This window comes from Harmonia axyridis, chromosome 3 (assembly GCF_914767665.1).
Source record: "Harmonia axyridis chromosome 3, icHarAxyr1.1, whole genome shotgun sequence".
NCBI classification, from domain to species: domain Eukaryota; kingdom Metazoa; phylum Arthropoda; class Insecta; order Coleoptera; family Coccinellidae; genus Harmonia; species Harmonia axyridis.
In genome coordinates this window covers 40343066-40487244 of record NC_059503.1, presented here as the reverse complement: position 1 = coordinate 40487244, position 144179 = coordinate 40343066, and the positions used below count along the sequence as shown (strand labels likewise).

The following is a 144179-nucleotide window of genomic DNA, read 5'->3' as shown; positions in this document are numbered from 1 at the left end:
TTTAAATAATAACCCACACTATATGGCACATGCTCCTGATACTTGAATGATTTTTCACTGATTTTCTTATTGCATTGTCTTAGTAAGGATTCAAAGTCTGCATACACAATAAAGGGACATTTTTGTTTGAAAACAAAATTTCTAAATTCAACGTTATCGTACTTTGGAAAAGTTACTTTTTCATTATTCAAATCTTTACACCACTCAAAATGTTCATTCAATTTTATCTGAGATGAAAAATAATTCAAACACCTGTCACATATAAATTTCTTCGTTTTATGTTTCGAGAGCTGTCTTGAAACAAGTCTGGAAAGATCTTTAATCCAACAATAGTGATATTTAATTTCAGAAATACTTATATTTTCTAATGGTTGGGCGGCTGCTGCTGCTACATCGTAGTCACTCAAATTTGGGAAATATTTATCTTGAACTATTAGTAAATTCACATGATTGTGTGCAAGATGATGTTGTGTGAGTCTTAAAGGTGAAACTGAATAAAATGATTGATTTTCTTTTTCAGTCAATTGTAAACCATATACGTTCACAGATATATCATTCATTTTCTCAAATTTCGTAATTTGAGATAGTTTCATAGGCAGTTCTAATCCATCAGTTCTAAGTACACTCGAGTAAAAAGGGTAATTGGTAGTACGATCAGAATTAGTTTTTGTTGGGTAAAGTGCGCTAACAACACTCCAAAAAAAACACGCCTCATCGTTATTCTTAACGTTGATACATGCTTTTTTCTTCGAAATTTGATTAGGTAGTTTAATGTAAGATGATCCACCAACACCACCAGCACAATTTCCCATTTCGAATTTATTAATTGCAATTTCTAAATGAATAATTTTACTCAATGCCCAACCGCTGCCCTTGTTTGACATGTCTTCCATATCAGCTACGATACGTTCAGTTATATGAAAATCAAACCACACTTTCAATTCGGTAGATGAATCAATCATAGCATTAGGAGTAGTGAAAAATTTACGATCAACAATTTCACCATCAACATTACTTTTAATGAAATCTGCACAAAAAGTTGTGTTCACTTTCAACATTGGCATATCTCTCAAAACTCTTAAAATTTTGTTTTTAAATAAGTGAAAAGCATCAACCAAAAATGGTTTAACATCAATATGACTTAAATTTATAACAATACCTGTTCTCACTCTGCAATTGTAGATGGCATTAATTGTGCGCCAAATAACGCGAGAACTGCGCCTTTCAGTTTGCCCTAAACCTGAACCTATTGATTTTTCTCGAATACAACATTTTATGAAAACACACATTCTTTTCAATTGCGAAATCTTTGAATATATTTTACGTTTTTGACCAATAGTGAAATTGAATCTTTTCAATGCTGAATTACATCTATGAATATGTTTGTATATAACTCGTAACCATCTTTTTGCATTCGAAGGAGAATAATTCTCTTCCATTAATTTCAAAGTTTGATCGATTTTGGTCAACGTACCTTCAAAATTGTTCATTTCTATTCAGTACACTCACACACACAAACAAAAAATACAAAAAGTGGAGATGAGGTTGGTATAGAAAATAAATTACAATACCTTGTTACTTATGCTACAACGATTTCAAAGGAAATTGCTTGGTGTGCTTTCCCTGTGTCCTTTTTCCCTCGGAATATTAGTGAATAGTTCCCTGTAGAAAGCTCATCGGTGTGTTCTTTGTACGGTTCTGTTAACCTTTTTGGGAGAAAGGTTAAAAAATCCTCGAGCTCCAAAATCACGCTGGGACCAAACTTTGTATTCACCAATCTGGCCTTTTGGATTTTATATTTCTTATCCTCTTCCAGCTCCCCGATGCTTTTTGTAGCTTTCCTATCTTCTATGAGAGATTTATTATTAATTTTCGACAAAAAATCCATTTCTAAAATGAAATTGAATAAGAAAAAAAAACATGCTTAAGATTGGGAGATGAGCAAAAACTTACTTTGTTTTTATACGTAGAAGCCACTGAATAATATGGAAATTTCTGTTATGAACGATTAACGCTGTGGTTGTTGTTGTTGATGCTGCTACTGCTCTATGAATAAAGTAAATATTTTTTATATAAGGATACAAAATTTTCAAATTAATGCTTACCCACAGAGTACACACACGCACAGAGAGAGATATGGTCAACCGCTCCAATAAAGTTTCGAATTGCAACTCGAATGAACAACAACAACAATGTATTGTCAGACGCAAATGAGGGAGAAAACTGTGATTTAGTAAGCAGAACGGCTGCTTAAATATGCTCAATTCACCCTCTAGGAGATGTGACTCACAATATTGTTTACATTTGGGAGTTGACTGCTATGCAGAAACAAAAGAGCTTATCCCAAATAGTTTTCAATATTGTAGTTGCAGATAATCTCATATGTTGGGAAAAAATCACATGGAATGTTAATGACAAATCTAATTGAACAGGATTTTATTCCAAAAAATAAACTCACATATTGAAAAATGTATGTTTTACTTTATTATGATAGTAATGCATGTACTGTTGCTTGAATGTTTTTTCGACACACTGGGCACTCTTTGAACGCTGAAGCACAATCGGTACAAGCCACCATATGCCCACAAGGTGAAAAAACGATAGCCAACTCGTCTTTGAAACAAATTTTACATAAAGTGATGCTTTGCTCTGATTCAGTACTCGAAATCTCGTTAATCACATCCTTTTTACTAGACAATAAACTCTTATATTTTTCATGAACTGCTTCAACGAATGTTGGAGTCTTTTTCAACAATAAAAAAAAATACATTTGGGGAACCAAAGAGCATGCTATTCCCAAGGATCATCATCGTCACTCCAATCTTCAAGGCCTCTTCCGCAGTAAAAACACATGGTTTGATCACCAGTAAAATCCTGAGGCAGCTAATTGTGAGGGTTTTTGTTTCATACATTTTGACCAATTATCAAAGGTTGATAGCCTAGATTCGTATGTGATCTGATTCAGGGGGCAAGGATCTTTGGCTTTTTGTATGACTAATTTTTCAAGTAGGGTTTCAGTTCGGGAATTCGGTAAAATTTTCACAGTCGACATCTTGAAGTTATATTATAATCAAATTAATCTCTAAATTTTATTGTCAAGTCGTGATTCTGCAATCATCGGTTTGCCTTTTGACTGAGTCCGGTACTGCTTTCTAATCAACGATACTCAGCTGTTGTTATTGTTTAGATTATCTCGAATGCAAAACGATATGTTACCATATTTCCATCCCCGATATATCTCACATGCTTGTTGTTGTTGACAAAAATTCCTTCAACAAAATCGCTTTCAGACAATTTGTTTGGCTTTGTCTGAATCCTAAAATATTTTCCCGAATCCCACAGCGAAAAGCTACCTAGTTAAAAAGTGTTATTTGCTTTTTCATATCACATTGAATGCCAAAATTCCATGCCTTGATTATCTGTAGATTGGGATCTGCTTCTCTATACATTGATTGTGGCATAAGTCCAGCAAGGCAATTTGCCCATGCCGTCAAGCTGAGCTGCAATAATTGTGTAATATCGTTTGATGATTGGGAATGGGAGTTGTTTATGTCACAAATCGAAAATGATTACCAAAGAGAATGTGGAGCAACAGTTGTACGATGTGATTGTGAATGTATGATGACTAGAGTTAAAAAATGGGGGGACTGCATATATTTCAGTACATCTGACTTGAATAAAATATCTGAATTGAATCAACTGCTAATTATCAATCGTCTTGAGATGCTGAAAAATCTACGAATATCTCTGTATTACTTCGTGGACACCATCAAAGGATTAACATCACAGAACAAACAAAATTCTGTTGAAGATTATATAAATGCTTTCTGTAGAATTAATCCATGTGTTCAGAGTTATGCAATTTTAGAATGTATGTACTTCTATAAGAATAAATTATTGAACGATTTAGATAACATAACGTTGTGTCAATAAAAAATCATCTTCCTCTGATATTATTTTTCAATAACCAAACCAATTCCTTCATTCACCCCTCCTCAAAACGATATATCTCACATGCTTGTTGACAAAAATTCCTTCAACAAAATCGCTTTCAGACAATTTGGCTTAATCCTAAAATATTTTCCCACAGCGAAAAGCTACCTAGTTAAAAAGTGTAATTTGCTTTTCACATTGAATGCCAAAATGCCTTGATTATCATACCCCAGTACATTCAGGCCCTATAAATGTGAATGCAACACACCAAATAAAACACGCTCAACATTATGAACAGTATGGAAAATTCCACTGCGGATAAATCCAATCTAACCATCTATTTGTACCACTAATTTACTTCTTTACAGCATCTCTCCCCTATAGCTTAGTCGTTAAGAGCCTTGGATCCCAATCCAACGCCCCGGGTTCGAATCCCACTCAGATTTTTTATCAGTTCAAGATGGTAAAACAGTTTCCACCACCCAAACTATCCACCACAAGATGGCGCCGCGAACGGTAAAACAGTTCCCACCACTAGCTTCCAAAAGCTACCACAAGATGGCGTCGCACTCCAATATTCCGAACCCAACTAATATCCAAAAGTGAGGTTATGCTCGGATTTGAGCTAGAAGCCCCTTACCCCTAACTACTAGTGTACATCGCCGACTTGCCCCGTCTTCTGAAATCACTTTGCTCACAGTTTGCGGATGACACTAAGATCTACAACAACCCCTTGTCAGATGCAGTCGGACTTGGATGCTTTATCGCGCTGGTCAAAGTATTGGCTGCTCGAACTCAATTATGAGAAATGCGTTGTCCTACATATTGGAAGAAAAAACTCGAGACGCCATTATTTCCTTGATGGGCACCCACTCGCCACGACGGAGGCACATAAGTATTTGGGATTGACTGTAACGTCTGATTTGAGCTGGTCCCAACATGTAGCAAAGATCACGTCGAAAGTTAGAAGCCTCGTTTTCATGATGTCGAAATGTTTCCGTGGCTGTTCCCTTGATGTCTGCTGTAATATATATATAAAAAACTTACATAAGACCGATTCTTGAGTTTTCCGGTCCGGTCTGGTGCCCAAATCTTCGGGCAGACGTAGACCAGTTAGAGGCGGTGCAGCGGAAGGCTACGCGTATTTCCTATGGTTACAATCGCCCCAGCTACGAGGAGAGATTGCAAATTTTATACATGGGTTTATTATATTACCTTTTATCATCAAATATGCATGCACATATGGAAAAAAAACATATAATAAATATCAATATAAAAAGAATTATGATTAACATCCGACGAAGAGATTCTAATCAGGGCTTCGAAACTGGAATAACGTGGTCAAAAATTCATAACTCCGTATCTATGAAGGACAGGAATTTGCTGTATAGTATTCAATATTATTTTAGTAACACATGTTCTCAATATCAAAATTGTATGGCTCCTTCCTTCAAAACTTAGGTTCCATATAGAAATTGACATAATAGTCCTCTGTTTTGAAATGATTACTACATATTACGGTTGTGGCAGAAGGTTTTTTGTCTTTACTCCATATTTACATCACCCATTCAATTTAATTTCTCGGAAACCTGTGAAAATATTCAATAAAATAAACGATAAATCCCTTCTTGTTTTCTTACCTATGAAATGTCACGTCCAACCCTTTTTTGGATATAACAACACAATTATAAGCTACACACGAAGCATAGATACTTAAAATTGTTCATTAGTACTAAAATAAGCACCAGAACACCAACAAACACTCAGTAAATTGTTTAAAAATCAGTAATCACCACAAGAAAACACATACAATCAGTTCAGAAAACCAATGTTATGCCTTTAAATTTTCATCCTTGTCACAATAGCTGCTTTCCAGTCAGGTGCGTGTCACCCCGGGGCTCGGCGCACTAGATCTTCGAGCCCTTGCTATGAGTGGAACGCGCCAAAACGAAACTGTCAAATTCAACGTAAACAAATCAGCGTTCTACAGCTGTCTCGTACTTTATGCGAAGTAACGGTCTTCTTTCTCTCTCACACCTGTCAGGGCTCGAAGCCCCGCAAATGCGGGGGGTGCTTCAGGGGAAAGGGGAAGGTAACGCGAGGGCTCGACGCCCTGTTTACTGGAACACTACAAGTGCGCTTCCGTACGCTTCGGAGCTGTACCGAGGAGCTCCTGACCTTGGCTGGAAAGCACCTAATACAACCGATATCAATGGTCTCTCTCTAACGCCCAGGCCCAGTCCATGTTATTATAGGTGCTTTCCAGCCAACGTCAGGAGCTCCTCGGTACAGCTCAGAAGCGTACCGAACCGCACTTGTAGTGTTCCAGTATACAGGGCGTCGAGCCCTCGCGTTACCTTCCCCTTTCCCCTGAAGCACCCCCCGCATTTGCGGGGCTTCGAGCCCTGACAGGTGTGAGAGAGAAAGAAGACCGTTACTTCGCATAAAGTACGAAACAGCTGTAGAACGCTGGTTTGTTTACGTTGAATTTGACAGTTTCGTTTTGGCACGTTCCACTCATAGCAAGGGCTCGAAGCTCTAGTGCGCCGAGCCCCGGGGTGACACGCACCTGACTGCAAAGCAGCTTATAGGTCTATGGTCTTCTCCAACCGCCGCCTGACATGTGCTGATATTTGGACTTACGAATTTTCTTTCAACAGTTTGTTCCTGAGGTGAGTACACACTTTTTTCGTGCTCTCTTTGTGCTTTTTTTGTGTTTATTCTGGTGATTTTTTATTTTAGACTGTACTGTCTGTATTTTTTTTTGTTTTGTTTTCTGAGCTACAAAGGTATAGCCCCAGCACTAACTGATCAATTAATTATAATAATAATAACACCTCTACCTCTCTCCCTTTGATAGTCCGCAAAGCTTTGCGAGTAGAAGGCACGTGAGGACCAGTCCATGTTATGGACCCTCGAAATGTGTGGAATTGCTGGACATTCATCTACATTCGAGCCTTCATATCATCATTGATGCAGATAATTCAGGAATTTGATTTGAATGAAAATCAGCTGTTAATGCTGACGAAACTGGCCTCTACTGGCAACTGCCTCCTGAAAAATCTTATGTTTCCATGTCTGAGAAAACCGCTCCAGATATGAAGTCTGCCAAGCAAAGAATTACCATTTTAGGATTCACAAATGCATCAGATCTGCATAAATTGACTCCATTGGTAATAGGAAAAGCTAAAAATTATTAATTAATTAAATATTTCAGTGGAGTGGGCTTTCCAAAATGGTGTTAATATAAGCGACATTTTAATACTGAAAAACAAGAGAAAGCCATCTTGAAAAATGTTTCTGCCAAAAAGGTGCAAACTAAGATCTCACAATTTTTTCAACCATTGTGAATCTTCGATTAGAATGTATTTTAGTTTTATTAGGTAATAAATCTGTATAGCAATATGTTGTAGAGTTTGTATTTCAGTGACATCCGGTAACATGAATCTGTTGTAGGATTGAATTAGACAGATTTGAAGGTATTGAATGATGAACGAGCATGAAATTGAAAATACTTATAGATACTTAATGTTAATTAACTAAATGAACAAATATAAAAAAAAGAAATTGCGATTGCAATAACCTCTATTATGTGAACAACCCTGGTTTTGTTCTGTTCACGTTATCGCGATTGTGCCTACTGTATCTAGAATCGTATATATGTGAAGTTTGAATAAACCCAAATCAAACAGATTTATTCATTACTCGATCCATTGTAATACATAATTGCTGATAATTTTTGTAATTAGTCAATTCGTTAATAAAATTTATCAAGAGAAGTTTATACCACGTGGCTTCCTCGTACGTGATCGACCAAAGTTCAACTACTCTTCCTTCCTAAGCGTTTTTGAGATTCCACTACTTTTCAGAATGAGTGAAGCGTTCCTCTGATTAACCGTCCTTTTCTACCACATGCAATAATTCAAAATACGCTTTTACGTCTTTATTTTTTAGAAAAACCGTTTTTTCAGTCTGCGCAAGACTTTTTGCATAATATGTGAAAATTCATAAAAAAATAAGTGTTTTTTCGGAAAGATATAGCTGCATATATTTATTCTTTAATAAAAAATTCATCTAATTCTTTTTTCCATTTCAGAAAAATTAATAAATAAAGATTTCTCGCAATGACGTACTCCTTAAAATGAATAATAGAGAAAACCTCATATAAATCGATGGTCCCTAACGTAAAATAAAGGGTGCTAATTTTTAACGTTTTTTGGGACGTTATGCTCCCTCCTGTTAATTCTATACTCTGAGGTTTTGGGACCTTAGAACATTAATAAAAGGAACGGAAATCGCCTCTTAACTGATGCATTTGTTTTGATCAGGCGCGGATCCAGGCCCCACTTTTGGGGGGAGGGAACTTTTAGATACTCAAAATACTGAAAATGTGGACCCCCAGACACTTCCGCCATTTTGGAACGTCATTTTTTCATCGTTCATCGTTCATCAATATCAGTTTTCACAAAATGTATTGAAGGTGAAATTTTTGCAGATCTTGTAATTATTTATTATTTGAGCTTTAGTATGTCAAATTGTAGGAGGCCGGCAAAATTTAAGAGGTGCCCAGGCCATTTGGGGGGGAACGTTCCCCCAGTTCCCCCCCCCTGGATCCGCGCCTGGTTTTGATGCCAACATTCTTCACTCCTTGTCTGACGGGACACTATACCAGTAGCGTAACATAATTTGATTAATTTCGAAATGCTCAAAAATTGTTTACAATGAGATTTATTCATAAGAATTCTCTCGTGTTTCTAAAGGGGCAATGTTTTTCTCAGATTAATGATTTAGCTATTGTAAAGTTATGAAAAAAGAATTCCTGATAAAGCATTCAACAATCAGATCAGGATTCTCCACGCCTATGGCTCGAACACACAATCTGCCAGCTCGATTGTGATTGGTGACACTAAATTTCCATCTCTCTTGTATTCGGGATCGAGCAGAAATGTTTACTTTCTGTTCCATCTATCTAAACGAGCGTTCAAATAAATTCGTGGTCAAGAGTGCTGTGACATTCTACCGAGTTGAAGTTTTGTGTACTAAAGTTGTGTGCAATAGATTGGCACAGCACACTAGACCAAGAATTTAAATGAACGCTCGTTATATTCTAAGTTTGGGACATTATGCTCCCTCTTGGTTTCTATACTTTAAGACGTCATGTGATAAAACCTACTATGACCAAAAGCGCTTGAATGCAGTTGGTTATTGTTGGTACTTACCAAATTATTCGCTTGAAATCGCTTACAACGTTCTCTCCATAGTCAAACTTCCTCTGAATTGTTGGTATTTGAGAGGGGGAGAGGTTGTTAGCTGCAGCCCCAAAGCCCCCTGGGACCTATTAGGTGCTCTAGTGCCTGGTACTAAATTAATAAGTACACCTTAAAAATGTAAGCTTTCAGCACGGACGAGTATACCGATATCATATTCATTTATGGTTATTGCAATGGAAAAGAACGCGCGTCAGTGAACTGACAAGTGTATACACGCTCGTTTCCAAGCATACTTTGTTGTTATTAATAGATCATTTTATGAATAGATATGAATGAAACTTTGGAAGCCATTTATTTCTTTAAATACTGGAAATCGGACACATGTTCTCCTAATGTTTTTTTATTGTTAAAATCACAGCTAATATAAATCACCCAGTATATTTGTTTACTGAATTTCTGCTCTCCTGCACAATTCTGTATTTGGCGCTTGGTTCTCTTCAGCTTTACAGAAAGGGTTCCCAACCTTTTTTTGGTCAGGGACCATTTTTATATTATTCTTGTTAGCAAAAATATTATTAGTATAAACTTCTGTAATTTTGTATGAATATTAATGTGATTTCTGAGCTTGCATCTTCTTCGCGAGTTCGGTCGGGTTGCACTATATGGCGTTAAAAATATGAGATTTCGCACTACAAAAAAATTCTGACAGTTTCGTGATGAGTTGACTCAGTTAAGTTTGAGCACGCCACAATGATGGACACTAGCAAAAAAAAATACCCTATATTTTATAGTTTTTCTTAGATAAAGACAAAAATACCAGTCAGGCGGCTGAAAATGTAAATAGTGTTTTTGCTCTTATACTGTAATAGCCAATCACGTGCAGTTTTGGTTTCGTCGATTCCGTTCCGGTAATTTCGATGTCAAAGATGCACCACGCACTGAAAGGCCGCTGGCCAATTGTCGAAAATATCGATGAAAGCATGGATATTGTCGAGTCCTGTTTCGATTGCTCAAGAGCTCAAGAGTCCCCAATTAACCGTTTGGAACACTATTTGCATAAGGCTGATCTCAAGAAGATGCTAGATGTATGGATCGATATCACATGAGCTAACCAAAAAACCGCATGGACCGAATTTCCACTGCGAATCACTGGAGAATCGCAACAAAATCGCCCTATTTTTGAAACGCTTGGTACCTCGTGATGAAAAGTGGATCATTTATGATAACGTCAAGCAAAAACGGTCGTGGTCGATATGCGGTGAGCCTTCGGAAACGGCCAGGAAGGTTTTGCTGTGTGTTTACATAGTGAGATTGGCAGGGAATTATTTACCAAGAGCTGTTCACCTAAAGCACAACTGTGTTAACATGGTAATTGAAGCCTTGTTCTTTATGCAATAATAATGCTTTTCTTTTTACTGCACCTTATACTTTCTTGCGCCTGGGTTTTCTTATGAAATAAATTTACGGAATATATTTATGGAATATGTGAAATTTTTCCTTGTTTTTGTCCTACAAAAATATTGGAAACTGAATATAATATGATTTACTAAAATCCATTTTTCTATAAAAAAAACACTTGACCCGGTATGTAGCAACAAAAAATTCCGCTATATGACCTATATGAGCCGTGACTTTCTATGCCCCCCCTCCCTCAAACATCGTCTGGATCCGCCCCTGCATACAAATGAGTCGTTGAAAAAACCATAAAATAGCGCAAGGCGATTTCTCGAAGTTTGGTATAAGAAAATTGCTTTTTTACACCAAAACGACTCGAGTGATTTGATTCAAAAGCATCCTTGCAGTTTATATCATTTTGAAATTCAATGAGTTTTTCCTGAATTTCTTTCGTTACTCCTTCAGCGTCCCTGCTAAAAGGGTTAGGTACGAATCGGTTTTTGATAAAGTTCAGTTTCTGTGGTATATTCTGGGAAGTAACGATTGAATTCATCAATCAGAATTTGTAAAAGTGTCTCGATGCTTTTCTTTAAATTTAACTTAGATACACCATCATCATATTTCGGGTATTCCAAAAGTGCTTTCAATGTCGCAAATGCAGAATAATAATTCTCTCCAATTTTACTCATCTACGTCCACATCTGAAGTTTGGAAATAAAAGCTCGAAGTTTATCTTCAAAAATGAATGACGTTTTCTAATTTTTCATTTTCGGAACCTTGCAGTTGTATATTCAATTTATTTAAATGTGTGAAAATATGCGCCAAATTCATCTGACCTCAGTGAACTGTTTGAACACATCATTAATTTTTTTGTCAACCAAAAAAATCTCAACCTGTGCTCTTAGTTCATATGATATTCCCAACATATTACCTTTCGATAGACATCGAACTTCTGAGTGAAAAAGAAGTACCTCATGGCAGGCGCGGATCCACGGGGGGGGAACTGGGGGAACGTTCCCCCCCCAAATGGCCCGGGCACCTCTTAAAATTTGCCGGCCCGTCTAGAATTTGACATACTAAGGCTCAAATAATTACAAGATCAAGCAAAAATGTAATTTGACGCAATTTCTGAGACAAAGATGTTGAAAGTACGGATACGGAATGGAAATGCAATAAGGTTAGAAATAATATGAATATGGACCAATATATAGGTTCAAACGTTCCGCAATAAACACGTACACGTTCAAAGATGCCGCAATTGGGTCATAAATATTACTGTCGCGCGTCGGCATGTGATTCTCTGCTTACCCCGATTTCCAAGAGTTTTTTTGCGCTTCATAAATCTTGTCGGTATCTCTTTGACAAACCATCTATTTTTGTGTGAAGTGTTGCTTCTTTGATGGGTATAGATCTTCGTGCGTTATCTCTGATATTTCAGCAATTGTTTTTAATTTCAATTCACCAATCAGAATTATGAACCCCAAGAAGAGGGAAAGGGAAAAATATATGAATACCTACTACGAGTGTAGACGACCAGAATAAGCAGTTGTTTTCTATTTATTAATTTGTATATTGTGAAATTTTTTTGTGACCCCAAAATATAATTGTTGTATTGTACTAGGAAAAATTTAGTCTCAACAAGGCTTTGAGGTTCATATTTTTGTTCACCTGCCCAATATGAATATAAACCTCTGTTTGTATAATGGTAAAGATCAAAATATTTCATTGGTATTCAACTAATGTTAAATGAATATAATTCTACCAATGCAACAATTTTTGACATGGTGCTGTAGTAACATCTGGAATCGAACAAATTTTTATTAAAATCATACCTCAAACTTTGGCTTTTTGCATTTCAAATCACGTTGAATCTAAATCTACAATAAAAAATTAGTTTATCCGCCTTACGCTAGCCTTTTAGTTCGTCGAGAGAGGAGGGGGCGAGTGTGATTTTCCCCGGGGCCATGATTATTGGCAGCCTGTAATTTTCAGAATTCCATCAACAAAACAATTCCTGAGTGATTTTTTTTTACTTATCACATGAAACATAACAAGACGTTGAATATTTATTTTATATCAGGTCGAGGCCCTCCGCCTACCCTTAACATTATCTATTCCTCTTATTCGGGTGTAATGATGTTTTGAGTTACCTACTCAATACGAGGTTTACCTACGATGCAGTCTTTTGGAACGGATGGCAATAAAAAAAGACAATTATGAAAGAATAATAACACGTGCATGCGAAATATTTCCTCTTTGTTAGTACTTTGGAAAAAAGGACCTGAAATATGATCTTCAATAAAAGCAGGCCTACTTGCCAATATATTTCCTATTTTGTTTATCATGAGAAATATTTAGCTTTGTTGAATAATCATAGGAATGGATTGCTAAAATTGGAGGTATAAAGGAATATGAGAGATTCCTTGGATAATAAGAAAGGCCAATAAATATGGGCCCGTTAACGCTTTGTTTTCGAGATACAGAGTGTTTCTTGTAAGTCTTGTAATCTATTTTTTTGTGATGATTATACCAGTTTATCAAATCTTTCTTCATCTTCGCTACAGATGCGGTAAATAAGTATCAAAAATTATAATAAAATTTATTCATCATAGCTTATTAACTGGATCTTCGTTATAAGTTGGCTTTTTCTGAGTATTAGGTACTAGAGAATAGTTTGAAATTTTTTTCTAGAAATCAGTAGCAGATAGGACAGAACTACAAGAATCCAAAAAGTGTAGTACTCGATCAAAGTTTCTTTTAACATTTTTCTAAACTACCTGTAGTCTTCCAAAAAAAAGTTCTGGAGGAAAAGAGCGGGCACTGTTCCAGAAAAACTATCACCCTGTAGATTTGTATTCAAAATTAGTATACTCGTATCACATGATGAAAACTTTAAATTAGAATATCTATGCCAAATTCAAGTTAAATATCTTGTAAAGCACAGGTGCTATGAGAAAAAACTTGAAAAAATCAAACTCCAAATCTGGAAAACAGAGAGTGAACCTAGTGTCATTTCAAGTGGTCCATTTTGAAGTAAAAGCTTGTATCTTTCTATGATTAAATGACATAATCTACTGAACACAAGTGACATAGAAAATGTCAAAAAACTAATACACTTTGTTACTTTATACACTGTGTCCGTAAAGTATGGAACAAATTCATTTTTAGCTAAACAGACCATTTCAAGAAATAATCGTGAAACACGTCGATTTTTTAATTTAATTTACCTTATTTTAAAATGATAATCTAATATACAAGGTGAATCACTTTCGAGTAATGACGTCACTGTCATTTTTTTTAAATGGAACACCCCCATTTCGTCTCAATTTTCCGATTACTTTATCTGAGCTGATTCCAAAAATGTATCACATGTTGATTCCAATTGGTACTGTACCAATTGAAATCAATATGTGATACAGTTTTGGAATACAAAACTATGTATTTTTGTCCATCCTGTACCAATTGGAATCAAAATGTGATACATTTTTGGAATCAGCCCAGCTAGAGTAATCGGAAAATTGAGACAAAATGGGGGTGTTCCATTTGAAAAAAATGACGGTGACGTCATTACTCGAAAGTAATTAACCCTGTATATTAGATTATTATTTCAAAATACAGTAAATTAAAATAAAAAATCGACTTGTTTCACGATTATTTCTTAAAATGGTCTGTTTAGCTAAAAATGAATTTGTTCCATACTTTACGGACACAGTGTATAATTTGAAAATACAAGTAAATGTATGGGGACATTTTTTATTCTATTCATTTCATCTTCAATACATTTTTTGAAAACCCATATTAATAAACGGCAAAAAAATGACGTCCCAAAATGGCGGAAGTATCGAAAAGTTCCCCCCCCAAAAGTGGGTCCTGGATCCGCGCCTGCCTCATGGCCACAGTCCATTTCCTCAGTGCACAATTATTTCAAGAGGCGTGTATTTAAGGCACTGCTTTTTATAACATTGATAACTTTTATGGCCATTGGCAGTATATCATTGAGACACACAGAAAGAGTTTTAGAATCTTATGCCTGGTGATGTATGATACAGTGCGTTGTTATTATCTTCGGAATTTTCTTTTTATTAACGTCGCCAACCCGGAACATGATTCCAACATTGCCGCATCATCATCAAATTCAAATTCAATTCATGAAATCAAATTACTGTAGATATAGCTTTGATAATGAAAACACCTGTAAAGTAATAAGCTCTATTAGTGTGACGTGTCACACACCGCCATTTTTGGTTCTTAAGTCAGTGTTCGGAATCCAAACAAATAAATTGTCATTCAAATTAGTACAATATCGTTGAAGGAATTGGCTTATTTTCATTAATAAGAGTATTTGAGGAACGATTTTAGTATTAATTGATAGACAGAAGGAACGAGGTTAATACCAGTAAGTTTGAATCCTGTATCATTTCCCAGATTTTGTAAAAAGCCGTGTTTATTAGTTGAACTTCAAGTTCGAACTTTCTGGCATTAATCTCGTGCCTTCTGTCTATCAATTAATAGTAAAATCGTTCAATAAATAGTCTTATTTATCAAAATAAGCCAATTTCTTCAACAACAACGTACTAATTCGAATGACAATTTGTTTGTTTGAATTCCGAACACTGACAGAAGAACTAAAATGGCGGTGTGTGACGTCATCACTAATAGAACAGAATAGAACGTATTTTTTTTTCTTTTATATGTGCTTGGCTACTAAGGCCATCTACACAGCGAACATTGCATTTTACTCTATCGAATTAATAAACCACCATCAGGTTTCTGGATGGAAAAACTGTGGGACAGCATCTGCCGGCAGATTTTTCGAGTTTACCGCCGGCAAAACTTGACAGCTGTTGCCATGAAATAAACGCTTTTATACTATATAGTATGTTTTTAATAACATAAGACCTTTTTATGATCATGTTTAATAGGTTGAGTACAAAGAGTTAACAATCCCGCATTCTTGCGGATCCGCGGGATTGATAATTTTTATCCCGCTGATTTGCGCGATTTATATTTTGGTGAGGGATTGCCTACATATAATGGTCACGACTTCAGGAAAGCCAGAGAGAAGGGGTTACAAATTGAAGAATCTTCAGATATTTTAATGATGTATTTAGTTGGTACATTACAATTTAACATATATGTTTGCTATATTATTTTTCCACACGCCATACCCTCTCAAAATATTAACAATAAAAAATTATCTAATCTAACCTATTCTTTGATAAAGTATACATAGACACCAATCTCAAAAAAAAAAAAATAATAATTTAATGTGTGTTTATCAAGTAATGTAGAAATTCAAACTTAACAGCAATATTTGTCACATTCAATTTCTAAAATTCAAGCTGAACGATTTTGCAGCTGTGGTAACAGATTTATAAGAAATTAAGAGTAATTTTACAATATTTTCAACACTGAAATGTTGCACTTGAAACTACATACATTTAGCCTCAAAGACAACACAAAAAATACAAATGCTAGCCACATGGTATATCCATGATTGATAGAACATTATCGTATGCACCACATATTTATGTTATGTCCACTAAAATCTTTTAAAGAGAAAACATGAGTTCTAGGATAATTTGCCCCTTCATTGAAGAATGGAATTGATGAATTTTTTTTTTTATTAACTCTTGTAGTATTAATTTCATAACGTACAAGGTTGAGGGCGTCATTATTCTAGGATCTAACTCTATAGGTATTTAGTTGATTCATAAATATAAAAACATACTCATCAACCAGTAAGTTGAAATAATTTTTTGACAAGAATACTTATTTTGAGTTCATGGGTGTTCGATGTGTCATTGTAATCTGGGATCATATTTGGCGTATTTTTTTAACTAGCTCACATATAAAAAGATAAAATTCACCATAATATAAACGTAAACTTTCGTAGCCAATTTGAGCCCTTATTTTATAGAAAAGATCGAAAGTGTTTCTTTACAATTTTTGAAAATTGGTTACGAAAGGATACTTATCCAATTTACAATGCAACTTTTTCATTCTTACTTATTCATACAATTCATACATACAGTATTATGTTCAACATGTCCATTTTTCAAATATCTTCTCAGAAATTCCGTTTTTTGTTTCATACTACAGGGTAAATTATTCATTATCTCACTAGAGAAACGAAATAATTCGAGATCAAGAATTTCGAGCAAAGGAAGGATTTTCTGTTACAGCTTTTTGAATTGATAGAGGGGAAAGATAGTATTACACGGTGTTGAATCAGATAATCAATTTACTACTACCCTGAATAGAAAAATAACAGAATATCTGAAAATATCTGACCTCAAGTGGCTCATCGAACATATTTTGCTAGGGTTTTTTGAAGTGAAAAGTATCAACACTCACAGATATACAATCATTTTCTGATAAGCAAAGCTATAGGTATCCTTAATATATTATTATATTTGTTTTGTATTAATTTGCAAGAACCTTAGTCCCTATATTAAATGCTTGCACTTATACAAAGAACTTAATATATACAAAAAAAATAAATAAAATCATTTTTGAATCGAAATATGTACTGCTCATCTCATAATTAACAAGTTCAGACTCTAAGAAGATTATATCTACACTGTGCATTCTTCTGAACAACTGTAAATTTTATTTGGTTTCATTTACATTTGTCTGGACTGTTTATTTAGTGTTCAATTCACTAATATATTGCTAAATTATAAGAAGCAAATTTGGAGGTAGTTCCCTCAGAATTATGTTCAATAGTGACAGATTATGACAATCAATTGAAAAGAAATTCCCCCAAATATGAATTTTCGTATGTATTTCAAATACTTGGAAAAGAATTCGTACAATCAAAGCAGTACATGCTCCTCAACAATTTTGTGAAATGAAAACTATCAAATAGAACACTGTCATTTGAAACAGTTTGAGTTAAGGGAGGCAGTATCTCAAAGTTTTGAACTTGCTATATAATTTTACACCACACATTCACTTTTGGTTCTCATGGTGTGAAAAACTCAATATGATAGTAGTTGCAGCAAATAATTTTTATGGCACATGTATTAAATATTTGGTAAAAAGACTAGCACATGCCATTAAGATTCCTCATAAGGATTTGAAAGAATTCATATTTTATATTCATATATCCGTATATTTTAGAAATAAGTTCTAATTCAAAAATTCAAAGTTGGTCATCCACACTGAAATTTCCACATAAACTGGAAATTCTTTTGAATATTGATCGCTATATGGATATATAGATATATGAAATAAACAACATATTTTCCTAAACATTGGTCTTGAGTTTTTTGTACCTAACCACAAACATTGTAAATTTCATCTCCAACACTTCACATCTCACCGTAACTATGAAGGTTTCTAAGAAAATTAGGAATTGTCAAAGCATAAAATGAATACTGTTTATTCAATAATGTCATTTATAAAATTCTAAAATAAATATTACAATTTTTGGAAATATAACAAATAAATTTGGATTTTTGAAAATTTGTGTTGTGTGAAAATATAAATTATAAATACATACATAGAGCTTAAAATAAGTTTGAAATATAATTTTAACTTTACATGGCTACATAGTTCATTCGACAAGATGAGACATGAAATGGTTAAGCACACTAGTGGAACTAACCATCGAATTGTATAAATGCTGAGAAAATATACTAAATGAAATAACATCAGTGTGATGTGGTGGGTAAGAAAAGAACTGTTTGTTGCTTTTCAATATGTAATCTAGTTCCAAATGCGTAGAAAACTATCCCACGAACCTGTACCCACTGCCATACCATTTTCAGTAACGCCTAAACAGCTTACTCGATTATCGTGACCTGCTAGTATACCTGAAAGTAATTAAGGTATTAAAATAAAATATTATTTCAAATTCATTAAGGTTCATTCAAAATTCCCCACATTGCAAGATTAAAAATTATTTTTATTTGTAAAATTTCGTTATCTCAAAATCTATTAGTAAGATTTCACTGGAATCTTATGTGGCAAGTCACCAATCTGCTATATAGCTTCCACAAGGAAAAACAATATAAATATCAAAATTATGATATCGTTGTTCCAAAACCTTCACTATCTGATTCAAGTTTTTTGTGTAGAAATTCAATTTCAATTGATAAAATACTGAAACCAACCAAAAGAAAAATAAATTATCCCAAAATGTACAAAATGAATAAACAGCTAATAGATTAAATAACTGAATCATCATAAAGAGGGACGTACTTTTCGGAATTTTCGTATTTTTTAATACAATTTTTCCTCATACTGTCTCATAACTCAAAAAACTTACTGAATTTACAAATTTACAACTGATATATTCACTTCACTATCTTGCATTTGAGAACACCGTAGGCTAACTGAAAGAATAATTTCTCTGCTAAGATTTACAGAGATAGCAATCTCAACAGCTAGTCATAAAGTTTTTTCAGTCAGGTGCGTGTCACTCCGGGGCGTATTTTTCCGTTTCTTATAGGGCTAGCGCAACCAGGTACTCTAATCCATTAGGAAACGGATGTACGGGACACCATTCCATTCCCTAAGTGGTTTAAAAACCTCATGCATTGTCACCCTCTTCACACATATGTTCTTATACGTCTATACTGTTACGTTTTAGATTAGATTAGATTTAGATTTAATTAAGGAAATTACGTTTCACTGCGACCTAATGGTCTATTGAGAGAGAGAGAAACTAAACTTATTGATCATGAAAATTAAATGGCTATCGACCGCAGTCTTCCAGCCAGTTACATACATTTTTATATTACATATTATTTATAAATGTTAAAAAAATAAAAATAAACATCATCCTAGTGATTCCAAGTGTTCAAAAAGTGGTAGCTGGCAACTTTGCCTTTGGTATAGTTGCTCTACTGTAATGGTGTATCAATGGCTCTATTATGTTGATATTATTTTGGTTATTGATGAATTTTTTGCTTAGTTTTTGCATTCTTTCCAGTATTGGTTCTATTTCCGTTGTCCGATAAAAAAGTTGATTGGATGGATTGTGCAGTAGGTTGTTGGGATGTCTCATTTTTGTAATCTTACGTAAGCAAGTTCTTTCCGCTACCTCAATTGTATTCAGAGCTGTCTTTGTCGAATTTGAGAATATTATATGTCCATAGTCCAATAAAGGTCTGCATATCATCTTGTATATGGTACTAGCTGTTTTACTGATTCCCATATTTTTATATGTAAGAGATCTAAAATGCCCAGCTCGTGTTATGGCTTTTTTCTTTTGAAGTTTTAAGAGTGCTTTGAAGTTCAATTTGTTATCAATCTTTATGCCTAGGTATTTGCATGAATCTGTTGGAGTAATTGTGTCACTTCCAAGTTTTATATTGGGAGAGTTGGCATTGATTTTATGGTTGAAAATGACGAGTTTTGATTTCGTTGGGTTGGGTTGTATTCTCCAACGTCTATTGGTGGTCTATTGTGCCCCCTATCAGAGCTATTCTCTCCATTACGTGATCTACAGCTAGCCTTCCAGTTTCAGAGTTCTGATGAACTCCAATATCTGGGATGGCTTCAAGGAGGCTAATTCCTCACTTCTATAAGTTTCGTGTCCACGGCAGGCTTTGCGTTGGCTAGCGATGGCGAGGAATTCCGTCACCAGGTGATCCGGAGTTTCTTCCTCCTCCCCACAGAATCTGCCCTCTACGTTTTCTGTTAGACCCATTCTCATGAGGTGTTTCCTAAGGCGGCAATGCCCTGTGAGGAATCCAGTGAGGAGGTGTAGCATATTCTTACTAAGATCCAGATACTTCTTCGATCTTTTAGAGTCAGTTTCAAAGAAACTTTTTTGAGTAGTGATCTAGACCAGGAAGATTCCGCCAAAATTTTTCTCTTTCGGTTAGCTCCTTTTTCTGAAACTCTTTCTTGTAGGTGCATTTGTCTACATCACAGAAAAGTTCCGGGCTGATGAAAGGAGTTTGTACTTCTTTTCTGGCAAGTGTGTTGGCCTCCTCATTCCCTCTGATTCCCGAGTGGCCGGGAACCCAGACTAAGAGGACCCTGTTACTCTTACCCATTTCATTACCCATTACGTTTTAGATTAATGTTTGAGATGATAATTTGTAATTTGTTCTTGAAATCAGGCATATTTTAGGTCAGTTTATATTTTATTTCTCATTTAATTGATTGTCCATTTAGAATTGTTTAGATCATTAGGTTGTTGATTTCCCCTCACTATGCATAGGCAACACAATTTAAATCTTCATTCCTTTATGAATAGTTGATTTTATGCATAAATCATAAAAGTATAACGCCAACTTCAATAGTAACATTTGATTTCATCAAACTATAAAACTGTAATAGTAAAAGTAAATGAAAGCCGACATTCATATTGAACTTGGTATTTGTGCAAATTATTTGAATATTTAATTTTTGAGAATAACAATCCTCACTATTATACTCTTTACATCAAGTGTGTTCCTGAATTGGAGGTACAAACGATAATTACAGATTGATTGGATCATTTTAAAAATGAAGTCCTATAAACATAGGCCCGCAAACGCTTTGTTTTCGAAATACAGGATGTTAAGTTTGATTTTTTTTCCAAGTTTTTCTCTAATAGTACCAGATATTCAACTTAAATTTGGCATAGATATTCCAATTGAAAGTTTTCAATAAGTGATATGATAGTCCATGTGTCAATCAACATATTATGTGGTTGTTATTACTGAGAGCTGGTTGAGGGAGGGAGTACCCAATGGTGAGTTATTTCCACAAAACTATGTAGTTTATCGTGAAGATCGTAGTACAGGAACTCGCGGAGGAGGAGTTTTGCTGGCAGTTAACAGTGATGAATACAATTCGGAAATCTACGAGCTTGACTGTCCTATTCTAAAAATTGATGTCCTGGCGGTGAAAATTTCTGGAGCTAATTATATTTCAATGATTATATTATCAGTATACATTCCACCAAATATTTCTATGATTGAGTATGATGAATTTTTTGAATTAAGAGAAAATAATGAAGATATAGACAGGAAAATAGCTAGAAAACAACAAAGAATAATAAATCGATATATGTATATATATATATATATATATAACAATTATGAGTGACTTCAATATTCCAGAACTTCAAAATTTTTATGATTGTGACCTACAAACTAACTTGACAGCCCGTTTCAACAGCTTTCTCAACTTTTGTGAAATGAAGCAATGTAACGAGGTTGTGAACCATAACTAAACTGTATTTGGTTCTCACACATAAGGAAACAGTTTGTGAAGTGCACCCCATGACGATCCATTATTGCCAGTTGATTCACATCATCCAGTACTTATTGTGCAAGTTCCAGCCTACCCCACTGTCCCTGGAAATTTCTCCTCCAGAGCAAAACGGTACAATTTTGGATGATCAAAAATTTTGTCGGCTTCTCAGTAAGATGGACTGGTGTCAACAATTAGGTAAAATCAAAGATGTAAACCATACTAGTGATATTTTTGACCTTATTATTCCTAATATATTTGCAAAGTGTGTAACCTTAAAAAATTGATATCCATTGTGGTATTCAAACGACTCAATTACTCAAATAAAGACCAAAAATCATTACCTAAAAATGTACAGAAAACACAAATTATTTTTCTATCTCGAGCTATCAAAAGACTGATACGGGTTAAACCCGGTGTTGGATTTTCCTACAGAGAGTTCATTCAAAAGTCTGAGAACGATTTGAAGAGGGATCCTCGGAGATTTTGGAACTACGTAAATTCTAAAAAAAATAAGTCTCGAAATCCCGGACAGATGCACTTTGATAAGGAGACTTCAACAATTCCCGAGTCTATAGTCAAAATTTGCAAAAAATTTTAGAAGTGTATACGTCATGAATGACGATAAAAATCTGTCAGATATCAACGATGGAGATGAAGAACTTGGCAACTCCAACAGTTTTTGAAATATTTCTTCATTTCCGAGGACCTTGTCATATCAGCATCCAAAAGGCTTAAGAACAAATTGACTGTGGGACCAGATGGTATCCTGGTTAGACTCGTACAGTCTCATATAATGTAGTTATTGTTAATTACAGGCCAATTGCTCTAATATCAGTTTTCTCTAAGTTGATCCACATAGTTTTGTCTGATATAATTTATCACCACGTTCAAACATTATCTGAGTATCAACACAGTTTTGTCAGGTCTCGGAGCACTGCATCGAATCTATGTATATTCACTCAATATGTTTCCAAGTCACTCGATTGTCGAAATCAGGTGGATGTGGTCTATACGCACTTTAGCAAGGCGTTCGATCGTGCCTCGCATCAACAACTGCTGAGGAAGCTGTCCAACTTTGGTATTGCGGGTGCTCTCCTGTCTCTGCTGGAATCTAATGCTGGTTATCTAATAGATTGTAAACAAGTTGCAGAATGAGGGAGTGAGGTCGTTATCATTTGTTTTGACCTCGGGCGTACCACAGGGCTCTAATTTAGGAATACTGTTATTTCTCCTGTTCATCAATGACATTTCGGATATTTGTTATTCTCAAAAATTACTTTTTGCAGATGATTTAAAGATTTACAGGGAGATTGGGGATCGCCGGGATTGTTTATTGTTGCAAGGTGACAGATTGCATACATGGTGTGTGGAGAATAAGTTATTCCTAAACATAAGTAAATGTAAAACTATGACGTTTACTAGGAGGCGATCACTTATTGCTTATGATTACCACCTTAATAACACGCTATTAAGAAAAGTAAATGAGTCAAGAGATCTGGGTATTGTTTTCGATCAGAAACTCACATTTTCTTCCCATATTGGAGATATAACGGCAAGTGCTATGAGGTTGATGGGTTTTGTGATTCGTAATTGTAGGGAATTTTCATCCTTTGAAGCAATTTCCTCTGTGTAGCAAGCTTTGGTAAGGAGTAAATTGACATATTTCAGTTCAGTGTGGAATCCTTGCCAGGCAAAATATGTAACTTGCATTGAGGGTGTACAGGGTGGGCACATTTCGATGTTTTAGCACTACAACTTTTAAACCAGAGGAGATAGACAAAATCTGATACCCTATTCTCGGTCTCTTCTTCTGAGAAACTAACAAAGGTAGTATTCATTTTTGGCCACCTTCTTTTGTTTTCGAGTTATAAGCGAAAATTGGAAAAATGGCGATATCGAAAAACATTTATATCTCCGCTAATACTGATGATAGGGCTCTGAAATTAAAACATTATACAGGCACTTTTTAACGTTGAATCCAGTGGCGTGCTCGTCTTTTCAAAAGGGTTTTTAATTACGAAGCTATGACCCAAAGATATGTTTTTTTAAATAGGAACACTAGATTTCTGTGCCATTTTTTGAAAGCTTAATTTTTCCTGATTTCAAAAATACATAACATCGTAGGGTTTGCATTAAAATAAATAACAGAAAATAGGCAAAAACCTTTTTTTATCTACCCGTCCCAATAGTTCTATGGTTTCAACTGTTGATGGGCACAGAAAATTTGAGCTTTCTAAAACAAGAGCAGTGTCCTTCCGTCAATCTGATTATTTCTATGCTTTTCACTAATTTCTACAGAATTCGAATCTAGATATATTTTATAAATTTTTTTATCTAAAAATTGACTTGGAAATAACGAAAAGATCCACAAGATCGAATGTTTCAATCGAAAGAGTTGTAATGAGATGGATGTATCAGAAGATTATTTTCATAGGTCTCCAGAATGAATACGCACAAGTACCAATCCATTTTAAATAGCATATGAAACAATGCATATATGATTGAACTCAACAATATAATTACGAAGGAAACAAACAAGAAATAATATTTAACCTAATAATGACAACAATTACACAATGCACAGTCTACACATCTTCTCGATATTTCGCACCAAATTCAATAGATGAATATTGGAAACTGTGTTCAAGCAACCTAGGAAAATTTCTCCGAGTTCATTTATATTTTTGAAACTATTTTTATGAAATATATCTAGATTCGAATTCTGTAGAAATGATTGAAAAGCATAGAAATAATCAGATTGACAGAAGGACACTGCTCTTGTTATAGAAAGGTCAATTTTTTTGTGCTCATCAACAGTTGAAACCATAGAAATATTGGGACGGTTAGATAAAAAAAGGTTTTTGCCTATTTTCTGTTATTTATTTTAATGCAAACCCTACGATGTTATATATTTTTGAAATCAGGAAAAATTAAGCTTTCAAAAAATGGCACAGAAATCTTAAATCTTTAAAAAAACATAACTTTGGGTCATAGCTTCGTAATTAAAAACCCTTTTGAAAAGACGAGCACGCCACTGGATTCTACGTGGAAAACTGCCTGTATAATGTTTTAATTTCAGAGCCCTATCATCAGTATTAGCGAAGATATAAATGTTTTTCGATATAGCCATTTTTCCAATTTTCGCTTATAACTCGAAAACAAAAGAAGGTGGCCAAAAATAAATACTACCTTTGTTAGTTTCTCAGAAAAAAAGAACGAGAGTGGGGTATCAGATTTGGTCTATCTCCCCTGGTTTAAAAGTTGTTATGCTAAAACATCGAAATTTGCCCACCCTGTACAGTTAATGTAAATTAAAAATAAAATAAATAAAAATAAAATAAAATATTATTTGGTCTTTTCATATTGCTAATATTATATCATCATAGTAACAGACTGATGACCTGGGTGGTCCTATGTTTGGTGTTTCCTTCACTGCATTTTCATCCGAAATATCTGCCATATTGAGTGTATAAGACATTCTACTCCGAACCTTTAATATATTTGTTTCCCGTTACCTAGAGCATCGGTATACCGTTGACCATGTTATCAGTTCATTTGGCTTTAGGAATGATTTCTCATTACAAGACCGAAAAGGAGACCTTTTTCTTGATGACTGATAGTCTTCAAGAGTGAACTACTCATTTTGTCATTCATTCGGTAATAACAGAATAAATTATCAAGTTTCAAATAGCGCAATGTATGACCCCTTTATAATAAAGTGGAGTGGTTACTGATTGTTTATAATCCATACTATAACTAGAAGAAACAACCTACCTGCTCTTTCTGTTTTCATAGAATCCCAAACATTGCAATTGAAATCATCATAACCCGCCAACAGTAATCTACCGGATTTACTAAAGGCGACGCTCGTTATACCGCAGATAATATTATCATGGCTGTACATCGCCAGTTCTTGATCTGCTCTAATATCGAATAAACGGCAAGTGGCATCATCACTACCTGTGGCAAAGGCATACCTGAAATTTGAAAAATTATTAGTTTTTATTATTATATTGAAATTCAAGCTTTCTTTAATCTTAATCTTAACATCATGTTATGAGAGTTGCTTATCATATTTCGGGATTGGACAATACTGACAACCCTAGTGTTGCAGCTCTATTGTAAAGTTTGACATGTTTTAAGTTGCGCATACTCAGAACTTTTCGACATACTAGTGCTATTTGTTTTCTTCTCTTCTTCTTCATCGTAAGTTAGGACTAGTCCTGTGTTTTCATCGATGGTTTTCTAGCTGCTGCTATTTGTTTTGTTCAGAGACCTCAAAAGATTCATATCGGCTAATTTTATCGTGAATATTTTCGTGCGAATATTTTCCACTACTTTCGACGTGAATTAACTCAGCAACAGTGCATCAATGAACTTAATTCAATTTTAGCGATGAAGCTTCATCAAGGACCAGTGTTTATCGATGGTATGGTGAGTTCAATCGAAGTCGTAGTTCGCTCCGCGACGAATTTCGTGAAAGTCGTCCATAATCAGTGGTTGTTCCAGAAACCATGATGCTGTGCGCGAACTGATATTGCAAGATCGTCATGTGACCTATCGTGAGATTGAGACAACCTTAGGCATTAGTGCGATCAATGGTCATAGACAGGCCAAGTCACTCCTCTTCTACTCAAGGAGCTGGACTAAAAACGTTCTCTGACTCAGTAAACAGGAACTAAGGAAACAGGAGCACTTGCGGAACAGTGTCCTGCGAGGTATCATGCGAATAACGTGGGAAAAGCGCCTGAAGACACATGTCGCTTCTGCCAAGAAGCCACTGAATCAGCCAAACACTATGGGAATGTGAAGCTTTTCACCAGAAAAGTCTACAACACCTTGACTCCTGGTTTTTAAACTCGGAACAAGTGATGGATGTAGTCCCCAGATAGATGATAAAATATACTGAGACACTATTGCCGGACTGGCATTATTATTATTATTATTTGAACTGGGGCTCGGTTGTGGCTCGGTAAGCCTTCCGGGAACTGCAACCATGTAGATCTTTTGTTCTCTACCCTACTCATTCATGGAAACCCAAGGAGGTCGTCAATGACGTTCCACCAGTCCCATCATCACCCGAAGCTCGGCTTGTGACAGCTTCAAGAGCTTTTTAGCGTAGGTAGGTGAAATCTTCACGAATTTCTTGGCTTGAGTAAGTCCAGGAGCGTTAGTCCAGTGGGTTATCCTGTTATTCAACTCCTATTGCTGGACCGAAGCCTTATATTGGTCTTTTCCTAGCTCACAGAAAGGCTCAGGTCCCGGACTGGTAAATAGTGCGAGGATGCACAATAGATCTTTAGGTCAAGGTGCGCATACATTCAATATTGCATGAACATGTCGAAAAAATTTGTTTTTGTTGAATCCCACACAATTTGTCAATTGTTCAAAAAAATGCTTGTGTCTATTGGTCGGAAGAAATGTTCAAAAAATACGATCGCGGTGCTTTGAAACACGTCTATCTTCAGGGGGAATATTTTGAAAACAATAAATCGATTTTCGATAATTAATATTTGTTGTTGTACTTTTTACTTTAACAACCTCAGAATAATTATAAGTAACACATATTGTGTTATATATTAAATTCTCATGAATTAGACAGATTGAACTGTCTTACTGGGAATTTTTATTAATAAATTTAAAGCCAACTTAGATAATATTATTGTTAATCAAAGAATTATCTCACCCATTAGGGAAAAAAGTGACGGCATTAATGTCTGATTCATGTCCCGGAAAAGTTTGTTTGCAAACTCCGTCTCTGATGTCCCACATTTTGGCAGATGCATCACATGCACCAGAAACAAAGGTACGTGTGTCTGGAGCGAGTGATAACGACATAACATCACCAGTGTGACCTGTGAAAAAGAGATAGTTTAATTTATAATATTGATTGAATATTCTTAGTGAAAAAAAATTTTTTTTTCAATTCCAAATAAAATCGGAAAAAGCACCAACTTGGTGTCTGTTACTACGGAAACATTGAGCTCTTGTTTATATTATGCTTGAATTTTCTATGGTTCTGGTGACGAAATTGAGGTTGGTGTGTTCTCATCAAAGGTGTTCATTAAAATCCTGTAAACATCCTGTTTACATCAGTTTAAAAGGTTTAAAGGACTCAACTTTCTTTTACAATTTTTCAGAAGTCAACTTGTTGGCTGTGTTTTGCAGATATTTGGGTCTCTCCAATATTAAAAAATGTGAAATTTCTACACAACAAAGTACCTACACAACTCAGAATGATGACCTGCTCTATGGATACTTTTTCTTGGAAAGAAGTGGCTTCCAGCATTACATTTTTAATGTTAAGTTTTTCATTATAATGGTGAAAACATTCAAAATCTATCATTATTATTTTCCACTTATTTCTCATGGTAGGATTTATGTATTAAAGAGTAAGAGTAAATTACACTCACGAATTAAAGATGCTTAAATGTTTCAAGTCTCACATAAAAGTCCTTTTTTGGTAGTACCCTTTAGAAGGTTTTTTGATAAGGTGTGTCAGGTATAGGCACTACTGTAGACTTCATATGCAAATTACAATTAATAGATAAAAAAAATTCGAATGACAATCTGCGACAACGAAATTTAGAGGACATTATTGTAGTTAAGGAGAAAGAAGATTTGATGATGGTTATATATGTACCATTATCAAAGGGGGTATTGAAAAATTCATAACTCCAAAACTAATCGAGCTAGAACCTTGCACAATAATTGTTTTTCAACTACATGTTGATTTCAACAGGTGAGTATGGTCGCTAACATTTTGCAGTTGTAACCAAACTAGAATGTAGTTGAGAAAACAATTGTGTAAAATAATAAAATTATAAAATAAACGTATATTACTCCATTTATGTTCACTGCAAAAACAAAGGTGCCAAAAAATTTTTCTTACCAAGGAAGGATGTAACTTGTTGTCCAGTTTCAATATCCCATAATGCACAGCTCATATCACCAGAGCTTGTAACAATTTGATTATCGTCAAGAAATCGACAACATGATAAATAGCCTGTGTGACCTGGAAGCTCTCTGCTGACTCTAACATTGCCTTCTCTTGTTTTCAAACTATAGATGGAGCATATGTTATCCAGTCCACCGCAAGCTACATAACTCCCAGAAGGAGCATAAGCGCAGGTCATAACCCATGATGATCTAAGAGGGATTGCATGGACCTGTAGGCAGTTTAAAAAAGCATTTTAAAATTGAAGTTGAATCTATGTATATACTTATATAAACTTCAGCTATTCAAAATTGAATAATTCAAGAGAAATATTCCATAATCGGCGAAAAGACTTGGCAATTTTCAATTACCAATGAAGAACATTGAAATTATTTTTCTCTAATTCTGTGGTTATTCCCTTCATTCTTCCACATCTTGTAGAACAAAATCGTGCGAGAATATATCAGAAACGCACAGTTTTCATGGTTATATTTTATTATTATATGTTGGTACTACGATATTTCCGCCACGGCTTTATCTGTCAATTCATCAATTTGCCTTAAGGAAATCAGTTCTGCCAACCAATATTTTTCCAAGCAAAAATCACTAAATGATATTTATGGAAATATTTCATTAATTTCAATAAAAATGCAATGAATTAGAAAAAATAATGTATAATACTCGTACAGAAGGCTCATTCTACAACTCGTTCATTCAAAAACTCGCCACTTCGTGGCTCGTTTTTGAATTTTGAACTCGTGGAAGAATATCAATGCCTTCTGCACTTGTATTATAAATAACTATTCCTTCTATTTTGAATTGAAAAAAAAATGTATTGATTTCATTGTCTCAAATTTCATTTCATCTTGTTCATCATATTTATATAGCAAATAAATTTTGATGGATGGAGAAAATTTATTTTTTTCGAATATAAAATTCGTACACCATTTACAGGACAATTGATTTATGCTCTGAATGTAGCCTTTCCTTTTTATCAGAGTGATTTTACTTATCGTCAGGTGTCACGTCAATTTTTTCCCCCCAAGAAAATCCTTTGTGCCATTTGAAAGATGATTTCTTTTCATTTTTTTTTCTCAATACAATTTTTCTGCAGCTTGTTTTTTATAAATTCTATTCCATTCATTTAGTTCTGGATTGTGACAGTATGACATGTGGTGACATAGATATGATTTTGTTTCGTAAAATCAAGGAGGCTTGGTAACAAACTTATTTTGATCATTTTTTTCACATATCAAAATCTGACATTTTGGTGGTTTCGACTAATAGCAATGCATTATTCCAGCCAATCATTCGGGATTATACTGATAAAATAACATTTCCTCATCGATAATACCTTGTTTACATTGAAACGTCAAAATTTTACTTTGAATTCGTCATTATTGACAGCTTAAAGTGCATAATTGAGAAATGAATACAAACCGATTCAGTGCCATCACCCAATAAAATATTGAACATTCAAATTGTTGAAAAAAATAATCCTCTCATATACAACTCGTTCCTCAAATTTTATCAGATAATTTTTTATTTTCTTCACTCAAACTTGTTTATTTGAAGCAAAAACATTCAAACAAACCAAATATAGATAAAATCACTCTTCCTAACGGTCTCGTGATTTTATCAATCGGTTTGTTTTCATGTTTTTGCCAAATAAACAAGTTTTTGTGGAAAAGAAAAAATTATCGATAATATTTGAAGCACTGGTTGTATTACCTTAGATAATTTTTCACTAACTATAGTAACCAATCAAATTACTTAATTTTGAGTCATGTATCAAATTTCATCCAATCACTAATGGATTACAGCGATAATACCCTACATAATATATGGTGTTTTCAATTTGGTGTTCGACATCAATCATATCAAGTTTTTGAACTCGAACTTCAAACTGACAACTGGTTTGAAAATTTCGCGAAGATTTTTTTTTTTTTTGGTAATTCATCTGACGAAACAATTAATAATATTATATCTAGTAATATACCAAAAAATACAACCAAATCAAAAAAATATGTATGAAAAATATTTCTCAAGTTTTGTGTGACCAGAGAATACGAATTGAATTTTGAAACGAGTTTGCCTAGTTTGGCTAATACCCAGTTGTTATATGCGCCTTCCCATTACATAACATCCCTAAGAAATGAGGTATATACCAGATACATCTCAAAACTAATGTATCTGATACATAACATTTCATATATCTATGAAATTATTTGACTTATTCATGTATCATATATGTAACATTGTTATATTACTGAAGTTACGTATATGATACATCTTCCAGCATCCCTAAAAACAATATTACTCTGATATCTACTAGTGTGCAATATAGTTACATATCATATATGTAACATTCGCAATATATATTTTACATTGCTAATATTATGTAAAAGCTATGTAAATAAAGCATATTCATGATATATTACTCAGATCTATACAAGTACTGTTATAATTACATATAATGTACGTATATATTATATAAAAAATATACCTCAAGAATATCATCTGGCGTTAATATTAATGAGGTTATGTTGTGGAATTCACGTCACATAAACATAATTTTTATTGAAGTTGAGCTGTTCCATAAACCTAATAGAGAGTTATTGCAACGCACAAATAAGCGATCTTTTATTACAGGATCTCTTATTTTGACATGTACGCATGCGCATTGAGTCAGATATTAAGGATTGTCTAAATCTAAAATACAGGCCTTCCTTACTTTAGTTAAATACAGGCGACCAACTTTTATTTAAGGATCCTTTAGTTTGACAGATATCTGTTTATGCCCAATATTTTCCGTCGTTATTCAGCAAGAACTAACCTATAAATATTGGTAGCTGCTTAGGTAAACAAAGTGAACTTTTTGAGAAATTTGCATTTCATTTCTTGATTTTGGGCATCTGTGGGAACCATTTCATTCGAGGAAAAAAATGTGCTCTCAATAACGAATTTTTCAAGAACTTATACGATTCTCAACAAAACATCATATTTAATTTTTTGATTCTACTAAAAGAATTAAAAATAATACTGATAAATCCCGAATTTTATTAGAAATAAGAATTTACCTATATGTATAATGTAGTATGCTACAGAATGCTACTGCATACTGAATATTATTTTTTTATATTGAATATAAGTAATTTATTCTGTAATATGGACACACCAATGGGATTGTTTTGAAAGAAATAATAAACTTTTTACCTAAGTACTTTTTTATATATTGGATCAACATAGCATAAAGAAAGCAAATCACAATGCAGAACCTAATTAATTATCAGTAATGTTATTATAAAATTATATGTTAAGTACACTTTTTTCAAAATTAGGAAAAGGTACAAAAGTACATAACACAATTCTGTTAAACAAAATAATCTTCCAATACTGGTGGTTTTACATGAAAAGAAATACTTGATTGACTTCCATTCAAACAAGTACATAAAGTAGACTGATATTTTACATAGTGATGATACTTTGTCAACAAGTTTCTCTAATAGTTCCATCGATAAAACCCCAGTAGTTTGGTACAGCTCCTCCCATATTACGAATTGGTAGACTAAAAACGAATTAAGGTAATATAATATATAATTTAAGTTCAATTCAGCTAATAGCTTACCTATAACTAGAGCTAATAACTATTTCTATAAAGCCACTTATGTGCATTCAAATTATCTTAGAAGTGCCCATGATTTTCCACAATGAAGTTTGCAGTTATAAAAATAAACTTCGATAATGATTGCGAGACTTGTAGTGAAAATTTTCCAAGTCAACTAGTCTTTTTTTTAATTGGTTTTGATATATTTTCTACACCAACTGTATCTATTATGAAAAATCAATTCCCCAATAATGGTCCCAGCTAAAATTGCTAACGCTATTTGTTCTTTCATTTTCGATTTTGAACTTTTACCAAATGAATTATTTTATTTATCAGAATACAAAATACTGACTTTCGTTAAAAGCACCTTGCAATAGTTCACTTTTAACGTCCACGATAGAGGATCCTTTATTACAGGATACTTTAATAAAAGATCGCTTATTTGTGCGTTGCAATAACTCTCTAATATCTATCTAATATTAGGTCTATGAGCTGTTCAGAGATTTTCGCCAGGACAAAAGTGAATTTTCGCAGTGAAAAGTGATATGCATTTTCTAACTTTTGATTGTTAATTAGAAGTGACGAATCATAATAATAATAATATTCAATATTCTTTGATTTTTCATCAATTCTGTATTACTTTCATCGTGGAAATATGTGAGATAAGAAGTGAGAAACTGTAATAATAATATTCAACATTCGATGATTTTTCATCAATTCCAGATTAGTTTCATAGTGAAAATATGTGAGGTAAGTGAATATAAGTATACTTCGACAACGTAACTACATTTAGATATATAAATGCTGTTGTATGTGCCTTTCATTTTGCTTTTGTACTTGCAAGCCTGTTAATAGGCATATATTTGCTGCATGTTTTTGTGGATCGTTAATGGAATGTGTGCATGGTTTCTGGCTTCCCCATTCAAATTATATGCATTTTGATATTGTAACGTTTTTCGGTTAATTAAATCGGTACTTCTGGCTAACACTAATTTATTTCAGGTACACAACTATAAATAACTACTTACAGGTGATTTGTTCCAACTCTTACACTAATTTATTTTCACTACTACATTAATTTATTTCTACAACTTATATCTAATTGAGTGTACGGCACTGACCGCCGTTTCCGTCGCACTACCCTGCTCTGCGGCTTCGATTGGTTATATACCGCTTGCATCTCTCCCTAGAAGCGTCTTGATCTTTCTATCGAGCTCTCGGTAGGTGCTTTCCAGCCAACGTCAGGAGCTCCTCGGTACAGCTCCGAAGTGTACCGAAGCGCACTTGTAGTGTTCCAGCAAACAGGGCGTCGAGCCCTCGCGTTACCTTCCCCTTTCCCCTGATGCACCCCCCGCATTTGCGGGGCTTCGAGCCCTGACAGGTGTGAGAGAGAAAGAAGACCTTTACTTCGCATAAAGTACGAGACAGCTGTAGAACGCTGGTTTGTTTACGTTGAATTTGACAGTTTCGTTTTGGCACGTTCCACTCATAGTAAGGGCTCGAAGCTCTAGTGCGCCGAGCTCCGGGGTGACACGCACCTGACTGGAAAGCAGCTGGTGCCTCCGGTACCTTCTAGAAAGAGGCAGTGGCGTAGGGCTTGCGAATTCGTTACAATATTCTTCCTTTTTATGGTAGTTTGCATTTGGGTCTATATAGTTCTGAACTAATACCCCAATTGTTTTAACATCTAAATAAGAAGTATCTGAATAGTGCGCTAGTTTTTACTACTTAGATTATTTTTCTGCTATATTTTATTTATGTTTGTGATGTATATACCTATGTTATTCTCTGCTATTCGTGAAATTAAAACATCTAGATTTCATATATGCTCAATACACTTTTCTTCCATGACCAATGTCAGATCACATAAGGATGCTTTTTGAGAAATAGATTCTGATAGGTTAAATCAAATGTTTTAGTATGATATAAATAATTTTGCTGTTTCAGATTGAGGAATCACCTCCTGAAGTTTACTCATGTATTCAAAACTTTCTTATAACTTTATATTATGTAAGAACTCTATATTTTTTCGATGTTGCTTTTTGAAGAAATTGGTTATTTTATCCAATCAGGAAACCTTGTTACTGAGAATTTTAATTGTAAATACCATTTTTTTAATCACATTTCAATATGTTTAGGTTTTGCAACTCAATCTTTTATCCAATGTGCAGACTTTGAGAAGATAGATATCAGCCGAGTGGATAAGGCTGGCCATATTGAGGATCAAGAGACAAAAATAAATTTTGGTTGATGTAGGTACTTTGATTACATTAAAAATTTTTAATAATTCTATGATCTTTCATTTAACAAACACCCAATTGTTAAATTATTAAATCCTGTTTTACTATTCATAAATTATTTGTAATATTTCAAATGTGGTGCATACCAAACGAAGAAATCTGGTTTTTGTTGAAATTTCTAGGTTCAAAATAATAATATTGTTGACTAAAAAACATCTTTCTAGCAAAAAATGAGAGATGGAGTAATATATATTTTTGGAATGCACCTTAATTCATAAATATCTCTTTGCATGTAATTTATAAGTGATATATCTCTTATTAATTGATGTCGGCTAGATACCAGCCGTTTTAGTTTCAATTGGTATTGTGTATCATTTGTTATATTTTTGTTCGGAAGATATTGAAAAAATTCCAACAAATTCACTAAAACATAATTTGTGTGGTGTCGGTATATTTAGATTTTTTATTTGTAGTTTGATTAGTTTTTCCTCCAGAAAGAATTGTACAGGTATGTATTGTTTTTGAATTGCATAGAGAATTTACTTCTGAGTACCTATATGTAATATAAACATTCAAATAACTATTACATTTTTCTTATGTCTCTTGTTTGTAGCAGATATATTTCTTTTGGTTATATCACATAGAACGGATAAATTTTTTTATATTGCATGGTGAACTTTTTACTGAGTATATATTATGTAATATAACCATATACAGGTTGGCCCAGTTCTTGTAGAGTAACTTGGTGTATTCACTTTTAGGATGAAAGCGTCATAGTCACTTTATAGGTGAATGAATTCACAAAAACATAAGGAGGTTATTGACATCAGGTTGTTCAAAATTAAAGATTTTATTGATAAATCTGGTAACTTGAACAACCTCGATATAACTTGCTTATGATGAAATTACGACCCATATTTTGTTTTCATCTTAAAAACTTAAAACTCTCACAACTGTTATTCTACAAAAAACTGAGCCAGCCTGTATATATTTATATTACATAAAACCTCAGTAAAAAATTCTCCATGCAATATAAAACAATATCTCAGTTCTGTGTGAGATATATTAAAGAAATATATCAGCTACAAACATGATATATAAAAGTAACATAACAAATATCTGAATGATATATAAAAAGTATGTATCAACTATATTAATTTTTATATAACAGAAATATATCAGCTACGTAAATGTTACATAAAGAATGTATCAGCAATATTACAGATGTAATATACCAGCGATATCTTTCGAGATATCATGTAAGGTACATGATCTGTACAGGATCTATACATGATACTTGGCAAGTTTGTTGCATGTTATGTAACGGAAGGCGGACATAGAGCGGTCGTAGAGCAGTACCAGAAAGGAGCAGGCGTATAACATTGCTATGTAACATAGAACGTTGCAATGTGTATGTTATATCTCTGATACGTATTTGTGTTTGCTGGGTATATTGAAAGATTATGCGGTAAATGTGAGAAAAGCTGACGAAACTGAATATAAAGAAGCGAATGGAAAAAGAATTTGGAATACCATGAGTAAGATGCTACAGGAAAAATACTTCAATGACCTCAAAATTGTATTCGACCCGTTTACCAGTGTGATATTCAAAAATGCGCGAGATGCAAGAAATGCAAAACGTAAAAGATTACAGCAGGATCCAAACAAGCGAGAATGTAGTTCAGCAAATTTGAGTTTGGTGATTTGGATAGAATCATTGAATTATAGGATGAAAGTACACCAGAAAGTAAACAGAATAAATTTTACCATATAGTAAGTATCTGTTGAGTTAGCTTGGCGAGGTGGTGAACCAGCTGATTGCCTTATAGATTATTTCAAGATTGAGAAAAATAATTATGAAACGCCAACCAGCAGAATTGAATACAATCCGATATTCAATAAAACATGCCAAGGAGGATTGAAAAGTTGTACAAATAGTAAGTGGATTGTTTCAAATATATGCAAACGAAAGTGCATGCCCTGTTCGGTGGTTCCATAAATTATTGTCCAAAAGAGGTAAAAATATTATTTCCAGTCGGTTTTTCTTGAGACCAAATCGTTTCTGGAAATCTGAAAGTGACACATGGTTCGACAATATTCCGGCAGACAAGAAAACAATATGTGGATCAAATAATCCTCGCAAGCAATTGGTTTGGACACTAGGAGTAAAAAGATATCGAATAATTCGAACAGATCAACTGCGCCTAATCACGCTGTACAGTATTGTCCCTCAAACAATAAAACAACAACAAGTTCTTTATTGATAAAAATCAATAGGCCATCCACCAGGTCCTTCAGCCATGTACAATTAAAAGAGAAAAAAAAAAAATATATATATATATATATATATATATATACAGGGTCTTTCACGAGGAACCTCACCCATATTTATACGGGAAACTACTGAACGTATTTTCATGAAATGGTAAGTTTTTGCATATGGTTCATAAGGAATTATTTATCACTGGAGAGAAAACCGATGGCCGATAAGTTGAAATAAAGAGGTTTCCGATACAAATTCGAATCAAAATTCGCCATCTATTTAGGAACAACCTGAAACTTTTTTCTCTTGCATATTAGGGTAGTAAAATCTAAAACATGGTTTAAGTAACAGTTCCTGAAAATTTCATCTTTTTGGCGTGAAGGGAAAAGAAATAACTGAAAATTCAAGACGAAAAACAGTTTTTTGTGAATAACTCAGAAAATATCCACTTTAGGGCAAGGGTGTGATGCATACACTCACATTATTTTTTAACGTAGATTCAATATCTGCCATAAAAAAATGGGGTTCTAATTTGAAAAAATTGATTTTTCACGATTTTGTCATCCCTAACTTTGAAAGCGATTTTTTCACCCCCTGTATCATGAATCGCGATTTTGATTTTTAAAGTGGATACATCAATCTTACATCTTGAAAAATCCCAAAAATGAAAATTTTCCATCCAAAAACCTCGACGTTATTCTTGTTTCAGCGGAGCTCTATTTTCGATTTTTTTTTTCCAATTTTCCCGCTCAGAGAGAATTTTCCAACCAAAACTGAAAAATGTTACATCAAAATAACTTGAAATTTTCTAAGGAATCTATTTCTGCAATAAAAAAATGGTGTTCTAATTTGAAAAACGGAAGTTGACGTCATTTCCGGAAAAACCGGAGGTGCTCATGCCTTGAAAATATTTTAGATTTCATCAGCATCGTGAAATACTTATAAGTGCTGAATTTCATGAAAATACGTTCAGTAGTTTCCCGTATAAATATGGGTGAGGTTCCTCGTGAAAGACCCTGTATATATATATATATACATAAATACTATGAGTTTTATCAACAACATTATTGTAAAAGTAAAATAGGTAAAAATAGGTAGTAGGTCTTCATGTGTTGAGGTATCTTAAGCTTTCGATTATAGGAACAATAAAATTATACTCACTTTATTGGTTGTATGACTATCCCACACAATGAGTTTGCCATCTTGGGAGGCAGATACTAAATTTCTTGAATCAGAACCCCAGTGCATGGCATATATTTTGGCCAAGTGTCCTCTGAGTGTCCGTCTTGTTCGCATCTGCACTCTACCGATGGGTTCAAGACTAGCAGTGGCCTGCACAAGGCTAGTATCACATGCAGCTTTTCTGGCATCCTTCAATTAGAAAAGTATATATTTAAGTGAAAAAATCACAAAATCCTTCAATTAAAAAAGTATATATTTAAGTGAAAAAATCACAAAACATAATTGCAGTTAGAATAATTGATAATTTTGGACTAAAACTAAGTAATCATTAAAATTTAACAAGTCGAGTAATACATTTTTGAACTCTTCGGAGTACAGGGTTTTTATTCCAGAGAAGGTTTTCAAGTATCTATTACTTTCTACTGACTGGGGTAAACTTTCATGTTGTGCCCCGGTTCCAGTTTGCGCACATTTGTTCTTATTAGATACAACAGCAATAATAACAGTACTGTATTGGATTCTATTAACATCGAAAATATATCATAATATCGATACAGAACAATCCATGCGGTATAGCAACTGATTTTGGTACCAAACTTTATGCGAATAATTCTTCGACAGCGGACGCCGTAAGAACGAATTTTATCTTTTGGGTTCTTGGATTATATACATTCCAAAACGTAAACTGTAAAACTCCTGTGAAGTTATCCAAATCTAAAAGTACAGTCCAATAGCAAAAGTAGTGTGCCAGCAAAAAATGGTATATTTATGATTTTCAATATGGAGAGTGCTTGTAATTTATTGTTTAGAATTTAAAAATGGGGACTTTATTTTTTTCGTCTTCATGAATAGTTTTTAACATTGTCGAAGCATTAAGAAGGTGGTAATATGTGCGGTTTCTAGATAAAAATTAATAACTTCTTTAAATAATAATAATAATACCGTTTTCTGGTTTTAGTATGTGGTAAATAAAGGAAAACTGAATCGAATGACACACTCCATATAGATTGTAGGCCTCGGGGAGGGTGGTTATTGCGGTTTAAAAGGTAGTTCTAGTTGAAAATTAATAACTTTTTCAATTGAAGGCGTATCGCTTTCTGTTCTTACTTTCTTACTAAGTGGAAAATGAAGGAAAACTAAATCGAAAGTCATAATCCATATAGTTTTGGTATTACATGTATATTGTTAGTATTTTACTCAATAGCTATCTCAGTTAATATTGGTCCTATAAAAACGTTTAAATGGGCAAATAAGTATTTTTTAAGGGGACTCAGAATTGAGTACTAGGAAATGCAAAAAAGAATTATAAACATAAAAATTTAATGTGAACTGGTATTTTTCAAATGAAACACCCTGTATTTTATTTTCCTAATCGGTAGAGTTCTTTCTCCTGCTTTCAAATAGATACACTTTATCGAGGTTATATTTGTCAGTTTTCGAAAAATATAGATTTATTAGTCTGAATATGAGGTAGTTGTAAAACGCCATGATGATGACAATGCTGCTATTTCTTATATCAGAAAAGAATATGTTCACAGATTAGAAAAAAATATATCAACAGAAATGTTAATTAAATCAGATTTCATATATGTAAGTGAAGATAGACAAATTTCAACAATGGATTTTCAATAAATTACCAGCAATTGCCATATTGAAAATCATAAATGAACTATTTTTGGTATCACCCTATTTTTACCTCGGAACCTCCTCGCTATATCCAGCCATATGTTCCTTCATTAGATCAACTGTTGCCCCATCCGTTTTTGTTGAATTGTGAATAACTTGTGTGAACTTTTTGGCACAAGCAAAATGTTTTCACGTTCTGTGAAACTTTTGCCACGATATGTTTCCATGTTGAAAAACCATTTTTTTATATATTTGCAAAAAGCTTAGTACTTGAGTCTATAAAAATTGGCCAAGCATCATCGTAATAATAGAATCAAAATTGATGGCATTGAATAGAAATTACAATTAATTCAATCCCAGAGATTTACAAATTCGAATTTTCAAAGATTTGGATTTGCTTACAGCGATACCTATTGAGTTAGAGAGAAACTTGTCGTCCCTCCAATTAACGAAGCACGGTAGAGTACCTCAGAAACGCAGCGAACTTTAAATGGAGCATATCCCTTCTTTAGAATTATGGGACCATTAACTATTGGCAGGTAAAAGCTCAGAAACCAGCGTTGAGACGATTAGTTCATGGATTTTTTAATATCGTCGTCTAGCCTATTGTTCAAAGGACTGCATCATTCTATCTTTAGTTAATTAATCTCTGTTCTAGCAATGGATATCTATCATATCAAGACTGTATACGAATAAATCAATCATATTTTCAAATCGTTTGTGAACTACTCAATAGTCATAACACATAAGTCATAACACTACCAATTTAGAAGATGTATGATCCTGGTATAATTTGACCATAGATGGTGTATTTTTCAACATTGACAACTTACTCTGATGGCGTTTTTTAACGTTTCTGCTTCTTGTCTGAGAGAATCCAATTCGTTCATTCTGATATCGCTCACTAGAAATCACGAACACCTAAAGAAAAAAAAACATTAATTAAATATTCAGAATCATGGTTGTGATTGAATTATCAAAATATTATCATTTCTCACTTCTTCAGAATCTTGTAATTATTCGAGATCAAAGAGAAATAAAGTCAATAAAAACGCAAAAACTTAAACTTCAGAAATACATAAATTCATGGAAAAAATGGTTCTTTATAGCATCAGAACAATAAACTTCACGGTGCTAATTTATCAGTGTGCTACATTTCGTGATCACAATAAACATAAATGTTCAAATCAACCCCATATTTAGTAACGATGTGAACTTAGCATACCGTTTGCCTGAAACACCCGAAGACGCTGACCAGAAGACGCACTGAAGAAAGTCAAAAATTATATTCGAATTACATTACACGATGAAGTAGAGGACATGCGGAATTCGGAATTAATGGAATTGAAGCGAAACAATGGAATGGAATACAGAAAAATTAATGATCGAATTTATTTCGAAGAATTTATGAATTTTTCATTCTTGAATATCTATATTTCACTATTTCAGAAAGTATTCGTCAGAGAATAACCATATTTCGAAAGTTCAATTATTGTGTACCTACATGAGATTAATCACAAAAAAATCAGCGATTCCCCAAAGTATACAAGGTATGATTTTTCATCAGTAATACATATTTCAGAATTTCATTAGATGGAAACCGTTCCCCAGAGCATAATCATACTTGGCATGTGAAATCGCTATACCAATGTGATTAACCAAAAAATTTACAAAATCTCTCAAAGGGATATCAGGGATCGATTTTTCATCTCTTATATTCAAAAATTTTATAACACGGAAAGCGTTCTCCGGAACATAACCACATTTGGCATGTGAAATTATGTGATTAACCAGAAAAATCAGCGACTCGCAATGGAATACAGGGGGTGATTTTCAATTTTGAAATATAAATTTCAAAGTTAAAAATCACCCCCTGTACTGAAATTATTTCCCTACGCCTCTACTATAATGTTTCCTATTTTCTATTGTTGTCGATTGAGGAAACTTTTCTCGCTTCTGCATTTAAAAAAGTGACTATGTTACCACATTACCGAATTTCTGTTTTTTTGGTCATGATTGAGGATAACTCCATTATTTTGGATGTAAATTTTAAATAATGTGTCAGAAACGTCAACAAAGTTCAACTGCGTTTAATTCACATCTCCCATAATTGTCCAATATAGCCAAGATCCTACTAATATATGAACATATTTTATGTTGAGGTGTTTTGTATATTTTAAATTTAGATTAATATAGAGTACTAATTATACTGCGAATTATTCTTAGTTCGACTCTGGACGGAAAGTACCTCTTCCTCTTCGAACAACCTCCTAAATAGGTGGTTGTCATATTAACAGGCTACAGTACGTTATTTTCGATCTCTCCACATTGGTGTAGTATTGACTTTTTCCAAGCGAAGGACGAGAAAGCATACCTATATAGTGCCACACCCATTGGGAGAGTTCTTTTTTTTTTCGATAATAATTAAATGCCTCTTCCGCCTATATCACTCAGCGCCATACATAAATGGAGGAGGAGATCTGCACACAAGGTTTTACCTTAGGCAGATTTCTCCTCTGAAATTCCATCTTTCAAATATGGTTTTTGTTTATATATTATAGTTTTTGAATTTTTGGAATTGAACTGTCTAAGAATTGTAGAGCATTGAAATAAATGATTGATTGATTGAAATATTAGTATTAATATCGTTTATTTTCAATATTTCACGTTATGGAATGATTCAATGTTATGATTAATTAGAATGTTATTTCAATTTGTGTTCGTAGGTCCATTGCCTATTAATAGATTTCAATACAAAAATCCGAATTTGGAGGTTACAAAATATCAATTTATATGGATTCAAATTAACGATTTCAATTAAAAGATATCCAACATTAAATATTCATATTTTTCGCTGGTCATTTCACTTCAATTTGATGGGAGGGAACAAAATTTTCAACTGGATAATATGGATTAATCGATTTCGTCGAACAAAAACAAGTATCCTTGTCTACTGCAGGAAATTCCTTCTCATTATCATGTCCAAGCAATAGGTGAAAAACTTTTCTGACTCATCAGTTTTATTGAATAACATCAATGCTGATTTTTTAGGGGTGATCCCATGCAACAGTTTCTTCTGACATTAAGGTTTTATGCCACTGGAAATATGTTGATAACGGCAGGAGCTTTCATTGGAGTTTCAAAAACGTCTGCTTTCTTATGTCGTTGCTTTACTTCGTCCAAAGTATTTCAAGATGTGCGAAGGCGACATTAAAATGCAGGCAGAAGCTGCAAAGTTTTACAAAATTTCCCAAAACGATTGGTGCAATAGATTGCACACACATCATAATCGATTCTGGTGGTGACGATGCCGAAATATTCAGATGTCAGAAGCATTTTGTGCTATGAATGTGCGAACGTAAGAGATAAGAAATATTGTAGCAAGATGGCCTGGACCAAGTCATGATCGAACTATAGTAGTTTATAAATTTCAGAGTGGTAAATTTGGGCCATACCTACAAGGACGCAGAAATAGGGGGTACTGTGGGTAATTAACCCCCCCCTCCCAAGATTTTCAAAATATCTAATTTCAGAAATCTCGCCAAGACGAAGAACGAAAATCCATAAAATGAACCAATAATAATCATTTTACTTTCCTTAGAAATCGACACGTCAGTAAAAAATCAGACCCCTTTACGGTAAATGAGTTTATTATCGCTTTCAAGATGAGTACTTTCATTGCACTATGAGCTCGTCTTTATCCGAAGTTTATTGTTTTCCTTTATCTATCCGCTTTCTCGGCATCGCTCCTTATTTGCCATCTGTGATTTTTGCATTCGTCATCGGTATACACTTACCCGTTGTTTGTCTGGGCTGTGTTGTACAATTTATTGTGTTTCATTCAAATTGCAATTTATTCGTGAAGACATCAGTTTTGAATTGACTATATACAGTGTTCCTAAATCGAAGGTACAAATGAAAATGACAGATTTCTCGGACCATTTCAAGAAAAAAGTCCTATAACTTGAGTCCGCAAACGCTTTGTTTTTGAGATACAGGTGTTAAAGTTCAAGTTTTTCTCTCATAGCACATTCCCTTCAAAAGATATTCAACTTGAACTGGTATAGATATTCCAATTTAAAGTTTTATCATTTGATATCCTAATTCTGAATGCAAATCTACAGGGTGAATTTTTCTGGAAGGGTGCCCGCTTCTTTCCTCCAGAATTATTTTTTTGTGAACCACTAGTAGTTCAGAAAAATTTTAAAAGAAACTCTAGTTCCGTACTTCACTTTTTGGTTTGTTGTAGTTTTGTCGTATCTGCAATCGATTTCGAGAAAAAATTCAAACAGCTCTCTATAGTAATTCTCAGGAAAATCCAAATTATTATAAAGATCCAGTTATGTTGCTGTGGTAAATAAAGATTCGATAAACTGATTAAGCATTACAAAAAAGTAGGACTACAAGAAGCACCCTGTATCTCGAAAACATTTTTAAAATTATCCAAGGAATCTCTCATTTTCCTGCGTAACCCGAATTCAGGAACGCCCAGTGTAAGATCAGAACAATCGAATTGGTTATAAAAAAAAATATTTCAATTAATTTGGTTCAAACTTCGTTATCAAACCTATTTTTCTCACATCATAGATATGATTAAACAATGTTGTCAAAAAAAATTTTTTTCAATTGAATTAAATTAAGGTCGAAAGAAATTTCACCCCCACAACTCAGGCGTGATATGTGTTTTGTTTATTTATTTATTTTTTTTTTTTCTAGAAACCGTGAATTTTAGCGAAACATTACAAGAGACCTTATGGCTGAGAATGGATAAGTGTATCCAAAATTAATTTTCTCATAGCAAATTATGAATATAGAAAAAGTTATTGCGAAATAAGTTTAAGAGGTGGCTTGAAATCATAGAGGAACACTAGTAAAAAAATTTTTGAATGCCTTCTCGCTCGTATAACATATCAGCTTAATTTCTATAACAAAAAGAACATAAGAATTCAAAGAAAAGTAAATTAATTCAACGCCGCCTCCTCAATTTTTATAATATTTGGTATAGTGTTCGTTATGATGAAGCGGAGTAGAGCAGCCAGCTAGCCGGCCGGCAGGGTCCACCAGAGAGACGCAGAACCGAGCAGACATAGGCCATAAAGGTAGATGGAAATCATTGACAGGAATGACAGGTATAGCAGAACGAGACACAAGAGGCCGAAAAGGAAGCAAGAAGATGCCAAAATTTGGCTGTACATGGTAGAATAGGAGCTACTTATGTTTAGAGATGGGCAACTCGAGCTGTCCAACTCGATTAACTCGATTTGCAATCTCAACGAGTCAGCTCGATTTACCTTTGCGTTTATTCGAGTCAAGTCGGAACTCGAAAGAAACCATACGATTCGGTAAATCGTGAATCCCTGTTCGTTGCCGTTGCAGTTCGAGCTGGCCCGAGTTGGACTCGATCTTACGAGTTACGACTATACGAGTTATACGACGTAAACCGAATCAAGCCGTCGTGTGGTTGGTGGTAGGATGAAGCGACCGCCGAGTTAAACCTTCCTTCACCGAACTGAACTCGGTTCAACCGAGTCTCAACGTTTCAACTCGTTGACCGAGTTGAACTCGGATGGACCGAGTTCAACTCGGCGGCAGTCGAAGTCGACACGATGAGCCTTCACTCGGTGCGGTGAACGCATCGAGTTATTCGGTCGGTTGCGGCCGACTCGAGTCAACTCGACTTTCAAACCGACTTGGCCATCGATTCAACTCGAGTAGATCGAGTTGAGAATTATACGACTCGTCCCATCGCTACTTATGTTTCCGCGGGCGCCAGTTTAGGACCTTAAGTGTAATTCTCGGTACACTATTCGAGGAGTAACTATGACTTTAATGATCTCGAATCTTAGGAAACGAGGATAACGAAAAAGTATGTTAGTACTCTGCTCAACACCACTGCTCGAAGTCAAAACTACTGAACTCCCTCTAAAAACCCCCATCCTTATAACTTCCCTGCACAAACTGAGGCTGATACCGTGCTGAGAGGATTTGGGGTTTGCTTGATTTATGCAAGTTCGCAAGACCAGGGTCAAGAGGCGTCTCCTCGTGGAAGAGGTGCGCTGGCTCCCCAAAGGTAACATGTTGGCAAGATCGTTCCAACTTTGCGAAGAATTACCACTATTTTTAGAAGATCAAAGTGAGTTGCACTTCGAAGTCAAAAATCCAACTGTCCAAGTAGCATTGGATTATTTATCCGATATATTTGATTCGTTGAATTTTTTGAACTAGAAGCTTCAGGGTGGAGACTCGAATATAATTCATTATCGCGATGTTATTACGACTTTTAAGGAAAAGTTGCAGCTTTGGGAACGTAAAGTTAATACAGAGCTATTTTTTTACTAGTGTTTTTCCAAATTATGCAGTATTTCTAATCAAACGCGTTAAAAGGAGGTTTTTGAAGATGTTGAAACGAACATAAAAATTTCAAATCATTTGCAGCGACTTTCTGATGAAATCAACTGCTAATTCCCCAAGTCGTTTGATGAATATCTTTATCAAAGACGACCGATCCATTCTATGTAAACATAAATGCCATGCCAAACACGCTGCATGAGGAAACATTGGAAATTAAAAATTGTTCTGATTTCCAAAAAATGGGGAAAACATTGTTTTGGATCAAATAACTCAAAATTTACAAAAAAATAGAAAATTCACTGAAATTATATTTCCCCTTTTCCACAACGTATTTGTGCGAAAAAGGATTTTCTCTAATTCTGTGGTTATTCCGTTCATTCTTCCACATCTTGTAGAATAAAATCGTGCGAGAATATATCAGAAACGCACAGTTTTCATGGTTATATTTATTATTCTATGTTGGTACTCCGAACTTTCCGCCACGGCTTCATCTGTCAATTCATCAATTTGCCTTAAAGAAATCAGTTCTGCCAACCAACATTTTTCAATGCAAAAATCACTAAAATATATTTATGGAAATATTTCATTAATTTCAATGAAAATGCAATGAATTAGAGAAAATAATGTATAATACTCGTACAAAAGGCTCATTCTACCACTCGTTCATTCCAAAACTCGCCACTTCGTGGCTCGTTTTTGAATTTTGAACTCGTGGAAGAATATCAATGCCTTCTGCACTTGTATTATAAATAACTATTCTGCTCTTGTGGCAATAAAAACGAAATATAGGAATAAACTTGACATTGCACGTTAAGGCCTAGAATCGAAATCTTCGTAAACAAAATGCAATCTCATCCATCAAATTCCAAAAATTAGAAATTTATTAGTCCTAATTATTAAAGTTTTTAGTATGATGTGATGGTTATTTTATTTATCATCAAGGCGGGGGCGGGGGAATTTTTCTTTGCGAAAGGGGGCGCGACCTGAAACAGTTTAGGAACCACTGCTTTAGAGACTGCGTTGATCACGAGTGTGATCTGGATAAATAGGGCCATCATGGAAAATGGCTTGTTCCTTAATCTTGATAAATGTTTGAAATTTTGCTTGGAACATCATTAGAAACCCTTTTCAGTACACACTCAACAACCGTCAATTGAAGAAATCAAATATTGTTAGAGCTCTCGGTTGCTCCTGCCTTTTTGGAAGAGATTCCTTCAGAATTCCTGACAAGATCCAATGATATGTTTGATGTTGCTTCAAGTAGAAATAACTACACCACAAATCCCCCGTTTCTCGTGATAACTTCCAAAAGTCCTCGCATCGATTTATTCTCCTCTTCATTGCTTGGTTACTTTTAATTTTCAAGTTCTCCGAGATAATTTTCTACAACTTTTTCTTCTCTTTGTGTTACCTAAAATAAGTATGTCATATATAATTCTTATTTTTGAGAATTTCATGTAAATAATATTGTTTGTTTTGTAAATGAGCGAACACTGCTTTTGGAATTTTGTCCTGTTTATGTTCCAGTGTGCGAAAAAATTGAAAAAAATAGAGCCTTCAACCTAATACGATCATGTTTCAATATACCGATTTTGTTATGCCCCTACGAGACCTCAGAAACTTAGAGCTTGTACAAACAAGAAGAATCAGTTATGTTGTGTACGCTTTGTTACTGAGTCCCATCGCCACTTCAGACTCGGCACTGTTAATGTTTGGCCCAACAGCGAATGGTTGGACGGTAACCCCGTGTAGGAACATGTTCGAGGCACAAACTGATTTTTGGCTTAGGAGTAAGGGGTCCTCCCAACTGACCCACTAATATTCTATAATTCTAGGAGTGCGTAATTGTCTTACAACTCGAGTTGTGTTCTATACTTTTTTTACGACCGCAATCATTTCCATAAAAACTTAGGCAAATCCAAAAACTGTTGGCAAATAGCAACACAATTATGAAACTTCAAAATGTTATCGCATAGGTGGGAAGTTATTATTTCGTTTCCGTGGCAACTACTAAAGGTTTATCTTATTGGTTATTCGCCGTGCGATTTACTTTACAAATGCTACCGTATTGGTTGTTGATCGTTAATGGACTGGAATCTCTTAGGTGCCTGGCTTCCAAAGTGTCGAGAAAACGCCTCGTGAGTGGCGGGCATTAGTCTAAGAGCCAGTGGACGGAAAACTTCTTCAAAAGAAGGAAAATTTGAAAATTTTTTTTCTTTACCTCCCCTCCCAAGGCTTATGTCTGGGTATGCCACTGATTGATATATTGGAAGTTCCTGATTAATATTTTGAGGATTGTCAACGCTAACACTCTAGAGCAGGCATGTCAAATCAATGCAGCCTCCTCAGCCAGGGACGGATCCAGAATTTCTTCAAGAGGCACAAAGTATCGAATTCACATGAGAGTGAAAAAAACAAAGTCCTTATCCATTTTTCAACATGCATCATCGTTCAAGGAAGGAGGAGGGGCACGCTACTGCGCGTCTGGATCCTACTATGTAATTGATTATTATCGATTGTTAGTTTGACAATCGGAAGTACTAATTATTAATAGAAATCGATACAACCGATTATCAAACTATCAATCGATAATGAATTAATAGGATACAGACTAGGATGCGGTAGGAATATTCGCATTTGCCGCATTGGTTTGTGGGAGCCTTAATAGTACTTTGTGTGTGTGTGTGATAGATTTTCAATTCAATTTTTTTAGGGAAAGCGATAATCATAATTAGTCAATATATAATGATAAAAAATGATTTGATTAGATTTCATTAATACTGAAAATCGAACTGATATAAAAAAAAAAGAATTCGGATAATCCGACCAACAGCCCCCTCAGCTAACCATGTGCTAAGATCAATCAAAATGAAAGGGAAGTGAATATTGTAATTCAATTTGTAATTTAATAATATATATATATATATATATATATATATATATATATATATATATATATATATATATATATATATATATATAAATGAATCCCTTTTTCCCTTGGTCACGGCATCACGCGTGAATGGCTGGACTGATTTCACTAATTCTTTTTTTGTTGTATTTGTTATTATTAGGAGAAGGTTCTTATCTAAGAAAAATTACGAAAGTTTCATAATTCACGTAGTTGACATTGAAACAAAGAAACGTAGTTTATAATATTTATATGCTCTTTGCAAGTACATTGGTCAGAGCCGCCTCGATGGCGTGGTCGACAGAGATCCCGACTGAGGCACCGAAAGTCCGGGTTCGAATCCCGGTGAGGGCATGGATGTTTAGTGGTTGTTCAAGTCTTTGAGAAAAAATAAAAGTTGTATGTTGTTATGTTGACATAAGGATGAATGCGAGTGTGAATTATATGTGTAATACGTGTGGGAAAATTAGGAGAAATCCAACAAAATTGTGACTGGGTACATAACCAAAGGTTGAAGCCAACAAGCGAGAAAGAATGAATGATGAATATCGGTCGGAGTTGGTGTGCGGTCGGAGTTATAATAACAAGATACCTACATAATTCATTTACCATTTCTAAGTGTAACCTTCACATTGGTTTTTACAGGACAATTTGTAGTGTGTGTTTAGGGCATGGATGTTTAGTGGTTGTTCAAGTCTTTGAGGAAAAATGAAAATTGTATGTTGACATAAGGATGAATGCGAGTGTGAATTATATGTAATACATATGGGAAAATTAGGAGAAATCCAACAAATTTGTGACTGGGTACATAACCAAAGGTTGAGCCCAACAAGCGAGAAAGAATGAATGAATATCGGTCGGAGTTGGTCTGTGGTCGGAGTTATAATAACAAGATACCTACATAATTCATTTACCATTTCTTAGTGTATTCTTCACATTGGTTTATACAGGATAATTTGTAGTGTGAGTTTTTTTCTGAAGTGTTTGTTCAACAAGGTTAGTCAAATTAATATAGTGTTGGAAAGTTTTGATAGACCATTTTCATACTTTCACAAAAAAAATAGGTAATATAGTTTTTTTTTTATTTTCTGTTGAATTTTTGTTTCTGAAAATGCCGGCAATTAGACGTACAAATTTAAGTCGCAGAACCCGTAATGCTGCAAGTCAAAGAAATACAAGAGCAAGTCAAACTGATGAGAAACGTGAAACGCGGGATGAAGTTGAACGGAATCGATGGAACCGGAACCAACAAAATGGAAGTGTTGCGTTTAACACCTATAGAGCTGCATTTAATTATAACAAAGAAATTGACTACAGTACAATGTTGCTATTGGACCAATGAACGTTGTATTTCAATATTGCAAGGCATTTAAGTTTAAAAATGAAATCTTGAAAATTCATATTTTTCACATGGCCAGTTATAGGTCGCCTGTTGCTCGAACTTAATAAGGAAATTAACTTAATTCAGATGAAAAGGTAACAGATATTTCTTGATTATAGGGCGGTACGAAGTTCGCCGGGTCAGCTAGTAATAAATATTTTTTTCTCCAATTGGCAGCAAATATTAATTTTGCAGACACATATCAATCAACAAAGTATTACTCCTCCTGTCTAGGCAGCAAAGTAAGGAATTTCTTGTCTAGGCAGCAAAATCGTTATTTTCAAATGGGAAAAATATAAATAAAACATTTCATAAGTTGTCAAACTATACTTATGGATAATTATGGACATATATATTTCCATAGCAATCAATCATTCCAAAAATTGCGATTTCTATCAAATTTTGTTTAAGTTTATCACTAGAGGAAAAATAAAAATATTTTGAAAATTGTAATAACTTGCAAGTACAATATCCAACATACATCATTATAAACAATAGGAGAAAAAATTATAAGTTCAATTCGGCTGCAAAGTAGATTGCCTTATCAAATTCCTACCCTACTTTCCTATCTATTAAAAGAAATAACCATTGTCTGCCATTTTTTGAAATTTGAGAATTTTTCTTACTCAGTGTGAATAAATTGATATTTGTTCCTTCCTTCGGGGAAGTGAGATCAGCCAAGTTTTCAATAACTATTTTTTTTATCTCTTCCTTAATGGATTGGGTTCTAGAGCTAGGATTGAAGCTGTAAACCAGCCATACTCAACATGCGGCCCGAGCCACGGCATAGTCAAATATTACAATTTTCACAGTAGTATCACAAATAAGGTTTCGAAATTACGCAAAAATTTTTTCTCCCTTATTGCGTACACACAGAACACTATTACCATAGTATAAACAATGGATTCTTTATACATACCTAGTATGATACTACCTAATACATACCTACTATGAACTAACCTAATCTTCTTAGCGAGAATGCCTTATCTCACGTTTTTTGCTCTTGTAGTTTTCGTTTCTATGTTTTCTTGGGGGCGTTTTTTTAGTTGATTATACATATAATTAAATTGTCATATTATGATGTAATTTTTTTTCTGGCCAGTACCATGATTTTTAAAACCTCTTATTAGCATTATTGCGTGAATTTTGATATAATAAAAGGGTTTAGAAATCATGGTACCTACCAAAATAAAAAATTGCGATACGAAAAATTAGTCCAATTTTCTAAAATCGTCAATAGTATCCCCTGTTTTCGGTAGCGTTTTCCTAACACCCTTTATATTATTATTTTATTGGAACACAGACAGGAACTAGTAGAGCTTAGGAAAGTACTTGGGCTACTTTGTAACCGACTTAAAAAAAAAAGGGTTTTGATTATGCGCGATAAACGAAAACCGCGCGGGCTAAAGCTAGTTTCACAAGTAGGTAAATTACTGCAGCCCGCAAGAATGAACAGTAGCAATTATGCGGCCTAAGGTAAAAAAAGGTTGAGTATGACTGCTGTAAACTGATTTACTGAGGAAAACTATGAACAACACATCAAGAACCAACACATATAATACATTTGCGTATTTAATTTTTGAATTCTACAATTTCTAGGAGAATTCCTTGAAAAATCCCAAAGGTTTCGTATTTGGAATATGAATCAAAATCATTTCCATTTAATAAAATATTCCAAATCGTATTTGTACAAAATTGGGCCTACCTACCTATTCACGTTATTTTTCTTAGAAGTATAGAGGTAAAATAACATTATTCATGGTTCATTTCTGTATAATTGTTGTTCGTGGTAGCCTCTTCAAGAAGCACAGGTTTTATTACTGTCTTACGCCAAAGAACGAGTAAGAAATGATAAAATGGTCTTCTGCGTCAAGGGAAGATAAATAAACAAGCTTTATGTTATATTTTCAGATTCTTTTTTATACACAAAACTAAACACATAACAGGGAATGTTTCTCCTAAAGGCAGTTGAAGGTCCCTAATATCATAAAATGAGCAATCTCTATTCTGCATACAAATAGCAAGATCCGTAGGATCAAAAGGGTATTGAATTAAATGTTTCAAAGATGGTTTATCGAAATTTAATTCGATCCCTCCATTTTCAACTTTTAAAATTCAGGTCATTATGGTACAACAACGGATGTTTGTACCGAATTTCATGCACTTTTTGTTGTAGTTACTTCCACTTTCTACATATTCCAAATTAAGAACTGAATATTTAATTTAAATTCTTTCTCGAAATAATGCAAAATATTTGTTATCTGAAAAAGTAAATGCAAAACATTTATTTCAATGTTTTGGGATGATTTATTTATTTATAATCTAATTATCATTATTCTAATAGGTAGGTATAGTACGTCCAAAGTCATTTGGAGGAAACCAGAATATTTTGATTATACAAGGGTTGTCCAAGTTTCCAGAAATTCCTTTGGGGGTAGTGAATTTATTACCTAACAATACTTTCAATTAACCCCGGTATTTAGTAAATAGCGGTATCCACTTTAAAAGGACATCTGGCCCACTGTTTTTTTATGGACTAGTTGTATTTGTTTTGGCTGAAAATTTTATATTTGATTGATCAGTCTCCTCGTTGAAATTCATTCCATATATAAAACGATATACCTATATTCCAAATTCCTCAACTTTAAACTTAGAAGTTAGCCTAGTTATTGCTCTATAGGTTAATAACATAATACCTATTCAGGTTCTAAGTAGGTAGGTACCATGTTTAAATACTGAATATTTTCCGATTGAGATTTATTTAAAATTTGATTTTTAATGTCGGGATTATGTAATTGCATATTCTTAATATAGAAAAATCTTAATTGGCCTGAATTTTCAGTGAAGCTCTAACCCTAACTGATGAACAAATTCTCCCGTTATTTTTTAACCTCAAAGTATAAATGTTCCCGATACGTTTTTCTAAAAGCAAATAGGTATTTCAATCGATGTGAATCTCATTATACATCATATCATATATACACATCATTGTTAGATTTGATTCAATGTTGTGAATCACACAATGTGGTTGGTTGTGGATTACTAATATCGGATATGCAGGAAATACTAAAAATGAAAAGAAAAGGAAATCATTTTCCAAGAGGATTTTATTTCTTGTTAGCAAAGATTTAAGTATGAAAATTTGAAGGATATTGATGAATTTCCACTATACAATAGGCAAAAACAATATGTCAACAAATTATATCTCAAAACAAATTATGAATTATTTTGGTAGTTAGAATCAATTCGGTATGTAGGGCGAGCCCGGGAGATGATACCCCTGTAGACATGAAAGGTAAATGAAATAATAATAATAAAAATAATAACTCCAGTTTTTTCTTGTAAATTCTCAAATGAATACAAAATGAATAACAATAAATATCAATTAAATTCGTTATCATGTTTAAAGGATTGTTTATCAATTTTCTATTATAGGGATCATAGTATATTCAGATAAATTTCGAATTTGTTTTGGGACACACCTACAGTAAATCTGCAGCAAAAGGTAGTATACTTGTACCTCTACCAACAGATAAGACAGGTACTAATTATCATACAAATTTGAACATGTATCATCCAATTCATTATTCGTGAGTAAAAATGCGTTAACGTATTTAAATTCGAAAATAGTTACAGTAAATAGCAAAGAAATGACAGACGGCCATGACACCCCACTCTACTAGCCGTTCATTTAATAGAGAAAAACCATGAACTCTGTATAAAAACGAATAAATAGAAACTAAAAATCCTTGTCTTTCTGAATCAAACTTAGGTATTAATGAACAACTTACTTTCCGAATATTCTCAAACACAAGCCAAAGGTCCAGACTGCGCTATCCTAAAGTAATGTTCACCAAATCACGAATACATACGCTTATATTTATAAGTTGTCACAAGTCCACTGAAATTTAACATGAAAAAATATTCTTGGATGTATACATTAGTAAATCGGCACCTATGTACTAAGCAAAATCTCAAAAAACTTATTTTTTTGCCTCACTTCTCAAGTGATGTGGTTTGGGTGCGGTGCGCGGAAACCGGTGGCCTTGTTCATTCGTTGAGTTTACGATAACGATTCTGCTTCTGCTCATGGAAATACCGAAGATGACGTCAAAACTATTCGGTGTTGATCGCGGCATCTATTGAATGTTTCTTTAAGAAGTATTGATGGGGTATGTTAAAGTAAGGAAACTTTAAAACCGTATGGCGTAAAGTCAGAATTCTGTAAACAGTTATTACAATATTTCTCACCAATCATGAAGTAAATTATGGCGAAGGACCTTAGAACATTATTGGCCAGTTGCACTATTTGTCTAATGATTGATTAAAAATTTAAATTCAAATGATTAGGCAAATGGTGCAACTGGCCATAACAACTATATAGTTGAGATTATAGTTCTTCGCTTAGAATATTCTAAGCGAAGAACTATAATCTCAACCAGTGCTGACAATTGCTAAATTTCATTCATCCTAAGGTGAATTTGTATGGTTTCCTCATTTCTTTTCAAATTATTAAAGTTTTCAATTTATTTTCGAGTAAAAATTAATTGTACCTACATTAAGCTAATGAACCCGATATATGAAATCTGATTATCTAAAGATTATCAAATTAACAAAACATGCCTCGGAAACTTTGCAATGTATAATTAAGAAATTAACAATTTCCTCTGAAATGGACTAGAAACTAAGAGACTACCTATATTAATAAACAAGGGCGTAGGTACTGGAGGTAATTACCCCTAAACTTCCAAAATATAAAATTTCAGAATTCTCGGCAAGACGAAGAATGAAATTTGGTAAATGTTTACTTATTTGGGGAATTAATTTAAATAATGCCTCAAATGCGATGAAATTTTGCAGATTTACTAGGAAATTTTGGGACGTAGATTAAGAATCCGGTGATTCTCGTTTGAAATGATAAATTCATCACATTTCAAGCTCCTGAAAAGAAATTCTTTTTTCTCGTCAAAAACAACGATTTCATTCCGGTGTTACGTATGAAATATCATGGTTTTTGACGAAAAAGAGGCATTTTTTTCAAGAATAGATTGAAATGTGATTAATTCGTCATCTCTAACGAGAATCAGTGGAGAGCATACAAGAAAACTACCTATTATTATATAGAATATAGATATCCTTACCTTCATATTAGGACATCTTCATTATTTTTTTTTTCACTAGCAGGATGTAGGAATTTTGTCACCGGATTCATAATTTACGTCCCAAAACTAGTAAGTATGCAAAATTTCATCACATGAGGCATTATTTAAATGAATTCCTTAAAGTAAACATTTACCCGAAATTTTTCCTTGAAAATGAACCAATAATCATTTTACTTTTCTTTGAAATCAGCACGGCAGTAAAAAAATCGGACCCTGATGATTACTTTTATTCCACTACATTTTCCTTGATCTATCCGCTTTGTTGTCCTTTGTTTTGCAATTATCAGTGATTTTTGCATTCGTCATCGGTAGTAACGTTGCTTCATTCAAAAATAATTTAATTTTACTCAAGCTCAGAACTAAGTAGGTACTAAAGATTCAAATCAACTACGTTAACACCAAAGCTGATTTAATTGAATATTATTTTAGATGGACGACGTATTTTCATTACATTGTTGGATAATGTACTGGGATAATGGTAGATCTCGAATTTGTATTTATTTTTGATAAAATATAATTGATGTTTATCTCTGTATCCCCCCAAGAAAAAAAAAAAACTACGCCCTTATAAATAAACCGATTGTAAAATGGTTGTCACCGTCATTGTACTGAACTTTCATACAATGTCACATATGAACCTATTTTCTACCTTTTGTTTAGTTAGTTTCTTCCAATTTTTCCATTGTTAAAATTTCGATAATTCTCACTTCTGATAAATTAGTGATGAATTCCAAGAATTCCAATCATTATCAATCAATTCGAAAAAGAATGTAACAAAATACTTTATAATATTGCATTATAAAACGATTTTATGACGCCCTTCAGATTCGAAACCTATTTATTTTTTTCATGGCACTTTGAGATGCTCCTACTTAGTAGCATAAGTAGGTACTAGAACCATAGTATAACACGATGCTAGAACTTTCTAGCATAGTATTATACTATACTACTTATGCCCTTTTCTGAATTTTTAGTGGGGTAAGCTCTGTGTACGACCCCTACCATCCCAGCCCATTATGAAGCTCTCACAGAAATAAACTAAATAATTATGTATTTCTATGAGAACTTCCTGATCTGCTCGCTAAACTCGGCAACTGTGATCACTCACAGAGCTTGCTGATTAATAGTAACTGTAATATCCACTTAAAATAATAGCCACATGTTGATTCAATTTCAATACTGAAAAGGTAATTCTTCAGTAATTCAAAATTGAAGGTTATACATTGAGGTAGCTGCATACAACTTTTTTCTCTTTATTATTATTGATCCCTCAGAATAGACTCGATTAATTGTGGAATGTTAGCACAGAAAGAATTGTTTTTTTTTTCAATACTTCTGATTCTTAACAAAATATTATCCAATAAATTATTTAATCAAATTGTTTTTCAAATGAAATATTGTATAAAATTTCTAATGAATTAATTTTTTTTTATGTATCTAGATAACCAAAGGCTAAATAAAATAAAATTAATGCAGTTTTTGTTTTCTATATTTTATTGTTCACAATAAAATCATCTTCACTTGATATTTGTTCATACATTGATCTATTAATTTTTTTTTCAATTATCAAGCATTTTATGGCACAAATTAATACTAATGAGATCAATATTAAACTACAAAATGAAAATAGTAGAGATCCACTATAATCAAACCAGCTAAGTTCACATTCATTTCTCCATGTTTCAGGATTTACAATGATTGGTTTCATAATTTCGATAAATGTTTTTAAATCACAATCTAATTCACAACCTTTCAAACACAATTGAATTGGATTACTAGAATTTTTGTAAAATAAATTGAGGTAAGTACTATTATTAGTACGTTTCCTCTGTTCAAATATAATGGTAGCTGCAAATGGTGGACAATGCATATCGAACAGCCCCATTGAATTGAGAACATTTGCTATTGTTGTATCATGTGCCGAAAGCATGAGAAATTTTCTATTCCATTTATTTTCAGTGGAATGATTATGATGCTCATAGGAATATGAAGTCATATTTTTGAAATGCTCAGTTATTAAATTGAATAACGGTCCTGTTTTCAGTCTAGCTAGTTGTGGAGTATAAGCTTCTACAGCAAAAGAGAGGGATGCAAGATATTCCATTTTTTCAGGGAATACTTTGTTAGTCCAACTTGGAAGTGTAAAATTGTAACTTTGTTCGATTGTTAGAGTATTATAAACATATTCAACAGAATCTGGAGTATTAACTAATGCTCCAGTTTTATTAGTCAAATAAGCATATAACTCATGATATTTGTGGGAAATATTCAGAAAGAATTGTTGATTGAATAATTCTCCTAGCATCTTATTATACTTTGGACATGGTTTCTTCATGGATAGTATTTCATCTTCAGTTTCTTCAACTGTGTGCACAGGTATAGGTTGCCATGTTAAATTTGATTGAAATTCCTTTTGAGGTGGATAAAAACCAGCTAAATTTGCTTCTGCTGACATAAGTGTACGATCTACGTCTGTTGAACGAACATAAATATCCCTTTCTGAGTAAACAGGTGGCATAAAATTCGAATATCGCTGCCTAATCCACTGTCCAAGCTCAAAATGTTGTTTTTTCCCCTCCTGCAAATAAGAAAAAGGTCAGATATTTTGACTGAAAAATTAAATGTTATTCAATATCGGCATGATATAATAGAATAATAATAATTTAATTTTCAATTGAATTGTTATTTAATTATATCATGTCAAATGCTGTAGTATTTCATCACAATGTATGTAATTTTCGAATTTTGGGCTGGGAATGGTCTCACATTGTAAGGTTAAAGAAAAATCTTAGATTACATTCTTCGATGCATATGTCAAGAGAAAAATACGTTAATATGAGTGTTTGAAATTATGTTATCTTTTGAATTTCCAAACTGCAGAATTGATCTAGATTTGGATGTAGAATGACAAATAAGAATATCGAAAAAAAACTACGCAATATTTTCGTTACTGCAAAACTTGACGGAATTGAGATTCTGGGTTTTGATATAAAATAACAAATAACTTAAACTACGTACAAAATTCCAACCTGATCACATCAACTGAAATAGAAATTATAAAACTTGTTTTAATCATGATTAACTACCAATAAGTAAAGGCTGTAGATGGTGTTTGTGAAATATGTTTAAAGGGTAAATAGACAAACCGAAAGTTCTTGAAGCATTTACTAGAGGAAAGAAAGCGAAGAAGAATACTTGAATCCATTTCGTCCGACGGTTGCGGCAAAATTACTCCTCCAACACATGATGGGTATGAAGAAGATGACGAAGAAGGAAAGAGAAGTTGAGCCATGCCCGAGAAAATATGTTGCAATGACTGAGGTCATGTTCAGTACAAGGATATCTAAGATTCGATGCGATAATGGAGGAGAGTTTGTGTCGATGAGAATAAGAGACTTCTGCACTGAGAAAGGAATTGAGCTGGTGAATACCATTCCACGCAATCCTCAACATAATGAAATTGCTAAAGATGATGTGGGGGGAAGCAGGTACATATCTATTAAATCATACACTAAGAAGAACACCTGATGACTTTGGTACGGACACAAGCCTGATCTGGGAAAAATACACATTTTTGGTTGTACTGCTCATGCTTTGATATCTCGTGAAGATCGAAATGGAAAGTTATCTTCACGTTCAAGAAAGTTGCAACTACACTGCTCAACAATTGATAGGGATCACTTACTTGTTCTAAATTTATTTCTGAAATATTCACTCCAAGATTATAAATTTAGTCAGATATCAGAGTATTTTCAGTTGATAATATGGTTCACTTGAGAAAAGAATGAAAAAATGGAAAGTTGGAGAGAAAAAAAGACTTTATTAGGAACACTCAAAATTTTGTGTTTGAATAACATAAAAATTTTATGATGAAACCACAAGAAGGCTGAAGTTTCGGTTAAGCTAGTACGTAGTTGGTCTTCCACGAGCTCGTCTCAAGCATTCTACCCTACGAGGCATACTTTCGATCAAACGATTTATAAAATTTTGGGGCAAATTCGTCCAAATATCCCGTAAAGTGTTAGAAAGGTCCTCCAGGTTATTGATCGGTTGTTCTAAGGTTGACAATTGTCTAGACATCTCAGACCAGACATGTTCGATGCAATTCATGTCTGGAGAGCGAGCTGGCCAGTCCATCCTATCAATAGCATGATTTTCTAGCGCTTCATTAACCAGATGACTACGGTGTGGACGGGCATTATCGTCAATTAAAATGAAATTCTCGCCCACGGCAGCCGCAAACGGAACAATTATGGGTTCAATAATCATATCGTGATATCTCTGGCTGGTCATGGTGGTGTTCTGCAGAACAACCAACTCTGTGCTTGGTTCAAACAAATGCCTCCCCATACACATATAGAACCTCCGCCATAAGCTGTTGTGGGTACCATAAACTGTTCTGCATACCTTCGACCTCTTTCCCTCCAAGCAAGAATACGTCCATCGGAGTTGACCAAACGAAATCTAGACTCATCCGTAAATAAACATCGGCTCCAATCTTCAAGTGTCCAATTGCGGTGCTCCTCAGCCCATTGCCGTCGATGAACCCGGTGTTCCCTATTCAAATTTTGAGTCGTTTTGGATGAACCTATTCCAAGCCCGACTCACGACACTTTGTGAAACATTCAACCGCCGGGACACTTCTCGCTGGGACAAACCTTCCTGTATCCACCGTATGATTTGGTCCAGTTGCACAGGAGCCAAACGTCTTCTCGGCATGACTGATAAGCTGATATTGTTCTCATTTCTTCAATTATTGTCACCTTATGTGTTTGAACGAGAGAAAAAAACAGATTTAATAACAAATACCACATTGCTTTTCACTCCACCTGTAACAGCCTACAGATAATAATCGATTTTGTGAACAAGAGCCGATGAAGTGAGGAAGACTTTGATATAATCAACTCAAAACATCCTACTTTTTCCTTAGAGAACATATAATGTACAGATATTCACAAGATAACTTGAAAAAAATACAAATGAAGAGAAGTTCATAAGTGATCCCTAGCAATTGTTGAACAGTGTAAAATATGGGACATTTAACAAGCTGAGATTCATCACCCTGTATAGTTGAATATTGGCATTTGATGGATATATTCGGAAAGAGACAGACATTTTTCTATGGGGATCAGTAGATTTTAATGTCCCGCACGTCATTCAACTCATCGAAAATTTAGGCCAAAAATTTAGTTCAATGGTGGAATTTCACACCTTCACAGAAAAATCGTACAATGAGATTAAATTGAAAAAATCTTTTGTCCCATATTTTTCTAATACGGACCTGATATTTTTAATTAGTTCAAAGATTAATCGATGGACCTAATAGAGTGAATTGTACGTTCCAAACACCAATCGAATATACCGGGTGGTTCAAAAGTTATAAGGAATTGAAAATATTGGTGAATTCATAAACCACCCTATATCTAGGCTATGAGGAAGATTGGACCGATCATATATAGGTTTTTTCGACTCGTCTAGGGTAGCTCTACCTCAGGTTAACGTATGTACATTTACCAATGAAACACCCTTTATATAAATGACCTTCCACTTGTGTTACAGGATAGTGTATTGGTTATCATGATCGCAGATGACACGAACATCATTGCTTCCGAGAAAAATATTAACTCTGCAAATTCATGTTCAAAATCAGCAGCAATGGCGGTATCCGAGTGGTGGCTGAAAAATGGTCTGAAAATTAACACAACCGAGTGCATGATTTTTTCTGCGTCCAAAAAGCCTAATGACCCAACTTCATTGCGTTTACTATGTCACAACATTCAGATATCGGCTAGCACTAAATATCTCGGAATTACTTTGAATAGTTTTCTGAACTGGGGTGAACATCTAACAAGGCTCAAACAAAAATTAACATCGGTCATATATTCATTTCAGGTGTTTATTTCGCCAACTTTCAAGCACACTTGAATTATGGAATAATTTCTTGGGGAGGTTGTTCTGGTATTGAACGGATCTTTGTAATACAAAAGTCCGCTATAAGAATCATTTATGATTACCATATCGACAATCATGCAGAGGTTTCTTCAGGAAGAATAACATCTTAACTTCAGCCAGCCTTTACATCTTTAGATACCTTTTGTTTTTCCACCAAAAAAGACATGATTATTTCAAACAACACGAGAATACAAATAATAACAGACGTAGACTTCCATCAGTTACACTTAGTAATTTTCATTAAAATAAGGCAGATTCACATACATAAAACTTATTTACTAGAGTCGGTCCAAAGCTTCTAACATAATAATGCTATTTCCACGAACAACCACCATCCCAATGTTGTTTTTAGATCTATCTTTACATTCTTCTACTGTTTCATCAATTACGAGATTCATGAAGGGGTCAAATCCTCTGAGTATTCCTGATATAGATCTTCCCCCGTTTAGTTGAAGGGACATTTTTTTGTCCATAAACCTTTTTAACTCTGGGGCATGAGCTTTAGGCATTTTGTATGTAATTTAGTAAAAAATACGTTTTGAAGGCGATGCGCGTTCAACAATAAGGTTACCCGGTTACGTTACATTATCCCACACACTCTCTTACACTCACTGAAAGGAATGTCGAAAACATGTGCATCACATTTTTCAATAAGATACCTAAAGAATTACAAGCTTATAGATATGAAACCCTATACTGTTCAAGAATTCCTTGCAAAATGAGATCTAAATGTTCATTGCCCCTTTGTTAATGTGTGCCTATGTTATAATATTCTAGTGAAATAGAATTGAATCTGTTTTTGGGAATAAATTCCTATTATTATTATTATTATAATGTGTTCACGTAAAGAGCAATATTATCATTAGCTGTACAACATTAAATGAAGCTGTTACAATTTGATATTTATTCTGCATTTTTCTCGAGTCAATTACATGATGTAGTTCCTATGAAACCGCCATGTGATTTGAAAGTGCAGAAGATAAAGTTTGTAAATTAGTTAAGGCACTGTACGAACGAAAACAAAGTCCGAAAGGTTTCAATGATTCAAGGACAGAAAAATTATCTAAATCGAAATTTAAAAGATCCAAAACAGATCTTTGTCTATATTAAAATCTTTATAGCTTTATTTTGATTTGGGTAGACGATATAATAGCCTCAAATAATGAAGAAGATGTTAAATATTTGATGGATTCTTTTGATTTCAAAATTATACCTGATGACAATTTTACATTCCTTGGTATAGAAATTCAGAAAGATGTTAAAACGTTGAAATTATCTCAGAAGAGATTCAAAATTTCTCAGAAGACTTTTTTTAAATTTGCTGAAACATTTTCAAATGGAAAATTTTAAATTAGCTAATTTGAATTTGAAGAAGAATACTGCTGTTAATCTCTCTGAAGAACTAAAATATAGATAACTTGCAGCCAGTTTAATGTACCTAATGTTGAGTAAACGACCTGATATTTGTTTTTCTGTTGCTTATTTTGGTAGATCAGAATTGTTACGATAATTTGAAACAGTTAAGAAATGTTTCGAGATATCTAGCTGGTACTGAAGATTTGGTTTGTTGAAAGTGTCGATTCCGGTATTAAATTAATTTCATATGCTGATTCGGACTTTGCATCAGATGTCAATGACAGGAAAACTGTGTCAGGTCTTTTAATGAAGTCTTGAAAAAGAACTCCATTATATTATATTGATGTTCGAAAAAACAACCTAGGGTTGCAAATTCAACCTGCGAGGCAAAGTATGCTGCTCTATATCAGCTTGTATGATGTGAATGGCAGCTTTTACAAGAGCTCCTAGATAAAGTGATTTTTCCAATAACGATAATGGAAGATAATCAATCTGGTATCCATATAAGTAGTACTCTTGAACCAAAGAGGACTAAACTTATAGATATGAGATTTCACGTATTGAATATATTTGTTCAGAGAGAATCAAATAGCCAACATTCTTACTAAAAGCCTGAACAGTGTAAAATTTAATGAATTTAGAAATTATATGGGTATGACTATTTGTAAATAAGTGTCATGTATTCTAGAATTGAGAGAGGGTATAGGAGGAAGAACAATTCTATGCTATATACATTTTTCTGTGTTCGTAACATGATGGACCGTATTCATAAAACTAAAGTATATCCTTGTAAGTATAAGTATTTGAATTGAAGAAAAAGGTAAGAGTATAAGCATTTCCTTTTTTTCGTATTCATAATGATAACCTAATACTTGCAAGAATATCCTCCAAGAATAAGTAAATGGTTGTTGGCATGTTGGCTTGTGACTCTGTGTGATCTTCTTCTGGCACTTCTTCTTCAGGTGCTGCAAAATCGATATCTTTCAGAATTTTTGCCACGTTATGAAGCACAATACAGGCAACAATGTTGCATAATAGGAAATCGACGTTTCAGTTGACCAAAACACGTTCAATTATCACTCTCTCTTTTTTCAAAAGTTTATTATAATTTAGTTCAGCACCTGGAGCGGGGTTTCAGAATGAATATTTTGTAATTGAACCCTTATTTGTGAATTTCTCCATATTCTTGAATCGTGGACCGAACCAGGCCAACTAACGTCGGTACTAGTGAAAATTTCTCTTGCATTACAAGTGGCTTGCACATTCAGTGTAGGATAACCTTTCCGGTTGACATACTCATCACCATGGCGATTTGGTTTCAGAATTCCTACGTGGGTACAGTCAACTACGCCAATTGCTGTTGAAAACCTATATTTACTTTGCCATAACTGTTTGGCATCCATAAGTGCATTGTTCGTAGACGGAAACTTTATCCAGTAATTTGATTGCGCCACCATGCTGTCAATTACGGCAGTCACTGTACGAGATACTGTAGCTTGACTTACACCCAGTTCTTGACCAATGCCTTTCTGATACCCAGGATCACTGAGATAGCGTAAACATATCTGCATTTTTTAGGACGGATGAAAACGCACCTCCTCGAGTTTCAGCATTATTTATTCCCAAAAATCTGTTAGCAAACCATTGCACATTTTCCTCTTGAAACCGATATAATTCTTTGTAATCACGAACAGGTGTTGATAAACGCTCTTTGTAGTGTTTAATCTCTCTCAGTTCCATGTTTCCAACATCTGCCATCGCCACAACTGATCACTATACGACTGAGTCTGCTACTGACCACACTCGAAATTATTGAAGGATATCCTTTTCATTTAGAGTAAAATAAATAATTATTATTAGTATTATAAATAACCAAATACTTTTCGTGAAGGATATGCTCATACTCTATTAGTATAAGGTTTTACTCGGAATATGTATTATGAATGCGAGCTGAAGGATTTCCTTTATATTCTGCAAGTATAAGCATAACCTTTTTTTTATGAATACGGCCCCATGTTCAACATGCTCTGCCCAACATGATATACTTTTTGAATATGTATCTGTTCCAGAAAATATCTTCTATAAGTTGCACCCTTGTTATATTTCAGTCCATTGATTGAATACCTAAATAGTTAAATGTTATGCTGTGTTGACTCTACCCATGATCTCATTATATTGAATCGAAACATTTCAATTTGAGGTCAGAACACCGACTTCTTTTTACCCACGAGCCGCCACTGCGTCTTGCACTTGATGCTCGTTGGATTTATTTAGACTTCTGTCTAAATATTAATTGTTGTCTAACCATGGGAGAGAAGCAAAGATGTTTCACTACTGAAACATCTTTGGATTGAAGGCTTTTTTCAGTTTCCGAAGATTACCGAACGATCAGTTGCGTTGTAAAATGGGTTATCAGGCGGGCGTTATCAAAAGACATTCATGTTATGAATAAATCATTCTGTTGAATGAATATAACACAAAATGCTGTGTATATCGGAAGTAATAAGTATAATTTATGAACTAAAAACTATAAATTTTAGTATTAAACTTCGAATTCATGCAAAATATCAATATCACCATAAAGATATTCTTTATAAGTATAAATCAAATGGGGTGAAAATTGGCCTTTAGAAATTCAACCCAAAAAACAATTTCCCAATTTCGATATGAAAGCCTACTTGATATTCATTCAGAATTTTACTTAATAAGCGAAGACCTTCAACCCCTGCGAAAGGGGTGAAAATTTGCCTCGAAATCAATTCCAACAAACAAATGGATCGATTTCGATATGGAGACAATGAAAAGCCAACTTGAAATTCATAGAGAATATCAATATCACCATCCGGAATATACGTTTGGAGCGAAAATCCATCTGGTGCTGTTGAAGAGGGTAAAAATTCTTCTTGAATTTAATACCAAATAAATAAAGAAATAAGAAAAACTAATGTGAAAATCATACAGAACATGAATATAATAAATCGACGTTATAAGCGAAAATCTCTTCGACCTTGTCAAAGGGTGTCAAAATTCTCCTTTTGAAACTAATAAATTGATTTCGATCTGACGATTAAAAGCAATTTTGAAATTTATACTGAATATCAATATCATCAGAAGCGGAAATCCTTCCGAATCTGCCGTGGAGAGTGAAAAGCCTTCTCGTAATTGACCAAAAAAAGATAAACAATTATGATAAGGCGAAAAAATTTAAATTCATACAGAATATAAATTCTACCAATCACAAACGCTCAATTTTGAATTATAAATGGTTTCTAGATGGAAAAAACTGTATGACAGCACCTGTCAGCAGTTTTTTGAGTTTACCCGCGGCAACACTTGACAGTTGTTGTCATAAAAAATTACAATAACTTTGATAACTATGATCTCATAAAATATAGTCTTGTCGAATACCATTCGAACATGGAATTTTTTCTATGAAAAAATCGAAAAAATACAATGCAAAATGATATTTGTTTCAACAAAAATCGTTTGTGCTGATGCAAAAATCTCCGACTCGGATTTTTGTTGCAACCAGCACTTATGCTTCTTGTTAAAATATCAGCAATGTGTTTTTTCGATTTTTTTCGGAATAATTAGATGCCCTTATGATATTACTCACGAGTGCCAATGTGTATTTCTGATTGTAATCACAGTGATGGTGGGTTTATGCCATAGACGTATCAAAAGGATAATAAGTCTATGGTTTATGCACCATTCTTAAGAACTAAGAACTACGAACTAAAAACTAAACATAAACAGTGGCGTTTATGCACTCTCTTGTTAGTTCTTAGTTAAGGCATGCACACGTGCTCGAATTACTTTCTATTAAAATTAAATTTAATTTTTTCAGATACACCTAATACTTTTCATCGATAAACAAGAATAACGGAACATAAAATGATAGAAACTGGTACTCGTTAATATTGAAATTCTATATTTTACCTAAGGCCTTAGGTAAGGTGCATAAATGCCCTCATTGATTTGTTAGCGTTCAATTCTTAGTTGTTAGTTCTTAGGTTCAGTCTTAGTTCTTAGGTAGGATGCATAAACTCACCATGACAGTGATGACTTAGATATTATATGACAGTTGACACTTTTTCAAAGAGCAGAAATATAATAATGATGGGTTTATGCACCAGTTCTAAGAACTAAGACTAAACCTAAGAAATAAGAATTGAACGCTAACAAATTAATAAGGGCGTTTATGCACGTTGCCTAAGAACTAACACTAGCAGGCCAACTTTTAACTAGGAACCATCGAGATAGAATAGAGAAGGAGTCGACATCACGTGACTTAAAGCGGTACCAGTACGCCATTTTGGATATAGATCTCAGTTGACTTTTGACCAATAACATTTCATAGTAGTGAACAGATCCGTATTCACAAGTTTTGCATAACTGCATATCCATCTTCACCATAGTCTAAATATATTAAAATTTATATGGCAGGATATGTTGTATATTATTTGAAACAAAAACTTGTTTGTGAACAATGCTTGGACTGTTTAAAAAGTGATGAACACGGTTTATTTTCGTATTCCTTCGTGAAAGTTTTCTTAATTCGACCCTGATCTTTCCCCCTCTCTAGTAATAGAATTAGCCCTGCCTAGTGGACACACTTCTTCTGGCACGATAACTGCTCATAGCGCCTCCTTCTAGTCTATCACGATGCTAAGAACTAAGGGCTCAGATAAAATATAGAAGTGCGCATGCGCCGCATAGAATTTCAATATTAACGAGTACCAGTTTCTATCATTATATGTTCTTCATTCGTGTTTATCGATGAAAAGTATTAGGTGTAATTGAAAAAAAATGTCAAACATCAAAGTATAGAACAAATAGAAAGTAGTTTGAGCACGTGCGCATGTCTCAACTAAGAACTAACAAGAGAGTGCATAAACGCCACTGAATTCTTAGATTTAGTTCTTAGTTCATAGTTTTTAGTCATTAGTTCTTAGGTCCACCATTAGTTCTTAGGAATGGTACATAAACCCACCATAACTGTCATTTTATTTTGGATTTAAAACGAATTTCTATCAAGTGAAGATCGAGTTAAATCAGTATTCATTGTATTCTTTCAAAATTGGTTTGGTTTGCTAATTTCATTTTCAATCGTAATAAATAGTAAGTTCTTCGAATCAATCTTATCAGAACAATAAAATTTTCTAAAACTCGAAGCGTGAGAATATTTGTTAAACTAATTGTTGATGTTGATCTTATGGTAAATTAAGGATAAAATCCAGTATGGCAACGATGCTAGAAAAAGTTTTGTAACGTAAAGGCACTTTCAATATAAATGGACCATAGAAATTCAATCGAAATGAAATGTTCCATTATGATGTGCAATAGTAATTTCAAGCTTCACATCTAATTTGATGATTATCACGTAACCAGAACCAGGAAAAATTTAACAAGAATTTCGAAAAAATTTCACAATACTTCCTTGAAAAGAGAGCGGGTAGAGATTTTGCAAATTATATGGTAAATGAATACTAACAATTTCAAACTTCGTACAAAATTTCGTCTTGATAGTGGCGCCAGAATCATAGAAAATTCATACCGATATTGATCAATAACATAATTATTCACTACCGCCAAGTCAGGGTTTTTTCTAAAATTTTATACCTCACCCTTCTAAACCTGATTAGCTCAGTGCTTTTGGAGGAGAACCTGTTATATTCTGTGTATATTTTTCCACCGTCAGTTCAGGCACAGTACTGTCTAGTTGAACCCTTCAGTGTTGGACCAACCCCCTAAATCAGAAGATTTCTTTCTCTAATAATATAGCTAATCAGTTCATTCTCCCACATCATGTAGAACAAAATCGTGGTAGAATATCGCTGATTAGCAAATATTTCATGGTTATATTTTATGTATGTGGATACTCGGAAATATCCGGATTTATTTATTATCTGTCAAATTGGGGTAACAGAAAACTGTTCTGCCAACCCAGATTTTTCAATGCAAAAATAACTAAATAAAATTGATGGAAATATTTCATGAATTTCAAAGAAAATTCAGTGAATCAGAGTAAATAATATATGTATAATACTTGTACAGAAGGCTATATTTACCACTCGTACATTCCAAAACTCACCACTTCGTGGCTCGTTTATGAATTTTGAACTTGTGGAAGAATATCAATGCCTTCTTCACTTGTATTATGAATAACTATTTTCAACCTGACCTGCGAATTAGAAATGCATGCATAGAAATTCAGAGGTTGTATTCTAAATCAAAGGTCCCCACCTAACATTTAGTTAGGAAATAACACAAAACTTTTATGTTTCATGAATATTAAAAAGTCCAATCTTAGATTTTATAGGACTTTTCACACAATCAATTATCATTTAAGTTCTATAATTATCAGCTGAATGTATGTATGAACACAGAAAAATGATGAGGAAAAGGTATCTGAAACATCTGTAATTCAATAATTTGTTAACAAAGAATAAATTTGAGATTTCCTATATATTTTTCAAAAAAATATATAACAAAAACATAAGTTGTGTTCCATTTAATTATCTCACAAATATAACTTATTTCCACAACAATTAATTCAAGGGTAAGCGCAAAAAGTGTATAAGTGGAATGTAAAGTGAACGTATATGTATGAGTGCCATACTGCCACAAATGACAGTATTTTAGAATTTAGTGATGTCTTAGATATTATAAACTCATTCTGATTATTGTGACTCATATTTTCAATATCTCAGACTTTTTAATCACAGATACAAATAAAAAATATTGAGAGGAATGTAGGTTTCTTTGATTTTCAAATGTCAGAAGGAATATTTAAATTTGATTGAAGTACTTAAATGTTCTGTATTCTCAATAACAATTGAATTATGGAATTATAGACTGGATTGATGGTGATGTGATTGTTCTTGAAGATCTAAATGCTTTTAATATAGGTGGTTCTAAAGAATTATATTGGAGAAACCTTTACTACTATCAAATTAAAGATTTTAGGCCTATTACAGTTTTTGGATGTGAGATAACTTTTTGCTCCTAACATTGAGACCCTAGAGTAATTTCACGTTGATACATTGCCAGAAAAAAGACTACTGGATACCTTTTTTTTTACAAAACCAAGTAATTTCATCATGATATCAAGCGTTATTTCTTTGTATTTAAAAAGAAAATCAAATGCTAGGTATTGAAAAAAAAAAATTCGTGGATTTGTGTATACTTAAAAGTTTGAAACTGCGAGGCAAAATATTGCAAATTGATTGAGATGATATCTTAACAGAAAAAAAATTCAAATTAGATAGGGGCAAATGGTTCAAGATCTCAACATAATATAATGGACCTGGACAGGAGTATGTATAACAACAAACATGAGTTTGTATAACAACTAAAGAATAAAATTCATACTTATAAAAATTTTTGATTTTTCAGTTTTTGTAGATTATTATGAGTATAAAAATCTAAGAAACTTACATTAGTTAATTGTCCAAATCCTGCAGGCCAAAACGATGAATTTTTGTAGGGGTCATTAGGGTATGGATCAATAGGAGTTCGGGCTCCATGTCTGAATATCTACAAAAAGTAAGACGTTTAACAAGAAAAAATAAAAATTTGAGATACTTACGACAACAACAGATATCAATTCATCGTCTCCCCAACAATAAGTAAGAAACACAGATATCAACAACAGAATCTTATTCATTTTAAGAGTATTACTGTGCCACAAGTAAAATGAAATGAAATTTCATCACAGCCGACTTTTTCGGACTGGATAATTTATTGTAATATTACCAGTTTTCTTCATACACTAGCTCTTTGTTTATTTTTCAACTCGACCAATCCAATCATGGGGAAATAAATTACTATTGTTAGTATTGTTATCGCAATCAGCTGTGTAACAGTTGCACAGATAATCATTACCTACATGTTATCTATGGTTCTTCAAATTGATTATTTTTGCAAATGACCTACTATTAAGATTTAAGATTCTTGTTAGACTAATATTTGAAATGCAAAAGATAAGTCTGTTTATCAGACCTAAAGTAAAAATAAATATATTAACCTATTTACTATGTAAAATATCCCAGATCAAAAATTTAGCCAACATCCTATGAGTTCTAATTTGAAATCTATTAATTAATCTAATGATAGAAACTATCTCAGGCATAATTAAAGTGTCTAGAAATACTAACGTATCTATCGATTAGAATGATTAGATATTGTTTCTGACATAACGGTGACGCAGAATCGAGAATGAACCAATTTCAAGTTTACTCCGCTGATAGCGCGATATTCTGAGATGACCCAAGATTAATAGACCTTGGAGATGAGATGGGGGCGTATTTGGGTGCTCGTTTCCCGAAAAGAAGATTATATCATGTCTGGAATTGGTTTAAAAAACGACAAGGATAGAGTCACTGATGACGAATTCGTGGCTGAATTTATTTCAGTACATCGGGCTGGGTCTTAACACGATAATTCTCTAACGGAAAAACCTAAAAAGAGGATTTGGATGTCGAATGCCACGGTCAAGGTTGTCAATCTAAGGGTTCAGTAATCTAAGGGTTCAGTAAATATGGCCCTTCGAATTTTGTTTTCCTGATTGTAATTTCAAAAAACTACTGATTCAATCGAGATGATAAAAAAAATGGTGACCCCCGTCTCTAGGATAGGTAGAATACTGAAAAATAATTGGGGTTTGCTTAATAAAATATGTTCTTAACGCCATCCTTTTCAAGATAAAAGATGATTTTGGCGAAACTACTTGCAACATTGTAATGAAATTTTATCTGAATATGTTTTGGAAACAAAACAAAAAACAAATTTTTGCACGGATTTGTTTTTTTATCTGCTCTCATAGAAGGCGCTAGTTACACGTATTGAACATAACTTTGTTAAGGGTGGATTTTTTTTTTCAGATATATTTCGGCATCGACTGCCAGGGTCATTAGCCGTTCGGTGGAAACCTTTGAGTTCAGAAATTATGCCAAAAGAAAGCTTACAACAGAACACAAATAGAAGGGTGGATTTATTATCAAAATTTCAAGTGAACTTAAACATCATTCAATTTTACACCGATAAGTTACTCTTGTGAAGTCGATACAATTGTACCGTTTTCGGATTATTTTGATTCGAAAATTATGAAGTAATAACTGATGCTGTTATAAAGTAATGATAAAGTTATTAATTAGTATGCATTATATGAATTGAAAATTTTTTGTCGCGTAAATGGGACCTCATCGATAAAATGTTAAAATTTTCCGAATCGATGGATAGGATAGATTTATGTATTCGTGAAAACAGAGGAAAGTTACTCTAATTGAATTTTATTTTATGTTCTAGTTTAATTTTCTTCTTGTGGTTTTTCTTGTTATCATTACTTTTTACCAGCATCGGTTATTACTTCATAATTTTCTAATCAAAATATTACGAAAACGGTACATTGTATCGAGTTTTACCAAGAATACCATGTTGGTGTAAAATTGAATGATGTTTAAGTTTATTTGATTAATAACTTTAAAAAACCGTGTAACTAGCATCTTCTATGAGAGTCAGATATAAAAACAAATTCATGGGATGTATCAGCTCAAGAAACATATTCGTATAAAATTTCTTTTTAATGTTGCCAGTAGTTTCGGCAATATCGTGAAAAAGTAGTGAATATTTTTTCTTCAATTCAATTTACCTATTTAGAATACGGATGGTGTTACTGACGTTACGAAAATTTTTTACTAAGCAAATCCCAATTATTTTTCAGTTTTCTACCTATCCAAGAGACGGGGGTCGCCTTTTTTGAAACACCCTGTATGTAAAATAATAATTTCAAGCTTTATGCAATATTTCATGTTGATGAAACTCCAGAATGAGAAAAAAATAAAAAAGAGAAAGCAAGAGTTAGAATTAGTGGAAAGTTAAGGAGAATAAAAATACCTACTGTTTTTTTTTTCATTCTGAATAACATAAAAATAGTAATGATGCATCCATAGACCTAATATCCAATAATGGATATTAGGTCTATGAATGCATCATATATACATAGGGTAATTATTCTTTGGGAAAAGAAAAGGATATTCTCTGGTGTCACTTTATTTTCAGAAGTTTCTGTGCTCTAACCCATAGATTAATGAACCCTTCAAAAGGTCTGATTACTCTGTGTCAAAAATTCAAAACAAATTTGAATAAATTCTGTTAATCTGTTACATATGTTTTAATCGAGACATTTGAATGCAAAATTATTATTATGAATTGCATAATTCCTGGACAAAATATAAAGAGTTAGTATTTTCAATAACATGGAATATAATTATTTTTGAATACACATTTTTTCAGTTTTGTCTAAGACAATAAACGCTCTAGCTAAGATTGGAGATGAAATATATTTAGAAGCTGATTTAGACAAATTAGAATTCACAACTCTAAATATGAGCAAAACTGTATGTTCCCAATCTTCTTTCTTGAAGAGTTTTTTTTCATCTTATGATATTAAAATGAACGATTCTGCAGATGACAAAACTATAACTTGCAAATTATTTATGAAGTCGTTATTGCCTCTATTCAAAGGAAATTTGGAAAAAAAGGTTAGATTTATGCATAATTTTTATAAACATTTCATTTCTTACTCGATTTTTCAGTTGGAATTTTTGAGAATAGAGTACGAAACAGAAAGTGATTTTGTAATATTAAAAATGAAATATAAATATGATCAAATTATGATGATCCATAAATTGAGATTAATGGATTCAGAAAAATTAAGTATAGGTATAACACCAAATAGTGGAATGAATAACTTATATGGAAGTAGCACTCTTTTCAATCAACTTCTAATGATGTTCAATTTGAGTGATAATGAGATAACTTTAGAAATTATGAATTCAAGATTGGTTGCTAGAAATTATTGTATTGGTGAGTTCATCATTTAGAATACATACAACAACAAAATTGGATGCCCTGAAAATTAGAAGATAAGACTAGGTGGTAGAAATACTACTAAGTATCTAAACTTTGGTAAAGGATTTTGTTAGAATATTTCTTTCTTGTAGATCACTGAAATTAGCCGAAGATGCAAATAAATGTGTACAGGACGTAGAGGTTTGGGTCAGTGAGAAATATTGGTGATCTAATGAATATACAGGGTGATTCACCAGGATGGCCTATTAGATGTTTATGGAAACTAATCATAATTTTGAGCTGAAAATTCGCATATTGGGGTTTGAGATAATGATCTTTCTCCCTAAAATATTTTCAGATGTCTATAACTTCTGGTTATACCGGAAACAGACTACTACTTCCTCATTTCAAACGACACACTCAGTATGTTATCGCATCATTGGATAGCTTTTTTGATGACAATTTTGGCAATATGCCATACCTTGGGTAAAAAATCAACGATTCATGAGTTGATGGGATTCTTATAAAAAAAATGGTGGCAATGTGGACTCACATTTTTTTAAATATTTTGGCAGAAAAAGCTTTTTAGGAAAAATATTTTTTCTTTTTCGATTCTGCAAATTTGTAGTATTATAAGACTGTTTGCGGTTTGGACCAAAAATGTACAGAGTGTTTATAAGAAGATCATGAACTTGGACAATTCGAATTCATAAAAACTCAAGATTTTCAAATTAGAACCTATATTTTTTATTATTTCAGTCGATTTTACTTACAAAATTAGTGGGGTCATTCAAGCAAATCGTATACCTAAAATAAATACTCGTAAGAGTTATCAACGAAGAACTTTAAATGAGGAGAAACAGCAATTTATAACTGTGTGGAGTATTCTATGACTTCCGGAAAACATAGAAAGAAACTTAAATTCGATGTTTCCATTACTAAATTTGACATTTCAAGAATTGTAATGAATTATTCGTAATTGAAAATTGTATTAGTTTATGGATTTCTCAACAATTCCAACGAAAAATTAATTATAATTCATGAAATGTAAAATTTTATTATCCAAACATCGAATTTTACTTCTTTTCTGTGTTTTCTGCAAGTCACAGACTATTCCACACAGTGAGGAATTGTGTGTTTTTCCTCATTTAAGGTTCTTCCTCGATAACTCTTGAAGTATTAATTTTAGGTATAGGGTTTGCTTAAGTAGCCCCCACTATTTTTGTAAGTAGAATGACTGAAATAATGAAAAATATAGGTTCTAATTTGAACATCTTGAGTTCTGATGAATTTGAGTTGTCCAAGTTTATGATCTTCTTAGGAACATCTTGTTCATTTTTGGTCCAAACCGCAAACAGTCTTATAATGCTACGTATTTGCAGAAACAAAAAAGGAAATAATTTTCTGCTGACAAATTAAAAAAAATGTGTCCTCATTAACACCATTTTTTTCATAAGAATCCCATTACTCATGAACCATTACTTTTTTTTACCCAAGGTATATTACATATTGCCATATTGTCGTCAAATTTGCATATTGCCGAAATTGTCGTAAAAAAGCTATCCAATGATGCAATAATATACTGGGTGCGCCATTTGAAATAAGAAAGTAGTAGTCTGTTTCCGGTATAACCAGAAGTGTAGAAATCTGAAAATATTTTAAGGAGAAAGACCCCAATATGCAAATTTTCAGCACAAAATTATGAATAGTTTGCCATAAACGTCTAATAGGCCATCCCGGTGATTCACCCTGTATATCTACTGTACTGATTTGTTAGTCTAACTATGGGTTTCACAAAATTTTGATTGATCGGTTAACTTGTTGGTTGTAGTCTCAAATATATGTCAAAAATGAAATTGAAATAATTTGATTATACAAATCAATCACGACATTTTAAGTCTTGTGGAATCTAATACACACTAATCATTTGGAAGTATTACTTCAGTAATGTGCATGTGTCTTTGAGGTACACATATCCTTTGTTGTTTTTTATATAATGAATGAAACTACATATACATATATACAGGAGCGGTTTCTGAGGTGCAGACTCTAATGCATGGTGTAGAGCTGAATATCTGTGCATGGTTGAAAATGCTACAAAGTTATCTATAGCAACTCTTTTCGTTTAAATTCGCGGTTATTATATTTATCATATCCCAATTATGTTTATGGTTATTTTTTCTGTATGAAAAGGCATTGGAAAACAATTTTAAGAAAATATGATCGGACTGGTACCATAAGAGCCAATTCGTTAATTTCTGTTTTTCCGTGGATAGTCCAAACTGTTTCTTGGGCGTCGATAGCTCTTTCTACGAAATATTCAGAAAAAAAATATATATATTTCTCAATATGTTCCACTGTAGGGATGTAGGAGAAGTCTACAACCTCACGATTCCATAGAATTCTGATAACTTTTTTTACGTTTTTTCGTGGATATCCCAAACCGTTTCTTGCATGTTAATATTTTTTCATTAAAATATTCATTAAAACGAACAGGTTAACAGAAAAAACATTTTTAAGAATATGTACCACTGTAAGGGAAAAAGGAGAAGTCAATAACGGCACATTTTTTGAAGCTACTATTTTTTTCAATATTGTGAAAATGATCAACGATATCCACGGTGAAATGGTTTGGGCTATCTACAGAAAAACCCAAAAAAAAAAGGTTTGGAGAATTCTATGAATTCGTGCGGTTTTTAATTTCTCCTATGCCCCTAGGGTTGAACATATTCTGAAATATGTTTTTTTAATCTGCTTGATTTTTGGATACTTAAGTGAAAAAAGCTATAAACGCGAAAGAAACGATTTGGGTAATCCATAAATATAAATAAAAAAGTTTTGAAGAATACTATGAAATTCTGCAGTTTTCAATTTCACCTACTGTCATCACCGCTGTGTAAAATTTTCGTTTTATTGAAATCTATAAAATGATTGGAAGTGATGCAGTGATGCAGAAAAACACTTTGTTGATTAATTTTGAAGAATCGATCTGTTATGTTCTTCAATGCTAATTCCGAGAGATCATCATCATCATCATCATCAATCAGCCCTTTGCATCCACTGCTGGATATAGGCCTCCCTCATTTCTGCCCACTGTCCTCTATTCTGAGCACTCCGCATCCAGTCTGTGGTCATCCTCTTTGTACTTTGTAAAAGAATTAGAGGAAATGATATTGATGATTTATATATAAGAATAGGAAAAATTTGAGATCAATAAGTGGTAAGAATCAACTGAATATGTCACAGTTGATCTCTCGGAGTTTCGGCGCCCGAGAGAGATCAACTGTGACATATTCGGTAAGAATCAACTGAATATGTCACAGTTGATCTCTCTCGGGCGCCGAAACTCCGAGAGATCAACTGTGACATATTCAGTTGATTCTTACCACTTATTGATCTCAAATTTTTCCTATTCTTATATATAAATCATCAATATCATTTCCTCTAATTCTTTTACAAAGTTTATCACTAAGATATGGAATATAATAATTGATGTATACCAATTTTTTCATTTGATTTTCAAATTGAAGTGGATAGACTAAAGTTAATAATCCCTTGTTTTTTAAATATTAATTTGCTTATTATGTCAGGAAAGTAGCCATTATTATTGGAACTTTAGGATTTGGACTTCACTTTCAAAGTTAATTCCTGACAATGGAATTGAGATCAGTCTATGTACTAGGGTGTGAAATGCTGACATCTTGATCTCATGAGGGTGTGAACTACTGAGTACTGTTATGGATCAGAATATCAGAGAAAGTGGATTTTCTATATTTATAGAATTCAAGATGTTCATTTATTGTTCTTTCCTGAATATCCGAGATATTTAATCACTTATTGTTATTTTCTATTTCTAAAGTGAACTGAATGGAATTTCAAAGAGAATTAATCAATTCTAAAATTGATTTTAGTTCTGTAGTCGAGCCAGGGACCGTATTCTCGACAAGTGATCTTTCAAAACGTATACGTTCATTCAGTGTTCTTAGCACTGAAAGAACATATACGTTTTAAAAGATCACTTGTCGAGAATACGGTCCCTGTCCATATACAAAAAATATCATTCACATATCACTACAGTACTGTACAAAATCAGTTAATTTAACGTTCGCAGGGGAGAATATTTTATTTTCTAAAGGTGTCGTGACTATTTCACCGAACAAATTCGATGAAGGGGAACCCATTGGTAGACCATCTAATCAATGATAGACTTTTTCATTGAACTTATTATAGCTTTGCCCTAGTCATATTTCAAGAGGTCTTATGGTCTCTTCCTTCATATCGACATTGATATGATGAGACTGAAGATAAGAGCTGTTTCAAGTTCAATGAGAAAGTCTATCAATGTATCTTATGTGAGCGCGAAGAAGCAAAAATGTAAGAAGAAAATGATTGTGGTGAGTTTTCATGTACACCACCTGAAATAGCAACATCTGTAAATCCAATCCAATCTGTAGAATACAAACCAAGTTGGCCAATTCAAGTAGTTTGAATGTTAAGTTAAACCGTGAATCCCTAATTTAAAATTTAAAAAAAGTTTTAAGAATTCAAGGAACTCGTGGTTATTGACTTCTTCAATGTTTTTTTTAATCTGTCCGTTTTTTTTGAATATTTTGGTGAAAAAACAACGCGCAAGAAACGGTTTGGGGTATCCACGGAAAAACGTAAAACAAAGGTTGGAGCGGTTTTGATTTCTCCTATTCTCCCTACAATGGTTCAAATTGTGAAATATGTTTTTCTTCAATTCGCTTGCTTTTCTGAAATTCGACAAATATGGTACCAGTTCAATCATATTATTTAGAATTTCGAAGTATTCTTTTCTTTTTCATACAATTCCAATAGGTTCTCCCAGCAGATGACGAAAATGCTTTTATAAACATAAGTTGTCAATGATATAATTTGGATTAAGTGAAATGATTTGCGACATTATTCGCAATTTCTCTTAATTTTGTTGATGTTAAATCGATTTCGGCTGAAATAATTCACGAATTCAATGCGTAATTATAATTTATTTCAAAATTCGAAACGTAGCTCGTTCGTCGCTCGTTTTCTATTTTCGCATTCGTGTTGGAATAGGAACCCATTCTGCAACTTGTTTTAGAATATACTATTCTACAATGGCTTTATCCCATGGAAGTCGGTTCTGCAGAAACCGTAACTAAGAAAGCGTTGTTAGCTTCACACAAATCGAACAGGGTATTAGAACGAAAGTTTAGAAAGAGCTAGATCCTAGTCAACCATCCCCAATCCTAATCTACAAAATTATTCGGAATATTTCTATAATTTTATGTTATGATGGTATAACTTAGCAAATTTATTTGATTCTAATGTTATTGTCTATACAATTTGGTCATTTTAGACAATTTCCGAAAAAGACAAAATGAAATATTTAAATTCGAAATGTAATTTGGAATAATCTTTGTTAGTATCAAATATACTACGATTTGATTCGTGTAATATATGAATCAAATCGTAGTATATTTGATTTTATGATCTCATACGATTATCAGCTCTTCTGAATGAAGGGTACGCGTTGAGCATGCACAATACCACAAAGGTGAAAATAACTTGAGAACCTCAATATTTCTTGTTTAACTGATTTGATTCCAAAAGAAGTTGGATCAGTCTATTAGTGGTTCCATAGAGATTTCAGCTCTATAAGATTTTCCTTTCAAGCAAAACTGTGAAATTCTTAATATCATTTTTAACCCAATTTTGATCAAACTGTTTTCATAGCAAATTCAGCGCTTGTGAATACTTGTATGAATGTCAAGGAAGTATTGTATCATACCCATTAGCAGCATATTGTTGATATGATTCGATTTTATCGATTCTTTTGTATTGATTGCGGAATTGATATTATGAAGAAAAATGGGAAAAACAGTGAAGTAAGCTCAGTAGCATTTGTGCGCTCAAAAGTTATATTAATAATTTTTTCACAGAATTCCTCATCTAGATCATTACTTCAACATACTTAATTCATTTTTCTGACATCACAACTTCTTGGTTTCTGATATGTCACAAAGACTATGATTGGATATTATCGATTCTTTTGTATTGATTGCGGAATAAATGATTGACATTATGAAGTAAAAATGAGAAAAACATTGAAGTAAGCTCAGGAGCTTTTGCTCATATTCATATTTTTTTTCACAAAATTTCCCACCTAGATCTTTACTTCAATATACTTAATTCATTTTCCTGACTTCAAAAATTCTTGGTATCTGACATGTCACAAAGACTTTTATGAAAGATATGGTGGTGGATACCACGATCCCAGAATAGTTCGATTTGCGAATTAAGAGGAAAGCAATGACGTGAAGTCATTAGCTTTTGAGAGCTCCTTCATTCCTGAGGCATTTGAACCTTTAGAGACCCCATAAGTTTATATATGTATATAAAGTGCATTCCACTCACTGTTTAGAGTGAAATCAGTGGATCAAAGTGGTGTGAAATGGAAACAAGTACGAAGCGGACTATACACTTCGACGTAAACTCAGTCTGATGAACTAGATGAAACCTACGTTGAAGCGAAGAATACCTTAAAGGCATTGAAAAATAATGAAATTAACAGCGATACTGAAACCTCCAACCGATTCAAGCACCTACCGATTGAGGAAACACACGATATGGACGACATTAACAGTATGGACGACAAAATGGAAGAAAACCATTAAGACAAGACAACACGTAAAAGGGAAAGTAATACAAAATCAATAATAATACACGACAAGAAGAAATGAAAAAAATTTCAAAAACCCTGAACCGCAAAAGGATTAACTATACAAAGCCAACTTCAACGAATCCTTCTCACTAGGTTCTTCAGTGCAGATTTTTGCGCTCAAATTTTTGGAGAAATCGCCGGTTCTGCAAGCTTAATGCTAAGTTAATCGATTTTTTTTATGAACAATCTGATAACACCATAATTTAAGACTCATTTTAGGCTTACGTTCAAACCAATCTTTTGAATTTACGTTTATTTTGAAAAATCCCGGGTTCTGCTGCTTCACCGTTAAGCTATCAGTAACCGCAAAGAAACTCCTCAGAATAAATTGAATTACATGGTAACTTTAGGCTCAATTCAGGCCCATTTATTATCCTATTATGAAATTTTTTGCTGTTCAGGTTAACGAGATATCCTGAGCACTGAGATACTGCAGATCTATACAATTGGCAGTTATTGCAATTGTACCATTCTCTCTAATTCTTCAATTTTTCAACCATGAGTTTGTTTTTCTGCTTATTGATCTTTTGTCCATTATCTTTCCCTGGACAATAAGCTGTAGCAACGGGTATCTATCTCCCCTCATAATATTTCTCAGGTATTGCAGTTTGCGCTTTTTAATAGTCAGTACCAATTCTTTATCTTTCTGTATTCTCCGCAAAATCTCCACATTCGTTACTCTATCAGTCCACGATACTCTTAGTATTCTACGGAACATCCACATCTCAAATGCTTCTATCCTGATATCGATCTTCTTCAATGTCCACGCTTCCATTCCCTAGAAAAGAATTGACAGCACGTAACATCACAAGGTGAATGTTAAGTTTAATGGCCAATTGCACCATTTGCCTAAACATTGATTAAAATTTAAACATTGAGTAGTTTCTGATTTCTCTTAAGAAATCAGAAAGTAATTCTACTATATTTTTAATTAGTAGTTGAAGATCTTCTGGAGTTTCTGCAATTAAAACCGTGTCATCGGCATATCTCAAATTGTTTATTGTGATGCCATTTATTTTAATACCTACATCTTGCTCTGAAAGTGCTGTTTTTATAATGTCTTCTGAATATAGGTTGAAAAATATAGGTGAGAATATACATCCCTGTCTTACTTTTTTCTTGATATCGATTTCCTTCGTTGTCTCTTGCTCCACTCAAACAATCGCTCTTTGGTTTTAGTAAATCTTGAAAATAATCCTGATGTCCCTTTTCATCCAAGCTCTTTTCCATCAACAGTCTCATTAGATGATCGTGACGCACTTTATCGGACGCTTCAATAAAGTCAATGAAGCACATATCTAGACATCTTTGGCACATGACGTTAAGTGCAAATAGTGCTTCTCTTGTTCCAAGTCCTTTCCGAAATCCGAAGAGAGTATCAACAATATCCACATCTAGTTTTCTGTGAATTCTTGTGTGAATCACTTTGAGGAATACCATTAATGTGTGTCCTATCAGGCTTATTGTAAGCTAGTCAGTGCACCGTTTTGCGTTTGCCTTTTTATGTACCTACATAAAAAGGCAAACGCAAAACAGTGCATTGACTATCGGTCAGAAGTATCATGTTTCAGTTGCGGTTTTTCAATTTCCTAAAAATTACTTTAGCTCTGTCCTTATTTCGTTTTTCATCTGTTTGTACATTTCATTATACTTTTGTCTGCACCTTACACCCTCTTCCATGAGTCCCAAGATTTTCTCTGTTATCAATTCTTGTCCCTTTTCTGTTTCTCTATATGGTCAGAAAACTCTGAGCAGGTTTCTTTATGAACTCTTTTAAATGTTGTCAGTGGTCCTCCACATGCATGTTCTATGTCCATGTGAAAAGCAATCTAAGTTATCATTGATATGACGTTCCTGTAAGCGGCTAGTATCTATCTGATCAACTTTTATTTTCTTTGGAGGTTTTTTGAGTTTGATGTGTACACGCGCTATCAGGTGGTTATGATCTGAAAATACATCTGCGCCCGTATATGCCTTAACTGATCTTATAGTGTTTCTGTGAGACTGATTTATCAAGATATAGTCTAACTGATTTCTAACTATATTTTGTCTATTGTGTTGAGGGGATGTCCATGTGTACAGGGTGGGCAAATTTCGATGTTTTAGCACTACAACTTTTAAACCAGAGGGGATAGACAAAATCTGATACCCCATTCTCGTTCTCTTTTTCTGAGGAATTAACAAAAGTAGTATCAATTTTTGACCATCTTCTTTTGTTTTCGTTTTTCAGTCTCCTATTGGGTAGCTCATAAAATGTGTTTGAAATTATCATATCATTTTCTTCTCAGAACTGTAGTATCCTGTCCCCTCTGTCGTTTCTTGACCCGAGGCCATAGTCACTACTACATTCATCCTATACCGGCAGTAGGAAAAAGTTTTCCAAGCATATGACATACCATTTTAACCTTGGCAACTATGTTAGAAAAACCATCATAAGCACATTTTTAACATTCCATTTGTTGTACAAAGTAGTTATAAGTAGTTGTATAAAGGAGTTATCGCAATTTCGTTAGCGATAAATATTGAGTTATCTTCTCTCGATTTTCTCTTTAATTTTCGATAATAAAAACGAATTGAGCTTGCGAACACCCATATTAGCTCTGATATTCATCTCCGTTCATTTTATTATCGTTGAACGTTCGAAGTTTGAACTGAAAATTTCTAGTGTTTCCGAATTTGAAAACACAGAATACTATAATGACAAAATTTCCTAAATCTATGTATAGATACCTTAGAAGTCAGAATAATCTATGTTCTTACCTAAGATATTTCCACTGTTATGTTTGTTTATGTGTTATCTTATCAATTATTATTATCGCCCTGAATGGTCCTGTCATCATGACCATACATAACATAACTTGAATACATCATTATATTGAAGTTATGTTATGAGATAAAAATCATGAAAGATTTGAAGGAACAAACAGAAGTTCCGTACATATTTTCTAGGAATTAGAGTAGGTATTATTTCTCAAAAAATTGTGTGAATAGAAAATAAATTATTGTGTGATTTGTACAGTTCATCCTCATCGAAAGCAATGAATAATGAAGGATTTGATTTGTTTCAACAATCTCATATAAAAATTATGACTTGCATCATTATTATATTATATATTTCTGAATTCATCAATATGAAAATATGGACATGAATTGAAAGAATCTTATGACAATTCATTATTCAACGAATAATGGATAAGTTAGACACAATTTGTGATCAAATTTGTTTATAATGTGTACCTACACATTGTTGACATAGCGTGTTTTACAGAACACTGGCTTACGGCTGATATTATTTCGAAAATTAATCTGGGAAATTATGAAGTAGCTAGTTCTTATTGCAGACAGTCTTCACGACACGGAGGCACAGCTATTGTCCTCCGTAAGGATTTACCTTTCAAGGAATTATTAGAAGTAAAATCTAACTCTGTTGAAAAACAAACAGAACTTGCTGGCGTCCGACTGACGAAATACAAAATATTGATACTCTCACTGTACAGGCCGCCATCTGGTGACGTGTCACAGTGCCTTGATGTTTTGACAAAAGTACTCGAATTATGTCAGGCCTTATATCCGACTGATCGATTGTTTGTTTCGGGAGATTTCAACATCGACTTCGGGAAGAACTCGAAAGATCGACAAAAAACCATCGAGGTCCTCAAAATGTTTAACCTGGATGTGGTTTTCTCTGAGCCGTCACGTGTGACTAACATATCAAGCTCGTGTATAGACAACATTTTCTCCAACATCAGCATCGGTTCTGGCGGGAGATTCACTTTTCAGCCTTATCTTTCAGACCATATGGCCCAAATCGTGAGATTTTCAGTTTGCAACCTTGAGCCTGAAACAAGAAAATATAAATTCATACGGGAATTCAACGCAACCAAAACTCACCATTTTCTAGAATGCATAGGAGTCGAGGACTGGACGAAAACATATTCAGATAGTCCGATTGTTCAGTTCACAGAATTTCACGACCGTTTGTTGGATATTTTCCGGTCATGTTTTCCTGAAAAAAAAGTAATTGTCAATAAAAAAAAGAAAAAATACTCTGTAAATCAGGAAATAACAACAATTAAGGATAGATTGGAGGCAGCTGACACAATAGCAAAGGTTAAGAAGGATCAGGCTAGTGAGGAGCTGTGTAAGGTCTTGAGAAGGTCTCTGCGGATGAAAATCAGGGAAACAGTAAAAAAGAAAAATGCCGATAAACTGTCGATATCGAACAACAGATATCAGACTATGTGGCAGTTGATTCGCGAGGAAACGAATAAAAACGGATCAGCAAGGACAGAGAATAATCTCACTGCCGATGATTTGAATAGATACCTGGTTTCTGTTGGCACGAAATTCAACTGTAGTTCTGACATTTCCATCGAAAAATCAGAAAGCCTGCTTAAAAAGAAACATGAATCAGTTCAGACATCCATGTTCTTGTTTCCCATAACGGAATTGGAAATTGCAAATGCGTCCCATGACCTCAAAAGTAAGAATTCTCGGGACATTAATGGAATGTCAGTCGCTTTGATGAAACAAATGATTCCTTTGCTCTTAACACCACTGTGCAAAATTTTGAACGACTGTATGACACAAGAACGTTTTCCTGAAGAACTAAAAATTGCTAGAGTTTGCCCTATTTACAAGAAAGGTGATGTGGATGATGTCTCCAATTACAGGCCCATATCGATATTACCAGCATTATCGAAAATATTTGAGCTCATAATGAAGAACCGCCTTGTTGAATTTCTGGAAAAGCACTCAATTATCCATGATTCCCAACATGGTTTCAGACAGAACAGATCAACAATAACAGCAATGATCGAGGTGCTCGAGGAAGTTATGACGGCATGTGAGAGAGGGGAGGAGGCTGAGTTTACGTGCGTGGACTTGAGTAGGGCTTTCGACACGGTGAATCACGAAATCCTTCTGAATAAGCTCCATCACTATGGTATAAGAGGAAAAGCAAATAATCTATTCCGTTCTTATCTTTCGAAGAGGAGGCAGGTGGTTGATTGGAACGGTGTGGTGTCAGGATTCGAGAGCTTGGGGAGTGGAGTTCCGCAGGGGTCCATACTGGGGCCGGTGCTGTTTATTTTATACATAAACGATCTATTTCCAAATGTCAACTCCGATAAGACCGTATGTTATGCTGATGATACTGGTTTTATAAACAGATCAAAGTGTCCCGAGGAGCTCCACAGATCGTCGATAACTTCAGAGAGAGATGCACGTTCATGGTTCGCGGCTAATGGTCTGGTGTTCAACGAGGACAAAACACAGAAATTGGTTTTCACCGGTAGGGACTCTGGTGAGAACTCATTGATTTACCTGGGATTGCAGTTCCAGTCTTCTCTCGGCTGGGCCACTCACATCGACACACTTTGCAAAAAACTGTCAACTTCGATATTTATGATACGTCGAATGAGAGAAATAGTTGACCAAACAACAGCTAAGCAAACCTACTACTGTGCCTTCCATAGTTTGGCAGTCTATGGAATAATTCTTTGGGGACACAGTAGTCATGCCGAAAGAGTCCTCCTGAAACAGAAGAAAGCTTTGAGAACCTTGTATGATATGCGAAGCACAGAGAGCTGCAGGGAAACTTTTAAAAAAGAAGGCATACTTACCATAACCTCCGTGTTCATATTGGCTTGTGTAGATTATATTCACGCAAACAAGGAGAAGTACACAAAGCACTCGTATTATCACACCTACAATACTCGAGAGAAACATAAATATACATTACCCCGTCTAAAAATGAGGAAGGAGGAACTTGGTCCAAATTTCTGGGGACTCAAATTCTACAACAAGCTTCCAGATGAAGTGAAGAGCCTGGGAAGATTGCGGTTTCATAAACGAGTAAAGAGTTTGTTGCTGCAGAACACTATATATTTTTTACATGAGTTCCTTGGCTGATTCGTTAGTACTTGCATTGTTTTAGATTATGTATAGTGCCAAATTTGTGTTTATATTTTTTTTATCATAGTTAATTATGTATATCGTACCAAATTTGTGTTTGTATTTTTTATCGCAGATTATTGCATTGTAGCGAGAATTTATATATACATATTATATTCATAAGTATTTGCATAATTGTGAAAAGTTCTGATTGACATGTCATGTAATTCATTGATGACGTTAATATATATTACTATTACTATTACTATTACCTGAACTGAACTCTCTACTTGATTCATCTTGATTTTGGCATTGAAAATAAACTAGAAGTATTTAATATGAATATAAAATTGAATATTCATGTTAAATACTTCTAGTTTATTTTCAATGCCAAAATCAAGATTATACTATATATTAAGTGAGTTGACAGTTGACTTAGAAAAATTGAATATTCTACTTCTTTCAACTCAGTTAATTTGTTTTCACGTTAAAACATTTATGGTCCTCTTGAAAGTATGTCAATCATGTGCTATAGAATGAATTAATCGAAATGCAGAAAAAACAAGTATTCAATCACAGAGTAAAATTGTATGGTTCAATTTAAGTTTAAATGACCTGAAGAAGAATACAGTAATGTATACGATAGCAGCAGTCTTTAGTGGGATTTTCAGATCTTGATTAGTATCATGTTATAATCGAACTATTTTGTGAAAACTTTTTTTAAACATGGGCTTCGAGAGTGATCTGGTTTCTTCAGAATACAATGTTGATTTTAATGAAGTATTTTTATATAATCAGAGCTGTGCCAAACCTCAGTAATTTGTGATCAAATTTAGGAGTTTAGGTGAGCTTATTCAAATAACTTCATTTTCAAACTAAGTTGGCTGGTACTTCAAAATGCCCAATTTTTTGAATTTCACAGATAATTTTTTTTAAGATCTACGAGAAAATATGAGGAATACTTTTATTTTCCAAAATGGTCAAATATTCATTAATGAACGTTCGACTTACAGTTAAGAGTTGGGTTCTTCGAATTTCTGCTATTTTTATGGAATGTAATGGTCATAATGAAGAAATTGAAAGATGTTCGGAGAAGATTCATAACGTCAAGAAAAAGCTATATCCTGAAAATCATTTCCTTCGATAAAACCATTTACGAGATACAGCCGAAAGTTTCACTTTTTTATCGATTCTCAACAGCCTGAATTTTAAATTGAGCCGAATTGGAAAAAATGGTGAAGGCAGAAAGTGTTTCTTTTCACTTCAGGAATATTCGATATTTGAATAAATTATACCGAAGGTAATTCTGAGAAAAATTGCACAAATCTTAAAAATAAATATAATTTAGAACTCCTTTCAAAACAAAATCAATCCTAAGTAAATAAATAAAAAACAACAAAGATAATCAAAAGATTATAAATCAGGAGGATATAAATATGTTATAATAATAATAATATATTTATTTACTTATTTCATTTCCACAATCAAAATATCCATTGAAAAGAAATAACTATATTGATTGCCGAAAATTGTACATTGGACAAACAAGAAGATCTTATTAGATTTTAATTGAAAAACATCTGAAGAGTTTTCTCATCAACAATAATAATTCTACATATTCCAATCACATGTTGGAATTAGCTCATACGTTCAACCATAATTTTGAAATTGTATACGAGTATACCGGAAATAAAAGTTGTGATTCAACCTTCCTAGAAATAAATAGACACAATGAATTTGGAATATTATTGAACGAACAAATGAGTGTTAACTCGCAACAAAGTTAACAACTTTTAAATATCTTCCTGCATACCATTTATTGTTGTAATTTCCAAGATTTCTTGTTAATAACTTGTACCTACCCCCAAATTTACTTATATAAGAGATAGTTTTATCTTAAAATTTCAGTTATTCAGAATGTAAAATCTGAAGAAGCTACTGTACAGGGTGGGCAAATTTCGATGTTTTAGCACTACAACTTTTAAACCAGAGGAGATAGACAAAATCTGATACCCACTTCTCGGTCTCTTTTTTTGAGAAACTAACAAGGGTAGTATTCATTTTTGGCCACCTTCTTTTGTTTTCGAGTTATAAGCGAAAATTGGAAAAATGGCGATATCGAAAAACATCTATATCTCCGCTAATACTGATGATAGAGCTCTGAAATTAAAACATTATGCAGGCACTTTTTTACGTGGAATCCAGTGGCGTGCTCGTCTTTTCAAAAGGGTTTTTAATTGCAAAGCTATGACCCAAAGTAATGTTTTTTTAAATGGGAACACTAGATTTCTGTGCTATTTTTTGAAAGCTTAATTTTTCCTTATTTCAAAAATATATAACATCATATGGTTCGTATCAATATAAATAATAGAAAATGGTCAAAAACCTTTTTTTACCTAAGATTCTCATTATTTCTATGGTTTCAACTGTTGACGAGCACAGAAAAATTGAGCTTCCTATAACAAGAGAAGTGTCCTTCCGTTAGTCTGATTTTTTCTATGATTGTCAACAGTTGAAACCATAGAAATAATGAGAATCTTAGGTAAAAAAAGGTTTTTGACCATTTTCTATTATTTATATTGATACGAACCATATGATGTTATATATTTTTGAAATCAGGAAAAATTGAGCTTTCAAAAAATAGCACAGAAATCTAGTGTTCCTATTTGAAAAAACATTACTTTGGGTCATAGCTTTGCAATTAAAAACCCTTTTGAAAAGACGAGCACGCCACTGGATTCCACGTAAAAAAGTGCCTGTATAATTTTTTAATTTCAGAGCTCTATCATCAGTATTAGCGGAGATATAGATGTTTTTCGATATCGCCATTTTTCCAATTTTCGCTTATAACTCGAAAACAAAAGGAGGTGGCCAAAAATGAATACTACCCTTGTTAGTTTCTCAAAAAAAGAGACCGAGAAGTGGGTATCAGATTTTGTCTGTCTCCTCTGGTTTAAAAGTTGTAGTGCTAAAACATCGAAATTTGCCCACCCTGTACAGCGGAACAGGTGTTATTTGAATATTAAAAATGGAATAACTGGCATTCTGTTTGGTATTCAAATTTGAATTTTTCATTTCATTCTTTTAAAATTGGTTTGGTAACTTTAATAATATAACATGGAAAATGTTTCATGATGTAATTTCACTGCTAATACCGACTACACCATTGATTTTTGTATTTGTACAAACTTCATGCAAATAGCTCTTATAGTTTTCGAAAAAGTTCTGGACGGCGGACGAATTTTTTCATTCGATTTCACACCTTCTATAACGTAAACTGTGAAATTTTAAGAGGAGGTTGCTTTTTCCCCTTCAAGTAATGCAAACGTTTGTTACAGAAAATAATCAACCAAAACTGAATATTGCATGAAATATTATTTATATCGAAGTATAACAGTAAATATTTCGGCAATTTTTTTGAATGGCAGTTGCAAATTATTTTTATAAATATTTTTGAAATAAGGATGATTAATGATGATTTTTTCAGGAGCTGCACCTAACCCAAAGTTAATGCGTGTTGAAGTTAAATTAAGTGCAGGAGAATTTATTAAATTTGATGTCGAAAATGACACGAATATCAATTTTGCTTTGAAGCCTCTGAGGACTGTGATAAGTTTCGCTGAGAGTTTGAATTTACATATTGGGATCAATTTCGACAGTGGGGGGAAGTAAGTATATTCGAACTCTTCTACCTAAAATTGTTTCATTGTCACTTTTTACTTGTTCTTGGTTATTGCAACGTCTGTGTATTTGTCTTAATTTTCCTTGAACGATTGTAGTGGACAAGATATACAGGGGGTCTACTTTAAAAGTCCAAAACTTTAAGGCAAGATTCTACATGTGATTTTCAACAGAAAATGTTGTATAACACATGGTCGAAATATTGACGGTAGTTTTCCAAATTATATTTTGTGTTTTTACAAAATATCTCAATTTTTTTATAAAATCAACCACACTTCTGTTATCCTTGTAGCCTCATCAAATTTGATCACATTTTTCAAAAGAGCATGAAATTTGCTTTAATACAAAAATATTTTTTACAAAAAATTTCTTGCTTCGGGCGAGGTAAGCAGATAAACATAACTATTTTGAAGTGAATAATATCGATCATAATTTTTCATTAGGTTTATCGATGAAAAATGAATGATTGTGAACCCGTTTTTTTTAGCAAAAACTACCCAATTTAATAATCTTTCGAATGAAATATAAATTTTCGTACTAGTTGCCATGTATATTATGACATTTTCCGTTGAAAATCACATGTAGAATCTCGTCTCGAAGATTTTTTAAAGTAGACACTAGTAAGTAAGTATACTTAGTGTGTGTTAGTGGACAGTATCAAAATTTAATGTTGAAGGCGTTCACTGCAGGTTTCTACGACAACATTAGAAAATTTTGGGTTTTTGAGCAGTGGTCTAGTCGATTTTTCACCTGACGTTTCGCTCACTCGATCCTGCTCACTTCAGACGTTTCTTGCCGTTATTCTTGACGGTTTTTTCGAGCATTTCTCATGAAAGAACTACTTTGTGCTGTGGAGTAGATAATCTAACTATAAGAAATGGGTTCTTTAAGCACAGATATATTCATCGTTTTACTTGGTTACAGAATAACGTAAATTGTGAACAATAAGTGATTACGTCATTACTAAACAGAAATCGATGGGGGATGTGCGAGTCCTACGAGGAGCATAATGCGAAACAGACCACTACTTAGATGAAATAGAGAGCATCAAATATAAATTCTACAGTTTCGAAAACGATAGATGTACCAGTTGTCTGACCTGCTAGATTCACCTAACTTGACTCCAATCGATTTCTTCCAATAGAATATTAAGAATCTAATAGAATATGAAGGGCAATAGTTTATTCTTGATAATTAAATACCTAAAAATTAATTAATTATTGAAAACTCATACTTGGGTTAGGATTCAGAAAACTGAAGTATTCCATCAAATGATATAAATGTTACCGGCAATGGGTATAATCCGGCTTTCTATATATTGCCTAGGCGTTGTGTAGAATACCTGAAAAGGTCAGACAATGTATAAAATATTTTTCATTTCATACATGCCTAGGCATTCTCTAGAATACCTAACGCCAAGCAGGTCATATGTGTAAGGTATGATATAAAGAGCGCATACTTAGCATTCGATGAGCTCATTCACATCCCACTTAGTTGTTAGATATCTGGTGGATCGCTCGATAGAAGCATACGTTGCGAATTCATTGAAATGCGGCCGGTCAACGAGTATCTCTGATGAGCGAAAGATTTTATTCAAATTCGCGTAATAAAAGAACATCATATACTAAAAATCGCACGTTTATTGACGATCAAAGAAATGAATAATTTATAAAAGAAATAGAAAATGCAAAAGCAGCCGAATGAAAGGCTCCCGATATCACTAGTTATTGAAGCATTTTGATTTCATAACTGTTGGTGGAATAATGGATGTTGTGGTAGCCATAAACCAATTAAAATCTGTTCTTCGATTTTATCAAAATCGTATTCAAGGATTTGACATAATGAAACTTTATCATGAAAGTATGAAAATATTGGTTCATTTTTACATTGAAACCACCCTTTTTATCCTTTCCCAAGTTTCATCTTTACTTATTTTCATGTCAAAGGTTTTCTTGAACTTCACCTTGAAGTCAACAAAGGTTTTGATTTCATCTGATCTTTTCACAAACCATTTCTTTGCCGTACCTTACAAATGAACTTTGGCAGTTTCGAGTTGAAATTCTGCTGGCCATTTATGTAATACCTACTGCCGAATTTCCGATGCTCTTTAACCTTTCCATTGCTGCTTTTCCCATGCACTCCCCATTGAGATCATCGATACTATAACTGAAATCCGGCATAATATGAAACTGGGTAGGTTCTTGTATGGGTTGAACATTCTGCTTCTCCAGCAATTCCAATAATTTCTCCTCACTGGCTAAACGATTCTGCTTCATCATTTTCATGAACTTATCCATTAAATCGGTATTTGTTGCTCCTACTTAATGTCTATCTCCTATCCTATCTCTCTAATTCAGATGAACTTCATTCATTCGAATACCTTACAGAAAATTCCAAATACTCAATCAACGATTTTCCGAAAAATTAATGACATTAAAAACCGACTCTCCTCAAAACTTTCAACAACGGTAATGAAACATACAACAGTTTAAAGTGTAAGGTTATTGAGTAACTTATCAAACATTAATATGTATAATTGATTGCCTATATTCCGAGTTGCTCAGTAGCTGAAATCCCCTCTCCCATATTGGGGTTAGGAACCGCCATTAGGTGGCGCGGTACTGGCAGTCGAGAGACAACATTATAGTGGTGAAGTTAGCAGATTATAAATAAAGAGTAAAATAAAATAAAACGTGGTCTAATTTAGTAAATATAGTTTCATACCTATTATAAGAAGGTACTGAACGTTACAAAAGAGAGATTGAAACTTATGAGCCTTATGACCAAATAATTCAATGAATAAAAACAGAGATAATAAACAAGAAATATATTTTTCAAGAAATCCTAGCAGGCATAGAAATAAAAAAAAAACAAAATTTTAAGATTTGAATGAATAAAAATATTCAATCAAAACAGACTCAGGAGAAGCAAAATTCTTTTGAACGTTTCGGTTTTTTTTAACGTTTTGTAGGGAATCTATCGATTCCCTCGAAAATATTCCGTCCGAGAACGAAAATCCTAAAACAGAAGAACTCTGTGTAAAAACTTGGAATGATCAAAGCCACACCCCTTAGGGATCCGCAGAAAGGCGTTGCGAACGGTCGAAAGGAAAACAGTTTGAACGCCCATAAAACCCGGCATTTCAGGGCGAATAATTCAACAGAGAGTGAGAAGAAGGAGTGAGTGAGGAGAAAGTAGTGAGTGAGTGGAAGTCAAGTGACTACAACGAGTCTAGTGAGAATAGTGAGTTTCCAGAGAATTGATCGCAGTCCTCTGGTAAGTTTTCTTTTTGATTTTTTAATGTTTTAAGTGTTTCTGTGTAGTAAACGAGTGATCGTGATCGCTAGACAATAGAGTAGACTAAGAGTGAAACGCTCGCAAGAGCGGGTTCTCATTAGAATCACTCTTTTAAGTTAGTGATATTGAAAGGAAGTTGACGGAATTTTGAACCGCCGTGACTAGGTTGAAACATGGGTACTCCAGTTAACGGAGGCCCGGCCAAGCCGACAGCAAAAGAGGTGGAATCAATCCTGGATTATTTTGCTACAGACTCCGATACATTGATGATACTGTTCATAAAGCTCGGAGAGAAGCTAGGAATTCCAATGGACGACGTTACGGAAAAGGAAACAAGGAAAAATAAACGAAAGAAAATGCAAGTTAAAACTATCGAGGAAGTGTCAATCAGTACACAAAATAGATTCGAAAACTTGGCCGATTCCGAAGAAATGGATGACGTCATCATGGGCTCTGAGGACGACGACGCCCACGCCCCCCATTGCTTTTCCGAAAAAGATGACGGTACAACAGCGCCATCTATGGGTCAAGACGCACCAACAACCAGAACAATAAGGCGCAACACCAAAATTGATTTCCCCCCCCCCCCTTAAAGAGAAAAATCTCTCAGGAAACCCCCAAAAAAATACGTGTTCCACCAATAAAGGTAATCAACATGGCTTCGTTCCCGTCCATTGATAAGATGGCAAAGCAGATGAACATCAAAATAATATCAGCTAAGAAGAACTCCAAAGGTCTCCACATATACACTGCGACCCCTGATGACCACAGAAAATTGACGAAAGGACTGGAAGAACACAATCAGCAGTTCTTTACATTCCCACTCCATGAAGACAAGATTCTCAGAGTCGTAATTCGCGGAGTTCCCTCACACGACAATGAAGAGTCGATAAAAACAAAGTTGTCAGAACAAGGATTTGACGTTCTCGAGGTGACACAGATGTACCGAAAAGAAGAAGGAAAAAAGATAACTTATCCTCTCTGGCTGGTAAAGCTCCCTAAAAACGAAGAAAGCAAAAAGATCTGCAACTTAGAATTTCTGGGTTACTTCAGAGTTAAAGTCGAGACTAAACAAGGCCACAGACAGTGTCACAGGTGCCAAAATTACGGACACCCTTAATCCACTTGTAGGCTTCAACAAAGATGTGTGAAATGCGCAGAAGACCACTCAACAGAATGCTCAAAACCTAGGACCACTCCGGCTAAATGTGCCAACTGCGCATTAAGTCACCCAGCAAATTTCCGTGGCTGCAAAGCTTACCCCGGAAACAACCAACAGCCAAAAAAAAAACAGAAGAAAGAAGGTCTTTTAATTCAAGGAAAACTACTGAAGGAGTTTCCTATCGCTCTGTCGTATTGAATGAAGTCAACACACCCAAACCAATTACGCCAAAACAACAAAAAGAGCCACAACTCACAGAAATGATCTCACAAGTGACACTACTTCTTACTCAGATTGCGAGCCGTCTTCAAAATTGGGAAACCAAATTGTCTAAAAGTGCTAGCCTGGAATGCCAACTCCTTGCATAACAAAAATCTGGAACTCGGAGAATACATTTCCGAAGAAAAATTTGACGTTGTGCTTATCAGCGAAGCCTTCCTCAAACCTCAGGACCACGTAGTTATCCCGCACTTCATCATCTACAGAAGTGACCGTCTAACAGGCAGAAACGGTGGCGTTGCCGTGCTTGTTAACAAATCTATCAAGCACGTTCGGACGAGCAACTTCAACCTAGAGAATGCCGCCGTTAACATCACCATGGCCGACAACAGGACTTTAACAGTCGTTGCAGTGTACAACTCCCCATGTAAAGCCCTTCTGCCTGATGATCTGGACCAAATTCTTACTACTCCGAACGAAGTAATACTAGGAGGTGATCTGAGAGTACAGTATGGAACAGCCGGCTTAATACCCCGAGAGGACGAACGCTTTCTTCAAACGCGTTGAAGAACAACTACACTGTAGTCGGACCCGACCAGCCAACCTTCTTCGGCCACGGAACCCCAGACATATTGGACGTGTTCATACTTAAGAACATCCGATACAACTACAGTGTACACACTGAAACTGTTCTCAGCTCAGATCACAACCCTATCATACTTCAGCTGAACGAGTGGCACGATATTCCCCAAACTCGACTTGTGAACAAGTTTAACTGGGAAATCTTCACCCGAACTTTAATGAATTCCACGAGACCAGCCACAGTGTTAAGTTCCAGTTCTGATATAGATGATGAAGTTCAAACGGTCACTCTTGAAATTAAAAAAGCCATAGAAAAAGCTACAACTGCTATACCCCAATCTGCAACAACAATCAACAAACTACCTCTTGAAATAAGGACGCTGATAAGACAGAAGAACCGTGCACGACGAATAGCTCAACGGACCCTCCACCCCAATGATAAGAGGGAAGCTAATAGACTCGGAAATAAAGTCAAGGAAGAGATCCAGAAACACAGAAACCAAAAATGGCAAGCACTTCTAGAAGACATAAATGAAGAATGAAGTGAACACGACGCCCACTACAAACCCCTATGGCGCCTCAATAAGACCCTGAAAACCAGAGGCAACCGATCGCCCCCCATCCACGGTCCACAAGGTTTGGTCTATACGGACCAAGAAAAAGCCGATGTGTTCGCGGAGAAATTCGAACTCCAGTTCTCTCCGAACCGATCCCCTGAGGATGACGTAGCCTTCGAAGGTATGGTGGAAAGTAGCGCCAGGAGGATTATGGGAGAGGAAACCTTTGAAGCAATCCGAACCACCACCATCGAGGAGCTCAAAGATATCATCAAATGGTTAAAGAAGAAGTCATCACCTGGCGAGAACGGGATCAATAAATAACCACATCAACCATCTACCGGACAACATATTAGCGCAAATGGTTAATATAACAAACACCATTCTCAGAAAAAAATACTTTCCAGAAACATGGAAAAACGCTACGCTTATTATGATCCCGAAGAAAGGTGATAACCCTCTATTTCCCCAGAGCCATCGACCAATAAGCCTATTGTGCACTCTAGGCAAACTGGTCGAAAAAGTTATCCTCACAAGGCTCCAAGAAGAACTGGACGAGAACAACATTATCCCCCCAGCACAATAAGGGTTCAGGGCTGGTCACTCAACTGAACTTCAGGCTCTTAGGTTAACGGAAAACCTAATTCTGAACATCAACAGGAAGCATTACAACACGGTCGCATTTTTCGATGTCTCAAAGGCATTCGACAAAATGTGGCACGAAGGACTAACATTCAAGATGAACCAGTTGGGCATTTAACAAATCAATAGTCAAATTAATTGGGAACTACCTCAAACACAGAACGTTTCAAGTCAGGATAGGATCTTGCTTATCATCACGGACCCACATCACAGCTGGAGTACCCCAAGGAGGAGTGGTTTCTCCAAAACTGTATAACATCTACACGGCAGACATTTCCACGGATCTCGCCAACGACACCAAAGTGTCCACCTTCGCGGACGACACCGCATTCCAGGAATGTGAACCTCGGAGTGCGCTATTTACAACGAGCCACTGACACCATCCTTGAATGGATGGCCAAGTGGAAGATTAAAGTCAATGCCGAGAAGACACAAGCGATAGTCTTCAGCAGGAAAGCAACACTTCCCACCGAAGAAATCGAGGTGAATGGCGAGAGCATTCCGTGGAAAAACCAAGTTAAATACGTAGGGGTTACATTTGACAGGAAACTAACTTGGAAAGACCACATCAATCAAGTTAAGGAAAAAGTGATCACAAGGAAATGTCAAATGTATCCCCTACTAGCCCGCTCCAGTAAACTTAGCCTAAGTAACAAACTTAGGCTATATAAATCAACAATTCTCCCAGTGATGTTATACAGCTCCACGGTTGGGAGACAAACCGCAAAGACCCACCTTAATACCCTAGAGGTGATGCAGAGCAAGATCATAAGACAAATAACCAATGCCCCCTGGTTCATCAGGAATAAAAACATAAGGAATGATCTCCAGATTAGCAGGCTAAGTACTAAAATCCGACTCCGGAATTCAAAAATCCTACAGAAAATAGAAGACCACCCTAATCCCACATTAGAAGAAGAACATAGACGAATATTCAAAAGTTAAAAGACCAAAATTGGCACTATCACTGGCCGGTGACCAACCCTGAAACCGGCAACCAAGACGTAAGAACGTGAACGCCCCCTAAACCACACCGATAATCACAAGGAGTCAACGAGTAAAAGTGCCATGCACTGGCTTAATAATTAAGGTAGATCTCAGGAATAATTCAATTGAGTTCAGACCAGACTACGAGAAACTACATCTACAACATATGTACAACTTGCACCGACAACAAGAAGATTAAAGATTAACGTCGCAACGACCCAAGTGTCCAGCGACCCTAAGAATCGATTAGACAAATGATCATCTTCTTCAAACTCTTTTAGTGGGTTGAAATAAATTGAATACGTATTTTTATCCCGTTCTTTTATTTCCCTAAATTCCTTGGCCGTGAACTACTTGATAGTCACTGTATAAGGACCACAACCCACAAATTGGTGACCCCGACGTGATTTGAAGAAGAAGCGAATCCCGAAGAAAAATGACACAAGAAACCGAGATATCAAGAGTCGCCGGTTGTATGCCAGAATTTGTCGCCACCGATCCTGAGTTATGGTTCGCTATGGCTGAAGGAAGTTTCCACAGCGCGGGGGTGACACAGGACCGGACTAAGTTTGGATATATTGTGGGGGCCCTACCAGCTAAGTACGCAACGGAGGTGAAGGACATAATACTGAATCCACCTACCGACGAGGTCTACCACAAATTGAAGACGGAGCTAATTCGACGTCTAAGTGCCACACAAGAGGAGAAGACCCGACACCTCCTGGAGCGAGAAGAAATGGGAGACCGTAAGCCCTCACAGTTTCTTCGCCATTTACAGAGCTTTGCTGATCCAGCCGTTCCGGAGAGCCTCATGAAATCCCTCTGGATGAACCGTCTACCCAGGAGTGTTCAGGTATCGTTGGCCATTGTGAAAGACAGCAACCTCCAAGAGTTAGCCGTCCACGCAGACCACATCATGGAAGCATTCCGACCTCCCGTACAACTGGTGAACGAGACAACTAGCATCGAGGCCATCATCAGTGCTAAGTTTGCCCAGTTCACACTCGGGCTCAACCAGGAGATAGCAACCCTGAGAGCTGAACTGGCAGCCCAATCAGACCGATCCCGGAGAGACAGGAACAGAGGCCAATCCCAGCATCGTCCAAGAAGTCATAGTCGAGGCCGACAGCCAATCGACGGCAAGTGCTGGTATCATTGGAGATTTGGAGCCAGGTCCACTAGATGCAGACAGTCCTATAACTACACCTTGGGAAATGAGGGGGGCCTTCACTAGGGGCGGCCAGTGATCCCAGCCCATCGACGCGCCGCCTGTTCATCACCGATAGGGACTCCAAGCTGCAGTTTCTGGTCGACACTGAAGCAGATCTGTGCATCTTCCCACGAAGTGCAGTCAACGGTAGAAGAGAGAAGTCTGACTAAGTCCTATCAGCAGCCAATGGTACACCCATCGCAACGTATGGTACAATTACCCTCACGCTGAACTTAGGACTACGCCGAGATTTCACCTGGAGGTTTGTCATAGCAGATGTATCCAAACCCATCATCGGTGTCGACTTCCTGAGCTTCTACAACGTACTCGTGGACGTAAGAAACCAACTCACTACTCGAGGAGAAGTGACTGAGTGCAACATCCCAGAAGTCAAGACAGTCAACGGATCCTCCAGATACCATCAGCTATTAATGTCTTTCCCAGAAATTACACGACCAGAAGGAGCCCCGGACGAATCCCACACCAAACCAGGCATCACATCAAAACAACCAACCAGTTGCATCGAGACCACGGCGCTTGGCACCTGAGAAGTTCAAGGCAGCCAAAAAGGAGTTCGAAGCAATGCTCCGATTAGGAATAGCCCGTCCGTCCAACAGTCCACGGTCGTCCCCGCTACACCTCGCACCGAAGAAGGGTTCAGAAGAATGGAAACCATGCGGAGATTACCGAGCTTTGAACGCCCGGACTATCCCCAACCAGTATCCTGTGAGACACATACAGGACTATGCTCACATCCTCCAAGGGAAGAAGATCTTCTCTACCCTCGATCTAGTACGAGCGTACAACCAGATTCCCCTAGCCGAAGAAGACATACTTAAGACCGCCATTACGACTCCATTTGGGTTATTCGAGTTCCCATTCATGACTTTTGGACTCAGGAGCGCTGCACAGACCTTCCAGAGATTCATCGATGAAGTTCTACGAGGACTAGATTTCTGCTTCAGCTACATCGATGACGTGCTGATCGCCTCATCGTCCGAAGAGGATGGTGCACCTTTAGCCCTGGTGACCGACGCATCAGACATTGCAGTCGGAGCGACCCTTCAGCAAATGGTCAACAGCGAATGGCAACCACTGGCATTCTTTTCGAAGAAGCTGTCACCACCAGAAACTCGATATGGAGCCTACGACCGAGAACTGTTAGCCATCTACCTAGCTATCAAACATTTCAGGCACATGGTAGAAGCACGAAACTTCGCGATCTTCACGGATCACAAACCCCTAATATTTGCCTTTAAGCAGAAGCCAGAGAAGTGCTCGCCCATATAATTCAGACATCTGGACTACATCTCCCAGTTCTCCACCGACATACGCTATGTCCCAGAAGATCAGAACGTCGTCGCCGATGCCCTTTCAAGATTGACAGCCTACATATTCGACAATCTCGATAATGAAGAGCATGAGGAAGATCACACAGAAGATCCAGTAGAAAGCGAAGCCGATGATCAAGGAATATTCCCGGAAACAAGGAAAACCAGATCCGGTAGGAAGGTACATTTCCCAAAGAAGTACCTAACAATGATTTGTTGGGTGGGTGACTGTGTAGGGAATCTATCGATTCCCTCGAAAATATTCCGTCCGAGATCGAAAATCCTAAGACAGAAGAACTCGGTGTAAAAACTTGGAATGATCAAAGCCACACCCCTTAGGTATCCGTAGAAAGGCGTTGCGAACGGTCGAATGGAAAACAGCCAAAATGCCCATAAAACCCGGCATTTCAGGGCGAATAATTCAATTGAGTTCAGACCAGACTACGAGAAACTACATCTACAACATATGTGCAACTTGCACCGACAACAAGAAGATTAAAGATTTTCACATCTGTTCACGACCGGCGAAAAATTACCTGCGACCAAGTCGCAACGACCCAATTGTCCAGCGACCCTAAGAATCGATTAGACAAATGATCATCTTCTTCAAACTCTTTTAGTGGGTTGAAATAAATTGAATACGTATTTTTATCCCGTTCTTTTATTTCCCTAAATTCCTTGGCCGTGAACTACTTGATAGTCACTGTATAAGGAACACAACCCACAGTTTCTTTCATTATTTCTTCTTTTGAATCTTTTCAGTCTGTTGAAACTGATACTTTTTGAATTTATTATTATCCCCGACTTTTGCCTATACGCGTAGGATTTCTCCTCGCCGTCGGCTTCTCCTCCTCGCTAAGAGGAACATTCACTCAATCCCAGATATTTAAAATATCAGAAAGGTAGAGCTCGGTCGTGTCCGGTCCTTGTGGTCCCCCTGGTTCTCGTCGAACTTCTGGTCCTCTTACACGCGATCCTTGGACCTGTCCTTCGCTTCCTAGGAATTTTCTCACCGTCCTTGCAGTACCCAAAAAAACAGCTTTTTGCCTTATATTACATATATACCCACTAAGTCCTAATTTCTTGATATTTCTCTTGAGATTTGAGAGTACTATTCCTGTTGTTGAGATGATAATTGGAATAATTTTCGTTGATGTCATTCCCCACTGGCGCTTTATCTGAAATTCGAGGTTCCTATATTTTGAAATTTATTGGACCTCTTTTTGACGCATGTTGTTGTTATTAGGTATTGCTACGTCGATGAGTATTGCTGCCTTTTGATGTTTATTAACTAGCAATATACAGGATGTCCCGTAAAGACCACGTTAAACCGAGGGAGAATGTAGATCAAAGGATAACCCACCGGCTTTGACAAAATTCTTATAATAAAAGTCTTACCGTTTTCGAGATATTTCTTTTTTTTTTGAAAATAATGAATTTTCGCCCCTTTCAATAGTTTTGCCCTTACGGTTGGTACAATTTTACATCTTTCTGGTTAATTTTTTCAGTAAAATATTGCTGAAGAATGTTTTAACGTTTACATTAAAAACATCATCCGAAAATTTTAAAGGGGGGCTATGAGAAATATTTTTATTGGAAATTTTGGTAGTGGATTATTTTGTTCACGAAGTTTAGATCATCGTAGTGGAAAATATGCACCGAGCTACTGCTGCACATTACACCAATAAATTGTCTATTTGATAGTGATTTCAAAGAGGTATCACACAAGTCATTTGTTATTCAAAGAAAAAAGATATGGCTGTTTTTATCCAAATGGGTACGTTTCTGACAAAATCAAGTTCGTCAATTCTGTTAAGAAATCTTCTATGTTGCATTACTTATTGAACAATGGCAATTGTTTACGTGCGAAAATATTACTCTCATAATTATTCACCTCAACGAAATTCAATTTTGCCGGCAATTTTTGAAAAACATCATGCAGATCTAGATTTCAGATGTTCACTCAGGAGAACATAAATAAAAAAACAACGAAGACTTCTAAATCAGTCCTAGTATCAACTCTTTTATACAATTATCATATCCGATTCGGTTGAGATTCGCCAAATATTGGGGCTTCTTCAGAGGTTTACTATTTTAAAAACACACTTCTATTCTTAAGATGACCAAATGACTATTTTGGGGAATGACACATGCTCGAAAAAGCAAGTGGCCTAATTAGACTCACTTTGAAAAAGCAAAATCAATGGGGGGTTATTCTTATTATAGGGTACCTTATTCATAATATAACGTTTTTTTAGGCCCCTTACACTTTTGATGAAGCATCCTACTTTCAGTATACACTTTATTGTATCCACTCTGAATCCAAATAGAGATCTACAGTCCAGCATGGCTTCAACATCGTTACCACTGACACAAATTGTTGATAATTTAAATATATCAACTGTAGTTCCATATGAAAGTCCCATCATTAATACTGATGATAAATTTTCACAATCTCCAGAATCACCAAGAAGTAAAAGAGTGAAGTTGGTTTTCAGTAGATGCTATGAGCCAACATTTGTTGAACCAGATTTGGCAGCTCAAGAAAATTTAGGGAATAGCGATTCTGAATAAGTTGTACTGCAATGTAACAAACAATTGTAAATATTCTTTTGAATGAAATTAAAAAATGTTTCAAATAGTTTCATTATTTTGTTCTTACTTTGAATCAATTACACGAGACATTATCATGAATATTAAACCTACCAATTATAAGTTTATATTTTAATGTGTCTACGCAATTTTATTAATGATTATAACGAAATCTTCTTATTTTCGGTTCTTAATTTTCGTGAAATTGTAGGTATCATTATGGAGACATCGATAAGTAATTTTAGCTTCGGCAAAACACTTAAAAAAAAGGTTAATGATTTTGAGGGGAAAGTTCACTTATGACAGAACCTCTTCCATTTAATTTCCCCTTGTGGGAGGTACGGGAGTCGACTATGGAAACCCTTACTTTTTATTGCAGAATCGTATTCTAAGGCAGAAAATACAAAAGTTGTACCAACAAATTTTCACGAATCATCACAGATGGTTCTGTAATCGAGTTTGAATTTTCCGTCTGTACGACCTTAATGATAAGATAAGATAATTTATTTATGATCCTTTACAAAATTCATTGTATTGCACATGTCACAGGATTCATTAAAAATACAACTTCGAAATGGAATAAAGCATTTCTCATCAGTGTCAGAATATAAAAATAGTAGAAATAACTCAATAAATTTATACAATTCTTAAATGATACAGAGTATTATTGTCAAAATATAAAAAATGAATGCATTACTCAATAAAATAATACGACTATGAATGATATAAAATAAAAAATACAACACAAAAAATGAATCAATTTAAAAGAGATTAAAAATTCAAATTACTGGACAGAAACTATTGGACACCCCAGAACGCATGCTGTCGCAAAAATTCACCAATAATTTGCTTAAACTTTTTAAGACTGAGCCTTTTCACCTCATCAGATAACTTATTGAAAAGTTTATGAGAAATGAAAATAGGTCCATTCTAGTTTCCATTTCTAGATTTTTCTAGTCGCATATACTTAGATTTTATGTTATTTCTATATCGTGTGTAATAATCATGGGTATCTCCAAACTTATTGTTATTATTATATGCATAAACAAGACATTCATGAATATAAATAGATATATAAATGAATTTCTATGAACCGATTGTGAAAAGCATTAAAACAATCATTGGATGACAATGAATCATCATATATAAAAGTCCAATCTTGAACCAATATATTGTGCATCATACAAAAGCCTACCCGAGTTAAGGGTCTGTATCTGTTTTTGGTAATATAGTAGTCAATGCTAAGGGTCTTGGGATATTAATGCACTGTGCCTCGTGATCCGAAAAATCTACTGTCAAAATTTTAGGGAAAAATTGCTCGATCCTGAATAACTTACAAAAATGTTATCAATGCAGTTATTGTTCCTTCTTGGCTTATATATTGTTTGCTTCAAACCGTATGACTGAAAAACTTCCAGCAGTACCTCCTGTCCAGTACATTATTGCTCTACATGTATCCGTTCCATTTATCATTCACATAAACGGGTACGTTAAGGTCGTTCAGACGGAAAATTCAAACTCGAATACAGAGCCAAAAACTTTTCCGTACAAAATTCCTTTATTTTTTGTTGTAGAATACGAATCTGCAATAAAAAGTAAAAGTTCCCATTTGAAAATACAAAGTTGACCCCCACCCCCCGAACAAGAGGGCATTAAATGATAGAGGTTCTGGCATAAGTGAACTTCCTCCTCCAAACCATCAACCGTTTATTCGAAACATTTCCCATTTTCATTCTTTTAATCAATTCAACCTATAAAAAGACGGTGGGTTACTTGACAAGTATCAAAATTCATTATTGAACCTCGAGATGGTTGATTGCAAAAATAATTTCAATCTTTAATGCATTCAGACAAGACGATTTCATTCGCCTAAACAAGAAGACCATGGCAGGATTTTGTTGATTTTTTTTCATGATGGAAGAATCACAGATCAACCTGGTTTACCGTAAAAGATGTAGGATTTAACTTCAGAGCATGTGATATTAAATTTATCGCAAATAACAATAGTTTTATTCCCCGAATCCTGTGCACAAATATACAAAAAAATGGGAAACATACATTATAGGTGCATTTAGAACATATTGAACTACAAGATGTAGGTATCATAATAAAATAAATAGTCCACCTATTCATTGCTACTAATTTTATGTATGTTATAGCTACTTACTGCCTAAACTAGCAACATTGCACGTTAGATTTGCGTGTTATCTTATAGCGCGGTTGCAAACTACATAATAGGACAGAAGTATCGCTTAACATGCGTACCGTACAACAGTAAACAATTATTTAGTTATATTGCGTTTCGAATAACTTCTGCAAACAGATTCTTTCCACGCGTGAACTAACCCCAAATTATTGGATTTGGATATGATGTGCATTAAAATTCGCTACTCCTGAAAATAAATAAAAATTGATGTTGAAAAAAATTGTCACCTTTGATGAAAGCTCGCGCGGGAGAATCTGCAATAAAACATCGAATTTTTACTTGAATTTTCTTTTTGTGGCGCTCAACAAAAATTCCATTCGTAAGCACTTGTTTTGCCTCGCTCACAAAATATCGCAGATAACTGTTTATATCAGAAGGTTTTTCAGTGCCACTATAGAAGTATTTTATTTTTATGGTATTTCTTTTTTACTGATCTTTCAAAATGACCACTTTTTCTTATTCGTTTCCATTCAGATATTGCCGAATTCATTTTGTAAACGAAACCTGCTACAAAATCCGTGTAAATTTTTATTGTGTTATGTGTATAATGTTCTTTAATATATAGATGAAATGAATATATTTTATAACGCAGAACTTGGGATAAATTTATTCCTGGGAAATACATTTTTATTCTATAACCTCTTCATGAGAGAGAATACTGTTGTAGTTATAAGATGATTATAAAATAATTCTATAATTATTGTGTAATGTTTTACTTCTGCATAAAGCAACAATTTTATTACTTTTCTTAAGCAACTCTAATGCAACAATTTATACAGCTTCTTTACAACCATCTTTTAACGTCGCTATTAAAAGTAATACAATAGCTATGCAACCGTATTATAATTTGTATAACACTGATTTATAATTATTCTATAGGAATTTTATAGTACGTTATGCAACTGTTATAACGTTTATATACTTACACTATTTATTTGTCGTATAATATTAGTTGTAAGAACGTCTATACAACAGCATTATAGAAATCCCTTCATTATATGATAAAATGGTCGTATTCACACGCATTAAGAAATTATTTTATTCTTTCATTCTGCACTTTACGATAATTATGAAATAATTTCGTTCTTTTAGTGATCAATTTTGCTACTTGGGTGTCCACATAAACCCCCTTATAGCCCTAAACCTCAAAATCCAAAGAATAGAAAGTGGTTTTGTTTGGAAAATGCATTGCCCAATATACGGCAAGTCATAAAATAGGTGGTATAGCGAAAAGATTTACGGAATATTTGAACTTGAAAACCCCGAAGAATTCACTGGATATTCTAGAGATGAATTATTGGAAAGTATAGAATTCTATAACAATACCAACTGTTCGATTAATATTATTTTTGGAAAGTGATTTAAATGATTGATTGTTACTGATTTTCGTTGTTAAATAAATTTTCAATGAGGGGATTTGTCATTTTTGTGAGATATAATGAAAAATATCGTTCATTGCACTTCCAGAAGGGCTTTTCTCGTGCTTGCTGACTTTCAGGACATGTAATGGTATATTATTCAGATAACCAAATTTCGTTAAGAAACTACTAAGAAATATTACATAAGATTATTTTTTTTCTGGGAATTTTAATACCCTGCACCTCAGTACTAAAGCTATTCCGTACTCATATGGATTAAATTTTTTCGTGTGAAAATTTTACTCAAAAACAATCTCTGAAAGTTTAAATCCCATAATTTCAAAACACCTAGCACATTGTTTTATTTCATACATTTCCTAACTCAGACTTCAGGACCGGTGCACACATCCGACTTTTGCAGTTACGACACCCGTTGCGGTGTCGTACCTATTCAATATATATATATTCTTTTGAGAAAGAGCAAATACAAAATATTAATTTCAAACAATCAAGCATATGTGTCGATGAATCTCAGTATTAGCAGAGGAAATGTAACGGGGCATCATACATTTCAACGTATGATAGAAGAGAACAGATAAAAACCTCAGCAAAAACTCTGTCTCCCCGTATCGGTGTAGTGACTGGTTTGTGTAAACGTTTACAGAATAAGCTGACATAATTTATATTGAAGGACTTCCTCTTCAACCAAAACAAAATTTCCTTTATTCTCTCTTTTCGGTTGACGACTCTATAATTTCCAATTGGATCCTATTCAATGCACACTACATACTACACCGGCGTGGTTGCGGAGCTGGATCAATTCAATGCGGACTAGTTTCCCATTCAGCATCGTGAATGTAATACTTTCTGGACTTATTTAATTATAGTATTTGTTGGATCATAAAAATTTAAAACTTTTTCAGTTTTTCATGATTTCTACGAAACTGTCACTCATATAATCTTCAAATCTCTAGCTGTTTCAAAAATTGAATTTAAATTTTTATCAATAAGAGTTTGAATAAGACACGTTATTACTTTCGCAATAACTATAGACAATGATAAAATCGTTCGGAAGAAAATATATAGGCTGCCAGCGGACTCACCGATCATGAGAAATAGAGATGAATTGTTGAAAATCCTGTTGTTCGAAGAATTGATGAGAACAACATTCTACTACCCAATAAATTTTTCTGATGACATCATCTCATTTTAGTTTCTTCAATGAAGAACTCGATATCCAATTCCCTCTCTACCATTGTGCGAACTCACGACAAAAGTCGTATGTGTGCACAGGTCAATATAGAAAAGAGTACTGAGAGATCGCATGTACGACTGCGGCTCAGTTGCGGCCTAGAGGGACAAGCTACCAAAAAACGACCGCATGATGGCAGTTACGACGTCGCAACGGCACGGCGGGTAGTGTGCATGCTCCCATTTGATTCTTTGTACCACAGGCCGCAAGTACGACACAGCAACGGTGTCGTAACTACAAAAGTCGGATGTGTGCACCGGGCCTCATCTCGTCCTATTACAAATCACGTTGAAAACGAATAAAATAGACCTGACTCAAATATTTTATTTAAAACAACTTTTTATACATTTGAATTGGTAAATAAAAAATCCATCACAAAATATGAAGATATATGGATCTTATATATAAAGAGAGGAAGGTTGCTAGGATATCATTCAGAATCTTTCACTGACAGTGTCGCTATTCGGCAGAGATAGCTCTGATTGGCTCCTGAAAGTAAAATAATTAAAAAAATTGTGTTTGACCTTGAAGGCATTTTATAAAAATACTAACTTATGTATATACAAGGCTTTTCATTTCTCAAGGAGATTATCTTCATTACAGTCTTTTCATTTTTTAATATTATCAAACATTTATTCAAGTTCTTGAATGTTTCCGTCTTTACTGGACAGAATTACTTATGCTTTGACCATTGAATATTTGCCAGAATTCGTGAGAAGCGTTAAAAAACATTTCAAAGGTCAGTACGATGTTACAATCAGTTATAAAAAACCTGTGCTTGTATTAGTTTAAAATGCATTTGAGGAAATTAATAAGTACAAAAACTGGGTGCTGGGGGATATTTTCTATATCAGAGTCCGCAGTTTTATTCAAGGGCGTAGAAATGGGGGGCGGGGGGTGGTACTAGGTGTTATTATCCCCTCCCAAGATTTCCAAAATATAAATTTCAGAATTCTCTCAAAGACAAAGAACGAAAATTTGTCCATAAAATGAACCAATACTCTTTTTACTTTTTTTGAAAATGAGTTCATTGTCGCTCTTAAGATGATTACTTTTATTGCACCACGAGCACGTCTTTGTCCGAGGTTTATTATTTTCCTTTATCTACCCGTTTTGTCGGCGTCCCCTTGTTTTGCCATCTGTGATTTTTGCATTCGTCATCAGTATACACTTACCCGTTGTTTTCGGTTTTTTCATCACAAAGTTTTTATACTGCAATAATCAAAGAACTGAATTGAGTTATTCGCATCGAGAAATTGTGTGCTGTATTCTACAATTTAATGTTCTTCATTCAGATTGCAATTTATTTGTAAAGACAACTGTTTTGATTTGACTCTACAGGCTGTTCCTAAAATGTAGTTACAAACGAAATTGACAGATTCCTCAGATCATTTTGAGAAATAAAGTCCTATGACATGGGTCCGGAAACGATTTGTTTTCGAGATACAAATGTTAAAGTTCAAGTTTTTTCACATAGCACCATTCTTCACGAATGGTATGAACAATCGAATCAAAAAAATGCTATTATCTCGGGGAATTTTTCAAAACTTCGTTATTAAACCAATCTTTCTTATAATCCAGATATGAGTAAACGTTGTCAACGATTATATTTTTCATCTGGTACCGAGCCTGACATTATTATTAACCTGAGGGGATTCACGTTCTTAATCTCGAAATAATATTGAACTAAGCGTTGTTTGGATATTTAGAGAACTTGATTAGTTATTTGAAAGAAGATTTATAGTCCAGCGAATATGACCCTCACAGGCGCGGACCTAGGCCCCACTTTTGGGGGGAGGGGGAACTTTTAGATACTCAAAATACTGAAAATGTGGACCCCAGACACTTCCGTCATAATGGGACGTCATTTTTTTACCGTTCATTAAAATGGGTTTTCACAAAATGTATTGAAGGTGAAATTTTTACTTATCTTGTAATTATTTGAGCCTTAGTATGTCAAATTCCCGAATTTTAGAAGTGCTTACTGATATGGTATTATGTTCATGGATGAATTTTTACATGCGAACTTCATTCGAAGATTTTTTTCTTGGTTGAACTTGAAATAATTGGTCGATAGATCATACGACTTCGGTCTCCAACTTTAAACAATTTGACTATCCCTAATTTTAGTGTTTCGAGGAAGTATGCCTTATCTAATTTGCAATTATTTTGTTATATCAGTAAAGAGGATCACATATCACTTGCTGTATTTCATTTGACGTTTCCGCGCGTATTCCGTCATGCGCAGGAGATTTTTCTAGGTTTTAGATTCTTTATGTTTTTTTTTCACTTCTCTGTGAAATCATTAGTCTCCTTAAATATCATTGAAAAGATCGCACTCTTGACTTTTTTCCAATCTTTACAACACCATACATTTTTATGTATTTTATTTGGCATCCGGTTTTCCATAATTCGTTATTTTTTTTACTCAGTCCCATGAAGCCTCAGCATCTTTTTGATTTGTCTTTGGGCACTTTTCAAAATAATTTGTTTTAGCTTCTTTTATTTATTGTATTCCTAAACTTTGAATAATCAAATATATACTGTCAATTAGGTTAGAATATCATCTTGAAAAAAATGTTCATTTCTTAAAGTAAACCATTAATGACAAGTTCATTATTTCTTTCTTAAATATGAACTAAAGCTCTTAAAGCCATGAATTAAAAAATAAAATGTTGGAAAGGAATGGTTCTTGATGAAAATTGGTAATTTGAAAAATTTGTGAACGAAATTATTCCACAGGATGTTTCGAAATTAGGGTTCAACAACAAACTTTTTATTATCCCTATATACTAACTAATAAGCCAGTACTCAACAATGGAGTGAATAAGTAAGTTGAAATTATTAATTTTGTCTAGTTTTCAGAAGAAAATTTTGAAAATTAAAAATGAAAAACTATGAGAACTCAAATGCTATCAGTATGTGATAGTTTCCGATAAATACCAAAGTTTGTTGTTAATTTTTGTGATTGTTTGGTCTAGAAACTATAGAAATAAAAACTGCGGAAGGAAAATATTGTTTCATTCATAACTTTGAATAATTATTTTTCGGTTGTATATTATTATTTGGTTCTATCTTCATCTTAAAATACATATTCTGTTCTTTATTTATTTGATTTTACAGAGTTCGCGAGGCGAAAGATGCAGGAGCCGATAGAGAATCGAAAAATGATATGATTTTGCTTGATTAATTATATTTCTTGCAATTTTACGTAATATGATGCTTTGAATCCAAATATCTCACGAACAAATTATTTGAGCAGAATAGTGGGATCCTACTAATTCATAATATCGATTGATACGTTAATAATCGGTAATCCTTTCATAGTAACTATGGTGAGGGGAAAAGAGGGGTGCCGATTATTAACTTATCAATGGATGATAAATTAGTAGGATCCTACCTACGAGCCGGTAAAATCGTTCATAAATAAACAAGGTCACTTGTTATAGTCCCCTAGATGAATATATGTTGACATCAGTTCGATAGACATTATATAGTTATGGTATTACAATTATTAGTCCACAAAGGTTGTGCTGCACTCGAAAAAAATTTAAAAATTGCATGCTTCAGAATTCAAAATATTTAAACGTGAAATAAGCATTATCCTAATTTGTAAATGTAGTAACATTCCATTGGTATCAAATTTGTGACGATAATTTGCCTTTTATATTTTCAAAATCAGAATTACAAAGGCAAAATTTCTAGTGAACAAGGTTTGCTGGGTCTATTGATTTTAGATGAAATTAAAATAAAAGTATACTCACGTCTAATAAATCAGGATTCCTGTCTGTTACATAGGTATTTACACGCTTTAGGCTAATGATCAAAAAAAAGTTAGAAATGTATCGAACCGGAAAAACACAGAAAGCAAATCGAAACCAATACCATAGTTGATCTTCCATCATCAATGCAAATGATCAATCAAAGGCTTCAACAATCTACGATGCTATACATATAATGGGCTAGTGGGAAAGTTTCTTAATATATTCGCGTGAGATTTGCCATTCATGGCAGTTTTTACAATTTATTAATAAAAACAACTATCAGCTTGGCAGACTATTTAAAAAAAAATTCTACTGGATATTATTCAGCTCAAGGAGATATGAAGAAAGTAGGGATATAAAAAGTTACATGAAAATATTTTCCATTGAAGGAGATCATTCCAATGGGATGTGGCTTCTGGTATTTTTCAAAATTATTAACAAAAAAGCGGTATGCGACAATCACAAATGCAAAATTAAAAATAACTTCAAATTTGTATTCATTAAAATTGTAGTTATATTATAGAAATGTGCTTCCTCAGGTCATTTCAAACCTCATCATCCAAATTATCTCTGGAAGTTTCAACCTTCAGATTCGATTTCTATCTTTTAACAACGAATATAGTATTTTTTAACCAACGTGTGTGGTCATTTTGTTTTACGTATTGAATAATTGAAAATGACCACCTACTTCTAATTTATAATTTCGTAATATACAGGATGAGTCTTTGTCTTGAACATCTATTTCAACCGAATATTCCTGAGGTCAAAAGAATCGCTTTTTTCCGATTCGATTTTTTTCCCACTTAGTATAGCAGGCATTCTGGAGTTGATCAATTTTGCGTTCGGAAAAGATTCATCGCATCAATAAAAAAATAGTAATTTACGTAACAAGTCCGGAAAATAGGGTTTTTTTGGACGAATAGACAAAATTCCAGGACGAGCGTAAGCGAGTCCTGGAAGTCTGTGAGTCCAAAAAAACCATTTTCGGGCGTGTTACGTACAATATTTTTTCGGCTACCATGTAAAATAACACTATCGCTGCTGCTTTTCATATTTTATTGCGATTGCGATCAAAAAACATACAAATTTTTGACAACTAATTTCATATGAACTGTCAGCCGTTATCTCGGTTTCTATGGATTCTATGATTCTTTTCCGGCCTAGTCCGGGAAGTACGTACTTTCCGGACTAGGCCGGGAAATGCTACTTTCTCAGAGAAAAAGCGTCCGGGAAGTGAGCACTTCCCGGACGGTTGCCGAAAAAAAATATATCCCGAAAATCATTTTCTTCGTTTCCACTTCATTTGCGAGATATAACTAAAAATTACATTTTTTTTATGGCTCGGTTGAATAGATACAGGATATTGAAAATCCTGTATCTATTCAAGCCGAATCGGAAAAAATGGTAAAGGAAATAAGTGTTTCCTTTGACCTCAGAAATCTTCGGTCTAAATATATGTACAAGCCAAAGACTAACCCTGTATAATAGCATAGTATAAGGAACCTTTCCTTATACTATGATAATAGTTAATAATGAAATTTCCAACGAAATTTTGTTATCATCCATTGAATTTGAACTAAAAAATGGGAGACCATATCAAAATATGTTCTTATATGATGGTTTGGTACTTACTGAATGTGTTTTTATGTAGAACAAATAATAGCTATAAACATTAAATTTATTATCCTTAAATTTTTGGGCATCAAGTTAACGGTGAATGATTAAACTAGGCGTCCATTAGGCGGGTCGGTCCTACATTTGTATGCAACTGCGTCCACTTCAGGCTGACCCTGTAGTCGACGCAGTTGCATACACATGTAGGCAGGCGTATTTATCCGCCTCGGCCCGACCCGCCTAATGGACACGCCCAGCTTTTATAATGCTCTGATAAACCAGTACCTTAGTTGGAAGATATTATTTTTAACGACAAGGTAATTCAGCAGGCGATGCCATATAATCCACGCAGCTTCGCACATTTTTTTGCAGATCGTATCATTTTCCAGTAGCATTTTTCCGTTTCCTATAGGGCTAAAGTGATCAGGTGCTTTAATCCATTAGGAAAAGAATGCGCGCGAAAGAATTGCGTTCTTAAGTGGTTTATTTATTTATTAATTTATCTACACAAAAACTGTGGTGAATAAGTTTTTTTTGACCCATCAAACTTACATGGGGAGTCACTAGAATCATACAAAAATATGTATAAGACAAATTGTTGAATTGTTTACAAACAAGTTGAAAAACAACTACACATCAAAAGGAATTCAGACCAGGTCATCATCGAGGAATTATTTGGTACTATAATAGGCTTTCTCCATCAAGATCCCTCTGAGTCTTCCCTTCATCTGTCTCCTCTTAAGCGTTTTTAGGTTGGAAGGTAGCTTATTATATAATTTAATAGCTAAGTGATTTATGTTCACTTGAGCAGCTTTCACTCTGTGATATGGTATTTTGAAATTATTAAGATTTCGTGTTTCATATTCATGATGACAGTTGTTCCTCTCTATTCTCTATTTACGCACCTCATGTAACTATTAGCCTACTCCGAACTGAAAACGACCAAAATCCATTGTAGTCGACATAAGATTTTTAATGGGAAAATAAAAATTGAGAAATAAAATATAAAACACCTAAACTATGTCTGATCTCAAAAACAAATTCTCATCCCAAACATTAATTTGAAACTTAACACTATAGATGCATAAGCATATCTTTTTTTGCATGTATGCATAGGGCATCAATGCATGAGATGCGTAAACCACTTAGGAAACGGAATAGAGTCGTGTGCATCAGTTTCCCATTGGATTAGAGTACCTGGTTGCGCTAGTCCTATAGGAAACGGAAAAATGCTTCCCGGTATATTGACAAGAATTGGCCGCTGTGCTCTTGCAATTTGATACCGCAATATAACCGTTATTAATATCAAAGTAGTAGATATGACAGAATAATACTTGCCATTTATGAGATATACTACTCATATTATATATTTGAATTATCAGAAGGACTAAGCACGGTTCTGTTTGGTCCTCGTCGCTCTCCTGGCCACGGCAGTTCTTGTGGAAAACATTCCGCACTGGCAACTAATCTTGAAATTCGAAATGTCTGTATTCAAAAATATTTCTGGTCTCTATTTCACGCATGTTTTTTATTTGTTATTTCGGATTGCTAAGTCTATGAGTGTAGCTTTCTTCTGTATGATACCAGTGCAGTTCAGAGCCTTCGTTTTTCAGGTACAGGGTGGAGCGCGGAGAACAGATTACAAAATGAAAAAAAAAAAACATTAATTTATGAACGATTCTGAAACTTCTTGTTTTTCTCCCAAGCGTAAGTATTGGAAATTCAAATTTATTTGGTTTTGAACAGCATATCTGGCAATTGGACTCTGAATACACTGATCAAGCCGTTCTCTGAAGTTTTCGTAAACTCTTCCAAGCATTTCAGCAGAAATATCGGCGATGTTGGCCCTGGTGTTGTTCTTGAGGTCTTCTATGGTCCTGTAGCGATAATTGTAAACCTTGGATTTGAGGTAGCCCCAAAGGAAAAAGCCTCAAGAGGCCAATCATTTCTGATCACTTAACAGAACTGGAGTCGGCGATCGGGATCATCCTCATTCAGTTTCTGAACCATCATATCTTAAAGTATGGAATTTATGTTGTTTCAGGATTCTAATGATTGTTGTGCTTGAAACTTCAGATACATCGGACAATTTCCTAGTACTCAAGGTCGGATCCATTGCTACATGACCTAAGACATCCACATCCCTCGTTTCGTCTGTTTCACGCACCCTCTTTTTGTTTCCGACTGAACCAGTAGCGTCAAATTTGGCAACCAGTTGCATAACGTAAGCAGCAGATAAATTTTTTCCAAAATGTCGTTCGTTGAATGAAGCCGCTGTTGTTACTATAGAACACCTTTGAAATGTGTCGGATACGAATAATATTTCAGAGATAAATTCCACATTGCCTCTTCCACTATTTTAGCTGTTATTTCATTATCTATCGATATTTTGAAGCGAATTTTTAGGGTCAAATAGTACTTGATACGACTTTCAAAATTAGTTATCAAAACACCCCTCATCCCTATTCAAAATCAAGAGATTGTACTCACTTCCGTTAGGGAGTTGAAGTTACGGGGATGAAAAAAGCAAAATAAATTATCAGGTTGATGCAAAACTTTTTAGTCTATATGTGTATCATTAGAAAATGTTTTCATGGATGCTTTTATTTTATTTTCATTCTCTATGATAATAATGCAAAAACTTTTTAATAAATTAGATTCAACTTGTAGAATGTTAGGTTATTCATCCTTAAAATATTCATTGAAAGTAGAAAGATTTGTTAGTACCTAATGCAAAATGACACAAAAGCTATTGCTACAAACACGTTATTGAATACATAGTTTTTGGTGAATAACTTTCTTACTTACCTTGAATAGTTGATTGGTTGTACCGTTAGTTGAGAGTTTACAGGTCCCACAACGTAATTGCTTATGAAATCATATTTTAGCAAACTTTCGCATCCCATTGAAACAGCCATGTGTAAAACCAAATAAACGCAAAATATTAAATATAAAATTCCTATAATGGCGACTAAAACCAGCCAGGGCCATGTAGCATAATGTTGGACAGTTTGTATCACGAAGAAGGTATTGATCGCTATGACGACTATACTTAACAATATCGCTGCTATTTTGTTCGACCTGAAATAAATTTGCACTTTAAGTTTCATTCAAAATTGAAATTGCAGGTACATTTTAAAAAAATGGATGCATTTTCAACTATCAAAATGAGAGATTTTTACATGTCATTTTTAGATTTTTTAAGATATATGGTGAAAAATCTGACGACAATTCTGATGAAATATGTTTTTTTTTAACATTTTTGAAAACCTATAAGATCGATTATGGATAACTGTGCAATTCTCGAAAACTTCTAATCCTTACAGTCTTGAACTGAACGAAGCGTTAAGGGGGAATACCACCGAGTGACCTTTTGCGTAGTAAAAATTTTCACTGGCAACGTAGTAAAATATAAATGCAATCAAACAATACAGATATTTTTTGTTTAACTATTCCAGGTAATTTCTCAGTTCGGATTGTAGTTGCAAAGCTGTAGTTGGACGGTCAAGATACCACCGAAATCGCGGATGCAATGGTGATAATTTCATTTTGAATTCATATTTTAGTCCATAAACAATTGAGAATATCGGACTGGCAGAAGTCTAGGTTGAGAGTTAACCACAGGGAAACATGTTGCTTTCGAAGATGAATAGCGATAGACCGGTTTCGTTGAAAACTGCTTCTGACTGAAAGCCAGATGTTGTGCGATACTGATGAGCTCCAAATCATTCTACCGCTACTCCATTAACGAGTTTTTTTTTTTATAAACAATATGTTCCAAATAATTCAACTGAAAGATACAAAATTAATGGCCTTTTGTTGGTGCAAGGAATTCATAAGAGTTATTGGTTCACTAGGAAGAATCTGAAAACTACATATATGTACATATAAACATATTAATATGCCTGTTGAGTGATCGCATCCATATTAACACAAATTGTACTTTAAATTATTCCAAATTTCTGTTATCATATTTATATGGTGGTATTCCCTATTGATTACTAGGTCAACCGCCAAGAATTACATTGATTCCTAGTTTATCTAAGTTACTTAGAGCTGAAACCATTATATCTTATTTATTAGATTTTGTTTAATACAATTCAGGCGACCCAATGCGGAATTTAGAAAACTTCCTTTTTCTCAAGTAGGTGGCGCTCTACTATAAAATGGTTATATTTCCATGTAAACACCATAGTAAACGATTCGGAAATCAAATCAAGTTTGACTTATCCCCCTTAAATCTTAAAGGGTTGGTCAATAGGAAGGTCTCCTATTTTAAACTATTTGAGTGAGTATTTCTAGACCTCTTGATTGATTTAAACATATATTATCGCTCAGCATTAGATTCGAATGAATTTTCAACGAATGTAATGTATCAATATTTTTTCTTTTCTCTTACCATCCATTCACGAAGTCTCCCATTATTTGAGGATTACTGGTGAAAGCTATGGTAGGTATGGTTGCAAACGGTAACTGCAAGCTCATGATCGCGTTGAGAATATCATTCATACTGGTTAAATCTCCTACTTCGCTGAAAAAGGCTAGACAAAAAGTGGGGATAATGGCTATAGATCTGGTGAAAAGAACACGTTTCCATCTAGGCCACTGAAGGTTGAGGAACCCCTCCATGGAAAATTGTCCAGCATATGTACCTGCAGAGAAAAATATAAAATAGATATTCTGAAACAAAATGTTTATTACGTTTCCTTGAACGTAGGCAAATAATAATACTATATTCATTGATATACAGTTCTGACCTTTTCAAGTTCAAATTGGCACTAATAATAATCAAATTGGCATTAGTCAAATTAAACTGGCATTAATCAAAAGCTGACAGACAATATTCACAATCCAATTGAAACAAGTCAACACTTAGGTACTGAATATCTTCCTATTGTTCTAGCGAAATTAATAAGTATCATTTTGATTTTTTCCATTGTTAATTTGAAGTCGACTAGTGCTAATATGATTTTGATTAGTGACAGTTTACTTTTGATTGATGCCAGTTTGAAATTGAACTTGCCAATATGATTTTGACTTATCCCATTCTGATTACGATCAATTTGGACTTGAAAAGGTTTAGTTATAAATGGGATTCGGAAAGAAACTTACAAAGAAGGCCGTCTACGCTATCCTTCTTTCTTCCTGTCGCACCAATATCAAAATAAGTAAGAGGCGAACAACAACCGAAAGTGGCAGATGGACCACTTCATTCATAACTTTTTTCTTTCGGATAGAGATTTACATTTTCTTACCTGGTCACTAGGGCAGTCCGTTCAAACATTGTTACATATTATTGAATGCATATCAGGCAACTGCTATCATGACGACCAAGAAACTTGTTCTATACCTGAATAAAAAGTCGACAAGGATGTGAAAATACAGGGTGTCCAGTAAACCGACGTCAATCCGGCGCATGCTGATAGCTCAGGTCATGTCTGACCAGAATATCCAAATTTGATTTCAGTAAAAGTGTCTCAGTTTTCGAGATTTTGACAGTTTTATGAAATACGTCAATATCTGCACCTTAATCATTGTTCTGAGCGCCACAGCTATAAATGTTAGTAATTTGTGATTCTACTTTAGATCGTTAAAGACCGATCAGCCCACCCAATATGACCACAGATTTTCCCAAGGTACCTATGGTAAGCTGAGAAAAATGGAATGTTTCCCTCTTTTTTATTTTTTCACATTTCGTCATCCAACCTTGATCTTTTCTGCTATAAAAAAATTATATCAGACTAACTCGGCATGTTACGCTAAAAGTTAGCCTTTTAAGTAAAATTTCCGATGAAATATAATTTTCGGCTTGACACAATCAAAAAGAAAAATATCGACATTTTAATGAAGAGGGATTCTAGAATTTTCATTCTATATTTTTGTTCCAAAAATTTATTGTCAATGTTTCAATATTGTTAAATTACATGCTTGCCATTGGCTTGAATGCGATCATTACACCTTTTCAAAAATAATCGCCATATTAGTAGTTCTTCAACTTCAGCATTAATTTGTTATGTGAGTTCCATTTCAGTATTCAACGGTTCGTAATAAACTTACTCCTTAATGCAACCCCAGTAGAAAAATCGAATTGATTCAAACCTAGCGACCAAGGAGGCTATAAAATGGGACCAAGGCGTCCAATCCATCTTTGTGGATGATGTTCGCCAAATAATTTCTAACATGGCGTGCTGAGTGTGCTGAAAAGCCATCATTTTGCAGCTACACTAATCCACGTGTAGCTGAGGGTATTTCTTCTAGAAAATACGGTAGTTGATTTTCTAAAAAAATCCAGATAAGTGTCGCCGTTCAAATCTACGCACACCAAGTTAGAAGTTAAATATGGATGAATATTAACTACCAAGATGGATTGGGCGCCTTGGACCCATTTTGTGGTTACCTAGATCGCTAGATTTGAACCCATTAGATTTTTTCTTCGGGGTTTGCGTGGAGAAAGTGTATAACAAACCAATTAATACTCAAATGGAATTTACAGAAAGAATCTATGCTGCTGTTGAAGTACTGAATGCCAACTGATTCGCAAGTCTAATGAAGCAATAATTTTTGAAAACATGCCGTACTTCATTCAAGCCAGTAGCATGATATAATTCTAGTATTCAAAAATTAAAAGTTAGAAATGAAAATCCCAAAATGAACTTCCTTTTCATCGAAATGCCAATATCCTTTTTTCTCATTGTTTCAAGCCGAAAATGATATTTTATCGAAAATTTTACTTAAAAGACTAATTTTTGGCGTAACATTCCACGTCAGTCTGATACAATTTTTTCATATCAGAAACGATCAAAGTTGTTTGATAATATAAATAGTGTTTTTCTGAGCATACCATAGGTACCTTGTGAAAATCTTTGGTCATGTTGGGTAGGCTGATCGGTGTTTAATTTCTGATCGAAAGGAGAATTACAAAACACCAACATTCGTTGCTGTGACACTCAGAACATGATTAACATTCAGTTTTTGACGATCTTCATAAAACTGTCGACATCTCAAAAACTAAGACAATTTTACTGAAATCAAATTTGAATATTCTGGTCGGGTTCGACCTGAGCTATCAGCATTATTGCTGATATGATGCTTGACGCCGGTTTACGGGACACCCTATATATGAGAGTGTGAGCTCATGTCCAACTCCAAATTGACGTTGCAGACAAGTAAATTTTGAAATAAAATTTAATATGAAGCTAACCAAAACATTTTTCCAGTTATTAGATCAGCTGAATGAAATTTTGGAAGGAAATGATAAAAAAATGACGAAATAAAAAGATGTTTTCATTGATGAATCCTCATCAAAAGTGGTTAAAAAATCTCCAAAAAATTTTAAATCTCAATAGAAATCGAGTGGCACATAGTTTCGAAAATTTGCAATTCTATTTATGAATATGCTTAAAAATTTTGTTTGGTGTTTCGGTGTAAAAAACTTGTTGATACTTACAGGCGAAGAGCAGGTCTAGTTGAAATCGAAGAGAAAGTGCTGATAATTATGATGTTATAATGAAAATGCCTAAGAATATTACTAGATTGATTAGAAGTGATGAAAGAATTCAAAATTCAATAATATTGGACAAAAGCCGACTGCTAATTTTTTTTCACTATTGCACTTAATATGACTGACAAACCTGTCATAGTAGAACTCTGTCCAGCAGCTAAAATACCAATTCCCCAGATATACAATGCTGCTAATCCGTAGGTGCAGCCCAAAAATATTCCTCCTTTGTATAGGTCTGCGTCAACAAACTCGTTGTCGTTCTGAAAAAAATTGAATAGAATAATTAAATTGAAATTAATCGGATAAATAACAATAAAAAATTTCAGTTATTTGTTCAACAAAATGTAACTCTATTCCGCCTTTGAATCATATTCATTTGTCATTTAAATTTACATAGTAAAATAACAGACAAATAATTTTTACTGTCAAAACTTTTTTCTATTATTCAATAAGTATAAGACGAGTTTATCACATAAACAGGTAAGACTTAGCAATATTTTTCAAAGATTCAATCAATATAAAAATTCATTAATGTTGCAAATTTTTCAATAAAAAAACTTTAACTTTTATTCATGTTGAACTGCTCAATGTAGACACCGAACATTGAAATCTTTATGATAAAGCATCGAAATCTAAACCACCACCTGTTTTAACTTTACTGCATAAAAATCTAAAGGTGTAACATCTGGCAAACCTCTTCGAATCCGTCTATCCCGAAATATTTCAAGCCCTCGAGTATCCCTATTGTTGAAAATTAACCCAAAAGCTTCAGCGGTTCTAAGTTATAAACCAATTATCCATCTTTTGTATCTCCAAAAGGAAGCGTCAACAGATATTTGATGGTTTGTTTTGAATCAGTACAGATCTGGGATGTCAGGCCCAGGTCTGAAGATGAATAAAAATATCGAAAGGAAATGGGAATCAAGCGCAGCAAAAATAAGAAGAATACCGAAAGAGATGTATTGAATCAGATTATGAGTTCAGGTATGATAAAATTTCCCGAATAGACTGCAGTAAGAGATCTACTGAATTGATTGTTTCGACTTCCAAATTCTACAATATGTTGAATTTGTACCAGATACCGCAAGACTGCCGAAAACGGAGAGATCAAACAGCTGTGTGAAGCTGGCAACCCCAAGTGCGAATTTTGGGATCAAAATTTCATGATCTTTTGTCCATTGTAGGTCTACGTTTGTCCACCCTTTTTTTTTTTCATTTGCCCAGGCACCGTTCGAGAGATATAAGAAAATACATCTTTTCCGTTCATTTTCTGAGGAGCATCCTAAATTGCGAAAAACTGTTCAAAATGACATAGATCGTTTGTCCATTTTTGTCCACCCAATAATTTCATTTGTTGAACCCCAGAAACCAATATATCTGGTTGTCTTTTGACAACCAGCGGGAACTTAGTTGTGCACCTAATACTGCGGCATTTCATCTGATGTAGAATTCTTGCCGTTCCGCGATAATGTACATTAGGGCATGCCCTTATGGAAGTAGCGAAACAAAAGACAGAGTTCAATTACCAATTGAAGTAGTTGCACTCAAATCTCCAAATTTCAAAGTATCCAAACTTCTTTTCGAAAGGAAAATTGATCTGGATGAAATATAAAGTAGCGAAAGGATAACCTATCGAAAATTCCAAAAATTTCAGAGAAAATGTAAAAATATTAAGTGCTAATAGCCGTGCTCTCACATCTTAAAGTCATTTATGTATTCCATTTCAATGAAATAATAACAGTGCCTTCATTTACGAGAAAAAATACATAATATCGGGGCAAAAACATGATGTTGTCATGATAGCATATAATCAATTGCAGCGTAGCAAAATTCTCAAAAAATTCCAAGTTATATGTATGTACTTCTTCCTTCCAATAAGGTACCGTCTCCATTTTATGAAGGTTGGACACAATCCTAGAAAATCTCTCTCGATCCTTCGCAATCCGAAACAAGGAGTACTCGTTCATACCAGTCCAATATATGTATGTACTTATCAGTATCATAATTGCTTACTCTAGTAAGCAATTTCATTTCTGCAAATTAAAATATCCACAAATTTTTGAGGTTTCAATTCTCTAAAAAAAATTCTCAAATCATTTTGCATGATATATTTTATAATACTTGAATGTGCTCTTTCGATATATTAAAAAATACAAACATTTCAAAAGAGCACTAACGTGACGTCATGATCTAATGAGCATTCAAAAGTCGTCATTCGTGCGTGTTTTGTATGTTATTGTTGCCAGTTAGTTTGCTAGCTGAAAAATTCTGGTCGGCAAAAACATTCGGATGGTTATTTTTTATACATACACAAACGGAATGTCAACCAACCGGAAAATGTTCTAACGAAAATAACGGTTAATTTTTCTCTATATTCCTCTAGAATTTTCCACACCATGATCAACATGAAATTTTGTATCAAATTTCAGATTGCTATGAAATTTTACGCGCGATTTCAAATGGGTGGGATATTTTTTTATTGAGATATTAGATTTTTTCTTGATATTCTCTTCGAATTTTCTATGGAAATGGTTATTCTAAAATTTGATATAAAATTTCACCATCTTCATCGAATTCGAAATTATCAGGAGAAAAGCTTCCATTGGCAATATTCAGAAAACCCATTACTGGTTCGGGGAACCAATGCTTGAGAAACATTTGGTACAAAAGCCTTTCTCATTCCAGTGAACTAATTAAAAAAATTAGTCCAAGGGTACTGAAGGGCTACTTCTCGCTCTCAAATATGAACGTTAAAATGTACTTCGCTAATTTAAACTTTCAAAAAAAATTTATTTCTTAAGCATAGCAAAACAAATTCTTAATCTAGAACTGATTTTAAAAATAAATATCTACTCACTGGAAATATAGTTGCATTGATTGATGGGTACTTCATACATTTCTTCCTCTAAAATAAATTCAAATCTATTAGGAATTCAGGACATTCAGATAGAGCATTTCTTACCATATCAGAATTTGTTGTGTGATATAACCCATGTGCAAAGACTGACACCACAAATACGTTGATTATAAAACTAACAGCTAACGCAATTGCAGCTTCAATAAAAAAATAAAAATTGGCATCCCTAACTTTTGCTGGTTTGGTTCTATCAATATCTCTGGATTTGACTAGAGCTGAGTGAAGGTATAAATTATGAGGCATTATGACTGCCCCTGAAATAAAATAATTAATAAAAACACATGTTGTTTATTATATTATTATTAACATGCAATCAGAGAAGAAGAGTTTGAGTCAAAATTGGTGGCTTGTTCTTTTAAAATGATTACTGCAGATGTGTAACATCTGAGGCATAAAATGGTGACTAATTGATGTCTACGAATGGGATTTAATGATTTAAAAGGTTCCTCATCATGGATAGAATTCATGATATGGATTATACCACCTTCACGAGTATAATAAAAACTTTCAACAGTTTCTTCAATTGAAAAAAATTCGATAGATATCTTTTTTCGAAGTTGTGAATTAGTTTGGCAAAATCTACTTCAAGTCTGTCCAACTGAACAAACTAACTGATGCCATGGGAATGTGAATAATGTGATATGGGACTTGCAATTGTTTTGTTTTTCAATAAGATCATGATCTTCATCTATATTCTAAACAATGTTCTGACCTACAAAAAACTTATGGTCCACTACGTGCTCAGAAATATTGTCAAGCCGCATCAAATGTATGAAATACTGCAGAAATATAGTGTTCTCAAAACCTCAACCAAACAACAAAAGGCGGAAAAAAAAGGAAAAAGAATTAAAAAAAATAGGATGCTAAAAAGCTAATTTGGGAGCTTTTTCGCTCCTGAAAATATGAAAGAAGAACCAAAGAAATAAACCTCAAAAAATGAAGACGAGTTAGCCCCTCGGTTAGCCCTTATTATAGGAAGAATGACGCTAGCTATAAGTGCCAAGAAAGACAAGATTTATTTCAGTCAGGAATGGAATATGTACACTGATTACATTATTTCGAAGAATATACTACCTATAAAAGCCTTATAATAGAGTTCTGGGAAGTCAGCGCTTAAGAAAAACACAGAAATAAACCCCTTTTTTTGGAGAAATTCAAGATAGATAATTTACTTTTAGGTGAAACACGCCTAAAAGCGTCAATTCAACATGAGAAATTATGAAGTCTATAGATACGAGAAAGAAACCGAACGAGAAGGAGGTAAGGCGGTCTGACTGAAACTCTACGAACTATCCGCAGTTAGAGGAAGCCGTATAGAAGAAAAAGGGATAGAGTAATTATTCGTAAATGTCAAATTAGTATTTTTTCTGTTGATAGACCACCCAATAGCTACCTAGAAATAAACCTCATTCTCCACTGGCAAGAAGCTTAGGATCGTAGCAGAGACATCAACTCAACAGCTGTGTAAAAAACTTAAGAGGAAACACCACCACGTGACAACTCTATTCAAAACAATATTAGAGATATTTTTTTCTTCAAATCACCGATTCCTATAGGGTTTCACATAATTTCTTTGAACAATAATCTACATTTTAGTATTTCAATATTTTTTATTTGCGAATGAAAAAAAAAGAAAGATAATAATTTTGATAGCTTTTCGTTATTCGGCCGATGATAATCGTGACAAAAAATCCTACAAAAATCTTTACAGAAGAGGCAAAAGTCTGATTTTGTGACAATTTATAAAAAGATTAGGAAACTATTTTCTTTTCGACGAAAGTTGGAACGATTGTAATTTTTACTTATATTTTTATTGTTATTTTTACTTATAACTTTTACTTATAATTCAACGTTCTGACAACACCGCAATTATTTCTGTCCCACCTCCTCTGGGCAAATATTCAAGATGATGTGGTTCAGCATCAGGCTAGAAGAATCGACTCAGCAGAATGCTTTGTACCAGCGGTAGCAAGACTGTATCACGATGAAGTAGAAATGTTGATTTCCACGTTTAGTGGAGTTTGTATTCAATTTTTGTTCGACTAAGATTGTTTTTGTTAGAGTAATACTTCATCTGAACAAATTACGAGAGAGGCAACCAACATTACATCCTAGCTACTCTAATTACTTCATCACCGCAGCGCTTAAGCGGGTTACGAGGCCACCGAGAGAAAGAACAAGAATAGATCTTCAATGATCTAGAGCGAATGCCAGAGTTCTAACCTAAGAGATCATTCCCTCTGCATCGCGCGCTCGCTCAGAGAGTGACATTATAGAGATTTATATTAAACTATAAAACTTTATCTGTGTATTAGTGAATACTCTGTGTATTTAAAACCTAGAACTCCAACATGTTATGGGCCCAGCACGCTTCCACGGCACAACGAGGTAAACATTCATTCTGAAAATCTGCTGTGTACACAACGAGAAAAATATCATTTGATGTTAGTTGTATTTCAACTTAATTACCAGGCTAGAGATATTTTATTTAGTTCAGTGAATGGAAATGATTTATTTTATATTCATTGCTGAAATAGAGAATGTTATACAGTATGTACTGCATTTGCAAATAATGTGTTTACCTATCTATTAGAGAAGGATTTGATTCTTAACGGTTATTGACAGTTGATGCTAAGAGAAATGAAATACTTGACTAAACACATGCATTATAGGTACAGATTATATGTAAATGTAGAGATTTTACAATTCATCTAATACAATCGATTTAGATGACATGTAAATGTAGAGATTTTACAATTCATCGTTTGAAATCGATTCAGATGACATGTAGATAAATGTAGAGATTTTACAATTCATCGTTCATCATGATATGTAAATGTTGGGATTTTACATATTCATCGTTTACAAGAGATGTCACATCCACCGTTTGAGAGATTTAGAGGTTTAGATGAGAACATTTTAGAGTTTTACTTAAACCATTTAGAGGTTGAGATTATGTTAACTTTAGAGATTTTACATACCACACCTAGAGGCTTAGAGATGTAGATTTGGAGATTCTACATACATCACTTAGAGGTTTGGATAATGTAAAATTGGATGTTTCACATTCCACATACATAACTCAGAGATTTAGATATTTTGAGAGTATATATTCATCATGCTTGATGAAAAAATTATTTATTTCACTAAACTATTTATTTATTTCACTAAACTACAAGAACTGCAGTCTGGTAAGATAAGTGATAATCAATATTTCAGGGCTTCTTTCATACAATGCTTGCTGTGCTGTGTTGTTTGTTTGTAAGCTAGGGATATTATAGGATGCAAGTATTCACCCCTTACCTGTACAATGGCCATACCTATCTCAACATGTAATCATTGCAGTGCGTGATACCGCTTTTGGGGAAAAGTGTCAAGTGTACGTGGTGGTGCTGCTTGAAAACTTGATGGTCCTGTTTCGAATTGTATCAGATTGCTGTGCGTCTGAGACAATTCAGAAGCACGAAACAAAATTTTATATCTTATACCTGGTAGTAGATGATATTAGATGTACTAAGAGAACATATAATGCACAAAAATCTTAAAATAGATGATATAAATATTTTTTGTTTCATAAATCCTGAAATAGATGGCAGCCAAAGGAAATCAAGGAAAACCATTGGTGGATTATGATAGTGATTCAGATTCCATCATCATTTCCGTAAGTGCAGAAGATAGAGGTTTCATGCAAAACGAGGAAAGAGGGAATTGTCAGAACCAACGTACGTCCTTTTCATGAAATTAATAGTTGCCATTTCCTTGATTTACTTGGCTAGAGCAGTATCAATGAGTGATACATAAGAGACTAAATGAAAGATTTTAGAGAAATTTTAGAGACATGAGAGATATTAGAGACCTAGAGATCTGAGAGAGCAGAAATTGTCGACATTCGAGTTGTGAGAATATTTTTCAGAGGTTAAATTTTAGAGATTTAGAGTATGAGAAAAACCAGGTATATAAAAACTAATCCATGTTACAGAGGGATCCAAAAATGCAGGACAAAACAATGGGATTAAATTAGTAGAAGATATAACAATTCAAGCTGCTGGTAAACGGCTGAAATTGTTAGAGGAGAGGACTGAAGAAGAGTCCAAGAGGAATAAGTTGGTAGCTGATCAACTACTAGAGTCCTCCATTATATTGAGGGAAGTGATGACTAGTGCTAGATCCATGGTATAAGCTCTAACACAGTTATCACAGAACAATATATAAGCAGAGAAAACCCGTCTTAAAAAAAAAGGAACAGGAATCCTGTTCAGGCGGAAGTTCAAGCCTCTAAGAGAAAAACCACAGAAGAAAATGAGCCTGAGGCAAAAAGGGCAAAAACTTCTGTGGACTACCCCTCAAACTGAGTTGAAGAATTGAGAGACTTGGTGGAGCAAGAGCTGCTTAACACCAAGTTGAATATCAAGAGGGACTATAAGCTCAAGAAAAATTCAAATTTTGAGATCTGGATCGACAGTCTAAGATCTGAGCTTTTGACAAATGATTTGTTGGACGTCATAGAGCCAAATACAAGTAACCAAACTTAGTCAGAGGTCAACAAATCCAAGAGAAGTAATTGGGTACGAGACATGATCATCAACAGAATTGACGAGAATTATCACAAGAAAATTCTCAATATCCGAGTTGAGGTAATTAGAGTTTTGAGGTCCTCCAGGAAGTGCGAGTCAAATGTGACACACACTTCAGTAAGATCTCGCTTGTACTCCATGAAAATGGAGAAACACGAATCGATTGGTAGCTTAATGTATCTCTCAAATGGTACAAGGCTAGACATTACGTTTGTCGTTAACTATTTAGCGAGAAAACAAATAAAGCCCACCAAAGCTGAAAAGATGTAAAGAGAATCTTCAGGTATTTGACTTCAGGTGGTGACAGATAACTCACCGAAGTTTGAGAAAATAGTCACCGGTTTTTGAGGAATCTGACATATACGAACCACCAACTCACTAACCATAGTAACCAAGGTGATATACGGACCATACCCAATATAATGAAAAAAGCTTTTCTTTTAGGTAGTGCAAGGACGGCGAGGAAATTCCTAGCAGGCAACGTACAGGTCCAAGGATCGGCGATATCGTGTGTAAGAGGACCAGAAGTTCGACGAGAACCAGGGGGAGGGAACACAAGGACCGCACACGACCGAGCTCAACCCTTCTGATATTTTGAATATCTGGGATTGAGCGAATGTTCCTCTTAGCGAGGAGTGAGAAAGCCGACGGCGAGGAGATTTTTCTATCCTACACGTATAGGATAAAGTTGGGAAATATGAACAGGTAATAGAAAATTTTCGATTTGGAAAGCAACATTGATATGTGTATATATCCAGACAGGGAAGAAACAGTGATTCAAATTATTGTGAATTATATGGTCAGAACTTACACGATAAGTAGAATATTCAAATTATGGTGAAATATTCAATAATAATATACAGAGTGGCCACTTTTTCAAAGGGATTGTATTGGTAACTTTAAAACCATAAGAGTTAGAAGGTTGGTCAAATGAAGAAAAAGTTGCAATCATATAAGCATTGTCAAGCAGTTCAAACAAATCGAGATTATCAGGGCCGGTTTTTGAGATATCATAAGAAAAATAAATTCTTTCATTCTGATTTTTCTTTTTTTCCCACTTTATTTCAAATATTATCAAAAAATGTTACAGGAATTTTTTATTCGACAGTAAATTATCCTCAATTTGACGTAATCAGATTTCGTATCCAACGTTTCGTACTCTCTGGGCCACCCTCAACCTCATTTTCTTCAATACGGACCTGCATATTTTATGACACTTTTCGAAATAACTTTTCACACTGAATTCAACGATATATCATACAATGTTATTCAAAGTTGATTTTCAGGTGATTTTGACCCTTATCCAAATTTACAGGTGTGTATGTAAGAAAAAACAAGTGTATCAACGATATCAATGTACTGACCCAAATTCAATTGAACCCAGAAAAAAATCGAGAACTGTGGCCAGTGAATGGAATTTATCGAAAACTGCTGTTAATAAAACAGTCAAGAGACGCGAATACAATGATTTTAAATTTGAATACCAGCCTTGAGAAAATTATATCGTAATGATCTCGAAATAAAGTACGATTCTGTAATTTGTTTAAACGGAACAAATGACAAATCCAACAATAGTGATTCCTCGCAAGAAGATTGAGAACGTATTCAAGGAGACGAAACAAGCAAATGTATAAGAAGTATGGGTTCCCGAACCTCAAAGTGCATTTTAAAATGGTGGACATTTCGAACACTTACTTCATTAATTTTCATTTACTTTCGAATAATCATCAAAATTTTTTTTTTCATTAAACGATAATTTCCAATAATTTGTATGAATTGAAATATGTAAATAATTATTACTGGTTTCTTGCTTTGATTCTAATATGTTCCAATTAGTTCGAGATGGTAAGTTGATTTTCTTATCGAAATGTATTGCATGTTGTTAAATTAACTAGAGGTGCCTATATGTAATACAGATCTGATCCAAAGAAAATTGGATAAGGGCCAAAATCACCTGAAAATCAACTTTGAATGACATTGTATGATAAATCGTTGAATTCAGCGTTAAAAGTTATTTCGAAAAGTGTCATAAAATATGCAGGTCCGTATTGAAGAAAATGAGGTTGAGGGTGGCCCAGAGAGTACGAAACGTTGGATACGAAATCTGATTACGTCAAATTGAGGATAATTTACTGTCGAATAAAAAATTCCTGTAACATTTTTTGATAATATTTGAAATAAAGTGGGAAAAAAAGAAAAATCAAAATGAAAGAATTTATTTTTCTTATGATATCTCAATAACCGGCCCTGATAATCTCGATTTGTTTGAACTGCTTGACAATGCTTATATGATTGCAACTTTTTCTTCATTTGACCAACCTTCTAACTCTTATGGTTTTAAAGTTACCAATACAATCCCTTTGAAAAAGTGGCCACTCTGTGTATCAGAACACTTACAACAGCTCCCTTACTTACAATGACCATTCGATATCGAGACATGTGTCAACTATCAATGCATAGAATGTTTTGCAATTCAACCCTCCCTCGCCCATGTGAAGTCTCTGAAGTTTAGAGCTTATGAGAGTTAGGAGAACCAGTTATGTTTTTTATATTGTTTGTTACTGTGTCCCATCGCCAGTTCTGGGACATAGCACATATTACAAAATATATAATTATTTTTTTGGAAAAAACAGTTTACATATCGCAATTGACTTCGATTAAAAAAATATGAAGATTCACCTAAATAACTGATGGATCTTATGTTTTATGTTAGTGCAATTTTTCCAGATAAATGACAAATTGACTCACCAACAATACCAACAGCCTGCAGTAATGCACTAGAATCACAATCTTTACACCATGGAGTGAACATTCCTTCTAAAACTTGATAGTGATTAGGTTTAGATACAAAAAATTCATAGCCAAAACTTAATCCCATGATTGTTATCAGTGTACCAAATACTAATTCTAATTTTCTAAGACCATATTTATCAAGAAATAAAAAGGTGAAGGTATCTATGATTGTAATTAAAACTCCCTGCCAGATAGCGATCCTAAAAGTAAAAAACCACAATTTTAAACTTGAGAATACGGCAAAGTCAGATTCAAATTATATGAAGATAAGAATATCTTTGATTTTTATGAGAGAAAGTATGAAAAGAATAGTAATGATGATAGTTTTATCGTTCAACAGGAACCGAGGTACAAGACAATATGATATAATTGATAAGTAAATAAAACACTGCATTAATATGTTCATTATTATGTATCGTTTATATACATACATGTAAGAAATGCCTTTTTTATTTATCTGACATGAGATCTTTCAATATCACCAAAACTGGAGATGAGATTTAAATTCTCACATATTATGAGAGCAAGGGCTAACATCCTTTGAAGGATGTTTGTTCGGCTCCGTCACACTCGAACACGAAATTTCTGAATTTAAGTAAGTCATTTATTCACATAAGTAATGATTATCATAGTGGGATTTACGCCATAACTTCTGAATATAAAAACTTCAAACATTATTATTGTAAGGAGAAATTTGATATCAGGGTTAATACTGAATATTTATTGTTTGTTATAGAATTGTCATATGGCAACGTTTCGGGCAGTGCCCTTTTTCAAGCCTGAAAATATATAAAAAAAAATCCTTATAAATAATATTTATAAACGTTGCCATATGACAATTCTATAACAAACAATAAATATTCAGTATTAACCCTGATATCAAATTTCTCCTTACAATTAAAAGCGAACAGGGTGAATAATAAATCAATAAATTATTATTATTATTATTTTCATTGTACTCCCACATTGATAAAAAACGGAATCCATACAATTAGCGTATTCAATAGAGCTAATAAAAAATATGCAAGTGTTTCAAGGGATTGTGCGGGTTAGGCCAAATTGGATACTTTCGAGTAAAAAGGCTCTTCTGTACTAAATAGATGAAAACTAATATCGGTGTCAGAGGGTCAACTTTCATGAGAAACTCATTGGTATAAATCGCATGTAGATATCTATCATTGTTACATAATTCCAAGGTGAATCAGAAAATGTGGATTTTGGAAATATTGCTGAAACTTTTTCTTGTTGGAAAATTATCATTTCTGTGCGAATATTATTGAAATAACTTTTCAAGTCGAATTTAGTTACATTAATTGAATTTACGCAATTCCTTATTTCAACGGATACCTGCATGAAAATATTTTTTAGAATTCTTGCATATTTCGAAAGAGCTTGCAGTTACTATTTCAAAAATATGGTACATTTTATATTTCATTGAAGTAACGATTGAAACATCAGCTTCAATTAAACCCATAGTCTTAACATAAATTATTAAAAAATAATTTGTTATACCAGAAAAATCTACAATTAATAATAAAATAACAAATAAAGAACAATTTCTTCACGTGACACCAGTTTCATTTACGAACATGCGGTCTTGTAATATTCCCCGAAGGTAATAATCCATGGGCGCAGCCAGGGCCCCCGCAACAGCGTGTGCAATGCACGCGGGCGCCATTCAATAAGGGGCGCCAAAACCCCTTATAGGGTAACGCCCGCCTGCAAAACCGAAAATTTTCGAAAAAGTTTTTTTTTATTTTTTGACAATTTTCAACGAGCAAGGCACCAAAGAAATCTATTATACAGAAAATAGCGACGTACATATATACAGAGTATATAGTGGTAATCAGCCATTCATGAACACCCCATTAATAATATCAAATGAAAGAAATATTCAAATAAAAGTTTCAGAAAATCAAAATCGGTATAAAATAGCCCTAGCCCCCGATTGCTAACCGCTAAAGTTTCATTTTATTGAAATATCTGATAGTCTTCTAGAAATGGCAGAAAATAATATTTATATAACGTAGAAACTACACATAAAGAAAGTTCTTTTTTATTGAATATTCAATCTTTTGAATTCATTTGTAGTAAAATAATTTGGTATGATGTTTTATTCCAGATTAATATTTTCAGCAAAATGATGTTTCAAAGAGTAGCGATTGACATTAAAGTGTGCCAAAACTTAATGAGGAATTTAAATTAAACCCCCTGTATCATGAATCGCGATTTCGATTTTTAAAGTGGATACATCAATCTTACATCTTGAAAAATCCCAAAAATGAAAATTTTCCATCCAAAAACCTCGAAGTTATTCTTGTTTCAGCGGAGCTCTATTTTCGATTTTTTTTTCGAATTTTCCCGCTCAGAGAGAATTTTGCAACCAAAACTGAATAATGTTACATCAAAATAACTTGAAATTTTCTAAGGAATCTATTTCTGCAATAAAAAAATGGTGTTCTAATTTGAAAAACGGAAGTTGACGTCATTTCCGGAAAAACCGGAAGTGCTCATGCCTTGAAAATATTTTAGATTTCATCAGCATCGTGAAATACTTATAAGTGCTGAATTTCATGAAAATACGTTCAGTAGTTTCCCGTATAAATATCGGTGAGGTTCCTCGTGAAAGACCCTGTATAGGGTTTGAATTTGTGTTTTTCAGAATAATTTGATATTCGTTCCTGGTACCTCTGTAAATTGTTCTGAACCACGAGTTCATGATCTATTATTTTTTCAACTGTTCTTCAAAAATGAAACAAAGTAAGTTTTCATAGATTTAAATTTGTGGAAATTAATTTGTTCTCATTTCATTTGGTAATGAATTAGATCAGGTAAGAACCGAACTCATTAAATGTTGTTAACTTCCTATTTGCAAAATAATTTCCCGATCGAAATTTTTCAAATTGACCTTCATTCACCAAGTTGTGGTGCCGAAATCAAGCGAAAATATTTTTTACTTGTGTCGGCTTTCTGGATACTTTTCGTGATACCAATCACTTGCTGTCTGCACCTTCTCCGGTTTCTATGAATAAAAAAAATGAAGAAAGCAATGACGTGGAATTGAAATTGTTCATATGTGATCACAGTTCGTATTTTTTTTATTTTATTTATTTATCATACAAATACAAATCATACAATTGGCTTAAAAGCTCCTTACTTCACGTAAGCCCTTTCCCAATTTTTTCGATATTCTGCTTGAATAAGTGCAAATAACCGAAATTTAATATGGACTCAATTTCATCTTTGGTTGCTTATTCGAAAAACATGAACAGCTATTCGGCCGGCATGAGATCATACAATTCAGATTTTAGAGCTTGGACCTTAGAGGTAACCAATGTGAACGAAAATTTCAATATCTATAGCTATTTTAATCCTCCATAAAATGCACTGAATTCCATCCTTTGCCACTTATTCGGAATATATGAAAATCTATTCGGACGGCATGAGATCATACAATTCAGATTTTGGAGCTGGGCCCTCAGAGGTAACCAATGTGAATGAAAATTTCAATATCTATAGCCATTTCAATCCTCCATAAAATGGATTGAATTCCATCCTTTGCCACTTATTCGGAATATATGAAAATCTATTCGACTACATGAGATCATGCAATTCAGATATTGGAGCTGAGCCCTTAGAGTTAACCAATTTGTACGATAAATTTATTATTTATAGCCTTTATTTTCCACTATAATAAGAACTCAAATTCATTCTTGGCCGCTCATTAGGAAAATATAAAAATCACAAAAATCTCTTAGGCCGGCATGAAATTCTTCAATTCTATCCTGGAATTGGGACCTAGATGTAGCCTATGTGAACGAAAAATTTCTCCTAGCTAGATCTTTCATTTCTCCATAAAATGAACCTAATTTTATTACGTTGGCGCATCCAACGTATGGATGCGCCATACGTTGGCGCAATTAAATCGAAAATGACAAAAGTGAATTTGACCGTGGTGGAATGAAAAGTTCACGTGGAGCTGGCCACCGGGAGCTAACATTACCAGGGTTATTTTTCTTAAATAAAAATATTTTATAAAAATGATTTATTTTTATTTTAACCTGATTGAATATTTTTTCATTGCAGTTCCTATCGTCATCATGAACTTACCAAATTGGAATATTAAAATAAATTGAAATTAATTGTTTCTTGATACAATTAAATCAATTTCTGTTCATACTCTATACCTATACATTCGAAATTAAGTTTTTTCCCCTAGGGTATAATCTATATGAAGTGATGTAAAAAAATAATATCTTATAATACAACATTTCTGAATATTTGAATATAGCGATAGTTTCCAGAACATATTAGGTATGCTTTTTTGCCACTCTTGTAGTTCTTGACTAACAACTATAGAATTCCAGGCAGGGTGTACAGTGAGTTTTCCAGAGTTTCAGCAGATATTTCCGCTAGCATTAATCGTGTTTCCCTAGTTTTTCAGGTAAACTGATATTTATCTATTCAAGGTGTATACTTAGGTTCTGATGAATGGGTTTTAAAATTTCAGATTGCTTCCAATGCTGTTAGAATAATTTTAGAGAAAAAAGAAGGCAAGTCAACACAGGCTGGAATTGATAGTGGAAGAAAACTTGCGCAATATTTTTTTACCTTCTAGGAATCATTGAATAATTTTATTTTTACCACAATCAAAAACAATGAATATATCAGTGTGGATAGCACTTCTGAGCTGGCCAAAAAGCACCTGGATCTCAATAAATCAAAAACAACATTACATGAATTCATAAAATTGATGATTTACAATTTAAAAAAATTTTAAAAATTCTTATTGGTAAAAAGAATATATAATAGAGTATGATTTTGACATTTATCTAGATGAAACTTGAATATTTGAAAATATCAGTCAGACTCGAAAGTGGACTCTAGAAAGTACAGGGTGGGCAAATTTCGATGTTTCAGCACTACAACTTTTGAACCAGAGGAGATAGACAAAATCTGATACCCACTTCTCGATCTCTTTTTCTGAGAAACTAAAAAGGGTAGTTTTCGTTTTTGGCCACCTTCTTTTGTTTTCGAGTTATAAGCGAAAATTGGAAAAATGGCGATATCGAAAAACATTTATATCTCCGCTAATACTGATGATAGAGCTCTGAAATTAAAACATTATACAGGCACTTTTTTACGTAGAATCCAGTGGCGTGCTCGTATTTTCAAAAGGCTTTTTAATTACGAAGCTATGACCCAAAGTTATGTTTTTTTAAATGGGAACACTAAATTTTTGTGCCATTTTCTGAAAGCTTAATTTTTCCTGATTTCAAAAATATATAACATCGTATGATTCGGATCAATATAAATAATAGAAAATGGTCAAAAACCTCTTTTCACCTAAGAGTCTCAATATTTCTATGGTTTCAACTGTTGATGAACACAGAAAAATTGAGCTTTCTATAACAAGAGCAGTGTCCTTCCGTCAATCTGATCATTTCTATGCTTTTCACTTATTTCTACAAAATTCGAATCTAGATATGTTTTATAAATTTTTTATCTAAAAATTGATTTGGAAATAACGGAAAAACCACAAGATCGAATTTTTCAATCGAAAGAGTTGTAATGAGATGCATGTATCAGGAGATTATTTACATAGGTCTCCAGAATCAATACGCACAAGTACCAATCCATTTTAAACAGCATATGAAACAATGCATATCTGATTGAACTCAACATTTTAATTACGAAGGGACAAACAAGAAATAATATTTTACCTAATAATGACAACAATTGCACAATGCACAGTCGACACCTTTTCTCGATATTTCAATAGATGAATATTTGAAACTGTGTTCAAGCTACCTAGGAACCTTTTTCCAAGTTCGTTTATCTTTTCGAAACTATTTGTATAAAATAAATATAGATTCGAATTTTGTAGAAATAAGTGAAAAGCATAGAAATAATCAGATTGACGGAAGGACACTGCTCTTGTTATAGGAAGGCTCATCAACAGTTGAAACCATAGAAATATTGAGACTCTTAAGGAAAAAAAGGTTTTTGACCATTTTCTGTTATTCATTTTGATACGAATCATACGATGTTATATATTTTTGAAATCAGGAAAAATTAAGCTTTCAGAAAATGGCACAAAAATCTAGTGTTCCCATTTAAAAAAACATAACTTTGGGTCATAGCTTCGTAATTAAAAACCCTTTTGAAAATACGAGCACGCCACTGGATTCTACGTAAAAAAGTGCCTGTATAATGTTTTAATTTCAGAGCTCTATCATCAGTATTAGCGGAGATATAAATGTTTTTCGATATCGCCATTTTTCCAATTTTCGCTTATAACTCGAAAACAAAAGAAGGTGGCCAAAAACGAAAACTACCCTTTTTAGTTTCTCAGAAAAAGAGATCGAGAAGTGGGTATCAGATTTCGTCTATCTCCTCTGGTTCAAAAGTTGTAGTGCTAAAACATCGAAATTTGCCCACCCTGTACAATAAGAAGAAAGACTAGCCAAGTATATCCATGGGTGAAGACAAAAGGTCACTATTTTGAATTCTAGAACAATCGATGGATTTTTATCTATATTTGATGTAACTCTTGACAGTGGTGATCAAAAGGAATACCACAAATCTATGAACGGAGAATTATTTTATATATTCACTAGCGGACCCGACAGACGTTGTCCTGTACACACGTCTTTAATTTCATACTTTTTTTAATGAGCTGAAACAATCTGGACCGCTTTGATGAAAATTATTATTGAAAAGTTATTACTTTGTTAAATAAATAACAGCATCGTAAATGAAAACTTTAACTCATTTTAATGAAAGGTGAAAAAGCTTGCACTCAAAATATTTTATAACATATATATTTATTTTTTTTTAATTTACAAAAACTTAATTTATCGTAATGCCATTTGATGTACAATATTTTTAGTTAGTCCATGAGGAGTATAAACAAACAAACTCGATGGTTTTCCAACTCTGGAACACGCAACGTACAATTGGCCGTGAGAAAAACACGGATTTTCTATGTCTAAGCCACAAAATGTCATCGTTTGACATTCCAAAATCAACAACTCCTTATAAATAAGAAATTAATTGAAAAAACATTTTCCAGTAGACCAAACTGTAAATCTAAACCATTCTCGAATCTCCACGAACACACACAAAAAATTTCATCAAAATTGGTCCAGTCGTTTAGGAGGAGTTCAGTCACATACACACGCACACAAGAAATATATATATTAAGATGTGAAATTCATTATCTGAGCTGTGAGCTAAAGAGCTCAGGTAATGAATTTCAAAATTTCTTTGAAGAATTACTGAGGCTAGGATTATTATGGAATGGGAATAAAAATGAGGTTACATCTTTGTTTTCTTTCTCAATTAGTAATCTAAAAATTAAGTAAATTTTAATTCTTTTAATAGAATTAATTTGTATTTATGCAAAAAAATGTATTTGGAATGTAAATTTCCTGAGCTCTTAAACATTTATAGATAATAAGAGAATGCAATCAAATTTTATAATTCACAAATTGAACATGGAAAGTTTTTGAAATTTTGACTTTTTTGAGTATTTTACATCTTCATTGAATGGCTGGCAAAATGGTTTCAATTTAGAAAAATCCAGTACACCTGGCATGTTAGCTATCACAGCTAAAACAAACCATACATCCTGGGATAAAATACCACGTTTAGAGTTATATGATTAGAATTTTGAAAACAAATAACCAGTGTCCATCAAAAATGCAATAATTGATGAAGAGTCTTCCTTGGAGAGGAACATGCATATTTTAATGATCTTCAATTGGGCGACTCATATGAATAGATTTCATTGGATCCCCTTGAAATGTCATAGCATTCCACTAAATTTTTGCGTTACCGAACCTGAATTGCCGTATATGAAATCATGACTGTATGCCTCCTTCCGTAATTTCGAAAATTTGGGATAAAAAATGATGAAAATAATATATACTGTTGTTTCTAGGATAAAACCGCAGTAATTTTTAGTGATATTTTTTAAATGAAGCCGTGACTGGATGTTCAAGGCCTACTTTGAGGTCAATAATTCCTGAATGGACTTTAGGCGAATATGCAATGGTCTATAAGCGGTGCTTAATGAAGCACCTTCCGACATATTGACAAAAGAAAATTAAAAAAAAATTTCAAATGGTTGTTCATAAAGTTAGAAAAAGTCAAATGTATATCATCCAAAAATCATAAGTCGATTAATGTACTATCTTACCATTTATTTGAGAGTAAATATAAAGCGATTGCAGTTCCAATAACTTCTTGCATGTCAGATCCAATAATGGCAATTTCTATCATTAACCATAAAATAATTCTAGGAACTGTCTTATATTGTCTGTAACACATTTCAGCAAGATGAAGACCAGTGACCACTCCTAAAAATACAATTTTATTTAAATTCAGTAAAATGTACATTGAATAATAACATGAAAGAAGAATAATTTATATAACTTGATTCTATATAAAAGATGGAACGATTTTTTTTTTATATATAATCCAAAAAATTATGTTTTTGGTGCTTCGCATACAACTAGGTATTGACAAAATGTTATTGCAGATATCGACCAATTCTAAGCAGCTTAAACTTAGTGGTCTCACTATGCATGAGTCTGTGGAAGATATATACTTATAGTATATAGATATTTCTAGGGTGAAAACACTGAAGATTTCAATTGAGTCATACATAATAATAATACTTGATTGATTCAAATTAATATTTTCTATAGAGTAGATCAATTGTAATTTTCAATATACTATTGAATATTTCACATAATCAATCCTTACTTGATGGAAATTCCTTATCAAACGAAATAAAACTCAACTGTCATAATAATATTGAGAGTATGTTATGTATTTATTGTTGAATAATCAATTAACTAAGTCTCTAGAATGGTATTTACTGAAGTGATTTCAAATTTCAAAAAGAACTCACCTAACCTTGCAGCAAGTCTTTGCATCATCAAACCTAACAAAGTTGCAGATAATAAAATCCATAACAACTTATATTGAGCAACAGATCCACTTTTCAAATCACTTTCTATATTCCCTGGATCTAAATAAGCAATTGACATTAAGAAACCTGGACCTGTGAAAGCCCATAACTTTTTGAAGCTGAAACTTTCCTACAATAAAATAATGTTTTCTATACTTTATTGAAAATATGGCATTTATAAATGATTATGAAATCATAGCGGCTTTTGAAATATTTTTAATTCACTAGTCATCGAGGAACAGAAAATTCATTTGGTCACCATTAGAAATAGCCACAAAATCAAATTATAGTTTTGAAATAAAGAGAAAAACTTTAAACTTGTCTGCGCGAAATCGTTGTTAGTTATTAGTTAAAAAGACTTCTTAACTTCAAGGTGTTTTAGCTTCGGATGTAATAAATGCGGCGTTCTTGCTTTCTGAATCGATGACGTCTAACTTTACAACCAATTATGTTTATGTTCATTTCAATTCACTGTTGAAGATACATATTTGAAATAATTTACGAAAAGTTATACTAAGATTTTGTCCATTAACGAACTTATTCGCAAAATTCTTTCTAATCGAGTTTTATCCTGTATGCGGAGAGACAGAATCGAATTTAAGAACGCATTGGTCATGAGCGGGTCCAACCATAGGGTTCAAATTGATAATGCTTGGAATCATTCCCAGCTCAAAATTCGAAAATTGAACATAAATCTTTAGAAACCAAGAAAATATCACTCTTAATATTTACATAATCACTGATAAGAGATTACTAGAATTAATAAAATATAACTGACAAAATCATAACAAATAATATCATATTTCATTCAATTAAATGCACTGTTGTTTATAGTTAGATTCTATTCAGTATTTTAGTATTCATTGTTTTTCTGCCTTTGAACTCAATATAAATTAATTAAAATTAATACTTACTTTATCAGAATCTGGGATCTGAACTTTTTTGTCAGAAAAATATGTTTGGATATTGGTTAATAATGTTGTTTCATCAGGAATATCCCCCATTTGAGGGATAATATCAGATGGTGAATTATTAGAAACATTTTCTTGTACCGAAGTATCACCGCCCTCCAAGACATGTGCTTTATAAACCATCTAAAATCGATAGGAAAAGAATAAATCAATAATAATTGCTAGTACTTTGATAAGCTTGAAATTGTTATCGATGTCACGTAGAGAGCATAAACACAATTCCACATTTAACATTATATTGGCCAAAGGATCTAACGCTTAATCTTACTTTCCATTGAGTTGTATTATTTTTTGGAAGCAGAAACAAACATAGTAATATTACTTCAGCTCCAAACAAACACTCTGTTATCTAGGAACTAGATTTAAATTAAATTTCGTCATCCTTTCGTTACACAAATTCATTCTAACCTTCAAAAACTATCTTATAATAATATTTTGAATATTGCAGTAAATGGCATGTTAAGTCTTCAATGTGGAGTATTCCAATATATTCTGAAAATAATCTTAATTTTTCATATTTGTGATGTATTAAACATTTTGAAAATAGTGTTAAAAAAGTGATGTAATAGTTCTGTGAATATGATTATTTATTGACATCCTCGATTCAAGGGTAGGTTGCGCCATCTGTAAACAAACAAACTTGTGAATGGGTTAAATCAGCTGATCTCCAGAACAATTATTATACAGGATTAGAACTATTTACAGGGGCACTACAGGGATATTGAAAACCGTTAAAGATACAGGGTGGCTTAAATTACAAAAAAGCTGCGTTATTTAACCCTTAGTCACTACGGACGGGTCATTTTGACCCACACGACATAAGACGAGCCGAAATTCTTAGTTTCGCGTGTGAGTAGTGGAGTGATTCTTCTAGTATTCTCCTAGCCCTACATAATCTCTGTTCTGACGTGTTAGTCGAGCTGTGTGCGTTCCCGTGTTTGCTGATATTGCTGTATTTGGGTCAAATTGACCCGTGCGTAGTTTGAACGGTAGTGTTATATGGAATATGAGGTACGTTTTATATTCAATTGGATGAATGAATCATTCCAAATTTATATCAATATCAATTCATTGATTTTGTTTTTTTTTCTACAGTATGAATAGGCCACTCACTGAAGCTGAAATCCTACAAATTGTTGAAGATGAACAGTTCTGGGAGGATTGTAGTTCCACAGAAAATTGAAGATGATTTTGAATGTTTCTGGAGTGAATGCCAGAGTTCTTTATCAGCTTTCACCCACCGGAAAGGAACTAACGAGAATAGACTCCCTGAAAACATTAGCCAAGGAGTTGTGTAGACCACATGTAGTAACCAGGATATCTAACCCTAAGATATCACTCAAACTTCGAAATTTAGCAGCGGACATATTTGATTTTGAGTTTTCCCATCCACTAGAGCCTCAGCCTCGGGTAGGAACTTCGAAAAGAAAGAGATGTGCCATTTGTCCATCGAAAAAAGATCGAAAAACAAACACCTTCTGTTCGATGTGTAAAAAACCGATTTGCAAAGAATGTGCCATAAATGTTTGCCCCTTATGCAAAAATACCAAATAAAATACTTGAGTTGAAAATTAATGTTTGAAAATTATTATTCCCGAATAAAATGTAAAAATATCGTTTGTTTTCTTCTGTTGATATCTATCTAGAAATCGGGTCAAATTGACCCACCGTAGTACTTATGTTACAAAATTTTTGTGTAGTAATTAAGGGTTAAGGATTAGTGTGTTGGTGTTAACAAATCCAAAATATCTCCGATGGTTTTCGGGATATCCCGAAAACACTAAAAATCGAGATTTTCTATGTTTCTGTATAACTCATTTGTTTCTGTAGATAACAAAATTCGGTTTGTAAACATTACCCCATATAGAGATTCTAATGGTGTCGTCAGATTTGGAGATAACTCCACAAAATTCGGTTTATAACCATTACCCCATATAGAGATTCTAATGGTGTCGTTAGATTTTTTTCTGTTTACAATCGTTTCAGAGACACTATAGTCAATTTTTTTTTATGAACGCCATATGATGATATTGAGGAATGGAGAAGATGTGTGAGTTTCGAACTTAACAATAGAACTATAACAACTTTCAGTGCTGGCTGAAATATTATGTAGAACTAAAACTCTGTGCAGTATAGAAAAAAATAGAGAAAAGAATAGTTAACGATAATGAATAAATAACAAAGGAATTCATTGCTAAAGGAAAACATCGATATGAGTCATGGAAAAGACTGAAGACGTTACGATCTGAATAAGAATTCTTAAGAGCGAAGAACAATGTGACTGATCTATCTAAGCAACTGAAAAAGGAATGGGCGAAAAGAGAATTTCAATAGGCTGGGAATAAGAAGAAGAAGAAAATACAAAATCTGCTAAATCGTTTGGTTCACAATAAGGGTTCAAGGGATCGTAGCTCGGTATGACACATGTTGAGGTTGATGATGTTGTTATTACAGTTATTGCCGACTAATGTAGCGAACACTATGCTACAATTGGAGAGAAACTAGCTGCAAACATACGTTAAACCCAAAATGAAGAATTCCCTGAGCAGGAGACAACAGAGTCAATATCACTGAGTTTGTGTGACAGTAGTGGAAATGATCCAATGCATTAAATCGAACGCAGCCGGTAATAATAATAATAATAGGGGTATCGGTAGAAAATCCCTAGCGATTCACCTAACAGGAGAGTTGAATCGACTCCTGCCCACCGCAGATTCCAGAAGCTCCCTGACCCGGTAAGTTGAAACCTGTCGAAGGGTCCCTGTCCAAGGTAACGAATGAAGTCGTGTGGAAAGCAGCTCAAAAATTCTTCCACCGTAGCTCTGCGGATCGTAAAAAGCGATCAAAGGGCGTCTCCTCTACGACACGCAGGAACCCATGAATGATGGTGAATTTAAGGAACAGGAATATAGAGCCGCTACCTGAGATTCGTCAGGGCGTGTCTGGAGCCGGCGCTGGACATGACAGTATGCGGGTCGTCGGTGATAAAGTCCTAAGGATACGGGCCCAACCAGCAATCACCCAAGTAGATCTACCAGGAAGACGCTTGAAATGGACAATTTCTATAAATGAAACGATCATGCGCATATACTATGAAGTAACTAAAATGGAAGAGGATAAAATAGGCTACCGGCAAAAGCTGTTTGCAGAATTCCACAGAAACTACCCCGAACTTCAAGTTTCTGAGCAAAGAGTTGCCGACCAATACCAGGTCATATTGAGAAATAAACTTGTACCCGATGAGAGACTTAACACCATAAAAAATGAAGTCCAGCTGAAGCTACAGAATAGGAACCTCTTTAACAACGAAGCGACAATTGAAGAAAAATACGATTGTGCTGAAAACACATCCTCAATATACAAATTTATACTGAGGAACAAAACAGCGGAGATTCGATACCAGTAAGAGAGAAGCAAAGGCGGAAAATCGAAAAGAAGGTCAAAGAGATCTATTAGAGCAATAATTAATAATATAATGAATAGATATTTCATCAAATTCGAGGGTACTGATCATCTTAAACGACCAATTCTTCCTAGACTGAAGACATCGAAAAAACTCTCACAGATTCTACACATTGTGAACAAAGAGATAATTCCACCATTTCTTTCGAACGACCAGAACCTCGAACATTGCATCTTATCACCTAATGCGTGGCGTGAAGCCAAAACCTGGAAGTGAGCAACCAGCCCAGAAAAAACAGTAAAACAAACCACATTGGCAAAAAAGGCAAGAAGCGAAAGTACATAGCCTCCGACAAGATATAGGAAGGTTTACACAATTTGCAAAAGGTTCTCCGTCGTGAAAACTACA

The 144179-nt window shown here is 34.1% G+C and overlaps 5 protein-coding genes and 1 long non-coding RNA gene across 10 annotated transcripts in view; 1 reads left to right on the top strand and 5 right to left on the bottom strand.

Annotated features, from left to right (window-relative positions):
- Positions 1 to 1254, bottom strand: part of LOC123675190 — a 3893-nt gene extending 2639 nt beyond the window's left edge. The window contains exon 1 of the mRNA XM_045610500.1: positions 1 to 1254. This exon is cut by the window's left edge and continues 2639 nt beyond it. Within this exon, the coding sequence (XP_045466456.1) occupies positions 1 to 1064 (1064 nt within the window). The 5' untranslated portion in view covers positions 1065 to 1254.
- Positions 1255 to 15627: 14373 nt separating this feature from the next.
- LOC123677078 (guanine nucleotide-binding protein subunit beta-1) lies at positions 15628 to 54316 on the bottom strand. Its single transcript, XM_045613523.1, has 7 exons — positions 54030 to 54316; positions 40429 to 40516; positions 37949 to 38158; positions 28633 to 28909; positions 27427 to 27595; positions 25515 to 25717; positions 15628 to 18358 (listed from the first exon to the last, which is right to left on the bottom strand). Exons 2-7 carry the CDS (start codon positions 40483 to 40485, stop codon positions 18252 to 18254), a joined length of 1023 nt encoding a protein of 340 aa, XP_045469479.1. The 5' UTR covers positions 40486 to 40516; positions 54030 to 54316; the 3' UTR covers positions 15628 to 18251.
- A 2555-nt stretch (positions 54317 to 56871) lies between these two features.
- On the bottom strand, positions 56872 to 70603 carry LOC123674734 (prostatic acid phosphatase-like). The gene is made up of 3 exons (XM_045609791.1): positions 70300 to 70603; positions 70149 to 70247; positions 56872 to 57978 (listed from the first exon to the last, which is right to left on the bottom strand). Exons 1-3 carry the CDS (start codon positions 70375 to 70377, stop codon positions 56887 to 56889), a joined length of 1269 nt encoding a protein of 422 aa, XP_045465747.1. The 5' UTR covers positions 70378 to 70603; the 3' UTR covers positions 56872 to 56886.
- A 2189-nt stretch (positions 70604 to 72792) lies between these two features.
- Positions 72793 to 102487, top strand: LOC123674735 (cell cycle checkpoint control protein RAD9A-like). The gene is made up of 5 exons (XM_045609793.1): positions 72793 to 72949; positions 73005 to 73252; positions 73307 to 73577; positions 89666 to 89846; positions 102105 to 102487. The coding sequence occupies exons 1-5, from the start codon at positions 72916 to 72918 to the stop codon at positions 102418 to 102420; spliced, it is 1050 nt and encodes a 349-aa protein (XP_045465749.1). The 5' UTR covers positions 72793 to 72915; the 3' UTR covers positions 102421 to 102487.
- On the bottom strand, positions 83735 to 85739 carry LOC123674736. The gene is made up of 3 exons (XR_006746700.1): positions 85609 to 85739; positions 84175 to 84289; positions 83735 to 84121 (listed from the first exon to the last, which is right to left on the bottom strand). It is a non-coding gene; the product is annotated as an uncharacterized LOC123674736 (long non-coding RNA).
- Positions 102488 to 107564: 5077 nt separating the features above from the next.
- On the bottom strand, positions 107565 to 140958 carry LOC123674445 (protein Malvolio-like). Of its 5 annotated transcripts, XM_045609284.1 has the most exons (12): positions 140641 to 140700; positions 140312 to 140491; positions 139338 to 139527; positions 138621 to 138780; positions 130373 to 130617; positions 123096 to 123304; positions 122991 to 123038; positions 120264 to 120393; positions 117032 to 117284; positions 115441 to 115713; positions 111019 to 111070; positions 107565 to 107743 (listed from the first exon to the last, which is right to left on the bottom strand). In XM_045609284.1, the coding sequence occupies exons 1-12, from the start codon at positions 140641 to 140643 to the stop codon at positions 107714 to 107716; spliced, it is 1773 nt and encodes a 590-aa protein (XP_045465240.1). In that variant the 5' UTR covers positions 140644 to 140700; the 3' UTR covers positions 107565 to 107713. The 5 variants fall into 5 exon arrangements, with proteins under 5 accessions (XP_045465240.1, XP_045465244.1, XP_045465245.1 ...); XM_045609288.1 differs by lacking the exons at positions 111019 to 111070; positions 140641 to 140700 and adding an exon at positions 140777 to 140958; XM_045609289.1 differs by lacking the exon at positions 111019 to 111070 and having other exon boundaries at positions 140637 to 140724.
- Between the last annotated feature and the right edge of the window lie 3221 nt (positions 140959 to 144179).

Bases quoted from the DNA above. Each gene is read 5' to 3' on its own strand.
- LOC123677078 (XM_045613523.1), bottom strand. From the start codon at position 40,485: ATGAACGAATTGGATTCTCTCAGACAAGAAGCAGAAACGTTAAAAAAC. The intron at 27,596-28,632 runs GTAAGAAAAATT...TCTTTTTCACAG, and splicing joins ACAAGTTACATCCTTCCTTG to GTCACACTGGTGATGTTATG. The intron at 25,718-27,426 runs GTGAGATAATTC...TTCAAATTTCAG, and splicing joins GTCACTTTTTTCCCTAATGG to GTATGCCTTTGCCACAGGTA.
- LOC123674734 (XM_045609791.1), bottom strand. From the start codon at position 70,377: ATGAATAAGATTCTGTTGTTGATATCTGTGTTTCTTACTTATTGTTGG. The intron at 70,248-70,299 runs GTAAGTATCTCA...TACTTTTTGTAG, and splicing joins AATTGATATCTGTTGTTGTC to ATATTCAGACATGGAGCCCG. The intron at 57,979-70,148 runs GTAAGTTTCTTA...TCTTATTTGCAG, and splicing joins GATTTGGACAATTAACTAAT to GAGGGGAAAAAACAACATTT.
- LOC123674735 (XM_045609793.1), top strand. From the start codon at position 72,916: ATGAATTGCATAATTCCTGGACAAAATATAAAGA. The intron at 73,253-73,306 runs GTTAGATTTATG...TCGATTTTTCAG, and splicing joins AAGGAAATTTGGAAAAAAAG to TTGGAATTTTTGAGAATAGA. The intron at 73,578-89,665 runs GTGAGTTCATCA...TGATTTTTTCAG, and splicing joins TGCTAGAAATTATTGTATTG to GAGCTGCACCTAACCCAAAG.
- LOC123674445 (XM_045609284.1), bottom strand. The intron at 130,618-138,620 runs GTAAGATAGTAC...TTTTACTTTTAG, and splicing joins TATTTACTCTCAAATAAATG to GATCGCTATCTGGCAGGGAG. The intron at 111,071-115,440 runs GTAAGTAAGAAA...TTTGATCATTAG, and splicing joins CAACCAATCAACTATTCAAG to CCTAAAGCGTGTAAATACCT.